Raw genomic sequence first — 144179 nt, forward strand, 5'->3', positions numbered from 1 at the left:
CCAGCTTTTCTGAATTTGCAAACCACTGGGGGCGTTTACTCTGTTTGGATCCTTTTTCCATGATCATTATTTTGGTCTTCGAGGTGTTAAGTTCCAGATCATTTTTCTTTAGGTAGCAGGATAGGCTATCCAGTTGTCTCTGGAGCCCAATGGGCGTTTGGTCGAATAAGAGAATGTCGTCCGCGTAGAGCAGACGTGTCACTTTCTGCTTACCTATTTGAGGAGGAAATGATCGGGTGTCGTTTTCTACGTCCACTACATCCGCCATGTATGCTTTATACAATGCTGGTGCCAGAGGGCACCCTTGTTTGACTCCTCTCGCTGTCTTTATGATTGTAGACAACGAGCCTGCTGCGTTGAGCCGGACTCTGACTGAGGTGTCGCTATGCAAGGCCTTCATTGGTTCCAGGATGAATAGTGGGCAGTTTTGTTTTTCGAGTTTCGTCCATAGTTTACCTCTATCGATCTGGTCCAGACCCAGAAGGCCTGGACCAGATCGATCGTAGCAATGAAGATTTTCGGTTGGCCTTCTAGGACTTTGGACTTCAGGATGCTGATCAGCATAATATTGACGGAGGTACCTAGGTTCTTTTCGAAACCCGATTGAAATGGGTCTGCTATTTTAGCCTCCTTTTGCCATGTCTGAAATTCGTCTAGCACCAAGGAGCCGAAGAGTTTTCCAAGCACATCCAAAAGTGCTATCGGCCTGTAGTTTTTCGGGTCATCTCTCAGGCCCTTCTTGTAGATGGGAATGATGTTTGCTGTTCTCCACGTGTCAGGAATGTGTCTTGTGTTCCTGCATCTTCGGAAGATCTCTGTTATTAGCGGTGCCCAGGCTTTTGCGTCCTGTTTTAGATGAGTGTTGGATATTCCGTCTGGGCCAGGTGCACGAGAGTTGTTTAACTTGTAGATCTTTTCCAGAATAGCCTGCTCGGAGCAAGTTATCCATTGCGATGTATTTTGTTTTTCCACTACGGTTTCTGGTGTTGTAGGTTCTTTAAATAATTCGGTGATGTGTTCTACCCATTTCTCTTCTGGGACACTGTTGGTGATAGTCATATCTGTGGTAGCCTGATTGGTTTTGATTAGTTTCCAGAAGTCTTGTGAGTTCTTTTTACACACTGTTCTCAACATGGACTCAGCGTCTTCTTGGTATAATTTCCAGCGAACTGATTGGAGCCATGCTTTGTAGCCTTTTTTTTGTATCATTGCCGATTTTAGATTTAATTGTGTTGGATATCGTTTTGCTTGTCGTATTATCTTCCGTAAGGAGGATTTCTTTATCCTCAACTCTTCATTATATTTGTGCAGATGAGTTGTTTCCGGTCTTCTCTTTTGCATTGGGCGTAGGTGTGGAATGAGAAGAGGATAGTAGTCCAATTTTTCAGGGGTAGCTTTAGCAGACCTTTGTCTGTAGTAGGATGTTGTAATATCGATTAAGACATCTGATGTCATTTTCAGCCGGCTCCCTTGTGCGTTTGTTTCGAGCTTGTAAGGCATTGCTGTGGTCGCGTATGTTCTTGCTGGCCACGTTGCAGATAGTAAGTTGTGATCACTGCTGATGGTTTTCACTACCTTGAAGCTCGTGATTGTAGAGTATAGCTCTTTGGAGGCGAAAATGTAATCGATGGTACTTTTCTTTCCTTCGCTTTCCCATGTAGGGATGGTGGTGCTGGCAACTTCTAGAGAGTTCAAGTTGTACAAGTCTCTGGATTTCATCAACGCCGACCAAGCGCAACCTCGAGCGATTGAGCATGGATTTGTTGTATTTTGCGGTGGCTTTGATGCTTTGTGACCTGGACAGGTGGCATTCAGGTCACCGCATATCAGAATATGGTCCACATCATAAATTTCAGCGACGTCGGTCAGTATTTTTTCCACGGTGTTTAGAAAATCGTTTGTTTTGGTTTCTGATGGGTTCCAATAGATGTTCAGGAGAAGAAGGAGGTCGTGTCTGAGTTTTCCTTGGGATGTTTCCTCTTTTTCCCATTTCAGTAATGTCACCTGGATTGCCGAGGACGATCTCAGATTGTGGACTATTCGTAAGGTCCCCCCTGATCGGACTGCTGTTAAGAGGCCTGATACAGGTCGGCCTTTGTCTCCTTTTTGAGCAGGAGATAATAGAACTTCGTAGCCGTCCAAGCTGGGTGGGTAGAGCAGCCAGGTCTCTTGTAAACTTATTAGGTCAAATTGGCCAAGGTTTATCTCTCCGGGCTTGGTCAGATGGGAATGGCCTCTTGTATTCCAAGAGCCAATGGTGATCATTTGCTGCTTCTTCTGTGCACCTTGCGTTTGCTCTGATGAGTCTCCTCCAGTCCTCACCGGAGGGTGGTTTGGTTGCTATTTCTTCACGTAGCGTGTCAAGACGGACGGAGTCCATGCCCATTTTTTGGGATCTTTTTCCACCTTGTAAGCGTGCTTTAAAGTCAGGGGTTTTTCTCGATTGTTTCGCGTTTCTGTTTCCCTTCTGCCCGATCTCGAAGGCGGGCCCCTCGGTTGTATGTTTGATTTACTTACTAGGGGCTCCTCCTGTGTTTTCCACCTTCCCATTGGTAGTAGAATTGTCAATACTCTTTACTCTTCCTTTATCTCTTCTGGTGTCTGGGCTGTATTGCCTTGTAGTTTCTCGCGCTGTGTGTCTTTTGTCTTCGTTTTTTCGCTCGTTCTTCTCTGGTGTTCAGTGTGATTTTCTCTTTGTTCTGGAAGTGTCTGTCACTTCCAAGGTACTCTGAGCTGATTTCCATCTTTCTTTTCCATTTGTCTCGTAATTGCACTCCAATTTTGATGCATGTGGGTGAGCACTCCTATGACCTCTTTCTTCAGATGTGGTTTCCCTTAGGAGGTACCCTCTTTTAGACAATTCACCTGCCGCCTGGAGCAGGAGTTTCTTCACTGTTTGAGACATGGTGTGTAGAAAGATGCTATCTGTCCTAGCTTTTTGTGCGAATTCCACTATTTTTATGTCCGCACTTCTGATTTGATCTCCTCTGTGAATTTTTTCGAGGAGCTTCATGGTTGCTCTTCTATTGAGGATGATTTTTTCTCCCGTTTTGTCAAGTCTTTCAAGCTTCAGCGTACGTGACGCATGACTCTTTTGAGTGAAGATTTTGGATGTACGCGTGGAATTTTGTTGTGTGGGCAAGGCAAAAAGTCTTCGATTTGGTCCAGATGAGTCCCCGGATTTATATCTTCGTCTGTTTTCGTCCCTCCTGTGACTCAATGTTCTGTGTGTTGGTGCATTTGCCTTTTTATCTGTGTCACTTTGACTAGTCGGAGACTTTTGTCTGTGCCGCGATTCGTTGTTTGATGTCTCTTCAAATCTTCCAACATTGCGTTTTTCCTTGTATATCCTTAGATAGGAATCCTCGGTACCTCCGTGCTTTGATTCAGTTTTGTTGATCTTTGAGTTGCCTAGGCGAAAAAAGCGTTTAACTCTCTGGGGTAATTTGACAACTTCTGTTACTTGGGTCGTCAGTTTTATCTTTCTTTTTTATTGGTGTTTTTTTTTAGGATCTGGTGGTGTGGGTCTTTTGATTCATGTTGCGAGAGATTATCATCCAGAAAGGATACCTTTCTTTTTTTTGGAGATGGTCTGGGAATGTCTGATTCTGATGTTTCAATGGAGTAGACGCTTAGGTTGGATAGGTCCAGCGAGTTGTCTTCAGTGGCTCCCCTCTGCTCTTCTTCTTCAATGATCTGATAGGACTCGTTCTCCGTAGGTTTTGGTTTTTGATCGTTCACAGTTATCCATTTGGTCATAAGCTTGTTTAAGATGCTTTCTGTTGGTTGTTTCTTCTGTGCAGACGGAGCTTTTGTAGTTTTTTCTTTCGCTGATGATTGATTTTTTTGAACCTTTTGTCGCAGCGATTTTTTACTGCTCTCTTTGATTTGCGTTCTGAGTTGAACTTCATCGGTTTGGTTTTTGCAGGTATTTTCCGTGTCTCCCGACTTAGCATGTGAGTTTATTACTCTTTTTGGCGATCTAACGCCCGTATTGTCAAATATCATCGAATATACGTCTGCCGTTTTGTTTTCTGGTTTATGTTTTCTTTTAATCTCATTCGGATTCGTTTGAGTGCTCACGTTCACTGATTTATGTTTGAAGTGGAATACCTCAGGGTTGTCTGTCATGGTGCTTTGATCATTTGTACTTGCCTTCCAAGCTTCTAAGGCTGTTATGTAGTCTTCGAGATGGGTTAGCTTTGAGTTGCATGCCGCTATTAATGAGGTATGATCCTTTAACGTGTCGTTGATGGTTTCATATAGCTTCCCAAATGGTGCAAGCGCAATGGTCACGGCTGACATAATTGGTAGTATGTCAGTACTTTTGGTAGATAAATTGGTGTCTTTTTTTTTATGCATTTCGCTTTCTGTCTTTGCTTTATATGGAGTAGAGAGTAATGATTGTGAAACTTCTGCTTGATCAACATCCTTTCTTTGTTTCGAGATCGGAATCCCGCCAGGAGATGTATCTCTGATTTTTAACATGTTTTTATAGTTTAATAATGCCTCCGCCAGTTTGATTTCTTCACTTTTTCTCTGGTGATCTAGTTGGACCATCATTGGGTTTGGTTCCGTTTCATTTATTTTCGCCGCAATAGGTTTATTTGATGGTTCGGCTTTACCCGATTTATCTGCCAGACCTAAAGATGAGGACAATAGTGTTTCACTCGTAATGAGTTCTGCCGTTTGTGTTTCATCGTAGTTTCTTCCTTCAGTCGGAGCTGGCTGTAAGTCAAGATCTAATTGTTTTTCTTCCCTGTGCATGGTTATAGCTGGTTGGCCAGAGGCGCTTTTTTCTCTCTTTTCCACGTTATTTTCCAAGTTACGCTCAGAGGGTCTGAGATCTGGATTGACGTTAGGTGGTTCGGTTTTTTGTTGGGACGTAGGTAAGTTGTAATGCCAGCGTGTTTGGGGTGAGTAACCGGTGCTTCCCAGACACTGCGCTGAAGCCGGTTGTTTAGGTACGATTTTTCGAGGGGATGGGGGAATTCCCTCCAAGATTTCCAAATCCGATAGTTCAAACCGGTTTACCGGCGGAATCTTTCCCAATTTTTCAAAAAACCTTTCAATCGGGTTATTTGTGGAAGTTATTGTATTAGTTGATTTTTTCGTCTGGGTCTTGTTTGGTAATCTGTTATTGGGTGTTGATGAGCCAGTTGGCTTTAATTTTTTTTCCCCTAGGCTTTGTGTGTTCTGATTTATGACAATATCGTTTGATTTGAAGATTTCAGATTTTGACTTTGCCTCCTCCTCTTTTCGGGGAGTAGGGGAATGAGTCAGAATAGATTTGGACTTGAATCCGTCGTGTACTTCTGTATTTGAATAAGTGTTTGACTTGGCCCAATGATGTTCTCTCAGGATATTCAGATCATCAGTTACCTCTACTTCGGGATCCTCCAGGTATGATATAGTTGTATTTGGGCAGTTTTGGTCTCCATATCCAATCGAATCTGATTCAGGGCTGGGTAGAGCAGCTCTTATAGTCCTTGGGTGGGCCTCGCTTTCAATTTTTAATTTTCTAAAAAGGTCAATTTTATCCAACCCAGTGTATTTTTTCTCACTTATTGTCTCAAAGAAGGCCTTCAGTCCTTTATCTGTAGTTAGATTTGTCCTTGATGCTACTTCTGTATACGTTTCATTATGTAGTCGCTCCAATCTGCCACAAGAGGGCGTGACGCGGCCACTCTCCGGCACAGGCTCGCCTCTCCCCACTTCCTGGAGCTCCGGAACCAGCCGCGGGCTCGCTGGGATAGAGCCCGCCTCCAGCCCTCCAACCCCCGGCGCCGGGTCCTCCACACAGTGGGGCTCAGCGGCCCCAACGTTCATCCTCACAGCAATCGGCAGAGCCGCCGCGCACTCCATAGCCGTCACCCGCTCCCCCCCACCAGCCGGCCCGGGCGCCGGCGGCATGACAACGACCTCGAGGGGCAGACTCCCCTCTGACGACCGCCGCTCTCCCCCGCCAGCGGATCCTGCAGGCGGCGACACGGCTCCTCTCCAAGGTAGGTCGTGCTGCAGCCGCTGGGGGAATCTGAGGGGGGGGATCGGAGGGGAGAGAGCATGCGTCTCTAATTGCTGCGATTTCTTCGTTTTGTGTTTGGGTTCTAGTTTGTTACGCACAAGTGGTTCCTCTTGTATTTTTAGTGTGAGAAAGCCACTTCTCAACACACGGCCGGCTTCTTCTTGTACTGTATGCCCAAGCTCCGGCTTTTCAATCAGGGAGGGCTCCTCCATGGTTACACTAGTTTCAATGCTGGGAGGATAGTCGTAGGGATGTTCTGATAAGTTCTTAAGTGCTTAGGATCTTGTACTTGGGTGAGCTTTGCACAGGGAGCAGTCGGGGGGAAGACAGACAGCCAGCACGCCAGCAGCCAGACTGCCAGACTGCACCTCCTCGCAGCTCTCCGCGGCCGCTCTGCGGCCAAAATGGGTTTTTAAACCCTATCCCTTGCTGAAAGGCAAAAACAGACTCAGGCAGCAGGAAAAAAGACTCAGGGTTCTCTGCCAGACTGCACCTCCTCGCAGCTCTCCGCGGCCGCTCCGCGGCCAAAATGGGTTTTTAAACCCTATGCCTTGCTGAAAGGCAAAAACAGACTCAGGCAGCAGGAAAAAAGACTCAGGGTTCTCTGCCAGACTGCACCTCCTCGCAGCTCTCCGCGGCCGCTCCGCGGCCAAAATGGGTTTTTAAACCCTATGCCTTGCTGAAAGGCAAAAACAGACTCAGGCAGCAGGAAAAAAGACTCAGGGTTCTCTGCCAGACTGCACCTCCTCGCAGCTCTCCACGGCCGCTCCGCGGCCAAAATGGGTTTTTAAACCCTATGCCTTGCTGAAAGGCAAAAACAGACTCAGGCAGCAGGAAAAAAGACTCAGGGTTCTCTGCCAGACTGCACCTCCTCGCAGCTCTCCGCGGCCGCTCCGCGGCCAAAATGGGTTTTTAAACCCTATGCCTTGCTGAAAGGCAAAAACAGACTCAGGCAGCAGGAAAAAAGACTCAGGGTTCTCTGCCAGACTGCACCTCCTCGCAGCTCTCCGCTTTGGAAAATCATCAGCGGCAGAAATATTTCAAGAAGCAATTAGAAAGGTCATTGCACCCATAAAAAATGCATTTAACTACGGTGACGAAATATTAGTGTACAGTGTTTCTTAAAAACAGCATGATGAAGCTCTAGAAGAAGTATGCATGGCTTTACAAAACAGTGGCCTGACTTTGAATGAGAGCAAGTGTGAAGTGAATAAACAGAGTGTACGTGTTTTTGGACATATATTCCCAGAAAAAGGAATAAGAGTGGATTCAAGCAAAGTGAACACCATTCTTGATCTAGAGCCACCAAAGGATGTAACGGAATTGAGATCGTTTCTAGGAATGACAGGTTATTGTGCTCGCTATATGCCTGAATTTGCAACATTAACAGACCCTTTACGGAAGTTGTTGAAGAAGGAAACAAAGTTCATATGGAATGAAAGGTGTAAAAATAGCTTTGAATTGATAAAAAGGGAACTTGTTAATGGTCAAAAATTAGCTTACAATAACCCAGAATGGGAAACAGAAGTCATTGTAGATTCAAGCCTTGTGGGACTTGGAGCCATCCTGGCTCAATTTGGAAAAAAGGAGGATGGAAGACATTTTGTTATAATGTATGCTAGTCGAGCATTAAATAAAATTGAACAAGCATACTCACAGGCAGAAAGAGAAAGTTTAGCTGCTGTATGGGCAATGAAAAATGTCATCATTTCAGAATTGGAAGACTGTTTACACTGGTTACAGATCACCAGGATCTGATATCGTTATTTGGAAATCCAAGAGTCAAAATGCCTCCAAGGATTGAAAGGTGGGGAATACGCCTACAAGAATATGACTATGTTATTGTACACAAACCTCGAAAAGAGGCAAATCCGGCTGATTACTTATCTCGGCACCCAACAAATGAGATTGATGATAAGATGCAAATGGAGGTAGACGCATATGTGTCATATTTATCTGCTAGTGCTTTACCACCAACGATTTCAAGAGTAATGTTTGCTGAAAGAAGTAAGGCTGATCCAACAATTCAAATGGCTATACGTTTAACCATGTCTGGTCATTGGAAAAGATGGTTGAGAGAACAGGAGGTTGAAGGGGGAGTAGACATCAAGGAGTTACAGACGCTTGCAATAATCAGTCGAGAATTGGCATCAACAGATGATGGTATGCTCCTGAGGGGAAACAGATTAGTGGCACCCAAACATTTAAGGAAAGCTTTGGTAATGCTGGCACATGAAGGTCATAGAGGAATAACAAATACAAAGAAAATACTGAGGAATCAGGTATGGTTCCCGTGGATGGATATGATGGTTGAAGACATAATAAAAAATTGTTTTGCGTTTCAGGTGTCTGCATAGGATAGCATTGCTGGTCCGCTTCAGATCGTTCCATTACCGGATGCACCTTGGACTATCTGTTAGTAATATTGGATGAATATTCACGATTCCCTCTGATAAAGCATGTGATGTCAACGGCTTTCCATCATGTGGTTGGGGTCCTGGATGAAGTATTCAGCGGATGGGGAATTCCCAAAATAGTTAAAACATATAATGGCCCTCCGTTTCAAGGACATCAGTATGAGAGATTTGCAGCATATTCGGGATTTAAACATCAAAAGATTACTCCGTTGTGGCCGCAAGCTAACGGAATGGTTGAGAAATTCATGCTTAATCTGAAAAGAACTAGACAAAGAGCTGTGGTGGACGAGATGTCAATGACTCAAGCAGTGTCACAAATGCTTAGAAGTTATCTAAATACTCTGCATGAGATGACAGGATATTCGCCGTCTGAGTTAATGATCTGACACAAACTTTGGACTCGTATTCTACGTATAAAGGAGTATACACAGGAGGAAGATGAAGAGATAAGGAAACAAGATGAAGTAAGGAGAAAAAAAATCAAAGAATGGACTGATTGCAAGAGTAGAGCTAAAGACAATAAGTTAGAGGTTGGAGAGAGTGTATTGGTACGACAAAGAATACGTTCCAAATTAGACTCAAGGTACAAACCGATTATTTGGAAAGTCAAGAGAGTAAAGAGACCCATGGTCAAAGCAGTTGATGAGGATAATCATGAAATCACAAGGAATACTGTTTTCTTTAAAAGGATGTTTCAAGAGAATCTCTGTGATGACTGTGAGCCTGTTGGCAAAACAATTGACAATTCAGTATGGGATGACATCTCGGTGAATTCAAGAGATCTTCAGGATGATGGAGAAGTGACTAATGTGGGTAGTGATGAATATGGGGGTGGTGGTTTGGTTTCGGTTGCTGATGGTGAATCACATCCTGATGGATTAGGGTGTGGTGAAGGATCTGATTCTGGAAATATACAGGTGAGAGATCGTCCTCATCGAATGGTGCATAAACCAGACCGGTTAATTGAGCAAATATAAGTGTTGACAATAGAGCAACTGAACTACAGTAGATGGGATTCAACCCTGTTAATACTTGTTCATTTTTGGGATTTAACCCAGTTACTTCTTGCATCAGGTATATTTGACTAGGAACTGGAGTGCACGCCTCGCCTTACACTTATTTTTACATAATGCTATGGGAGTCCTGGGCTCCAGAGGCAGCAGCACTGGGGTTACTGTGCCCCACTTGAGAGAGCCATAATTATGGTTTTCTCCCCTCCCCCAATTTTGGGAATGATTTGTGCTCTTGGAGGGGTGTACTGCACTTCTCCTTCCCCCTCACACTTTTCCCCTCCCCCCCTCCCCTGCACTTGCGCAATCTCAATGTCACCTGGCCTAGTAAGATTGTTGTCTCTGTGTTCCCTCTGTTCACTTCCTTTGCCTCATCGCACCTTGAAACACTTGTGTATAGGCACGTTATAAATGTCACATCAAATCATATCATATCATATCATATCATATCATATCATTGTTTTAATACATTTTTGCTTTTTTCTGGAAAAACACAAGCATCTATGCAAGCCATTGTTTTGTGATTGAATGGACATTTTCTTGTTATTTCTTGTTTTCATTACATTGCACTTTTTTTTCATATTGTCCTGTTTCATTTATTCGATATTTTTCTAAACCCCATCTCTTGAAACTTGAAAAAATATATTTCTAAATAACAAAATATTCCTTAAAGGTTGGCGCTGTCAATACAATTGTCAATGAAAAGAGAGGGGGAACTAAACCTAAACCTTCCACACCATGTTACCCTCAACAACTCATGTTCAACAAAACCACCATTAGATAACAAGAAAAGACTTGGAAAACATCATAGAGTGCATCCGATCTCACCCTGCTCAAGGTACTCTGTGCTACGTGCACATGACTGATCATGACTGTCAGGGTCAACTACTACCTTAACACAATAACGCAGGCTAACAGTGATAGGAGAGCTCTCTTCAAAGCCATCATGCATTGCATTAAACCTCTGCTTGCCCCACCTGCACAATCAACTCTTTCTTCATCAACAGGATAATCATGACCTGCCAACACTTAAACACCAATGCCACAACTGACAGCATACTACACATTCCATCTCACAAAGCCACAACTGCCTGGAAAGTGTCAAGATGCTCACTATTGAAGAGCTCACTGGCAACCTAAAATCCTTGATGGTGGCCATCTTTGCCTCCAGGTTATCCTTGATCTTTCAGCAGAATTTTACACAGTAGACCACCAGACCCTCACAGACAAACACATAAGCAGTCATGAAGAAATAGCTGCTTCATTAATATCTATCACACTGGCACCATTTTGGTTCAGGGTCCACAACCGAACCTCCTTCTCTTTGTCTGCATCCTGCCTTCTCTCATTAACTTCCTTCATTCACCTGCATCTCCCCCTTCTACTCTTTCTCTGCCTCCACTGAATGGTATACCACATCCCTGGGCCCCACCTCAGAAAACCTTTAAAAGCGATGACCACTTCCACCTGGTAACTCTTAACACCCACTCAGCTAACAAACACTCCTCTGACATCTGTCTCCTTCTTGAAGACATTGACCTCAACATTTTCGCTTTTACCAAGACTTGGTTCAATGCCGGCTCAGTCACTACCTTTGACTTCATCCTCACTGACGGCTTCAAGGTCATCTCCAAGCCTCAACCTCACCGCACTAGTGGGGGGGTTGCCTTAATCTTCCCAGAGTTGGTTCCTGCTTCCATCTTATCTACCCAGCCCTATTCCTCTTTTGAAAGCCTGGTTTGCAAGTTGGTCACCTCTCCCACCTGCACCTTGACCATTGCTACCATCTACCGGCCTCCAGTCGCGGCCTCCCTTTTTCCTCTCTGAATGTGCTGACTTCTGCTCTTCTTTATTTTCATCCACCTCTAATGTTCTCCTCCTCTGTGATTTCAACATTCAACTGTACTCCCCTGGCTCTGCATCCAATCTATTCACTGACCTCTGCTCCTCGCTTTCCCGTTCCATTCTACCTTCTGGGCCAACCCACACAGCTGGACACACTCTGGATGCCCTCATACACCCTGACCTCTCTCTTTCACCCATTAGTCCCCCTCTCTCCTGGTCAGACCACCCTCTCCTATCCTCCAATCTGGGTCCCATTGGACCCCTGACTGCACCCCCAAAAGTCCCACCAACCTCGTTTGCCTGATGAAACAATGAAACAAGTGACTGCGGCTGCCTTCGCCTCCACCTCCACCTTCACCTCCACCTTCACTCCCCTCACCCTCCCACCTTTGAGTCTACCTCTGACTTTGCCCTCAGCGACATCCATTTTTCCATCACCCACACTCTTGACATTCTTGCCCGAGTAATGAGGATCTGTCTGAATCCTGCCTCAAAGCATAACACATGATACGACAGAGAACTTGCAGCTGTGAAATTAAATTGCAGGGCAGCAAAATAGAAGTGGTTAACCTCAGGCTCATCCCCTGACAAACTGGCCTGCTGCCTGCTCCAAAGGCAATACAGACTTGCCATCCATGCAAAGAAAAGAGCCCACATTCAGCCATGGGTGTCCGTGGATCCAATAAACCAGCTGAACTTTTCAAAATCTGCAGGGACTAGCCAACCCCTCTGCAGACTCCTCCACCTCTTCTGCTTCCCAGGCCCTCTGAAATGCACTGGCCTCACGACAATCTGACAACCCTTTCTACACTCCCTCACAACCCATCCCACACATCCACCACACTCTACCCCCTCCCTCCTCCTTCCTCCTTCTCCTCCTTCTCTCCTGTCACTCCTGAAAAAGTTACCAGAGTTGTGCGCTCCATGAAGGTCTCTTCTAAACAGGTCTCCCTTGCTCATCCAGGACCATCACTGGACCCTTTGTCTCCCCCTTAAGCACTCCCTCGTGCGCCTACTCCTGAAAAAAACAACCTCTGACCCTACCTGCCCTGCCTTGCCCCAACTCAGCTCCCACACTAAACTTTCTGGTGGACTCGACGAACATCAATCTGGATTCCAAGCATCCATAAGCATGGAAACTGCTCTTCTGAACACCTGTGAAGAACTGCTCACATCTTTGGACTCCAACTCCCCAGCTTTCCTTATACTTCTCAAACTCTCTCCTGCATTTGACACAGTTAACCATTCCATCCTCATACAAAGGTTCCACGATACACTTGGTATCTCGGAATGGGCACTGGATTGGCTGTCCTCTTTCCTCACTAACCGCTCTTCCCAAGTGATCCTGGGCCCTTCTCCTCTGCTACTTCCACCTCCATTTATGGTGTCCCCCAGGGCTCTATACTCACCCCTGACTCTTTAACATCTACCTTGCTCTCCTTGCAGGCTTCAGCTCCTCTTTCTCCTGCAACTTCCAGTGTTATGCAGAAGGCACACAGCTCTTCTTCAGACTCCCTGCTGACCATCTTCCACCCTCCATCATCCCTGATTGCCTATCTACCATCCAGTCCTGGTGTGCCTCCAATGATCTCTGCTTCAAAGCCTGTAGAACTGACATCCTTCCCATTGGGAACCCTGTTCCCTCGTTCTTCCCCTCACTCTGGCCTTCCTCCTTGGGCTCCCCCCCTGCATCTTCAACTAAAGCCAGAAACCTTGGAATCATCTTCGACTCCTCCCTCACACTCAGGACATTGCCAAGAAGTCCAACCATCAGCTTTTCCTTCTCATCGGAATTCTACCATTTTTCACTTTCACTCAGAGGTTCAATGTGGCTCAAACCCTGGTTCTCTCCACACTTGACTACTGTAACAGGCCAGGGGATGGCACTATCTTCAACTTTATCTCACTAAATACTCTCCTTTTCTTATTTGGCACCAACTCTTTGTGTGTGAAGCATTTTGCTTAACAGAGGAGAGGGAGTCGCTCACTTTCCTCTGCCGGCTCTCTCCTTTGGAATAGACTCCCCCTCCTCCTGCAACTTGAGCAAGATCTTCTCAAATTCCAGAAGCTCCTTAAGACTTTCCTCTTTTCCTCCTCCTTCCCTCCTTCTCCCCTCTGCTAATCCCAGAGTTGCTGAATCAGAGTCTTTGGCCGTTATGCATCCTTGGGGCCTTGACCTACAACACCAATTCTTCCCAGCTCCTGTCAATCCACAGCACTTTGCATCTACTCACCCTCCGCTCTGGTGGCTTGTACTTACACCTCCCGCGGCCCAGGTCATGTAGCACTCACAGTCCTAGCTCACCCATGAACTTGGATTCCCTAGCACTTCCCCCCTCTTCCCTCTCATTTCTGTGCTTGCACATTCTGAATACTCACAAGGCATAGTAGGTTCATCCCTCTTCCCCCTCTGCTCTTAAATATTGTGTTGTAATGTATTTCCCACCCTCGCTCCCTCCCTGCACTGTGGTCACTTTGAAACAGTATTTTCCTATTGTATAAGCGCCTAGCAAACAAACAATAAATAACAGGCCTCTCGGTGTCATTGTGAACCAAAAGGTATGTAAAAATGAACAGCAAAAGTTCACTCTGTGCGTTAAGCGAGAGGAATATAGTGAATGGTGCGCCTAAACATGGTGGCCAGCATTTACAAGACACTAGGTCGATCATTGATGCTGGTGCATTATTGACGCTACAAAAGCATCACACATGGGAAATCAAGAACCTGCAAAAGGGCTTAAAAGAACGTTTACCGGCATCAGCTGTGGCTAAACATCACAATCCATAGTTGGATGGATGCAAACCAAGGGGGTAAGTGTGCATGGACTTCAAAGAAATGAGCGCACCTTTGACTTGCAATATGAAAGAGATCTTTTGAATTCAATTGATATTTTATTTCTATTGCGCTCGTACACAAGTATTTCAGAGCACAACAGGCAAGGGAGGGGAACAGTGGAGAACAAAATAACAATCTTACTAGGCCCAGTTACATTGAGAACGTGCAAGTGCAAGTGAGAGGGGGAGCGAAAAAGTGCATGGAAGGGGGAGAAGTGGAACGTGCAGAAATAAAGGATAAACAGATAAATAATAAATAAATAAGTAATAAAGGCAACAAACAGTGGTAGTGCAGCCAGCAAGTGGCAAGTGCTGGGGTTAAGGCAGCAGACAGGGTAGGTCTGATAAGTGCAGGAAGAAAAAAAGGGGGACTGTATGGGTACAGATAGAGACCCCAGTGCAAGGGGTGGCCCAGAGGCAGTGCGGAAGGGTGGCAGGGTGAGCAGGTACCTGGGCCCGGAGGACACAGGGTGGCCAGGTGCACAGTGCCAAGAGAGAACAGATCAGCAGGGGAGAGGGGGAGCCAAGGCAAAAGCAAAGAGGAAGGTCTTGAGGTGCTTCCGGAACAAGAGATGGTTCTCCTCAAGTTATAGAGTGGCAGGGACGCTCTTCCAGAGGGAGGCCCCAGCAGAAGACAGAGATCTACCCCCAGCTTGCTTCTTTGAAAATAGAGGAGTGAAAAGCTCAAGAGGGAAGGTATTTGCGGAGGAATAGCTGAAGGTATTTTGGAACCAGGCCGCAGAATGTCTTGTGGACAATGCAGAGGGTTTGACTTTTTAGAGACATCAGAGATGTGGGTGGAGTAGGAAAGTGTGGCGTCAAAGATGACCACGAGGTTCGTAGCATCGTAGGTGGGGGTAGGAGGAGGGCCAAGGAAGGCTAGCCAGAGAGTGAGGGGAAAGGATGGTGAAGGTGTGCTGATGAGGAGGATATCCATCTTGCTGGCATTCAGACAACGATCATTGGCGGCACACCAGTCTTGAATTTCAGTTGGGCAATCAGAGATAAGAGAGGTAGAGGAGGTGGCCGAGGGCAGCCTGAAAATGAGTTGAGTGTCATCAGTTTAGCACTGGAAATTTGAGCAGAAAATGGCAATGCAGTGGGCGAGAGTTGCCAGGTATTGGTTGAAAATCTAGGGCAAGAGGTTAGACCCCTGGGGAACACCACAGGTAGAGAGGAACATAGATGATAGGGAGGACCCAAGTTGGACCTGGGAGGGTCGATCAGAGAGGAAAGAGGTCAGCCAGGCCAGAGCCTGGTCAGTGATACCCAGATTATCACAGAGACAGTTGAGCAGGATGCTATGGTTGACTGTGTTGAAAGCAGAAGAGAGATCGAGTAGGATGAGAACAGAGGGAATGTTAGAGTCAAGGTTGGAGAGCAGATCTTCATGAATGTTCAGGAGAACAGTTTCTATGCTTCTTGTGGTTTCTTAAGAGCAATGACCCACAGGAAGTAATTCTGTTTATAACACAGATCGGTACAAACTGAGGAAGTATTTGAAAAAGGGATTGGAATAACACAGGGGAGCAAGCTGTGGCTGCTTCTGCCACTTTTAAGTATGCTGGGTTTGCGTTAAGAACAATCATATGAAGCAGATTAAGTCTTTATACATACTTCCTTGCAAACTAAAATGGGTGTCTGGTGCTCTTTTATATCTTTTGATTAGGGTCAGAGAGCGAGCCAGATAAAAGCCAGATAAAAGTTCACGTCTGAACCAAACTACGGCTAGTATTAAATTGCATTGTACAAGAGGGTCCTAAGGAAGGTGGCCAGAATCCTTTAAGGCTACTGAAATGGTTTGACCCTTAACAATCAGGAATAGTTCTATGACAAGAGCCTATTATAGTATAGGGAAAATCAAAAGCAGTGCTACGATACAGCACACTTTGGGTCTCATAGATCATTTAAACACTGCTACACAGACCTAATCTACATCTTTGCAGTTCTCTTTTAGCAAATCTCTCTCAGAGTTAGACACCACAGGTCCGGAAAGGGTACAATTGAAATCTTGTAGACCATGATTTTTCATTTTGGTGACTTGTTATGTACGTGATTTGTGTTCTAGAAAATGTAAAAAACATCCTAAAAAGTTCATATGATCGAGTTATGAGGAGATTGATTGTCAGTCACAGTGGATAGAAAACACGAATTAGCAGGTTCTACTCTTGTTCTATTTATTTCATAGATAGGCGGCACACCACCCTGTCCTAGGATCAGAGGGTGGGTCTACCTGGGGCAGCTATACTTGTTTACTGTCATTTGGCACTAACCTGATCTGCCTTCAGAGTGTTCCATTTGATCTTGTGGAAGTGAAGTGTGTGACATTACTTTGTGTATAATTGTTTTTGGCATGTCCTTATCAGAGGGCAGGGAAACATTCTGTGTGAGGCAAATGTTGTGCAGCATGACACAGCAAGAACGATTTGTCTGACTTTCTCAGGCCTGTACATTAGGGCCCCTACAGAACAGTGTAGGCAGCAGAAAAGAGCCTTCGACAGGCCAATGGTCCGGAACCATACCTTGTTGTAGGCCAACGCCTGTGCTGTCTGTGGATTCTGCACTGGTGTCATCAGCCATGGTAGCTGGGGTTATCCAGAGTCACCTGCACGGGCAAAGATCTTAGGTGTCATGTATTGTCACACAACATGATTTCCTATGCTGGTACTTGCATATGCAGACATTCACACAGGGGGTACATTTGCTCTGTTGTGGAACATCATACACACAACTCATAGCCAGCAATCATCAGTTTCAGGGTCTGTGATTGACAGGGCAGCATGCCATGCCTTTGTTGGGCCTGTGTGTTTCTCTGATGGGTGTTTAGTTGTTCTTGTGTTGGTTGTCTGCATCATTCCCATTATGGATTTTCATCCATGGACACCTGAGTACATGGCATTACTGCTGCCAGTGACAAATTCATTTTTTGCAATGTTGAAGTGTGTCGTTCTGAAGAGGATTAAACAATTACTCAGAATAATACTCAAAAATTGAAGACTCAGGCGCACGTCAAGCACAGCTTTATTCAACCAACACATCCAAGCAGGGACAGCATACAGGCATCTCAGTTCTCATAGCTCTCATTTTTGCACTGATTACAACCGAGTTTTGTAGCACAATTGCATCATCATTGACATCACATTTCATTATCAGCTTACCACACCTACAGGGGAATTGGGTCGTTTAAAGTTTCAAGCTACATATAGAATGCATATAGGTTAGTCATTTCATTGGACAGTTTTTTATCTGTAGACTCTGCCTTGGTCCTTCCTAATATTGATTGATAATGTCAGCTGGAGATTTTGAGTCCTTTACAAGCTCTACACTCCAACACTAGTGTACAAGTTCGGCTGAGATCTAGGGGGCTGTTATCTTCTGTGATTCCAACATCCAGAGGAGTTAAACAGGGTTGTCCTCTTGCTCCGGCTCTTTTTCTGGCATACTTTGGTGACTACAAGGAAGCTAATGCTGAGACAAGATCTTTTCCTCCGGTGATTGGCCAAATGAAAGTTCCTAGAATCCTTAAAGCAGATTATCTAATACAACTGGATCAAACACCAATCGGCCTACAATGTCAGCTTGCTTCTTTAACCAAGTACAGCGCAGACAACGATTTAGAAGTCAACAAACACAAAACAAAGATAATGGTTTTTGAAAAAAAGAGACGTAAAAGTTGCAGCCCATCCTGGTTCTTGTCAGGAGAGAAAGTGGAACAGGTTTAAATATCTCGGGTTCCTGATCGACTCCTCGCAAAAAGACTGAGCAATGCAACTTCATCTGCACACAAAAATTAGAAATCTCATTTCACAAGCTAAAATTCTGGACAGGAAATATGGTCGCTTTCACTGATGCCACTACTCAAGTTCTATCGGGGGGAAAGTGATTCCCACAATCACTTATGGAGCTGACGCTATGCCATCTCTTCCAGACCTAATATGGTCTAGATTAGAAAGTCTGTTTTGGCGATCAGTTCTTAACCTTACGCAATCCACGCAGATAGCCTTGATCAGACGAGAACTGGCATTATCGTCCTTGCGGCAATAGTAACTAGAGCAACTATAATGTTGTACCGGAAAATCAAGAACCCATATAGCCCACCGATTATTACCATGGTCCAGGAAGAGCTGAGCTCCGGCAAGTGTAAAATGCTGGCCCCCTGGGAGAATAGATGTAAACTAAATTTAGAAGACTGTGGCAGCTCAATTAAGAACTAGTTTCAAATCCAACTAAAATGAAAAAATGCCTAGACGAAACAGACTGGATTGCCATTCTAGAGAAAGCATCCATCTACAAACTGACCCAGCATCTGCCCTCAACAGTCAGCAAACTAAATGAGGTTCAACCATTTCTTATAAAGCACCCTAATAGGAATATGAGATCAACACTTCTCCGAGCCAGATTGAACGTTTTGCCTTCAAATGAGATCCTTTATATAAGAGGAGCCTCCGCGACTAACTGTTGTCATTTTTGTAACTCAAAGTCAACTATAGAAACGCTGCGGCACCTTTTACTACCGTGCCCGGGCACAAGTCTCTACAGAACCCCAGACTTATCCCACCACTTGGTGATTTAACCTCATAATACATTTTTTTTAAAATATTGATAATATGTTTAATGCATCATTACCGTGATTGTTAATTGGTTGGCCTTGTCCATCAGTGGTGGCATAGCAAAGGGGTGTTTTATTGGTTCATATCTTTCTTACCAACCTTGGGCACTGTGACAAGTCATCAAGATATGTGTGAGACCCAAGTGGGGAGATTGATCTCCGTAGTCTGCTGTAGTTTCAAATAAAGAATACCTTTATAATCATCCCAAGGTGGTGAGACCTTATCTCTCCTCTGAATTCAGCATTGTGTGCTGTCTGGTGTCTGTGAGTACTCTGAGGAGGCCCTGCAGGTGTCTTATGAATATTTGGACTGCAATTAATTACCAGTGTCTTCATATCTGGATCACATGTTAGGATGCCATGTTTGGGAGTGAATTATCTTCTATATATTAAGATTTTAGCAAATTCTAACATGCATGTTGCATTGTATTGTATTGTTTATTTATATAGTGCCTATACACAGGCAAGTGTTTCAAAGTGCTCAAGGAGGGTAGGAACACAAGGGAAAAAACAACAGTCGCTCAGAACCCTTGAAACTCTGAGACAATAATAGTCTGCAAAGGCAGAGTAAGTGCATACAATTAATTTAACAGTGTGGGATATAGCAAATAGGCCTGACAGTGATTCTGCAATTGTAACAGTACAATTAAGGGTAAACACAGGGAAGAAACAGACAAGACAATCTTCAGGCGTGGTGCGGGGACGTCAAGTGCACCCAGTCGGTTGATACTGGGGTAGTGCAGAGAGAGCAACACTCTTGGGTTAATTTCAAAGTGCGTTGAGTGAGGGTGGGGTTTAGGGCCCTGAGGCAAGTGCAAGAGGACTGGCGGAGGTGCTGGGGAACAGTGAGACTCGGACATATGCCGGTGGCCAGTCAGCATGCTGTAAGGAATAGGAGTGAGAGAGGGAAAGGAGAGAAAACTAGATTAGCAGGGTAGAGAGAGTGAGAAGGAAGAGGAGAAGAGGAAGGTCTTGAGGGGTTTCCAGAATTTGAGGCGGTCCAGCTCAAGACGTAGGGCGGCATGGAGGCTTTTCCAGAGGGTGCATCTGCTGAGGATAAGGATCTCCCACCAAATCTTTGATTGGAGAACCGGCTCACTCGCAGAACGGTGGAGGTAGATGAGTGGAGGGCTCGTGTGGGACAGTATTTAGGTAGGCAGTGTTGCAGGTAGGTAGGTCCCAGGCCCCAGAAAGCCTTGTGGACAATGCAAAGTGTCTTGAATTTGATCCTTGCAGCCACGGGGAGCCAATAGAGGGATATCAGCGTTGTGATACAGCGTTGTGATTTTCATGACCATTAGGGACCCCCTTTTCCCTATTATTTTCAGAGGGCCTTGGCATAATATTCTTGTGTACCTGGCCATCAAAGGCTGATAGTTTCTATTAATTCAATTAGCTTTGAAGGTTATTATTTTTTCTGTGCATTAGTCCGGCATGCTTGCTATTCCCTTTTGAATTTAACCTTGGCCCATGTGGTGACTACCGTTCTAAGCAATTTTGACAGCTTCTCAGATAAATGTCTATTTGTACGCTCAGAACTTGTCTGAGGTTCTAATGCTTCTGAGCCTATTCTGTCCTTGGGAAATGGCTGCACCTTTATTCATTCTCTGTCACGTTGTGCTAAGTATTACTGGCCAAGATATATAACTAAAGGAAAAAAGATGGAGCCAGACATGTGATGTGAACAGTGATGTCATCAATGACATTTGTGATGTCATCTTTGATATCCTGGGTGTTAGTCTTAGCAATGCACGGTGGTGGCGCAAGTTATGGTTGCTTAGCTTAAGATAACTGGCAAATTTCATGGGTTTTTCGGTTTTACTTGGAACCACAACGTCCCTTTAACAACGTTTTTACTGAATTTCATAGGTTTTTAGTAGCGCAACTTAACCATAATGTCCCTTTAACAAAGTTTTTTTACTGAATTTCATAGGTTTTTAGTAACGCAACTTAACCATAACGTCCCTTTATCAAAGTTTTTTTTACTGAATATACATATACATAGTGTGGATATGATAGATGTTTAGTAGGAATCCCTTAATTTATATATATATATATAACATCGAACATGCTGAACCCCTTGCTACTGATTTTGATGTCTGCGGACTGTGCGAATGTCCGTGGACGTACGCGGACAACATCGACACTACCCAAAAACTCAGGGGGTATCTTAGATTATTCTACCATGCCATATAAACACTGAACAAGTTCAAAAATCAGCACATAAACACATTATATGTAACAATAAATAAGAAGTGCAACCTATATATGTATCACATCAACCATCCATTTAAATACCATATGTACTAAATATACCAAAACAAAAAAGATATGCTTCCAACAAAATTACCTCACAGAAACTGCACAGCTAGGAGCAATAGCAGACCTACACAACAGTAAGAACACAATACACCAGAAACTAGTATAAACTTCATTTTTCTTATATATTTCTAAACTTTCTGTATTAGGTACACTAAAAGTGATATTTTTTTTTTTTTTACACATAAATGTCCAGTACTTTGGAATGGCTTGAAGAAAATTTCCCACGTGAGGAAATAGTGATACTAATGATAGACACTTCTCTATATAAGCAAATTAATAATCATTACTTTATGTGTACTTAACATATATATTTCTTTTTAACAGACCATATAAACATTGAAAATAATACAGCAAAAGAGACATTCGAAAATACTCTACAGCGCATGGAACAAAAAATGGATATGCTTATGGAAAATGTCAATCTTTTGAAACATTTTGTAGAGAACCACATAAAAGAAAACATTAAATATCATTGTCCCACATGCACCTGTTCCCCCTCTCCATGTCCCAGTCAACTATCCCCATACCCTCACCACCAAGAAAAATGTTATGATGAGACTTCCATCCTTCATCCCCTCGCATCAATCCTCTCCAAACACCTAATTCCCCTGTATTTGTGTCAGTTGCTGCTTCCCCCTCTCTTTCATAAATGTTATATTTGTATATAATAATAAAATATTATATGTGTTGTTACTTCATTCCGTTGTGTCTTATTTTTTTTTAAAAAGGCAGTTAGGGTGTCCGTGGACAGCGCGGGTGTCCGGAATGTCCACAATTAACCAAAATGGAGGTGTTCTAAGGACACTATACCTGTCCGTACTGTCCGCAAGCAACATGGAACTGTTCTTAGAACACACTCAGTGTCCGGAATGTCTGGAATTAACCCAAATGGAGGTGACCTAAGGACACTATACCTGTCTGTACTGTATGTAGAACATCTACGCACATGTGCACCATACCCATAAGTCCTACGAACATTGCGCCTGTCTGTAACTGTTCGTCTCAAGTGTGTTGCACTTTTAATTAGTTTGAGGACCCGAACACTGTCCGTAGAACACCCGCGCGCATTCGCAGGGCCGTTCTTACGCATTTGGTGTCCTGCGGACACGCGTCCCATTCGTGGACATGTTCGCAACGTCATCATGTGGCCGCACCCATGCTGAGCATGTGTCCTGATTTGTGGACACTGTCATTGTGGCTCTTTTTGCAGATGCTTGACAGACACCTCTTATTATTATTTTTTTATTATTTTTTTATACTCCTAAAATCTTCACATAACATTCTCCAAAGCAATCCTTACATTCCAGAACAACATGGCATTTCCCATAAAAGATAAAGAAATGCCATCTTCTTTAAAATAAACAGCATTACTGAAATCAATATTCTCATTATTACAGAAGAACATACCAGCTCTAAGCATGAAAGCACACATGCCTCGGTTGATTGCACACCTAGCAATGTTTTGCTGAGGACAAAAAACAGAACCATTGTCCCATATTGCCCTAGGTACTAATCCAGAAAAAATAAGTTTGGCATTTGGGAGGATTTTCATTACTGCTTGAACCAAGTGTTCCAAATCTGCCAAAAAAGTAGGGGCACTGACATAGCCCAAATGGAAAGCACCACTGTGCAAAACTACCACATGGGGACTGTCCATCCTGCCCATATCTTCAGAAACTTGTACAATTCCCTGTACATTGCAATCAGGCACAGTGCTCCACACCACCTCCGCTCATTTAACATCAAACTTGTTTGCCACATGCCTGCATTGAGCATACTACTGTAAACCATGCACAAACATATCTCCAAGCACCAAAACCCTGACTTTCTCCACCTCTGCCATCTTCACTACACACAGCCTCTTTCAACACAAATCCACAACCTCAACACATGATATGCTAATCTCTGCAGGCCACTTTCCATGCTGGATTTGCTGGAAAACCCTGGATGTGGCACACCCTGTCCTCGTAACTCTTAGACAGCCTTGTACCCTTTCCACTTCACTCTCTGTTGCATTCCCTCATTGGATACAGCTAAGCAGTCACACATCCACCCACCAATCACATCCAAGACCTCTACATCTAACTCCATCATCAGAGTTCAGCACTTCAAATGTACTGTTGATCACTCTAGGTGCAAGTCTCATATCATTGGAAAGCACATACCTCAATAACTACTGTACAAGTCTCCAAGAGTTCTACTTGCAGCTGCATGCATATCCACATGCATGAATACAAACCACAGGTATGCATATTTTATGCAGAGTAAATGTACAACTCTTATAAATGCATATAAACAGAGTAACTGCCACTTAACCTCTATAACCTATAAAATGAACTTACTATTATTTTTCTGCTATATTCAACTGTCACTTCCAAAGCTGTCTGCTACCTAAATTCTTTTTTTACACACACAACTATCTAAACAATTATAATATTAAAAGATGGGAGAAATAACAGTTTAATTATAGAAAAACACTTAGTAGGGTATTATAAAATTAGTCACAGCCAGGATAAGTTCATGCATCTTTATACACTCACACAGATAGACACTGTCATTGAAAAGCTCACAGCTGAAATCAGCTGAAATAACACCACTCCCTGTACATCACATCCTTCTGCTTTATTACCCACACCTTCACAAACGCATACATTCTATACTTTTCTATACAGTTTCTGCCATTTATCTTACAAAAATTGCAAAACAAGTACATCATTATTTCTTCTATCTCCTAACATAAAATAACACAGCCCTAGGAAACCAAGTGAGTTTCATATACTTAGTATTTTACTCATTTGCAAAGCATGTTGAACTAACATATTGTAAGTAAAATATAAAGGCTGCACATAGTCAAAGGAAATTGCATTCACACACTATGTTCAGTTATCAAACAAGAATACTACTACAAAAACATAAAAATCAACGTCTAAATTAAAATCAGTGCGATTAACACACAAAATGACTGACTTCTTTCTTTTACAATTGCAGTGAAGACCACTCTCCTGAAAAGCAACAGCATCTGAAGTACAAACAACAACTCAGAAGAAACCTGCTCATTCCAAACAAAAATAGTAAGTACAATACTACCATAATATTCTTACTGTTACTCAAACACACTGTGGGGTTGATTCGTGGAATTTGTGCGCCAAACAACAGAGATTTGTGCACCATTCTGCCAACACATCCCCATTTGTTAAACAGGGATTTGCAGGCAGTATGGCGCCCACATCCCCGTTTTTTGGTGCACAAATGACATAACTCAGCCCCTAGAATTTAAGTATTGCAGAACAAAGAACTGTTTTAATTCAATACCATTAGATTTACTATTAGTGCTTCTCCTCACCACTAGATTACTTTCTACTGTCACCTGAACCCCAGGATACTAACACACAAATACAAGAATAGCCTTCACAACTAGTTGTAGCTTTCCAATGCACAATGACACACTACCACATACATCCTTAACATCATACTCAGACACTCATGCACAGAGCACACATACATTGCAGAACAGCCCAACCCATACCTTCTTTTTTTTCAACAGACCCCAAAAATACCTACCAAAAAGCAAGTCTGTAGAAAGCAACAAAGTAGTTGAGCAAATGAAAATAAGTGTCCAAAATAAGCATCCATCTCTAGCAGAATGTGTAGAAAAAGTTCAAACAAAAGATCTAATAGCGTCATTAAGCGAAACAAAACAAGCTTCCAGTACAAAAACTGTCCCTCCTCTTTCAAAATGTAAAACGAAAGAGAAAGTGATTAACAAGAATTCAGCTACCACTACTGCTAACACTACTCCTATAAATCTTGATGTAGTGCCAAGTAACCATACCAAAAAAACTATTTTAGAAAAAATGTTCCACCACAGAGTCCTTCAGAATCTTATAAAAACATGAGAGAAATCACGCGCAACCCTTAAAACCTACCTTAGAAAATTAATCTTAGAAGCTCTCATAGACCGTGCAATCCTTCTCAAAAGGAAGTTATTTATTTTAGTGTTAAACAGAATAAAACCACTAACAAAACTAACTACTAAATTACAAAAATTGACTTCTCAATAAACGGAATGTTAACACAAATAACTTCTTAAATATCTGTGGAGGTGAATGGAGTCACACCACGAGCACAGAACCATATTTCAATGAAGAAGCATACAAACAAAAGCAAACACATTTGCCATACATAGCAGTGGACAAGGGTATGAAAAACATAATAATAACATAATGGAACAAGAAATACTGCTTACAAAAATATCCCCAGAAAACTCAGTATCACCTCTCCATTCGACTGAACCAGAACGTCCAGTATACAAATGGCCGTGCACATCAATATGTTACATTGCCAAAAAATCTTTCAAATCTTTACGCCAGTTCCTCAATCAGTATGTGAAAGGCAAAGACAAAATCAAAATGAAACAACTACAAAATATAGATACCTGTCCAGTGCGCAATTACACAGGACTACAAGGACATTCATTAGCCTGCATTTCAGGACCTATTTACAAAAGCACCTTCCATCATATCAAAATGAAATCAACACATCATTCAACTATACAAAATCTAGTCTATAAACTGTACTATGCAAAAGTTCCTGCTTTAGCACTAGCCAATTTAAATAACAATCTTCTATATGGTACAACCACAGACCTACTCGAAGAAATAGAGCATATCTTTTTTTTGGAAAAATATTTTGGAAGTGAAAGCCACTTACAAAATGCAATAGCTTTACAACAGACTAGCAACAATTGTACAGATGGCAACCTTCTACTACACACATACAAAAAAGAAATACTAAAATTTAACAGTACATCCGCTGAAGTACCAAACCATGTGCGTGTGTTGCCGCAGAACTTTTTATAAAAATAACACGAAAACTGTATACGTAACATACAAAGTAGAAGACAATGAAGATTCCAAATGGTTTGAATTAGCTCTCTACCTTATAGCAGAAAACAAATAGGAAATAAATGACCCCTTAATACTTTGCACTGCCGGGAAAAGGGCTGCTGTCTGTTTAGCTTCTATCTATTGAAATCTGTCATCTGTTGTGCCCAGAAATGGAAAGCTTTGGCTAGAAGTAAAAAACACGGAAAGAAAGGGACTCGTCTCTGCTCATAACGTGCCTGTACCTTTAACATCCTCCGGTCCCACCCCCTGGAAGAAGGAGGAAGGAGGAAGTGCCTTGAAATTGAGGCTCAGCAGCTCTTGCAGCCATAAACCCTGCCGTCTGTTTAGCTGGACGTTGGGCCGGGGTCGCTGAGATATATCCAGGTATAAAGGTTGCGATCGTGGAGAGCACAGGTAAGTCCCAATTTATACACTTCCACACGGCTACATGGTTTGCTGAACGTATTATGAAGGATTAAAAAAAACAAAGGGGAGTGGCCAACAATTTTGAAGTATACACAATAATCTCTCCTGCCCACGCCAGACTTTTCTGTTGGGTAATCCACCAGGCTGGTCCCCTAATTGCTTGGGAGAAGAACACAGCATGACTCTGTCCTCTATTGACTTTGGCAACAGACATTCAAACGTCCCTCAATAGGGATAAAGAGAAAGAAAAAAAAACGTGTGTGCCCGTGGCCAAAACAGACTACATCTCAGATAGGACGGGAGACTCTTGGGGATCTGTCCCCTTTGATCCCGCCAGACAACACTCATTTGACATTGAATCTCTTCTGGCGTAGTCCAAGGATTTATTCAGAGACATTGAGAAATTAGTGTGTCAATGAGATACAACTTGAGAAGCCGTCCATTGGTAGAAGAACAAATGGACTGGGAAGGGAAGAGCTCCCCAACTCACAATATTATAATACAACAAGACAATACCATGCAAGAATTGCAAATGAGTGTTCCCGCAGTTCAGACAGGAACCACAAATGTACAAATACATGACTCGGTACCCTTGTATCAGAACGGAAGGGAGGACTTGGTAAACATAGTTTCCTCTTTGGTCTCAACGCTTAAACGAGGCAAGGACTATACCCTCACAACCTCGAATATCAAGGGGACCATAGACCAATACTTCAAGAGGAGAGGCCATAGAAGCCAGGCCGAGTGTGGAGAGGACATACAAACACCTAGGCTCTGCAAAGCAAAACTTGTGGAAGAGATGGGAAGAGATGGGAAATGCCACTCTCCAAATTGCAAGTCTAGACCTCTCAGAAGGTAGTAACTTTTCTGCAATTTCATTACACAACGCTCCATATTTTGGTCCCCCCTCTGAATGAACAGAAAATACCAGAAGAGATCCAGGGGATCAATTGGCTTCAAGCTCCCAATTAAATATACATGAACAGCTCCCTTTGGTAAGACCCCCAACAGGTGAACTTATGGCCAGTGAGATTACCCTAACTGCTTTGAACTTTGTACTAAATTCCTTGGTGGGGGTTTTTGAGGCAACAAAGGGAGACATCCAAGTACACACTGGAATTTTGTTAGAAATATCCAAAGATATTGACCTGTTTGAGTCCTCAATAGTGGGCCTTACCAATGCCATAAACAGTGCAATTTTACCATCAATAAGAACATTGACAGATGCTTTAGCGTCACAGAAAACGTAGATAGCTGATATCAATACTATGCTCCGTAGTATAAGCTTAGAGGGAAAAGAAACCAAATCGATGCTACTAAATTTCATCCAGACTCATGGAAACGTTAAGGGATAAGAGCAGATTCCATCGGTTGAGCCCTTCAAAGAGCATTCTCCTTCCACTTTGGATGACACCCCGTTATCCTTATCAGTGATGGAAGAGTTCTGCCGCTTAGCACAATTGGCGGATACAGTCCCACAAGATGAGGTGATCTTTATAGAGGAAGAGCTGTCCCTAAAGCCAAGTGATATTGAGGAGGGAGGGAGCCCAGGGGAGGAAGGCGCAGGACGAACATTTCAAAGAAGGAGGAGGTTGAGGAAAAAAAATGCAAGACATAAATCTCAACAACCCTCCAGACAAGAAAAGAAATCCAAAAACATGAACATTAAAAAAACAAACAATACTGACACAAACAAGTTTATCAATAACCTAGCTAACCCATCAAAAAAATGCAAAGAGAAGACAGACAAAGGAGATAAACCGACTTCAGATATTGAGATAGAGTCCCCCAATGCTCAGGTGATGGGAAAGAACAAAAGAAAGATAAGTGACATACCGAGGTCTGTCGTTAAAGACGTGCCTAACAAAACGGTAGGAACACAAACAGAGCAAGTAGGCAGTAAAAATGTGGAAAATTCGGCAGGACCAGCGGTGGGCACATTACCACCATTGATTGCAGGGAAATCGATAAAGTGGGCCCCAATTTTTCTCCCTAGAGTCAAATTGGTTACAACAACACTGCCCCAGTCAGGAGCCTCTGTAAATAAAATAGCTCCAATATTTCTCCAAGGTCATAAAAAGACCATGAAAGCATGAGAAGTACTGGAAAATAGAGCTGAGAAAATAAATGGAAGCCTACTACCAATCTTGGCCCAAAGGGATCTGCAAAAACTGTCACCATCTGAAGAAGATGCACCGAACAACACTCCTGTAGAGCAACCAAACTATAAAGAAACCGGAAATCGAAAAGAAGGGGAGCAAAATGAAAGGGATGAAAGGCATTCACCATTTGGAAAAATCAATCCTTTCGCAGCCCTGTGACTTTGGTTCCAGGGCCACAAAGTCAAAATGAACTGTAAATACTTGAATAGAGGGTCACTCCTGATGCTCTTCAAAAAGATACCAGATTTATACATTTTTGCATCAAAAGATATTGAGTATGTTAAAGTCCCCGAGCGGCAGTTGACCCAATTAGTGGAAGTTGGGTTTACATCTAGATAGGGGCAAGGGCAGAGCTGGAAGTGGCAGGCCTTTTACAGAAACAAGGTCTAATCACATATGAATTCATGCCATTAGACACCAGTGTTGGGGAAAGAAGGGTGGAGGCAGCGAATGAAGGGGTGAAACAAAAAATGACCAAGCAAAAGGGAACGCCAGCTGCTGTGCAAGACCAAGTCGACGGGGATAAGCAAGCAATATGGTCTGGGTGTGGGCGAGACACGCCTTTAGTTGGGAGATCATGAGGGTGGTAAATTGGAACACGCGGGGATCCAGTTCCTTCAAGAACCTCCATATGCGATCAGAGGTATTTGGCAAAAATGACCTGATTCTCCTACAGGAGACATGGTTAGTCAATGCACCAGAGCTAGAGGGCTTCATAATGACCACACAACCAGCAATGTCAACTGGGAAAGGAAGGCCAAATGGAGGTTTACTACTTGCCTGTAATGCCACTCTCTTTAAAGAGGTGACAGTAATTTCAGGTAAACAAGAGGGGATTTTGGCAATAAATTGTGTGGTATCAACATCTAAATGGATGAAGCAAAGAGCAGTAGCAAAACTTTACTGGAACCCTGTGAGTTCAAAGCTTGCCGTTTTTTTGGATGCCTTGTCTAGCATGCTGACTGAAATAAAACTGACCTATCCCAAAGCTTATGTTTTGGTGGCAGGGGATTTAAATTCACAATGTGTGAAAAGTGGTAAAGGGAGAGGAGCACCCAAACATAAGGTTATTTCCCCAAATGGGAATGTTTGGATATTTTTTTTCAAAGAATGGGACTTGAAAATGGGTAATGGAACCTTGGATGGGGACATTCCCCCTGCTAGTACTGGTCCCGGGGATTATCAGAATCCATTTTCGATTTTATGTTCATTTCAGCAAGCATGTTTGATCAATGTGAAAACATTTGGGTGAGAGAAGGAGGTACAAGTGATCACAAACGACTAGAAATGTCAGTTAGATGGCATTATGCTATGAACATAAAGAGGCAGGTGGAGTGCATGCTGTAAGTAATGAAAAAAATCGGCTAGTCAAATACAAAAGGGACGGAGAGAAATTGAACAACGCCCTGCACAAATATAATTATGAGTCAAGTGACAGTGAATTGAAAGATATTTGCAATCCTTATACTTTCCATGATTTTCTGTGGTCAGTCGAAGCTCCCTGTGTTGTGGTAGGCCAAACGAGAAAGGCCCATAAACACACATTTGATGAACACACTTGGGAGAAAAAACGTGAGATGCAGTGGTCGATAAGAGCTATCAATAGGGAGGAAATGGTTACGTCTATCAAGGAGGTGAAAATAAAGTCCATCAAAAGTAAATATAAACAATGGTCAAAACAACAACAAATGACTCGTGCCCAGGAATATGGGGAATTATGCTTCAGGCTGTTCTAAATCAGAACTCACAACATTTTTGGTCCTTGATTAATCAGCAATCTATTGACCAAGTCGGTGCTTTGTCAAACATGGACACTGAACTAGAGTGGGTACATTTCATTTCAAATAAATATGCTAAGTCGAAAGGGGAGCCAATTTCCGCCACCTCTGGTGGCCAGTGGACTTAAGACACTACGGAAGAAGACATTTATGCCATAATAATGACATCTTCGGCTTCAAGGGCTGCAGGCCCTAGTGGCCTAACTTACCAAGTCCTAAAGGGAAACCCTAAAAGGGGGGCCAGTCTCTTGAATATACTGTTTCATGGAATATTAAGGTATAAAAAGATCCCGTCATCTTGGAAATTGGGAATTATCGTTCCAATATTCAAAAAGGGGGACTGAAGGAACCTCTAAACTATAGACCAATTACTCTCCTCGACGTGGAAAGCAAGCTGTTTGCTAGCCTATTGTTGAGAGATTGCGAACGTTGGGCTGAGTCAAATAATATCCTCTGAAACAGCAGACAGGTTTTCGGAAGGGACATTCTAAATCCCTCAATGGCATAGTACTTTCTACCCTCTGTAATACCAAGGAAGGGGGGAAAACTTCACGACTATATGGCACATTCATTGATCTATCAAGCGCCTTGAATTTGGTGAATCGGTATAGACTATGGGCCAAACTAAAAGGTAGGGGCGCTCCGGCCTCACTCATTGACATATCAGTTTCTCTGCATGAAGGAAATACTGTGCAAGTAAAACTAAACTTAGATGGGTTCTTATCAACACACATCTCAGGGAGTAGGGGGGTGAGACAGGGGTGTATGGTGGCTCCCTTCTTGTTTAATTTCTATCTAGCTGATTTTGAACAGGAGGTCAAGATCGCGGCATTGGGCAGTGCCAAGATTGGTACAAGTACAATAAAGTGGCTCATGTACGCGGATCATATCGTCCTCCTGGACAAAACACCAGTGGGCCTACAGAGCCTGTTAAATGCTTTGGACCAATATATGAAAAATAACGATCTTAAGGTAAATCCAGAAAAATCGAAAGTCGTGATTTTTGGAAAGAAAGGTGGTAGAAGAGGCAAGCATTGCTGGACAGTGGGAGGCAAACATATTCCAGTGATGGCAGAGGTCATTTATTTGGGCTATACTTTGTATGCTATACCAAGAGCCTGTCTTTTTTGGGCAGAGATATTACAAAAATGTACCCAATTGACGGCAGAACTGCAGAAAATGATTAAGCAATACAGCAAGTTTTCCCTCCTACCTGCAATCCGTTTCTATCGAGCAACGATTATTCCAGTACTTTTATATGGCTTAGAGGCAAAACCATTGGCCTGGAATATCGATTGGCAGATAATAGAGGGCAGGATTTGGAAAAAAGCCCTATGCCTGCCTAATAGTCTACCAATGGCCAGCCTAAGATTTGAGTTGGGCCTCTTCTCACTCGGGTCGCAGGGTGATTGGAAACTTTTGTCACTCTTTAGCCTGATAACAAACCCAAGGCGTAACACTCTATATGAAGACTTACAAGTCCACCTGAGCTGTGCTTCCCTGGGGGTACTGTATGATTTAAAAAGAGTGTCTCAAGAAATTCTCTGCAGATGTAACAGCGATATGGGCATACTAACCACAAACTCCATGAAGATAAAGAGGGTGCTACTATTATCAGATTGGATAAAGACAATTGACCACACACGATCTTCTATTGTGGCACCCTCGCTTTCTCCAATGGACAAGAGACTTGGATATCTAGCAAACTATCTGACAAAATTCCCGGATGCAAATGGGAGGCAAAATTTCCTCAGAGCCCATTTGAGGCTGGCTCGTGCATGATCGGTCCTTGCTCGTTGGGTTGGGGAGAAATGAGTAGACCCTTATATCCACAATGTCAAGACCCAAAAGACTAGTCATTGGAGCATCTCCTAAAATTCTGTGAAGGTACATGCGATGTGCAAAAGAAACATCTGGGACACTTTGTTAGTTCAAGTGATTGGTTGTCATCTGAGGACTTTGGGTGAGAATGACTTCAGGCCATGAAACGGCTTTGACAATAAATGTGGTTAGAGTCCTACAACAGACAGGTTTCATTTGAAATTGTAAATGTCCACTCACTCTTCTGCATAGAGATAGCTGGAGATAAGAAATTGGGAAATATGTTTTTATCTTTGTTTCAAATATGAAATGTAAATTTTCTTCTTTTTTTTCTCTTGTTTCTTTCTTATGTTTTTTTTTTATTCTTCTTGAAAGTTCCTTTTGTACTTGTGAAAAAACCATGTCTGGTTTATACCACAATAAAAAAAAAAAATATGTTGCACTTACTGCACTACAAAACTTGAAAACAACCAAACTCCTTCACGTGCTATCAAAAATAACTTGGAATTATTCCCACTACCAACACCCCTGCAACAACTCAATTTATATGAGAGCATCATAATTCAAACAGTGCACCCATTTCAAGCAATAATACGCCTTCAATAAAAAACACAAAATTACCTCCCTCTGAATTAGTGAAAGGCATTTGTGGCATAGAAGTTTATTTACCATTAGATCTGAAAGAAAATGTGCACACTCGGGGAGTGCAACGTCCAATAGAGCAATCTTTAATTGTCTTACTAAATGGTGTACCTACAAAAGACAAAAATATTTGGCAACAACTCGTAGAATTACATAAAGTTAGACAAGCCCTGCAATATCTAAAAACAATAATGTATACTACAAAGAAATTAATATTGAAGAAAACGTGAGGGAAACCACTGAAATAATTCAAGAGTCACCAGAAACTGGTCAATTTGAACTTCTAGATCCTGCTACAGTATCCAATATTTTAGACCATTATACAATTCATCCATTACACTCTGAAGACACCATTGATGATGCACTAGAAACGTACCAAATACGACAAACCAAAGGATCACCAATCAGCATATGGGAAAAAAGTATTGAAGCATGTGCTTTTCCTCTACTCTTGACTACTGGGAAAGGAGGAAGGTACAATGATAGACGCATTCAGATAACAGCATCAGAATACTGCTCGTTATGAATGTATTCTGAAGATCCCAGATTTAGACAAAATGTGGAATACATATTCCACCTACTCTTTGAAAGTGAAATATCAACTCTATGCTACAGAGTTGCACACACATTGAAATCAGGTACCCACTTTCAAAATATGTCAGCTACGCAATTACTACAAAAAGTGAAAGAAAAAGATGAGGTTTTACAATCAAGCATTAAAATCTGTTAGCAAACATGCATGGTACTAAAGAGTACTGATTCCAACGTCAGAGATATGTACGTTGTATGATAAGAAACCTTGGCCCACCCACTTGGTTTGTTACATTAAGTGGTGCAGAATATGCATGGGAAGATTTACATGATTTCCTACGCATATCAAACAAAAACAAAACAAACATAGATATACTATCATCCTTGAGAACTTTGTTCTCTAGATCCTGTTAATGTCTCACGATATTTCCATCATTGCTTCATTGCTATGCTACACTTTATTTGTAATAAAACTGTTCCTCCCCTTGGAAAAGTGCAACACTTCTTTTGGAGAAATGAATACCAAGCCAGAGGAGCACCACATATCCACATGCTTTTATGTATTAAAGATGCTCCTAAATTTGGTCAAGACAGTGATACCACTATTTTACAGTTTATCAAAAAATATGTCACTTGTGAAATTCCATCAGAAGCAACAAATAGTGATCTTCATGCACAAATTGTACAATTTCAAAGACACAAATGTGGGAAATATGGTCGTCGGAAATACAAAAACAAAGGGAAATACTACACCAAATGCTGCTTTGGTTTCCCTAGACCAGTTACAGAAACAGGTAAAGTGAACAACTTCATGTCTTCAGTTAGACATAGGGCCTCATTACACGGAAGGCGGTAAGGGTTAACGGTTACCGGCAATGGTACTGGTGACCGTTAACCCATACCGCCTTACTACAAGGTCCCTTTGCGGGTTGGTACTTTAACGCCTGCTTTTTAGCAGGCGTTAAAAACCAACCCGCAACGGGACCAGGGTGCTAATTAACGTACCGCAATTTGCGGTACCGTAATTAGCACCTTCCCCATTCCCATTATGCCCTATGGGGCAAATATGGGAATGGGGAAGGGCAATGGGGGAAGGGGGAATTACCGCCCCGCCAACCTTGGAATAGAGCAGTAATTCCCCTTTCCTCCAATGTGGTGCCGGTATTTTACCGGCATGGACCAAGGTTCTAATAGGACTAAGGTGCTAATAGCACCTTGGTCCACCGCCTACCGTGTAATGAGGCCCATAATGTTAAAGATAAATCACCTAAGAACACATATTACATAAAAAGAACAGAAGAAGCAAAATATATCAATGATTACAATGCAATAATTGCCCTCTTATGGAATGCAAACATAGATGTGCAGTATATTGCAGACCATTCCACTGCAGTTGCACGATATGTTACAGCCTACTTAACCAAGGCAGAAAAAACAGAGCTTCAAGACCTCTGAGATGGCCTATCATCGGACAAAAGACCGTCTCAGAAATTGTACAGCTTAGGCATAAAAATGCTCTCTCATAGAGAATGTGGCTGCGATGAAGCTGCAGATCGTTTAACTGGTACTGCTTTATATGGAAAATCTGAAAATATAGTATGGCTAAGTCTTGGTCCTGCTAAATCTAGAAAAAGAGTTCTCAAATCATACGACGACAAAGAAACAATAGCCAAAAATGATCCTAACAGCCAAGACATTTTGAAAAACAATTTACTAGACACATACTACCCAAACAGGAGTACCACTTTGGAAGCCATGTGTCTATACCTCATAGCCCCAAACTTCACATAACAAAAATAAGATTAAACCTGATGAAAATAAAGGTAGATACAGAGTGACAAATTGTGAAGGCAGCTTAGTGAAACTTACCAAACCAAACAAAGCTTAATTAATCATATCAAGTTATCATTAAAAACTCCTCAACATAAAGAACTGTATTACATGTCCCTGCGACCACTTTTTAAGCCATGGGGAAAAGAAGAAGAGTTACTAGTTATCTATGACTCCTTTGAAGACGCTTTCAAAGGAAATGAAAGCACTATAACCGATGTAAACTTTACACAGTACAAAACCATGTTGCACAATGAACAGCAACACGAAGAAGAACTCCAGGCCCAACTAGATAAGGACACTCCCGTCAGTAGTCAACCTTCTGTAACAGGAATCCAAGAACCACTGGGACAGCCACTAATAGCAAATGAGGCAGTATTAGCTATGACAGAACTAGAAAACACCATGTCTCACTATGAAGAAAATACAGGAGTCTTAACTGTACTGCAATCAAAACTGAACAATGAGCAGTGTAGCATTTTTCAAGAAATTACAAAAGGAAATTGCACATGGTGTACAACATGAAAATAAAGAATGTACCTGCCAAAATTACAAACGTATACTACTATACCTCAGTGGTCAAGCTGGTTCAGGCAAACCATTCTTAAACAAAATCATCAGCAAGTTCCTTCAAAAATTGACAAAGAACAAACTGTCAGCTGTTGTAATTGCCCCCACAGGTTTAGCTCTTTGGAGGAAAACACATTGGGCCTCATTACGACCTAGGCGCTAATGGTTTAACGGCGCCGTAAATGGCTGCGGCGCCGTTAAACTATTAGCGCCTAATTACGAGGTCCCTTTGCAGGACCCGACCTTAACGGCTGGTTTTACCAGCCGTTAAAGTAGGGACCCGCAAAGGGACCTTGGTGCTAAGTACGGTGCCACAATTTGCGGCACCGTACTTAGCGCCTTCCCCATTCCCATTGAGCCCTATGGGGCAAAAATGGGAATGGGGAAGGGCCATGGCGGCATGGGGAATTACCGCCCCGCCAACCCCAGAATGGGGTAGTAATTCCCCATTCCGCCATGGCGGACACCGGCATAGACCATGGTGCTAATAGCACCATGGTCCTCCGCCTGGGTCGTAATGAGGCCCATTATTGTTTTTCGGAGATCTTCTTCAATTGACACCAGTGAAAGGTGAACCTATTTTTAAAACCCTAGGACACAAACTCTGCCATAAAACTGTTGGCAGCATAGGAAATATTAACCTTTGGCAACATTTCCAATACAGAGAATTAACAGAAAACATGTGCCAGCCTGCAGACCTCACCTACGCCATCATTTTCAAAAGTTTGAGAATTGGTGTACTATCTCAAGAAGCACATGCAATATTAAAAACCTGGCACATCCATGCACTCTATGGCCATAACTCATGTACTACTGAGTTCATGGAACAATTAGCACACAAAAATTTCAATTGTATGTCCTTGATGCCAACTCTTGCAAGCTGTTCCAAATTCAGTGAAACAATGTTGAAAAAAGAAATGCAACCAATAATTGAAATTTGCTCCACAGATAAACTGGGCATAGATGGTATGACAACACCCATGTGTCAACAAGCCACAACAAGACTAAATACCTTCGAAAACTCTATCTCCAACACAGCTGGTTTGGAGAAAATATTAAAATTATCTTTAAACTGTAGAGTAATGCTTAAACGTAGCCTTGACTTGGAGCAAGGACTAGTTAATGGAGCACTTGGAACAGTTGTTGGCTTTCAAACATACCCACGAGACAACAACATTCAGTTTGTCAATATTCTCTTTGACAAACTATCAGAAGTAAAAAGGATAGGACGCTCAGCTTCTTTTCGAAGACATGTATGTACGCAGAGAACAATTTTTTCTAACTCTAGCATCCGCAGTCACCATTCACAAATCACAAGGTCTTACCCTAGATAAAGCATTGATAGATATTGGGAACACAGTCTTTAAATAAGGCATGAGCTATGTAGCGCTATCACGCTTACGTACACTTGACAATCTATTTCAAATCAACTTCGATGCAAGTAAAGTAAACGCTGATATTCCTTGCATTTTAGAATACAATAGACTACGTTCACTATACACCCCCATCTAAAAACCTATCCTGTTCCACAAAAAGCAAAACGTTTTAAAAGAAAACTACTTCAAACAGAAATGCAACAGGATCTCACTGCTAATCCTCCAAAGAGAGTAAAAGAAGCTAATACTTCATCAATTACTACAACCAAAGAAGAATCTACTACTCAAAGTAACTAAGGTACTTCTTCAGAGAAGCAACACACACACCGAAGAAATGACTTGGACACAGAACGATCTGGTCCATTCAAATTTTCAAATATAACTGGTGTAAATTGCTATGCAAATGTAGCAATAAATATTCTATTTCAATTGCCACCAAATTGCTGACAACATTTACTTACACAATACAGACCAATTGTGTTTGCAAATGTTAGTCCTTCATAGAAATGCAAGCAACAATCCTGACAACACATACAGTGTTATGGAATAAGACAAGAATTGGACTACTGTGCTGGAATCGTGAAATTCACTATAAACTCACAAGAAGATCTACAGGAATTCCTAATGTACTTAGTGCACGTACTGGAAAACAAAAACATACCTATAAATGAAATCTTCCAGATTTAATACATGTCATGTGGAAACATACAAGCACTCACTGCAACAATATGGCACAGGAACAAATCCCTAATAAACGCTTTGTGTATATATCCATACCTAACTGTGAATCCGTTCCATTTTGCAACTTGTGCAAAATGCAAACCATGGCAGATTATGTACTACCTGCAATTCGTATAATCGCTCTACCTTACAAATACAAACACATAGTAAATATATAATATTTATGCTTCTACATTACAATGCAGATGGTACCAAAAACAACTGCAAGCTGACTGGATTCACACATGGTCAAGTAACACTTGCTAAGAAAACCTTCACAAGAATAGGTATAATCTACCACGCAGGAACCACAACCAATGCAGGTGACTACACTGCGTATATAGAAAAGATTTGTGGATGGTTCGAATGTAATGATAGTACCATTAGTCTAAAGCAGAGATTACCAGCAAATCTTATAAACGCTTATTTAATCTTCTTAAAACCAAAATTTAATAACCACTATTCTGTACATAAGCATTAACAAGACTTCATTAGAAAACTATAAACAGTTAGAATATGCCAACAGGTATCTGACTGCCCCAAGATTCTGCAACAACCAAACAAATAAATCAATACCACTAAATTATAAGAAGAAATACACAGTGAGAATATGCCAACAGGTATCTAACTAGCCCAAGATATTGTAACAACCAAACAAATAAATCAATACCACTAATAACTAATCTGTGCAGAAACATTAATAAAACTTCAATTAGAAAACAATAAAAAGTTAGAATACGCCAACAGGTATCTAACTGCCCCAAGATTCTGCAACAACCAACAAATATATCAATACCACTAAAATATAACAAGAAATAAACAGTTAGAATACACCAGCATGTATCTAACTGCCCCAAGAATCTGCAACAACCCAACAGATAGACTAGAAACTTGGGAATATAAATAAATAACTATAACCAGTTACAATTCGACAACAGGTATCTAACAATCTGCAACAAGCCAAAAGATAGAACATTAGCCAGAAACAACAAGTAAACACTGAAAACAAAGAAAGAAATGTAACATACCATAACATAACAAAACAGTTTTTTTTAATCCAATATGTTTTTTTCCCACAGACCCAATGATTTAAGAAACACACACAGAGATTGAGCAAATTGCAAAGTACACTCATGTGTAAACTACTAAATAAGAGGGTCGAAATAAAGCAGAAATGTCTATTATGCAATGCAATAAGTCTTTATAAACTACCTACACTAACATGATCTTTTCTTTTATCACAGAAATTGAAAAAGAATTACTGCGCCAGTTACCCAACTCATGAAAAAAATATATCCAATCACAAAAAATCAAACAGTAAGTATATTATAATACAACTAATAAATACTGCTCCATAACACAACCATTGAAGCAAACGTCTAACCATACAGCACAATACAAAATGTTTACTTCCATGGATATATTATACTGCAGTGCTTGTTATCAAACTCTACAATCTTAATGACATGACGCAGCCAAAACTTCACATACAAACTATACAAACCAAATAGTACACAAACTGTAAATTTGCAAATATTTGATAATGTTTGATTCTATGGGTGTGATCTATGGGTGTGATATGCTGTGGTGGTTGTGGCCAGGGCCTAGAGTCTTGGGTGCATGGCCTACAGCGTACGGCATCCATGACTCTAGACCCTGGCCACAACCACAGCAGCATATCACACCCATAGATCACACCTATAGAATCAAACATTTTAACTGCCTATATGGGCTACTGCATTGCATTTTTTATGTCGGCAGACAGCCGCGGTGACCTCGGACATGACAAACACATTTGACCCATCTCTTACTCCCCCACACTCCCCAAGTACTCTTACACACCAACACACTTGCCAGAGTTGTATTTCTTCTCCATTCGTCGCCGCACTGTCCGAAATGGCAGGCGCATCACAACGCACCTCACTCTTTATTCCAGCCAATCAGCGAACACGCTGTGTGTCCGCGGACATGACACAAGCCGATTAGCCATTAGGTGTCCTGTCCATGGAGCAAACAGGGAAGTGTGTCCGGGGACCGGACATAGATATCACACATTTTTTGTGACCTACTTTTTGGTTGTTTTAAAAAAATATACTGGACGGATTTTCAACAAATTTACAAAAGCACGCTTTTGGGACCAAGCCACTACTCCTGCGGCAAATTTGGTGAAAATCCGTCCACCAGTTTGGGCTGTAGGTGTGAGCAAAGTCTTTTCCCCATTCAGTCTATGGGGAAAAAAGACATTTTGGGACACCCCCTATAACTTTGCCCCCCCTGGACCAAACCTCACCAAACTTTGCAAGATTCAGAGTGGGCCATATACTTTTTTTTGCAAAGTTTGGTGAGGATTCGTCCAGGGAGAGCGAAGTTATAAGGCGCCCAAAAAATGCTCTTCCTATGGGATTAGCAACATACCCATAACTACACAGCCACTAGCGTGGCTGTGTTTTATGATATATATATATATATATATATATATATATATATATATATATATATATATATATATATATATATATATATATATATATATATATATATATATATATATATATTCAGCAGATGGCCCAATTTCTGCACAAAAACTTCCCTCCATTGCTGTTATCAGATCAAGGACATCCCTATTTTGAAGGGTCTTTTGTCACACTGCCCTCAATTCTTCTTTGGTGGCATTCAACCCTTTCATAGGTGAATTCATTGTCTGCAGCAACTCCCATCTGATTATCTGTAACCGTTTGGCATTTTGCCTGTTTGTAAACCAGAGGTGAAGTACGAAGTAAAGACTATTTAAGCATTGTCAAACAGTTTATGTTTGTCTAGTATGTCATTGAAGGCCTCTATTGATCTTGACGAAAAATCATTGTTCCTCTTTTAGTATGTGAGACCTTTTATTCTGGAAATTATTTGTCATCAGGGGGACATTTTCAATCTGTACCTCACTTCTAGGCACCACAAAGAGTGTGTTCTTATTATTTCTATTATTTCTATAGCAGAGGCCACCCCAATTGGGGGGAAGCTGCATGTAGGACTTTGAACCACAAGCGCATTAGTGGTCCATTATCACTGCTGTACCTACTTTCATGCCTGGTACATCAAAAATGTGCCCACACCCTGTGGTCATTCCAACCTTTGCTGTGACATTATTTCTGAAGCACAGGGTAGCGTTTTGACAGTGTTATTATTGGTATCATCCCCCCTCATCTTCTACCCAGGAGATCAGTTTTGTATATTCAGACCACGCTTTAAGACAATGGGCCTCATTACGAGTCTGGTGGTAACCGAGGTGGTAAAACCGCCTGGTTACCACCGGGCTCATATTACCATTACGCCTCCATGACTCCCAGAAATACCAGGGCATTATGACCCTGGTGTCCTGGGAATTCCGGAGGCGGAATTGAGTAAATCCCCATTCCCATTGAGTCCCATAGGACTCAATGGCAATGGGGAAGTGGAAACACCGGCACCGTCTCGTGATGGTGCTGGTGTTTCCACGTCTGCCTGCAGGCGGGCGGTGTTAATCTCGCCAGGTCAGACCTGGCGGGAACATCACCTCCCGCCTGCAGGAGTCGGGATTGGGCGGTCCGGAATTAACAGTGGCGGCGGGTTTACTGCCACTGTTATTTCCGGACCGCCCGACCTGTAATGAGGCCCAATGTTTATTTGCATGCTGTACCACCTCTTTATGCTGTCCTAGGAGTGCTAATGCCTTGCATCCTATAAATCCTTCAACCCATCCTTTGGCAGTAGGCACACTTCCTTTTATCTGTAACTGTCCTCTATTCCAGCAACAAGGTATTTTCCCTTGTGCATCGTTGCACTTCTGCATTTTATGGACTTATATTCTAATCCCTCTCCTGCTCCAGTCTACTGGTGGGTATTTTATTACATTGTGTTGTGTTTTAGCACTGCTCATCAGATACTTTTACTTCATCAAATGATCCTCCTTTGGAGAATCTGCTTTTGCCACCCACTCTGTGGAAGCCATCTGACTCTGGAATTGTCCTTGTGTCATACACAGTGTGTCAGGCAATGTGCTGTGTTTCCAGGTACTTCTGTTGCTATGAACACTTTAGAGGCACTCATAGCATGTGGGATGAGGGAACACATACAAAAGCTCTCATCAGATTTCTCTCTCAGCAGTTGGCTTATGTTTTCACAGCACATATTGTATGTGACATGGACAGAATAACCAATATACTTGCTCAATTGTTGTGAGTCATCTCGCACATTTCTTTTCAAACATTGAATTAGTGTGTTTACTTCAGGGAAATGTTCAGATATCATTGCATTTATCATGGTTACATTGGTTATGCTCATGTTTCATGGTCTAGCTATAATATTAGGGACCAGCTGCAATATAAATAATAAATGAAATACAACAAAATGTAAAACATCATGTTGTAATCATAATAACTAGTGTGTATACTATTTGCAGATGTCTAGGTGTGTAATTCATCCTATGTGCTAAGAGAGAATATTGAATCTCATTCAAAAAACACATTGGGGGTCATTATGAGTGAGGCGGTAAGGGGTTAACAACGCCGGTAAAGGTGCCAGAGCCGTCAACCGCGTACTGCCTCATTACGAGTCTGATCGTGGGAACCCACTAAGGACGCCTGGTTTGACCAGGTGCCTTTAACGCGTCCCGCAAGCAGACCAGGGTGCTAACAATGTGTTAGCACCCTCTCCATTCCCATTGAGCACTATGGGGGCTCGAATGGGAATGGGGATGGGTTCCTTGAATGAGGAATTACGGGGTCCTCCAAGGTTGGAATGGGCCGGTAATTCCCCATTCAAGGAACCCGGTACCCGGTACCCGGTAAGGAGGTAGCCATGCTGCTAATAGTGGCTTGGTTACCTCCTAACTTGTAATGACCCCCATTGTCCATTCCGAGTAAGTGTCTCTTTCTTGTTCTTACAGCAACAAGTGTTTGCAAGAAAACCTTAGTTAAGCATACAAGAACATTGTTTTCTAAAACGATACATGCTTTCAGATTTAAACAATAGAACTTTTAAACAATGTTCTAAGGTCATAAAAAAAAGAACACATTGGCCCTCATTATGATCCTGGCGGAACGGGTTAACGGGCTCCGCAAAAGGAGGTGGACCCGTTAAACCCGTTCCACCACATTACGAGGTCCCCTCGCGGGACCGGTAAGGACACCTAGTAAAACCAGGGCTAGTTACTGGGTCTCGCAAGGGGAAGAGGGAGCAACCAACGAGCCACTTGTAATCAGCCCATTGTTTGCTCCCCTATGGGGGGGGGGGGCTGAAATTGGAATGGGGAAGGTCCGGGCCCAGGTTCCTGGAGGGAGGAATTACCGGGCCCTCCAAACTCGGAATGGCCTGGTAATTACCCATTCTGGGAACCCGGACACGATTATAATGAGGCCCATTGTCAAGTAAAAAGTGAGCAGACCTGAAATAAAAACAGTAACAATAGGCAATATTTGATGCTCCTTTTGGAATGGAAACAAATATACTCTCTATTGCAAGAGTATCTTTGAAGAATGTTGGAGGAAAATGTTCTTGTGTTTTGAACATAGTTATGTGCCTTTTCTTCTTGCTGTTGCTCCTCCTGCTGATTGGATCTGGTCATTGCCTGCATCTGTTGTTTTTGAACTTCTTCTTTGCTTTCAATCTCTGTATCGTTAGAGAACAGTGCATTGAGGTGATACTTGTTGACATCATTCAGGTGGATCCATGCTTTTCATCCCTCTACTTTTACTGCAGAGGAGGTTGCGGCTTGTACAACATAAGGTCCTTCAAACCATCTGCTGGATAGAGCTGAAGAGGCTATAATAGTTTTCCTATATTAATATATCCCTGTTTACATTGATTGCTCTCAAACCCCCCCTGCCTGGCCTGCACCTGTTTGGAGATACATTTCAGGGATTTCTCAGCATCAATTCATGCTTGTGTGGGAGAAATAATTGGGGCACTCATTCTATGCCCAGTCACCAGCTCATGATGTGTGATGTGTGAGGTGGTGGTCAGAGCCTGGCTGATTACGTAAGGCAAATAGGGCTAGGGCAAGGCACTGTAGCCAATTTGTATTCAAGGTATCTGTTCTTTTAAGAGACTGTTGAGACACTTGCAAATCCTATTTGCTTACGGGTGATATGCAGATGAAAATGTGTGTCTTATTCCCAAGTGGGATATTGGGTGCTCAAATACTTTGTTTACAAAATGCGGTCTGTTGTTGGAGCGCATCACTTTGCAAATACCCCATCTGGGAAGCCCCACTCTAACAAGGAACTTTTCAGCATATATATCATCTTTATGTGTGCATGGACTAGCTTCAATCCAGTGGGTAAACAAGCATACCACTATAATTATGTGTTTTTTGCCATTACAAATTTGAAGCATATCTACGTCGTTGATATGCAAATGCCAAAATGGTCCTGTAGGATTGAGTATTGCTCTTCTCACTGTCCTCAGGGTATGTCCAGCAGTAAATCTCTAACACATCATACAATTTAACCAAATAATGAGATGCATACTTGTCCAGATTTTGGACAAACTAGTCCTAAGAAATCAGTGCTGCAAGGCACTCTTTGGTGATGTGTGCTGAGTAATGAAGTTGCTACAGAGCTACTGTGAGCGGTTCAGTGGGCATAACACTTGAAACTGTCCACTGTATATTGCTTTAACTGCTACTGACCTACTATGTTGTAATCCACCCATTTGATCTATCATCAATGAACAATCAATGAGGAGTATTATGCCTCCGACTAGGGCATCTTCTTTGACGTGTTGCATGTCAACATGAACATCTGTCTTGGTAGCACAGTCATGTACAATATCTCCCTCTTCCACTGGTTCTGTTATGAACCTTGTTGGGTTCACTATGTGACATCTAACACATTTTAATGATGGATTAGATATTATTACTTCATATCCTGATGCCCTCTGGGTAGTTAGTGAACCTTTGGGTTTCTCAAGGATGGCAAAAAGAGCATGTTCCACATATACCATAACCAAACAGCCCGTGGTGATATTTGCCGACTTCTCAATTGCAAAGTCTGCTGCACCCAATGCCTGCTTGCAGGGATAATGGCCTCTCATTAATGGTTCCGAAATCCCACTGTAACATGCCAGTGGCTTGTGTCCCATTGAGGTTTTTTGTGTGATGATGGCCGTCATCAAAGCTACATTTGAATGGGAGAACAAGAAAAACTCCTCATTGTTATCTGAGATTCCTAGCACGGGAGCCGTGTTGATTCTCTTTTCAATTCATCAAATGCATCTATCATGTCACCTGTCCATACCAGATGTCTCCTCTCTTTCTGTACTCCTTTAAGCCCATCCAAAAGGGGTCCTATATATGTGCTGTAGCCAAGACTCAAGTTCTGCAATAATTGCACAGTCCTAGGAATGGTTGCATCTACTTCATTTGGCCTGGTGGTATTGCTGTCCACCTCTGCCCTTTCAGGTGTCACTGTTCTCCCCTCATTTGATATTATCTGGCCTATGTGGCCTATGTACAATACCTCTTCTTGACAATTTTGCAATTTTTCCTTGTCTACCTTGTATCCTCTCTCATCCAAGATTGTCAATAATTTCACTGAGTCTTTCCTGCACTGTTCAACAAACTATAAGACATCCACATATTGTATAACTCTGCTGTCAGACTGGACATTTCCCAAATCCATTTGCAGCACCCTGTTCAAAGCACTGGGAGACTCAAAATACCCCTGGGGAGGGGACGACTTTGCTGTAATCAGATCCTGCCATATGTGAGCATGATCAAATATTGTGACTCTCTGTGTAGGGGAATAGAGAAAAAAAGTTTTTTTCAAATTGATCACTGTAAAATATTGGGCAGTGGCTGGAATATTATATAATACTGTTGCTGGATTTGGCACTAAGGTAAATTCTGTTTCAAAAATGTTGTTAAAAGGGCATATATCCTGTATAAATCTTCAAGACCCTCCTTGTGCCTTTTTTTTAGGGGGTACACCGCTGTGTTACATGGTAACATTGAAGGTATTAATATACCCTGCCATACCAAGGCAGCAATGTTTTCGTAAATACCGTCATCAGCTTCCTTGGACATTGGGTATTGTTTTACTCATGGCAAAATGGCATCCTTTTTTAATCTTATGATCACTGCTCCAACTCCTTTTAATAAACAAACATCGTATGGACCACAGGTCCATAATACGCTAGGCACTTTTGCCAGATCTTCCTGCATAAATGATGCTACTTTCGTAAGCAATGATTTTAGTTAGGGAACCTGTCTGTATTCTATTTGCAAATGATAAGTAAAACACATATCAAAAAGCACTTCATCTTCTGAGTCATCATCTTCAAATAAATGTTCATCATCAGTCAAATCAATCCGTCCATTTGTTGAGTCGATTGCTACTACAGTGCACCAAGTCACTCCTGCACCATCTACTCTTTGTAATATCACTCTGTCTGCCCTTACTATTGTTGCTTCTAGTTCAATTGTAATTATATGCCTTCCTCCACATCCATCAGTATCTCTGGCCTCAACATAATTTCTGTAAGTAATCTCAACAATTTGTCTTGTATTCATGGAAGCCATGCCAATAGAATCTGATTTCCACACAGGAATACCTCTGAATTCAGCGGCACCCAACTCTGTACTTAGAATGATCTAATACACTTACATCATATGATGAATGCCTGGTGTAGAGCACATTATCCCTTCTTCAGTGAAGGAAATCATCATGTTTAGTTTACTCATCAAGTCTCTGCTCAATATATTGACTGGTGTCTTTTGAGATAATAACAGCAGCATAGCCAGTTTGTGTTCCCCTATAGTTATGGGTATGTTTTCTGTGAAAGGAACCGTTGTCATAGCACCAGAGAATCCTTGTGCATCCATCAATATTCCTGACATTAATATTGTTCTCTCTAGTGTCTTGTCACCCCAGTGTCAACTAAGAAAGAAAACATCTTGTCACCTATGATCACCCCAACCCTTGGTTCCTCTTTTGGGTCTGGGGTAATCGATAGCATTGGGCACATCAAGTCTCCCTGTGGGCTGTCCTATTGTGGATACATGTTCAGCCCTGTTCCAGTAAAAGGGTTTCCTCCCACTACTATCACACGCCTTCTCCTGGGTGCCAGCTGGGCCTGCAGAAATATGTTTGCGTGCCATTGTACTACTGTATTCTGCCATGTTTGCAGTTATATGTGTGCTTGCTGTATCTGAGGTTGCACTGCCTGCTGTGGTTGTTGCATTTGTGGTTGTACTGCCTGCTGCTTTGGTAGAATTTGCTGAGCCTGTGCTTGGGCTGGTAAATCCTGTGAAATGTCTTGGACATTAAAATCTTGTGGTGCAGCTCTATACTGTGGTGGATATGCTGACCCCCACCCCTCTTGGGCCAAATTGTTGTCAATTTTGTTGCATACCTCCCATGCTTCTGCAAGCCCGTGAAATGTACCCCAATTTCCCACATGCCCAACATTGCATTGGAAGCCCTCCGTATCATGGATCTCCCCCATTAAACCCTCCTGCCTGTGGTGCTTGAAATACAAACCCACTAACTCTTGCAGAAAACCCTATCCCCTGGGGTAATAATTATATTCCCCTTTTCTGGCAAAATTTTCATTTGGACCTGCCTGAGCCTGTTGTGGTTCTTGTATAGCATGGTTTTCTCCCACACTTTTTAACATACCTCCTTCCAGTGTCAATTTCTTTGCTCAACTTTCTTTCTGTCCTCTTGTTTCAAACTACAATGATGAACAATAGTCAAAAGTATCTCGTGCCATGGTTTTGCCGCATTCCTTCAATTTTCTTTAATTGCCTCTGTACCTCTTCGCAGAGTCTCTGACTCAAAATATGATAACACATGATGGTGATATTTTTGTCCCACAATTCTCTTGTTTCTAGATGCCACTTCACTTGTATATCATCTTGTACATAAGCAGCAGGGCCTTCATCTGGCCCCCTTTTCCTTGTTATGATTGCAGCCATATCTAATGTGTCTGGCTATTGCATTCTAAGTGCCCTCCACACATCTGCCCTACAATTGTTAAAATGTTGTTCCCCATCATGTCTTGTGTTTTGGGGTTTCACCCAGGAGACCCTGCCCATTTGCAAAGGTCCTCAGATTGATTGCCCAATATGGCAGCAAATAGGCTTTTCTCCCACAGCCAACGTCATATCGCCCATTCTAACTCACAGACCCACTTCCCTGCCCCTGTTGTGACGAATGGTAATTTATAAATCAAGTTATTAGTATCTGTCTGTGGCCCTGTTATGTATTGTGCTAGTCCTTTAACTTTCTGTAGTCGCAGAAATTGTGCCAGCTTTTTTCTGCGCAAGGGATACACTTCACCCTTTGTCCTACTCAGCATATCTGTCATGCTGACCTTCTTTTGTCCTTCTAAATATCTCAGCCTGTTAACATATGGACTCTCTCTCTCTTACACCCTCTGCATTATCTCTGCGAGCCATGGATATTTAATGGGCTCTGCTCTTACTGTCATTTCCTCTAAGTCTGACCAATATACCTCTCTCCCCACATACCTGCCCGTAGATGTTTCTTTTGTAGCTTCCTCTTCCCCACTCTTCGTCATCTTCCTAATCCTCTCTGTCCTCAAAATCTTGTCTACTAAGAGGATCTGTTCTGTGTGTTCCACTCATAACTTCTTCCATTATGTCTCTGCCTTCCACTTGCTGGTATTTTCTCTGACTTCCTCTTGCACCTATGCCATCCTTTTTGTTCCTGTCTAGACTGTAGCTGCTCCTTCACATAACAACTTCTTCCCCTTTATCTGATATTGGTTGTCAGCTCTTAATGTCATTGACATCCTTGCAGCGCCTCTCTAAACTCCTCTCTCTTTCCCTGTCTTCACCTCACTGTTTCTTTTTTTTCTCTTCCACTCTTTTTCTTGTTCTTTCTTTCTACTCCCATTTTATTTCTCTTTCTCTGTCTTCCTCTCATCTGTCCTCCCTTTCCTTCTCGTTGCTTTGTCTCTCCCTTTCTCTGTTTTCCAATAGCCTTCTCCACCTCCTGTCCATCTCAACCTTCCCTCATCTTCTCATTACATTCATAAATGCACTTTCCATCAGGTTTCAATTGTATCTGTCCTCCTATCCATTTATCTGTTACTATCTCTGTCTCATTGTTTCCGCCCTACTTGCCCTTAGCTCTCTGACACAGTCTGAATCAATATATGCTGGCGGTGCATATATGGGGTGGGAGTACCCTGCAGTGACCTTTAAAGTTCTTGTATAGTCAAGGGAGGGTAACTAGTTCGGGGAGGAGCACAAGCTGTGGGTTCTGTACCTGCACCATAGTGCTGGTTCAGCATCCATTCGTTTTTATTTTGCGCCTCCCCTTTCTCATCAAACATCGTCCATAGTTCAAGTATCCCCAATCTGTTCTGTAATTTTATTCCCTTATGGCTGGCATGTAGATATGTGCACATGTGTTGCAGCACCGTTTTTGAGTGAGTGCTGTTTTGAAGCTGTGGCTTAAACATCTTGCCAGCCATATTGTTAACCTACTCCACATGTTATTTCATTATTTTGGTATTATATCAGGTAACTGACTTACGCAAATGAACTATAGGAGTATCTGCCATGTTAACAACTTAAAATACAAAGTACCAACATTCAATTAACTCAGCTTCACCCCTTGAACACCTTTTTTTACCCCTTTTTTAAAATCCGTCCCCACAATAATTGCCCTAATAATACAACACCTGCATCTATCTCTGAAACCACAACTTTTGGTAACACACAATCCTCCAAAGCAGCTCCAACACCCACTGCTCACAATACAGACCTCCACTTCTAGGTCCAAAATAGCAATTCAAGTCTACCAACACAAAATACACCTCTATTATTTTATGCCACCCCAAAACACAAGGCTGGTGCCAGCAAACAACAATGCACTCAAAATACAGCTGTCTTCCTGTATACTCAGGCAATCCGTCTCTCTATATCTGCCCATTAAAGAGGCATTCCACATGGTCATCCCCAACCCTTGTCGAAAGGTATCCAATCCTTTATCATCTATTATTTCTCATAAATCGATACCACACAAACACTCCAACTACACAGTTTTGGTGTGCACCATTCTTACTCACATACATGGAACCTCTGGGAGATTAGACGTGCAGATTGGAATATGTATGCCATGTGTGCAATTATACTTACTGTTTACTTTGCTGAGAATCCATATATTTCTTACGTGACTTTGGTACTTGGCGGAAATATCCTTTTTTAATTTCTGTGATAAAAGAAAAGATCATGTTAGTGTTTGTATTTCATGAAGACGTATAACATTGTACAATAGACATTTTACCTTTTTTTTGGACCCTCATATTTAGTTTACAAACCAGTGTACTGTGCATTTTGCTCAGTTTCTGTGTTTGTTTTTCTAATCCTTGGATCTGGGGGGAAAATTCCTTGTTGGATTAAAAAAAAAACTTTCTTTGCTATGCTACAAACTATTTCTTTGTTTTCTTTGAGTGTTTCCTTGTTGTTTCTGATTGATGTTATGCCTGTTGGCTTGTTGCAGATTGTTAAAAACAGTTACATACCTGTTGGTGTATTCTAACTGTGCATTTTTACTTACTGATTCGTGGTATTCATTTATCTGTGTGGTTGTTATAAACTCTTGGGCAGTTGGATACCTGTTGGCATATTCTAACTGTTTATAGTCGTTTACTTGAATTTTTGTTACTGTTGTAGTACACATTAGTTATTACATTTTGGCTTTAAGAAGATGAAATATGCATTTGTAAGATTAGCCTGCAATCTCTGCTTTAGAGTAATGGTGCTATCATTACATTCAAACCATCCACTTTTCTTTCTAATGTATGCAGTGTAATGACCTGCATTGGTTGTAGCTCCTATACCTATTGTTGTAAAGGTTTTCTTCCCAAGTGACACTTGACCGTGTGTGAATCCAGTCAGCTTGCAGTTGTTTCTGGTACCATCTGAATTGTAACGTAGAAGCATAAGTATTATGTAGTTACTATGTGTTTGTATCAGTAAGGTGGAGCGATTATCTGAATTGCACATAGCACATAATCTGCCATGGTTTGAATTTTGTACAAGTTGCTGAAATGGAATGGATTCACAATTAGGTATGGATACATACACATATCGCTCATTTGGGAGTTTTTCCTGTATCACATTGTTACAGAGAGTGCATGTATGTTTTCATATGTATGAAATCTGGAAGATTTCATTTATAGGTATGTTTTTGTTTTCCAGTACTTTTAGTAAGTACATTAGAAATTCTTGTGGATCTTCTTGTGAGTTTATAGTGAATCTCACCATTCCAGCACAATAGTCCAATTCTTGTCTTATTCCGTGAACACTGTACGTGTTGTCAGGATTGTTTGTTGCGTTTCTATGAAGGACTAACATTTGCAAACACAATTGGTCTGTACTGTGTAAGTAAATATTGTTAACAATTGGTGGCAATTGAAATAGAATATTCATTGCTACATTTGCATAGCAACGTACACCAGTTTCATTTGAAAATTTGAATGGACCACCTAGCTCTGTCTCTGAGTGCTTTTTTCAGAGTTGTTGTTCCTTCTTTGAAGAAGTACCTGATTTACTTTCCCTAATAGGTTCTTCTTTGCTTGTGGTAATTGATGATGTTTTAGCTTCTTTTGTTTTCTATGAAGGATTTGCCATCAGATTTTGTGGCATTTCTGTTTGAATTAGTTTTCTTTTACCACGTTTTACTTTTTCTGGAACAGGATATTGTTTCAGATGGGGGGTGTGCAGTGAACACAGTCTATTGTATTATAAAATGCAAGCAATATCAGCGTTCAGTTTACTTGCATCAAAGTTTATTAGAAATAGACCATCAAGTGTACGTAAGCGTGATAGTGCTACATAGCTCATGCCTTCTTTAAAGACTGTCTTTCCTATATCTATCAATGCTGTGTCTAGGGTAAGACCTTGTGATTTATGAATGTTGACTGCATATGCAAGCGTTAGAGAAAATTGTTGTCTACGTACATACATGTCTTTGAAGAGAAGGAATCGAGCAGTTGAGCGCCCTATCCTTTTCACTTCTGAAAGTTTGTCAAAGCGAACATTGAAAAACTGAATGTTGTTGTCACGTGGGTATGTTTGAAAGCCAACAACTGTACCCAGTGCCCCATTAACTAGCCCTTGCTCGTGACCAAATTTAGGTGCACCTTTGATCCATAAAAGCATGTGAATATGTGGTGCTCATCTCACTTGGTATTCTTTTCTCCAAAAGAAGTGTTGCACTTCTCCGAGGGGAGGAACAGTTTTATGACAAATGAAGTGTAGCATAGCAATGAAACGATGATAGAAATATCTTGACACATTAACTGGATCTAGAGAGCAAAGTTCTCCAGGTGTTAATATATCTATGTTGGTTTAGTTGTTGTTTGATAGGCGTAGGAAGTCATGTAAATCCTCCCATGCATATTCTGCACAACTTAGTGTAACAAACCAAGTCGGTGGTCCAAGGTTTCTGATCATACACCGTACGTCTCCGTGCCGTCGGAACCAGTATTCTTTTGTACCACGCATGTGTGCAAACAGATTTGTTATACTTGATTGTAAAACCTCATCTTTTTCTTTTACTTTTTGATTTAATAGTGTAGCTGACATATTTTGAAAGTGGGTTCCAGATTTCCAAATGTGTGCAACTCCGTAACATAGGGTTGCTGGTTCACTTTCAAAGAGTAGGTGGAATATGTATTCCACATTTTGTCTAAATCTGGGATCTTGCGAATACATTCGTAATAAGCGTTAGTCTGATGCCGTAATCTGAGTGGGTCTATCATCATAACTTCCGCGTTTGCCAATAGGAAATAGCAGTGGAAAAGCATGTGCTTCTATATTTTTTTCCCATATGCTCATTGGTGACCCTTTGGTTTTTTGCATTTGGTAAGTTTGTAGTGCATCATCTATGCTTTCATTGGAATGCAATGGATGAATTATGTAATGGTCCAAAAGTGTGGATAGTGCAGCAGGATCCAGAAGATCAAATTGACCAGTTTCTGATGACTCTTGAATTATTTCAGTTGTTTCCCTTAAGCTTTCTTCAATATTTATTTCTTTGTAGTGTTCGTTATTGTCTTTCAGATATTGCAAGGCTTGTCTAACTTTATGTAAGTCCACCAGTTGTTGGCAATTTTTTTGTCTTTCTTTTGTTGGTACACCATTTACCAATACAATTAAAGAGTGCTGTATTGGGCGTTGCACTCCTAGAGTGTGTACATTTTCTGTTATATCTAATGGCAAGTAAAATACTTTGCCATGAATGCCTTTAACCAATTCAGAGGGAGGTAATTTTGCTGTTTTTGGTTGAAGGCGTATAATTGCTTGAAATAGGTGAACTGTTTGAATTATGATGCTCTCATATAGATTGAGTTGTTGCAGGGGTTTTGGTAGTGGGAACAATTCCAAATTATGTGTGATAGCACGTGAAGGAGTTTGGTTGTTGTCCAGTTTTGTAGTGCAGTAACTGCAACATATTAGGGATTCACTTATTTGGTATTTGTTTTCTGCTGCAAGGTAGAGATCTAATTCAAACCATTTGAAATCTTCATTGTCTTATATTTTGTATGATATGTCTATATTTTTTGTGTTTCTTTTGTAAAACGTTCTGCGGCAACACACACACACATGGTTTGGTAGTTCAGCTGATGCACTTTTAAATTTTAGTATTTCTTTTTTGTATGTGTGTAATAGAAGGTTGCTATGTGCAGAATTGTTGCTAGTCTGTTCTAAAACTATTGTATTTTGTAAGTGGCTTTCACTTCCAAAATATTTTCTTTGGATACGGTCGATTTCTTGCTGCTGGTATTTGGGTGTACCATGCAGAAGAGTGTTATTTAAATTGGCTAATTCTAAAGCTGGACTTTTAGCATAGTACATTTATACACTAGATTTCTTACATTTGTATGATGTATTGATATCCTGTTGATATCATGGAAGGTGCTTTTGCAAATAGGTCCTGAAATGCAGGCTAATGAATGTCCTTGTAGTCCTGTGTATTTGTGCACTGGACAGATATCCATATTTTGCAGTACTTTCACTTTAATTTTGTCTTTACCTTTCACATACTGATTGAGGAACTGACTTAAAGATTTGAAAGATTTGTTAGGAATGTCACACATTGACGTGCATGGTCATTTGTTTACTGGATGGTCTGGTTCAGTCGAATCAAGAGGTAATTCGGAGTTTTCAAGGGATACTTTTGTAAGCAGTGTTTCTTGTTCCATGATGGTATTATTGATTTTTTTCATACCCTCGTCCACTGCTATGGATGGCAGTTGTGGTTGTTTGATTATGTTTGTATGCTTCTTCATTAAAATATGGTTCTGCGGTTGTTGTGTGTCTCCATTCACCTCCACAAATATTTAAGACGTTATTTTTGTTCACATTCCGTTTATTGACAAGTTTCTTTTGTAGTTTCGTACATAGTTTTGTTAGTGGTTTCATCCTATTTAACACTAATATTAACAAATTCCTTTTGAGAAGGATTGCACTGTCTACGAGAGCTTGTAGGATTCATTTTCTACAGTAGGTTTAAAGGGTTGAGGCTGATTTCGGTCCTCTTCTTATAAGATTCTGAAGGACTCTGTGGTGAAACATTTTTGCTAAAATACTTTTTTTATTATGGGTTCTTGTTACTATATCAGGATTAATAGGAGCATTGTTAGCAGTACTGGTAGCCGATATTTTGTGAAGCGTTTTGTGTTTCGTGCCATATTTTGATAGAGGAGGTACAGTTTCAGTAGTTGAAGCTTCCTTTGTTTCGCTAAACAACTGTATTAGGTGTTTTGATCCAACGTTCTCTACAAACTCTGCAACAGATGGATGCTTACTTTGGTCACTATTATTTTCATTTGCTCTATATCTGCGTTCCTTTCTATGGACTTGCTTTTTGGTCGGCATTCTTTGGGGTCTGTTGAAAAAAAGAAGGCATGGTTCGGTCTGTTGTACAATGTATGTGTGCTGTGTGGATGTGTGCATGAGTTTGATGGGAAGCTCTTTGTGGTGGTGTGTGAATGTGCATTGGCCTGTTAAAATGAGTTGGGGAGCCTAATTTTCTGTTTGTATACTACTACACTGTGCTTCAGATGAGAGTACAAAGTGAGCTAGTGGTGAGGAGAAGCATTAATAGTAAACGTAACGGTATAAAATTGAAACTGCTATTTCTTTTCTAGTACTAACATTCTAAGGCTTCTGTATGTTATTTGAGTTCCAAACAAAAACAAAGGGATTTGTGAGCCACTCTGCCTGTTATTCTTTGTTCAATAAATGGGGATTTGTGGGTAGAATGGTTCAGAAATCAATGTTTGTTTTGGTGCGCAAATTAAATAAATAACCCACACAGTCTCTTTGAGGAGCAGTAAGAATATAGAGGTAGTACTGTACTTACTTTTTTTTGCGGATTGACCAGGTTTCTTCGGATATGTTGTTTGCAGTGTAGATGGTGTTGATTTTCAGGAGAGTAGTCTTCACTGCGACTGTAAAAAGAAGAAGTTAGTAACTTTGTGTGTTTAAAGCAGTGATTTTACTGTGCACGTTAATTTTGCATCTCTCGTCGTAGTATTCTCCTTTGACATCTCAACAGAGTGTATGTATGCATTTCACTACACTATGTACTGCCTTTGTATGTTATTTGCAGTATGTTAGTTGAACGTGATTCGCAAATGAGTACAATTTTTAGTTTATGAAAATGCCTTGTTTTTGTTAAGCTGCGTTGTCCATAGCAGAGAGGATTGTAAGTGATAGGTCATTGTAGTAGATGGGGAAAAATTCACTACTTTCATATTATAAGTATGAATCCGAAAAATTGGGAGACCCCCAGAAGGAGATGTCACCACAGCAATCGAGAGCGTTTATTTGTCTCATACGATCGGATTGGAAGTAGCATTAATGTAGGCGGTACACGTTAAAAAATGTGACATTTTCTAATGGAAAATCGAGTTTCGCGCTAAATAGGGCGTGTTGTTATGTATGTATAGTTTATGCGGGAGACAGTAAGAAGTAGTACGGTTTGTAAATGGAAAATCGGAATTCTTGCACTTAAAGGGGGAGCTTTGGTATGTATTGGCTATGCAGATTTAGTGGCATTAATTTGTTTACATTAAATCATAAGGGTTGCACATGTTCTCTGATTAAAATATATATACCTGTACTTTATGCTCATGCATGTGCGCATGCATGGAGCTGTACTTAGAAATCCGCGACACTTGCAGAGTAGTTTTTGAAGTAGGTGTTTTGTAATGTTATGCGACTTGCATTCAGAGCGATCAATAGTACATTTGAAGTGCAAGATTTTGATGACGGAGTTAGATGTAGAGATGTTGCATGTGATTGGTGGATGGTTGTGTGACTGCTTAGCTGTGTCCAATGAGGGAATGGATTTGCGAGTGATGTCGAAACGGTAGAAAGACTGGCTAAGAGTTATGTGTCGCACGTAGACTGCGCTTGTCTGCGGGTAGGGCGTGTGACATACAGGGTTCTACAGCAAATCCAGCATGGAAAGGGGACTGTAGGCATCAGCCAATCAGATGTTCACATTGTTCTTTTGTGTCGAAAGACGATGCGTATACTGAAGATGGCAGAGGTGGAGAGAGTCAGGGTTTTGGTCCTTGGAGATATTTTTGTGCATGGTTTACAGCACTATTCCGAAAGTAGGCAAGTGGCACACAATTTCGATGTGAGAGGAGTGGAGGTGGTGTGGCAAGCTGAGAGTGATCGCTATGTTGCGGCAATTCTCCAAGTTTGCAGGGACATGCGTAGGATGACCACCCCCAAGTGGTACTTTTGCACTACGGTGCTTGCCATTTGGGCTACGTTAGTTCACTTACTTTGTTGGAAGATTTGGAACAGTTGGTGCAAGCAGTCATTAACATCTTTCCAACTGCAAAAGTAATTGTTTCTGGGTTACTCCCTAGAGGAAAATGGGACAACAGTTCTGTTTTCTGTCCTGATCAAATTATTGGGAGGTGTAACATCAATCGCGGCATGCGTGCTTTCATGTTACGAGCTGGTATGTTTTTCTGCAGCCACAAGAACATTGTTCTCAGTAATGCGGCTTATTTTGAAGCAGATTGTGTTATCTTCTTTGGGAAATGCCATGTTCTTTTGGAATGTAAGGCTTGCTTTGGAGAAGGTTCGGTAATGATTGTAGGAGTAAAGTAAGAAGAAAAAATATTTGAAAAAATACAAAATAACAGGTGTCTGTAAGACATCTGCCCAAAAAAAAAAAAAAACAAAACCTCTTTTCAGAGCCCACCTTAAAGGGGAAAAGGGGAATAATATTTAAATGTACAGTCGTCATGCTCTGATCCTCTACCTGTCCGCGGACATGGTGGGAGTCTGCAGACAAGCCGTATTACCAACGGGGGTTCTGGGGTGGAGTCGCATGCAAATGAGAATGTGCAAAAAGGTAGGGAATGGTCTGTAAAGTTCAGTGGGTGTGTTCTGAACAGAGAAATTTACTGCGAACGTCTTCTCCCTGACAGGACACCAGACAGACATGGCTCTGTGTGCTCGAAAACAGATTATCTGGATTTTTGGAGACTCATGGATACATTGGTTGATGGTGCATGCAGAAAGTCACAGTCTATCTGCAGATCTTGGATTTCCTCATGTGGAAGTGCACTGGCATGGCGTGCGTGGAATGAGATGGCTGTACTTGGTACCTCTCTGTGCTTCTTTGAAGACAGAGCTTCATCCTGATATAATTATCATTCATTGCGGAGGAAACAGTTTAGGCCATGTCTCTGGAATTTCTTTGCAATTTGCAATGAAGGAAGGACTTGCAAAGGTCATGGACATGTTTCCAAATTGCCAAATACTCTTTTCCCGTATTGGACAACGACAAAGATGGCTGCGTTCTTCTGCATTTGGTCCACAAATGGTGAAAGCGAGGCACAATGTTAATAAGGCTGTGTGTGCCTTTCTAAGAGATGTTGGCATGTCCTCATTACACAATGAAAACATTTTGTTTTGCAGCACTTTCATTTTTCGCAGAAATGGAGTTCATCTCACATATGCTGGCAATCAGATTTTTCTTCGAAATGTACAAAATGCATTGCAACCTTTTTTGGATTCATAGTCACCTATTTGGCAATCCGTTTTTTCCAATCCATAGTTTTCGAAACACACAAAACACCACTGAAAGGCTCTTTTCAGAGCCACCACTTACTCCTTACTCCTTACTTGCTTAGGTTTTGCTCTGGAAAAAACCCTCCATTTTTGTGCGTCCTACGACTGTCCGCTGACTTTTTGAGAAATACGCGGCGGCCTACAACCGTCACTTGATAGTTCTACTCTTAAACTGAGAAAGGCAACTCTAAAAAGAGACTTTTTTGTAATTTTTGTTGTTTTCCAGTTCATTGCTTTTCAGCACACAACACACTAGGAGAGGAGGGCAAAGGAGGGTAAGGAAGGGACACCAACCACGGGAATAAGAAAGGGCAGGTGGAGAGAGAAAGATGTAGGGTGGCCTTTACTTAGGTCGGGCGCTGTTCTGGTGCTCTGTGACCGTAGCCTCAAAATCACTTTGAAAACTCTCCCCCATGCAGCGTACTGCTTCGCAGTACATACACAATATTGTGACCCTCGAAAGGTAAGGGTCAACGGCATCAAAAATGGCTTGTGAGGCTGTTGGAGGGATGCGCTCCCCCACAGGAGTGTCTCTTGTGGAGAGAGGATCGGACACGGAGGATGCTGTGGAGGAACTGAATCTACTATGTTCTTCACATGGTCCCACCTTGCAAATGACTGCACTGTGGAACGAAGTTAGGTGTCGCTTCATGGTTGTCGTACCAAAGCTGTATGCACCAGGTCTCCCGTGAATCAGCACCAACTGGCACTGGTTACACCTGACCAGGTTCGCACATGCTTTTGGTACGTTCCCAAAAATGGAAAACAACCGTCACACCCACGATTCCCGGCGAGTGCTTGTAGTATGGAGTTCCTCCACCTCATTCTCTTTTTCCTCTTCTTCCTCGCTCTCTACATCCTCACCCGTATTTCCCTCTGCAGGCCTTTGGGGAGGTGGTGGCGGTGGAGGTTTTGGGGGTGGTGCTGAGGCTAATGAAGCAACTGTAGCCATGCATGCCATAAGGATTAGTCGGCTAAAGTTTGCTACAGCTGTAAAGGCAGCACAGATGAATCTGCTATAGCCAGAAGCACAATGAAGATGAGCTCGGGGGTGTGGCCATTTATAGGTGTGGAGGAGTGTGGCTCGTGACCTTATTGATCACTCCTCAAAAGCGTTGCAAAAATTCCAAACACTACATTCAAAGGTAGGGCCATTGCATGGGACATGTGAAATGGTGATTTTATACTGTAAAGTAATTTACCATGTTTACATAAGTTCTTTTGAAATGTTGCGGAAGCAAACAAACTGCGCAAATTAGTCCACACGCTCAGCGTGGGTGTGTTCACATGATGTCATCCTAAAGACATCCGCGAAGGAAATACGTGCCCGCTGGGCAGCAAATGCAGAGTAACGGACGTGCGCATGCGCGCAGGTGTTCTACAGACAGTGTTTGGGTCCTGAAAGTAATTAAAAGTATGACACAAGTGACATGGACAGTTACGGACAGGCGCACTGTTCGCAGTACTTATGGGTGTAGTGCGCATGTGCGTACATGATCTGCTGACTGTACGGCCAGATACAGTGTCCTTAGGACACCTCCATTTTGTTTGCCTACAGACATGCCGGCCACCGCGGCTGTTCTACAGACAGTTCAATCTTGGCTGCGGATGGTACGGACAGGTATAGTGTCCTTAGGACACTCCCATTTTGTTCATTTACAGACATCTCGGACACATGGTGTGCTCTAAGAACATTTATTATCTTGTTTGTGAGCAGTACGGAGAGGTATAATCTCCTTAGGACACCCCATTCTGTTCATTTACGCACAACTTGACCAGATGGTGCGTTCTAAGATCCTTTCCATCTTGGATGCCATTGGTAGGGGTAGGTGTATTGCCGTTAGAACATCCATATTCTTTTGTTTACCGCCAGCTCGAACAGGCGTGCTGTCCGCGAACATTTTACCTCTTTTTAAAAAAAATGTTTTTGCCTGACACGCTTCCACCACAACTAATATAAGAAAATGTACAATACACACACACATCAATCAAAATAAATATTGGGGGAAGCAGATACTGAAACAAATATAGGGGAATTAGGGTTTAATATGGGCTGGTTCTGAGGGGATGATTTGTGACAGGATGAAGGGATGGATTTTTCATCAAAATGTTTCTTTTCTTCTTCAAGGTTTGGGGATGGTTCACTAGGAAATGGAGAAGGGGGGCAGGTACAGGTGGGACAGTGATATCGTATTTTTCCTCTAACAAATTCCTCCACAAATTGCCTTACATTTTTAAAATTGTCATTTAGTATGTCCATTTTCAATTCCATCCTTTTCAGCCTATCTTCCTCTGTGTCGTTTGTTGGCCTTTCATCTTTTTTTACCTGGTCTGTTAAAAATAAATATATATATATATGTTAAAAGACCATTAAATACTGATCATTAATTTGCTTATGCAGAGTAGTGTGTACCATTATTATATACCCCATGTGGAAAATTCTCCTCAGCCACTCCAAAGTACTGCACATTTCTGTGTCAAAACAACAGAAATACATTACTTTTTCTGCGTCTCAGACAAAAAAATACACACACATATAAGAAAAATGAAGTTCACTTACTATTTTGTTGCAATTTCTCTTTGTTGTACTGTGTGCGTCTACTGCCGCTCCTGATTGACGGTTTTGTGAGGCAATTACGTTGGAGGCATAACTTTTTTTGTTATGGTATAATCCATTTCATTCTACATGCTCATTAAGTGCATGGTTATTGTTTCAGACGTTTAGGTTCACTTATTTTTGTATTAGTACTTATAATGTCTTTCTGTGTCCTTTTTGAAAGTTCTGCAGTTTCCATATAACACAATAGTACAATTCCAGATATCTCCTGACTGTTTGGGTACTGTTGACCTCGTCCGTGCCCGTCCGCAGACAGGCGCGCAGTCCGTGCCTTTCAAATATCATTAGCGAGGGGGTTCAGTATGTTCTATGTTACATCTATAGAAATTAAGGAAATTATAGTACATAGCTCCCAAAATCACCTGATGAAAGTGTATATTCAGTAAAAAACTTTGTTAAAGGGATGTTATGATTAAGTTCCCCTTGTAAAAACCTGTGAAATTCACTAAAAAAAACTGTGTTAAGGGGACGTTATGGTTAAGTTGCGCTACTAAAAACCTGTGAAATTCACTAAAAAAACTTTATAACATTATGGTTCAAAGTAAAACCGAAAAACCCCTGAAATTCGCCAGTTATGGTAGGCTAAGCAACCATAACTGCCCGCACCACTGTGCACTGCTAACACTACCACCCAGGATATGAAAGATGGCATCACAAATGGCATTGATGACATCACGTGTAGCCCCTTCGTTTTTGTTCACTGCCATATCTAGGCCACGTGGGTTTATTTACTGACAGTCAGAAACTTAACTTTCAAAAGGTATTACATTTATAAATATTGCTATTCTCACATGTTCTTACACTACTTTCCTTCGAATTTAATCACATTTTATGATGTACATATATAGGGGAAGAAGCAGTCCTGAAACAAAGCAACCATTTTTGTGCGTGAATATAATCATGTAGATTATACAAAGTTGGTAATGGTACTCCGTCTACTTTAATCTCCACATATAAGCCCCATCTTTGTATGCATTATAGTCTATTTCTGTTTTGTGTGTATTACTAAACATATGTAGTAAGTGATGCATTATTAGCAACTTAGTACATGTTTCACAGACTAGAAAAGTGTGATACAGAAACATTCACCTTTTTATTATAGAACTTTGGAAAGTACAAATTTAGCACCTCTGTGGTGTCTGCTGCAGCCAATACCTACATTTCTGTATGAGTAGGTTCCTCTACTGGAAAGAACACTGCAATGGAATTTTCTTTAAAACACTACATTGCTGAAGCATGTACTTTATTACACATGTCCCGATAATCCCTGATATTTTTTTGCTAAAATTACATTCACAACCCCTCGTCTGAAAAGTAAATGGACATGTGATGTCATCAGTGATGCCATCCATGATATTTGTGATGCCATCTTTCATGTCCTGGGTAGTAGTGTTAGCAGTGCACAGTGGTGCCGGCAGTTATGTTTGCTTAGCCTACCATGGCGAACTGGCAAATTTCAGGGGGTTTTCGGTTTTCCTTTGAACCATAATGTCACGTTTATAAAGTTGTTTTAGTGAATTTCACAGGTTTTTAGTAGCACAACTTAACCATAACGTCCCCGTTACAAATTTTTTTTAGTGAATATATACATATTCAATGAAAAAACTTTGTTAAAGGGACGTTATGGTTAAGTTGCGCTACTAAAAACCTATCAAATTCAGTGAAAAAACTTTGTTAAAGGGACGTTATGGTTACAAGTAAAACCGAAAACCCCCTGAAATTCGCTAGTTATGGTAATCTAAGCAACCATAACTTGCGCCACCACCGTGCACTGCTAAGAATAACACCCATGACATCAAAGATTACTTCACAAATATGATTGATGACATCACTGATGCCACAGATTTGGAGAAAATCCGCCCAGCGGTTTGGGCTGTAGGCGTGAGCAAATTTATTTCCCATTATGTCTATTGGAAAAAAAAATACACTTTCGGACCTCCCTATAACTTTGCTCCCCCCGGACCAAATCTCGCCAAACTTTGCAAGAAAATTCATAGTGGCCCATATACTTTTTTTTGCAAAGTTTGGTGAGGTTTCGTCCAGGGGGAGCGAAGTTATAAGCCACCCAAAAAGTGCTCGTCCTATGGGATTAGCAACTTAACCATAACTACATATATATATATATTCAATGTGTCTATGTTCAAATATATTTTTCATGTCTGTCATCATGTGTGTGTTTTTCTCTGGGCGAAAATTCATTATGACTGTGGATTCTTTAGTTCTACATGTACACATGTCCTCTGTAGGTATGTGTAGCCTCCTGGTTACTCTCTATCTATGCATATACTACTAATTACCTTTCACTCTACTCTTCACAACATCTGTTCTATTCTGTATTATAACCCTATTGTCTTAGTTTGTCTAGTTTCTTACTCTCAATCCGGTAACGTTGTCTCAGCTTGTAAAGTGTTTCATCTGGACGATATTGTTGAGAGACGGGGACGGGAAATAGTACTTGCATACTCATCTGAATATGGGCAGTTGGTGTTACCTGAGTATTTGACTGTCCAATTACAATTCCATATATAGGCATGTGTGACATTGCATTGTGGTTCCTGTGGTCCTATGTTTGTGTTGCCACCCTGTTGGGCAAATATAACTTAGCGATTTACTCTGCCATTGTCACTTATGTCCTAGTCCTGTGGGTTATAGGCAGTCATCGGCATGGTGAGAGAGCAGGTCGTGCATGTACAGGGCCTTGAAAGGGCATTTATTCTTCCGTTGTGGCATTCCCCCACTCACATTGCATTGCAGTTGTGCTGAGAGAATAGTCTGTGTGATGGCACTTGTACTCACTCAAAATCCACATCCATTTCCCTCTGTGCCTCTTCATGTATCCAGGCAGTGTGCTGTTCTGCAACAGGGAAGCAGGCATGGCACTGTGTAATGAGAGGTCAGGATCGAAGGTGAACTAGACATTCAGGGAGTGGTGCATCTTCCGGTTGCTTTTTATCTCTTCAGATTCCTGTGGTGCCACCAACTCCACATGGGTGCAGTGCAGAGCAGCAATCACATTGAGCATGTATTCTGCTTCATAGAAACATGCCTTAGTGGCATTCTCCAGTGCTGGGGTGGGGGCAGTGAGATGTGCTGGGATACATGCTGCAGGAGTTCTTCTAGCACCTGCACAACCATATTTGAAAATGTGGGCCGGGACATGCCATGCAGCATGTCCACAGTGTGCTGGAAAGTGCCCGTTGCAAGAAATGCAGAACCAATACAAGCTTCAGCAGTGGGGGTAAGGCTGTACTGATGTTGATCCTTCTCTCTATGCCATACTGGATCAGGGTGAACAGTTCAGCGATGGTCTCCCTGATCAGCCTCTACATGGGTATTAGCTGGTTGTCAGTCAAGGTACAGGGTGAGGGCCTGACCTGGGGTATGAAACTATAAAGTTCTACACACATCCATTACTGCGCCACCAAAAAAATATTGTTCAAAAGCAGTTATGTTTGTTCATTTTCAGCCTTGTTTATTTTTAGTTGCAGCCCATATTGATGACACGTGTTTCGGCACTCTAACTTTGCCTTTCTCAAATCTGGGCAATTATTCTTATACAAATTACTATCCAAACGATCTTTTGTTGTTCATGGTTTCTCTAAATACTAGTAAATACACGACGCTTGATGCCAGAATTGTGACTTTTCAGGACGTACCTCGTCCACGAGTCTGACGGGACTCTCTCCATTTGTATCACCCACGTCATTTAGAGAAACCATGTTGCATCATTCAATCATGCACAAATAAATGACCTAATGAACTGAAAAAGGTGTACTATGCGAATGAAGATGAGCCGGAATGTGAATATCCCATTGTGCATACAATGTTGTAGGACGTTTTGTTGAGCATCGTCTATGTATATAATTACCAGAAGGCCGCTGGCAATCCGAAAATGAAATTACAATCTCTCTGGTATTTTCCATAGAGTGAAGGTCGACGATTAATTACCTTGACTTTTGAATATTATTATCTGATTGTGACATGTGTTACTGAAATCACTAAAACGTATCATTCTAAACATGGGGGCAAAATGTTCAGTCCATGAAAAGGGTATGGAAAAAAAAATGTTTCTGCAGATAATACAGAGGGACGACTCTGTCAATCTATGTTCATTAATCCCCAAGCTTTTTGGGATTAATCACTTCCTGTAAAGAGGTTTCAAATATTTGAGCCTGGGACATCTACAATTAAATGTTGGGGAAATCCATCAGACAGGATCAACATGTGGCACCTGTGCCTGACGCTGGTAACCAGAACAAAGGGACGGTTTTGGGAGAAAATGCAGGAGAATATGATAATCTCACATTTAGTTATTGCTCAACAACAACATTGTTTTACCAACATTGGGGTATTACATATAATTGCCAGTCCACCTTCCTGGCTGATCATACACAGACTGGGTCTCATTACAACTCCGGTGGTAGCCGTGCTGGCAAAACCAGCACGGCTGCTGCCGGAGTTGCATTTTTACCAGCACCCGCAAGTGGTCAAGAACCGGGTCATGCCGAGTTCGGTGGACCTGGTAATTGCCCATTTGCGGGTGCCGGCAGTAAGGGACTCCCCATCCCCTTTCGGCCCCATAGGGCTGAACGGGATTGGGAAGTTGGATGCACCGGCACCGTTCAGAATGGTATCTGTGCATCCGACGTGCTGTGCTCGCGTGTGCCACTCTGCCCGCCAGGTCAGACCTGGCAGGCTGACAGGCGCCCGCTAGTACAGTTCGTATTATGGCGGTCCAGGAACTACGGTACCGGCATGCTTACCGGTACCGTAGTTCCCGGACCGCCATGCGTATAATGAGTCCCACTGTGCTTTTAGCTTCATGAATCTAACTACCATCTGGTGGATTAGAAGAGTAGAATCATCTATACAGTAAGATACGGTCACAAATGCAAGGTCTGATGGACTACAATGTATGTTTAAACACGCAGCTTGCATTTTTACAGTACATTTTGCAGGTGTGCCTATTGAGCAGAACAGAGAATGGCTCATTCTAAAGCTACAGGACACCAATTTAGCTATGACATGCCTGATCTTCAATGTTGAAGGATACCTCGTGGTCAAATGGATTTTACATTTCCAAAATGTGCACAATAAAGAATGAAGAATGAGTCAATACCGTGGATTCCTGTACACTATAAGCAGAATTGTGGGTACCTGCGTTACCTGCGTAATGCGTTTGCACAAGGGCACAGGGCAGCATGCCTGAGGTTCAACCTGGGTGACCCTATTGCATGTTTCTTCTGCTAAGGTGTCACTTGGAATCCTTAAATAGCTCCCTGCTTACTGTAATTGGCAGTACAAAATTACAGAAATGTTAATAATAAAGGAAGGACTGACTATATTCCTACCAGAAATGACTTATTATTATTACCAGTCCACAAAGGCCGCAAAACAAAACATAGAGGAAGGATTACATAATTATCCAAAAAGTGATCATCAGTCTTGTACATTCTGCAAGACACTGAATGAAAGTGAAATTTGGCAATCACTTAAGCAAGTGCAATCACATGATAACTCTGTAACCCCGAACTTCCTGGATCTGCAGAAACTGCTCTGACCGTACTTAACACAAACAAGAGACAGACCTCTGCATGCCTTGAAATTGGCTAAATGTGTACACGTTGGAAACACAAACAGTTATGTCCACGGCACCTCGAGGCCTGGTTTCCACTGGGATAGGGTAAAAGTCTCAGGTCATCACTGTCAAATTTCGATAACTGTTTTAAATATAGCTGTCAAACAATTAGGAGCCTGATTCACAGAACCTTTTCCAATGGGATTGCGCCATTATAAAATGCTTCTGTGAATCAGGCCCTAGGTCTCTTAAGGTCATGGACTGCCACAGAGTTTGTTTTCTTTTTTCCTAGAGGTCCTCTTGCAATGATCTCAGTTGCAGCCTGGGTCATTTCACGTCTACACAGCCGAAAGGACAGCAAACGATGTTATAAGTGTGTTTTGTGCATTGCAGAACATCAATTTCAGAGTACCCTCGCCTTCAATGACAATGTATGCTGAAGTGGGGAATACATGGAAGGAACAACAGGGGAGCCATGGGAGGAGAGTGTTACAAAGTAATATGCGTGTACGCATGCACAAGCCTCGTTTGGGCTCACGCATACGCTTAGAGAATAAATGTGTCCCGAACTGCAGTTCCCGCCGGGACCTTGCAGCCATCAGATGCGTCTCTGAGTCTCCCTCATTGTGTGCATGTGTGTGTGGCATGCGAGGCAGCCCGAGGCACTCACAACGACTAACATTGGCGACGAGGAATCAGCACGTAGTGAGAGTGTGTGAGTGGCAAGTTACCGACCTGCAAGTCGTGGCAGTCCATCTCATTACGCAGCTCGAATCCAACGCTGCTACGGTCGGCCATTTTGTAATCCAATGTGTGGCAGTAGCGGCCCGCGAGGGTGCTCGTGCGCTGCCCACGTGATCACAAAGAGACAATTTTTGGAATCTTCATGGTTTCCCTGGACGGGGAGCCATGATTTCTGGCCCTGGGGGTCTAAAAGAACAAAGAAAATCAGTTACCCAGTCTGGAGGACCAGTCAAGAAGGAATTGCTGGGATAAGGTGGCTGCATGCTGTGAAGGAGGTCAGTGGTCACTAGTCACAAGCCATAAAGCCCACTTCTGCCCAAAAATTTCTCCAGTGGTGGAGTGCTGTCTGTGCGGGAAAGGTTTGCGGCCTCACACATGCGGATGAGGTGCCTGTGGGACCTGTGAGAATGAATGACCAAGAACGAGAGACTGCGGCACCAGCACAAATGTCACGTAGACAGCAAGGCACTCTGGCACCGATGCCAGAATTCGACACATCAGGCCATCCTTCCAATCTGGGGCCCAAGTGGCTTATATGGATCAAGAAGCTGGACATGTTCTTCAGAGTGGGGAAGACTACGACGATGCAAAGGTTGTGACGCTACTGTACTCAGCGGGGACCGAGGTACTATGAGTCTTTGAACATTCAGGTGGTAACGTATGCCGCCGTCAAGACCGCCCTTCAGAATCATTTCATACCGCTGTTGAATGTGGACTTTGACAGGTTTGTGATGTGTAGTGAAAAACAACATGATGACCAGTCCCAAGACCAATTCTGTGCGTGACTGCGCCAACTTTCAAGCACGTGCGATGGGACAATGAAGAAGGGATGGTGAGAAACCAGCTGATACAGGGGTGCAACTCGAGGAAGTTGCAGAGGCAGATCCTGAGGGATGCCGGAATGACTTTGACTCAAATCCTGGACACTGGCAGGATATATGAACTAGCAGAAAGCAGAGGGGCAAAGATGGATGCGGCCGTACGGCCGAACAAAGGTGAAGAAGCTTTTGCCCTAGGGAGGTCCACCCCATTGAAGTCTCGGTGGAGCCAAACGCGTCAAGATGCATCCCCCACCCAGGGCACCCCAGCAGCATGTCAATACTGTGGTTACGATCTGCCGCACGCAGAGGACTGCCCTGCGAAGTCAACAGTATGTGGCAGGTGCAACACACCAGGCCACTACACCAGGATGTGCAGAGCTGCAGCGCCAGTGATGACCCACATGGGCCCTGCAAGGGTGAGTAGTGGCAATTTCAGGAGACCACAGAATGTGGCCATGGTAGAACAAGACATACAGAAACTCAACCTGGCTGAAGAGGAAGAAGAGGACGAAGAGATATTCTTCATATCCAATATTGCTACAGGAGCCAGGAAAAGTAGACATTAAAGGTATCCCCCCACCAGTCCTAATAGACATGGGTACATCAGTGTGCGTTCTGGCTACAGAGCATTACAAGGCCCTCCTTGGCCCACCGGAACTTGAGAATTCAAAGGCCAGGATTTACACGTTCGGTGGCGACACTCCATTACCAATCCAAGGGGTCTTTGTTGCACCAGTTACCCATGGCCCCAATGTGATCAAAACTCGATTTTATGTGACGGATGTCAGCCCCCATTCTCTCCTGAGCTGCACTGTGTCAGAAGCCCTGAATATCGTTCACTTCTCGATAGCGGTGTACCAGTCAGACATTGAACAACTCCTGAGCAGGTTTGAAAGCCTCTTTCAGGGAGTAGGAAAGCTAAAAGCTGAACCGATAAGACTGCACACTGAAGAGACTGTAAGGCCCACCGCTCTCAAGCATAGGAGAATACCATTCCATTTAAGAACGCAAGTGGAGAAAGAGCTACAAACACTGATAGATATGGACAGAAAAAGTAGACGGACCCACGCTGTGGGTATCGCCAATCGTAGTAGCATCTAAACCCAAACAACCAGGTGCAGTCCGCATCTGTGTGGACATGCGGTTACCCAATGCAGCTATAAAGAGGGAACGTCACATTACCCCGACGCTGGATGATGTTATCAGTGAACTACAAGGTGCCAAGGTATTTTCAAAATTGGACCTACGTTCTGGGTACCACCAACTTGAACTTCACCCGGAATCATGGTACATCACACCCTTCACAACCCACGAGGGGTTATATCAATTTAAGAGACTGAGTTTTGGCATTTTGTCCGCCACCAAAGTGTTTCAAAACACTATCAGGGGATCACTGGCTGGTTTAAAAGGGATCCTCAACATGAGCGACGATATTCTAGTCTTTGCATCATCAGAAATGGAGAACATGAAGAGGCTGGAACTGACTCTACAAAGGCTGCGCAAACTGGGTTTGACGCTACACAGAAGTAAATTCAAATTTTTCAAGGATCGCATAGAATTTTTTGGGTTTGTCTTTTACACCAGAGGAATCTTGTCTGACCCAGAAAAGGTCCCCGACATTCGCAAAGCAACAGCACCAGAGTCACCAGCAGAAGTCTGCAGCTTCCTCGGCATGGTGAATTACTGCAGCCGATTTATCAAGGGACTTGCATCGCTCTTGGAACCTCTCCGAGCCCTGACGAAAAATGACGTGCCCTGGACATGGTACAAGAAAGAACAACAGGCATTCCAGGACATCAAATCGGCACTGTCAGATCAGGACACCATGGCCTACTTCGATCCGGCAATCAAGTCAGAAATTATGGTACATGCCAGCCTCGTAGTCCTGGGAGCCGTACTACTGCAGGCAGGCACACAAGGCAACATGCAACCCATTGTCTATGCAAGCAAGGCGCTGTCCAAGACGGAGTAAAGGTACTCTCAAATAGAAAGAGAAGTGCTCGCAATACTATGGGATTGTCGGCACTTCCGCCTTTACATCCTTGGGAAACCGGTGGTGGTGCTCACCGATCACAAGCCCCTGATCCCCATTATGGCCAAGGCATCCTCGAAACCTCCCCCACGCATTGAACGCTGGATGCTGTCACTCATAGAGTACGGCGTGAAACTCCAGTACATGCCGGTGAAAAACAATCCCGCCGATTACCTGTCCCGCCATCCGAACCAAAGACGGGATCAAGGCCAAGGGGAGATTGTTGTGTGTCAAGAAGTAGTCCACAACATCATGGAAGTGGCCACGCCAGTGGCACTGGCACGACAAGACATTGTCAGAGCGTCCGATTAAGATGAAGTGTTCGGGGTCATTCGGACGGCCATAGGAAATGGGGAATGGAAGGAGATACTGGGAAACAAAGCAAGGCAAGAAATAAGAGTGCAACAGGACTTGAAAGCATTATGGAAGGTGAGACACGAATTGTCGATTTCAGAGCAAGGTCTACTTCTACGGGGCCAGCAGATAGTGATCCCAAAATCACTGGTGCCAAAGGTGCTCGAACTGGCACACACAGGTCACCAGGGGTCCGCCAAAACAAAAGCGAGGCTGAGGCCGAAAGTGTGGTTTCCCAACCTGGAAAAGAGAGTGGATGAACATGTGCGGAGATGCCTGCCGTGTCAGGCCGCAAGTCCAGCCGAGAGAGCACCCCCATCAAATCCATGGAGAGGAGCGAGCAACAGTGGGGAACAGTCCATGCAGATTTTGGTTCGACAGGCAGAGGAATGTACTTCTTGGCTGTCATAGACCAGTCAAGATACCCGGAAGTAGAACTGGTAGAATCCACCGCGTGTGACCACACAATCCTCGCGCTAGAGAAAATGTTCGCGACCCATAGGTTTCCAACAGCCCTATGCTCAGATAATGGGCCACCGTTCCAAGGCAGTCAGTTTGCAAAGTATATGGAGGAAAGGGGAATACAGCACAAAAAGGTAACACCCCTCTGGCTCCGGGCGAATGGAGAAGCGGAGAGATTTATGAGGAATTTAAAAAAGATGTTTCGGATATCTGCAAATGGAGAAGGGGAACTAAGGAGAAACTTGTTCGAGTTCCAACGAGAGTACAGAACATCCCCCCATAAGTCCACTGGGGTTTCCCCAGCGGAGGGCCTATTCAGACGATGCCCAATAGGCCTCATACCTGAGCTTGAAGGGAAAGCACCAGGAGTGATCGATGATGCCCGGGTTAAACAGGAAAGGATGGCCAGGAATGAAAAGGAGAGCGAGAGAAGACATCTGCTAGAAAAGGAGGTGGCAGTGGCCGATACAGTGCTGGTCAAGAACCGCCATCCGGAGGGGAAAATGTCACTCAACTATGAGCCGCAACCCTGGAGAGTAACACATGTAAGAGGATCAATGGTCACAGCAGCCAACGGGCGAGGAACTATAACCCGGAACAAGTTGTTCTTCAAGAAAGTTGACTCAAGTCTGGCGGATGAGCCGCCGGAAGGGATATCTGAGCCAGGGGCAAGAGAAGTTTCACAAGAGGCGGAAGGACCAGAGGAACATGGACCTAATGAGGAGGCACCACTGCCGACCTTCGGGAGTAGCAGCCGGTACCCGAACAGACAGGGCCGACAACCCCCTTCTCAATTCAAAGACTACATTATGGACTCAGAGAACTGAGCCATCAGCAGCCAAGGTTAGGTGACTCATGTTGAGTCACAGCTATGTTACATATTGTTGTTGTATTTCTGTTTTAAAGAAAAGGAGGGATGGTACAAAGTAATATGTGTGTACGCATGCGTGAGCCTCGTTTGGGCTCACGCATGCGCTTAGAGAATAAATAGGTCCCGAACGGCAGTTGCCGCCGGGACCTTGCAGCCATCAGATGCGTCTCCGAGTCTCCCTCATTGTGTGCGTGTGTGTGTGGCATGCGAAGTGGCCGAGGCACTCACAACGGCTAACAGAGAGGGTGTTTAATGGGGGGAAAACTGCTAACAGAGGGTAAAAAAACCAGCAAAATGTGTCCCCACAGGTAATGGTTTAGAGGTAATGTGGTATACAGATTACCTACACCCCCATTTAGTCCAAACAAAAGAATCGAAAAATGGGCAACAGAGGGTCAAAAGGCTACCACATATTCCTTGAAGAGGCGAGTTTCAATTCCTTCTTGTGCCGGAGTGATGGAGCCAATCTGATGTGCACTAGTATGTTATTACAAAGACTAAGAGGTGGCCAGTTTTGTGGATCTTTCCTTCATGCATCTCCTGAGTACGGTGTTGGTGTGGCTTCTGATGATGGGGCGCGGGGCGGTGGGGGTGTTTGTCAACCAAGTAGGGGGGACGTTTGTAAGCCATGCCAGCCATTTTGAAGGAAATGCAGATTTGGATGAGTGCAGGTAGGGCTCTGGTGATGGCTTAAAGGTAGGTAGATGATCCTAGTAGAATGCAGGAATCGGAGGTAAATGTAACTAGTTTTACAGACGTGCATGGCTTTGCAGATCACAATTTGTATATTTTTCAATCATGGGTTTGTTGTGTGGGCCCTCTCTCCCAGCTGTGGGGTCCAAACTAGTACTATGTTATACATATCTTTATCAACACAAGACAAACAGCTCTGAACTGTGAAGAATATCATATACACTGCACAAGTGAATTGCACAACATTGTCCCTAATGAGGATAAAACACATAAAAGATGTTTGTATACTTGAGAGCTGGATCGATCAAGCTGTGCATAAAATAGCACTGCACTATAAAACAAATACACGTTTTTCACTTGTATCAGAAATGAATGCTTTTCAATTAATTTCCATACCCACGGTACATTGCTCAGTGGTTCTGTATTGGAGGAGGTCACCTTCCAGTTATGTTTACTGTTAGCAATGTGTTTGCTAGTTGAAATGGCATATTTTACGCTCACATGTTAGATAGAAGACTTTTTTTTATACATGTTTAAACCCCACATGAATTTTGATGGTGTTTAGTAATCAGTAAAATGCAGTCTTTCCCAGAGGTGCATGATGTATTGTGGTTCATCATAATCCATGCTCTGTTTGATGTATGAATACATTAACATATTGTTATTAGGCTTCCAAAGGAACATGGCAGCTTGCGTCCTTGATGATGAATGGCATCTCTGCATTATAAAGCAGATTTACTATGTTTAAAGAACACTGAAAGTTTGTGACTTTATCCACCACCACAATTTATAATATATATATATTATAAGCCCGAAAGCGTATTTAGGTTTCTCGAAGTGCACAACCTAACGATCTAAACACGTTTTTCCACGTGTCCGTGTTCTTACCTCTACTCAGGCATCCACAAAATCCATGGATGGCAAGACATCTTGCAATCCTTAAAGTGAATGGCTTCAAATGTGTGCTCACAGATATGAATGTTATAAGCATATAACTATTGAAGAGAGAACATGTTGCCAGCAGAGGGGTAATTGGCAGAATCCACTCCCGATTCCACTGGGCCCTGGGAGGAGAATTCACCTGGATTTGATCCATGCTTTCTGTTGTGTCCTGAAGCTGCAGGGCACATGTACATTCTGACTAATTAGGGGATTGGAATTTTCAGTGAGCTTTCAGCTGCAATGCAGGCATTTTAGGCCAATTTTTGACAAAATGTCAGGCTTGATTTTACAAAATGTTGACATCTCACCGTCGCTGTAATTTGCAGCCTCTAGGGTCGGGTCAATTACCCCAACTTCTAGAGGTCGACTCCGACAGCAAGGTACATTCTGAATTAAGGACATCATTTCAGAATGATTTTTTCCGGCATACAGTCATTTTATCACAAACATGACAGAGTGGTACATAACAGAGTGGCCAGTAAAACTGAAAAACACTGAAAATATTAAATAAGTATATAAAGGGAAGAGGGGTAATGGGTTAAAATGGGTCAGGATGGGGTTGAGGTGGCGTTCTAAGGCACAATCAGCGGGTTTGGTACCCCCCAAATTAAAAAGAAAAACAAACCTCTGTTTTTTTCAGTGTTTTGCCCACTGTGAAATGTACCACTCTGTAATTGTGTTCAGTACAATCACATATAACCATTTCATCCTCCCAAGCCACCATCCCATTCCCTGGGAAAGGAAAGTGTAAGTTTGTCTACACGTACTTAGCACACGTCTTTGTTCATAAAGGTTTCTGCTTGTTTATCTATTAATAAGAGTTCTGGAAAATTGTGCCCGAGAAAATACCCTCTGATTTTTAAACGTGCAGAGGTAACGGTATGCTTGATGGATTCAAACAAGGAATGGCAAAGATAATTGCATGCATTGGGTGACCTGAAACACGTTAAGAAATACATTTGTAATGTACATCCTAGTCAGTTTTTGTGTACTTTTCAATAAAATGCAAATCAAACTGTCTAGTTTACAGAACAAACATATGCAGAAAAAGCATTCTAAGACCGTTGAAAAAGTGTTCAGTTATTTTCTGAAAGTCAGCAAAAAGGGAGCTCAACTTAATTCAATGATCAGATTCGTCCACGTTCTTTCTTGTCTTTTCCGTCTGACATGTAGGAATCTGTAAACAAACTTCTTTTGTACTCCTCCCAGAGTTGGACTGGGGCAGAAAATTATCTCGGGCACCAATGAAACAGTGGTCCACAGTTGCAAATGTCAATTTATTCCTTTGGTGACAGACCTTTTGAGTAGTACATAAGGGGAAGTTTTGTTTGATGAAATGTGATGCAAATTGTGCATTGTAAAGAATATTTATTCGGTAACACTGGTCAAAACTACGAGCTGCGTGCATTGGCGTAACACAAGATCAGGGGGCCCCCATGCGAGCCATGCTGATGCAGGCCCCCCCAACTCGGCAACAAATCAGGGGTCGCGCCACACTCTGGGCCGGCTTAGATTACCACGCTTGTGCAATACGCACTAACGTGATGCTGAAGGGGTATGCCACACACTGCACTAGGAGAAAGATATAAATAGTGTTGAAATGTAATATACAGCCCACTTTCTGAGAAAAAGTGGTTAAGAAGCCACAGTGTTTGCTATTGTTTTGTAGGGTAACACCAATCCAATACATGCAACTCATCAAAAGTGCATATGAACATTAATGCTTTGCTATTAAAAATGCCATGCCACAAAGAAAACATGTCCAACTGGCTGCACAATGTAGACCAGTGTAGACACATAATAACATTACAGTAAAGCATGTCAGGCCACATTAAGATATACCTAGACTGGTTGCACCAAAATGCCAGTCGAAGCAATAAGACTCATCAAGAAGAGAGCACACCTTCAAGCCTGCGTCTCTGCGGCCTCTAACAAAACAGCCAAACTCTTTAAAATCCGCAAGGAACTGGCCAATCCTGTTGCGGTCTTTACCTCTCCTGTTCCCTCAACAGGCCCTCTGTACGGCTTTGGCCTCTCACTTCTCTGCTAAAACTCACAACATCCTGTCCACTATCTCCTCTTCCTCTCCCTCTTCCTCTATCGGCCCTCTTTGGCCATTTCTCCCTCTCCTCCTCATTTCTCCTCTTTCTCTATAACACCTGACGAGGTTTCTAGACAAATCCCATCTATGGAAGTGCTCGCCTGCTCCTCCAGAACCATCAAGGACCACATTGACACTCTTGATCCAGCCTTGGCCGATTTCTGTAATAATTCTTTTGCCACTGGAACTTTCCCCTCTCCCAAACTCTTGGAAAAGCTGGCCAACTGCCAGCTTACTCTCCACACTGAATCTGTTGGTTGTCACCATGACCATCAGTCTGGCTTAAGAGCTTCCAGAGGCACAGAAACTGCTCTCCTGAACACCTGTGAAGATCTGATCTCTAACCTTGATTCCAGCATTCCTTCTGTCCTCATCCTCCTTGAACTTTCCTCTTTTTTTGACACGGTTAACTACACCATCCTGATTAATCTACTCTGTGAGAACCTGGGCATCATGGATCAGGCCCTGGAGTGGCTGACCTCCTTCCTCTTGGACCGCCCCTCCCAAGTCCAACTTGATCCCTTTCACTCTGCCACCTCTCTCTATCTGTAGTGTTCCCCAGGGCCCTATCCTCTCACCCTGGGTTTTCAACCTCTACTTGGCCCCTTTGGTCCACCTGATCTGTGCCTTCTCCTCTAACTTTCAGTGTTATGCGGATGGCACTCTGCTTTCATTCAGGCTCCCCTCAGCCTACTCTCCTCTCTCGCTCATTCTTCGTGTCGTCTTCAACCCCACTCTCTCTTTCTCTCTTCACATCTCAGACATCGCCAAGAAGTCCCACTACCAGCTGCACCTCTTCAAAGGGACTCTTCCCTTTCTCACTTTCCCCCAGAAGCTCACTGTCCCCAGAGCTCTGGTTCTCTCTAGTTTTGACTACTGCAACAGCCACTTTCTCAATCTGCCTTCCTCTACTCTCCACCCTCTGCAACTAATGCAGAACAGGACTGCAAGACTTATCCTGGGTCTCAAGCCCAAGGACCGTATCTCTCCAGCCATGAAATCTCTCCACTGGCTCCCAGTGGCTGCAAGGATCAAGTTCAAGACTCTTTGCATTGTCCACAAGGATTTCTGGGGTTGGGATCTGCACTACATCCAACACTCTCTTCAAAAATACCTTCCTTCTCAAGCCTAAAGGTTAGATGCTTCTCCAGGCAGAAAGTGGGGGGTTAGATCCCTCTCCCCTGCAGGTGCCTCCCTCTGGAATGGCTCCACTGCCCCTCCCAAACTTGAGCCGGACCACCGGGAGTTCTGGAAGCAGCTCAACACGTTCCTCTTCTCCTCTGCTTTGTCTCTCTCCCTCCCCTGCTGACCTACCTGTCTGCTGTACCAGCTGGTTGCTTGGTTACCCTCAGTCTCACTGAGTCCAGGCTCTTTCTTTCTCAGTCACCCTTGCACTGCCTCCGGGCCTACCACTCAGTTAGGGGCTGCAACTGCAACCGAACAGTCCCTTGTTCTCCTTGAACTACCCAGAGCTGTGCTGCCCTGGATGCACTTACTCAGAGTATTGCTGCCCTGTTTTCCCCTCCCCTCTCCCTTGCACTTCCCCCCTCCCTTTCCCCTTGCACTTCGTGTTCTCGCACTTGCACAATCTGAATGACAAAAGGCTTAGTAAGATCATTTGTCTTGTCCTCCTTCTATTTTCCTTCCCTTGTCTTGTCTTGTGCCTAAACACACGTGTGTAGTAAGAAACAGCTAGACTGGCAGAACCCAAATGTCAGTCTAGCCAGATAATTACACTTAGCAGGACTGTTTTATCAGAAATGCCCAGTAAAAAAAAAATCATACCAAACTGAGGAATGACTAGACTGACTGCACCAACATGCCACTAATACCACATGTCATGCCTGCTTAGCATGGACATGGACGAATATTATGATTTATTGCACACTCCCACCCCCCACACATCCCCTCTCCCTCCCATCCCCTATCCCAACCTCCAAAATCAGCTAATTTGCCCAGCATTAACTCCACGTCCCTCTTCCTTGTCCCAGTGCTTAAAATATGAGGCTCCATGTCTCATAGGTAAGTACTGGGATGAGGACGAGTGGGACTAGGAGTGATGAAGATTCCAGGTAGCTAAGTCAGGCATTACCTTCATGTACCTCTACCTCATCCCAGTACTTGAGTATGAGGCATACTTCCTCATTGACAAGTACTGCCTCATACACAAGTACTGGGATGAGGAAGAATAGGGCTAGGAGTAATGAAGATTACCAATAAATAATCAAGGCATTGAAGACAAGTAGTGGTGCAACACCATTGTGCTGACTGGGCTTCAGCACTCCTCACGCTCCACCCCCTGAAATTGTGGGCTATGTTGACTTGACCTGGCTGACCTACAGAGCAGTCGCCGGACAGAAAAGGACACAGATGTTAAATGGCACCTGGGCTTCGCTGTTAACAAGGGCCCTACCCAGCAATTAATAATGTACAGCATTTCACTGTTAGTACCTGCATTAAATTTTTTAATCAATTGAAATTGTGATGTGGGTTTAGTACTTGCATGCCAGGAGAGTGATTGGAAGGGTAGAGAGGGAACAGGAGACCAGTCATTGTTACAGAAGTCCATAAGTGGGTGCTTTCAGACTTAATGGAGAGCGTTAACTGTGTGTAACATTGAAGCTGCACTAGAATAGTCTCATTAAAATACGTAAAGAAGTTAGATGCCCCCACACAAATAATTTTGCTCCTCCCCACCCCACATGAAGTTAGCGCCTCTCCCAACATTAGAAGGGTTAGCCCCCCTGAAATGTAGGTTTTATTGCACCCCTGAACACAAGCACATGCACCATTCACCATATATACACACGCACACCCAGCCATCCATACATTTAAGTGTTCACTCTTTCACCATACAGGCACACCCAGGCAGCCACCTGTACATTTAAATGTGCACCTTTTACCATACAGGCACACCAAGGAGCCACCCATACATTTAAGTGTGCGTCCTTTCACCGTACACGCACACCCAGTCACCCATACATTTGTGTGCACCCTTTCACCATACACTCACACAGGCAGCCACCTATACATTTAAGTGTGTACCCTTCCACCATACACTCACACAGATAGTTACCTATACATTGAAGTGTGCAACCTTTCACCATACAGGCACACCCAGGCAGCCACCCATACATTTAAGTGTGCACCCTTTCACTGTACATGCACACATTCATGCCCAGCCACCCGTACATTTGTGTGCACTCTATCACCATACACTCACACACGCACACGTCATGGGGTTGAGTAATAATACTTCGAAAATAAATGGTTTCATTTTGAAGTCACTCTGACTTCCTAAAGAAATGATTTCCGTTAAGGACTGAGCCATACGGAAATAATTTCTTTATGAAGGCAGAGTGACTTAAAAAATAAACTATTTTTGAAGTCATAGGGCTTCCCCCACCCCATGACATGGAGGCCTCCAGCCTACGGTCTTCATGTCATGGGGTGGGGGTAGCCCCCGGACTTCAAATAGAAAGTTTCTTTTTGTATTCAATCTGCCTTCATAAAGAAAGTATTTCTTTTTTTTTTTAACTCCAAGTGGGGCCTCCCCCCCGCACCACGGGGGCTGCGGGGCCCCTGTTACGCCAGTGGCTGTATGGTGAAGTAACTTATCAAACTGGCCCACATTGGCCAAACAAATGGCCTACTTTAACCATAAAAACGGACCAACAGTAGCATTTCCATTTTGGGTTCCGGCATAGCCCTATTGCCTTCTATGTAAGTCCAAGCCTGACTCCTGCCACCTGCAGAAAAGCAATGTTTACCTTAGGACAACATTTGCAAACGTTTTGTCTCATCAGGTAATTTCAAAGACACAGCAACGGGACCCAGCAAACTCGAGTGACACTGGAGCTACACCCTCAACCGAGCTATGCCCAAAAGACATACTACACAACACCACCAACACAATTGGTACCAGCCCAAGTTTGTGGGACCCTATGAAATCATCCAGGCTACTCTCAACACAGTGAAACTGAAGAATCATAAGGCATGGATCCACATTTTGGGCATCAGAAAAGATACCAGCCAAGCAACAGAGCTCCAATGAGAAGCAGACACTGGGACCAGCACCCTCAAATAAAAGAATAAAAACAAAAGATGGTGAGATCATATTTCTAGAGAGCACAACCATCTGGGAAGATAAGGTTTGAAAGGTTGACTGAGATGTTAGAGACTCGATTAACAGCAACAAGTAAAAGGAAGCAGCTGTTCAAAGGGATTTGTGGTTTATTTTTCTCTCTTCTTCTCTCCTATTCTCTGATGAAACTAATGACTGTAGACGCTAGGAATAGGATTAGGAATTAAACCAATATACACAATATGACAGAAATTAGAGGTACCTTGTGACCAGACATAATTGAAGTATACACAAAGAAGAACATATACATGCTAAAATAATAGATGAGCATCATTCATATGGGAACAACGTGTGGTACAGTACCATAAAAGCAATCGGCAGAGCTCAGTATAATGATTCATGTTTTGTGTGCAGGTTTATCCTGCATGCAGGTGCACCCCCAGACTGTTCATTCCCGAGAGATACCAGTGTTAGAATCACAGTGCTTGGCACATTTAGTACTCTGCAAGTTGTAAGTTCAATTCCAGGTACACACAGTTCGAATAAGGCTTGAAGAAGTAGATAGAAGCAAGTGTGAAGTACAAAATGGACAAGACTACAGCAAATGTTTACTCAAACCTCAGATATACATTGAAAGAGCGAATTACTGGAATAAGTTATAGGTAAAGGGGCAAGTAATATTTAAAGCAGAGGTTCTAGTGGGGTATGAAGAAGACATCATACAAAGTATAGCTGGAAAGTGTTGAGAAATGTGGGCACCGTATGTGAATATACGGACCAATTTGCAACAACATTAGCAACCAGTAAAAGCAGAGATACTCACTCAATCGTATATCCATTGTCTATTTCAGAGGCAAAGGAAATGTGCCCGTGGGTCAGAACAATGGATGCAATTAAACCATAACAATGTCAATGCTACCCAATGGCACAGTTGTGATTATAGACCTTTTTTGGCAATGTGAACCCAATGCCTACTTCCATCTACCATCATCCTGGAATGGGGTGTGCTCCCTTGTGAAAAAGCATGCCCCAGTACTTTTAATTCCAGAAGAACATTTGTGGATTCCCAAGAAGAAACCCCAGTCCACTATTGTGCTCCCAGCAGTGCAAAGACAGAATGACTCACAGACATTGAATCACAGGAAGAGATCCAATTACCTCAGGACGGAAGCAGAGAAAGCTCTAGAAGAGGTTCTGGCCCATTACCACCTATTCACCAAGACTGAGACATTATTTGCCTCGTTTCTAGCCCCTGGAATACAATTAGCCACTAATGCAAAGTAGTTTCTATTAGTATGCTGGAACCTGGGGCAGCTGGCAAATGCAAATGAACACAGACTCAATGCCATAAGGGAAGAAATGAGGGCAATCTGCATTATGGCACTTCAAAGCCATGGAGGGAGGTGTGTGTCAGGCAAATTGACAGTTCTTGCTGCACCTAAATTCCCACAAACATCCAAGACAAGGGCTCCTCAATGTCACAATGAAAGCCATTATTTAAAGCTTGAAATTGAAGATGAATATGAAGGAGGGATTAAAAGAGACAGGGCCTCATTCCGAGTTTGGAGCTAACCATGGAGTAATTAGCTCCATGGTTGCCTCCGAAACGGTCCCAAATCCGGCATGGTGAATGGAGTAATTACCGGTCCAGTCCAGGGTCGGAGGGACCGGTAATTCCCCATTCACCTTTTGCCCTTCCCTTTCCCATTTCTGCCCCATAGGGCTCAATGGGAATGGGGAAGGAGGTAATTACGGCACCGTAAATTACAGTACCGTAATTACCTCCGAGGTACCTTTGCGGGTCCCGTACTTAACTCCTGCTAAAAGCAGGAGATAAGGAAGGACCCGCAAAGGGAACTCAGAATATGGAGGTAAGGGATTACCGGCATCGGCACCCTTACCGGTGCCAGTAATCCCTTACCTCCAACCTCATAATGACCCCCACAGTGATTGGATGTCAGAAATTTTCTTGTGGATGCCAAACTGGTTGACAAACACTTGCCGAACAATTTTGCCTATCTTGATCTTCCTAATCCTAATTTGGGCATTTTTCAAGTTATAAGAGCTTGTTGTGAGCCCTGTGGAGATGGTATAAAATTACTTGCAGTAAAGGTAAACTTGGAAACATGAGAACACACAAACAGACGATGTAGAGATAAAACCCATACCCAAGATGGTACCCATAGATCATCAAATAGGGCCAACAGGAACCCTCTGGGCACCAGCCCCAGACCATGAGAATTACCTTGAGTGGTACATAGATCCACAGGAGATAGGGATTGCAGTTTTCAAGGGCTCACCCCCCGGCATTATGCGAAGGGTGGAGGGAATTTGCCGAACATCAGCAAGATTTGGATCCCAAAATATAAGTATGTATGTGCACATGAACAAGAGTTAAGAGACAAAGAGTTCATGAGGAAATGTATTCCAGAAGGAACAAAAGGGGGGAATGTTGGGATTAACATTTTACATCACACACGTGAGAGGAAATATAAACTAAGAGAACCAATATCCAAGGCCAAAAGTCCAGGTTGCAAGCAGATCACCCTGTCATTTCCACCATATACCTTCACTGAGAGATAAAGGAAGACCAGCATTTTGAGTTTCAATATGAAGAAAGATGATATACTCTACTAAACAGCAATTATACGCCAAGAGTCAATTTGACACATACACAGATATGGATGCAAGTGACTAGGCCCAAGAGACAGGGAGCACGGGAGGCAATAGAGTAAGCAATCATTAGATAAAGCAAGCATTAACAACAAACATGGCATACCAGAAGTAGTGATAATTCCCTTTGTGACACAAGATAGATAACAGTCAGCTAAATGTATGCACACTGATAGGTGCATTCACAGATAGGCTTCAAGCCATGTAAGCAATGGCAATGATAGAATAACAAAGGGACAGAGGTTAGCCCTAACCAAACACATGCACACACATCAGCAAAGACTAGAAGAAGCAATAGACATTGGGTTACCAGACATTTGGTCGAAAAAAATTGGTCGACCAGACAAATGGTCGAACCAATTTGGTCGAAAACCAAATGGTCGAATTTTTTATTTTTTTTATTTTCACCCCTTTTTTGTTTTTTTTGGGGGGGTCCCCCCCAACCTCCTTTTTTTTCTAAAAACACCTTTTTTTTAAAAACGAAAACCCGAAAAATATATATATAAATAAAAAAAAAGATTCGACCATTTGGTTTTCGACCAAATTGTGTCGACCAAATGTCTTTCGACCAGTTTTCAGTCGACCAAATGTCTGGACACCATCAGGTAGTTATGAGTGTCAAGTAGGAACACTAAGAGGTAGCGAATTTAACACATGAATTGTGTATACATGCATACATTAACACTTCATAGGTACCTACAACTTAGTAGGCCTCAAGATGGAAGGCAATGCATGGACCTTTGGAATAGCAGGCCTCAAAACATCCAGAAAAATAAATGTATACAGCAAAATGCAGTCAGTTCAAGACAGCATGTGAGGAATGTTCTGGCAAGGTCAGCAGCATTGAGCACAGTGGAAAGTCGGGCATCAACTGGTTAAAAGTAGGAGGTGAAACCGTTTCCCTGCACAACACCAGGGAACATGACCTAATTAGATGTTGCTACCAGAAGCAGGTTCTATGAGGGGAAGGTGTAAAATGCTGCATAGCGATTGGCTGCAAAAGGAGATTGCTCAGTCCGGTCTCTGAGGAAGTCATGGTGGCAACAGTAAAGAGAGACACATGTGATCACGATAAATGGGTGTTTATTGAACAATGTTTGCAGGGTGGAGAAATGCCTAAACTAAACCTAAATCTAAGATGGGAGCAAGCGTGAACTATCAAATGAAAATAGGGCAGTTCTGGTGGTTTGTGTCACATAAAAAGGCCTATACTAAGAACAATATTGCCAAACCTTACAACTAATACAAAAAAGGGTGTGGGATAGTTTTCAAGAAAAGAAAGAAGTGTTCTCAAATAATATGTCAGGATGCGGTAGCCTGGGCCTCCCTTCCCCACGTTTTAAGCACGGGGTAAGATGGGTGCTTGGAGCACAGTACACTCTCGGGCTTCTCCAGCACAAGATCCAAAGTCCCAAAGGCAGCTCTCAGTACCATCGATGTCCAAGTCTCATTTCCTTTGAAAGTCTCTTGCCTTCAAGGTCCTGACGTGTTCAATATGCAAAAACAAAAAGTTCCTTTATCCAAAATGAAAGTCATAGCTCTCAACTCACACGCTTTTGGCGGGTGTCACCCGCCAAGCCTCCTGCACGCCCATTCATTTCAATGGGCACTCACCCGCCAAAAACAAAATCGGGTGTTTTCATCCGCCTTTGCGACACAAATGGTTGAGAGCTATGGAAAGTTCTTTAGGGTGATAATGGTTCACCCTTAGGTCCCCCTCTTCTGGTTGCTGACCCTTCTCAAATATCAGCTGGATCTCCTTTGTTTCGGCTCAGACTCTTCTCACTAACAGGATTTCCCTTCCCTTAGTTTCTCAATCTCTTTTCAAATAATTCTTAGTGGACATCCCTCGGCCGGGTTCACGTCCATCAACACACTGTTTCTTGGGACTTTTAGATTTTGCCCCTCTCGTCCGCATCCCTCGGTCAAGTTCACTCTTGCTAACTTCACATAGTTCAATGTTGCTGAGATCCAGATCCCTTGCATTCACACAGTTTATAGATCAAAGTCTTTCAATTGTACAGGGATTTTACTAGACCTTGTGTATGACCACTTTGACCTCTTTTGGTGGCCCTCCTATGGCCTTCTGGTATTTGTAGTTTCGCTCAGATGGAGATTGACCAGAGTCTCTCGAGTTAGCACCCACGTGGTGCTAGTTTCCCTCTGCATCTAGTCTCCCCTGAACACTTTTCACAGTTCATTGAACTTGGATTAAACTTGCCACTTTGTGATTCTCATTGAACAGAGCCCAGTTCTTATCGGCTCTCCCTCGACGCACCGGCTGTGATGAATCTGCTTGGCTTTCGTCTTTACTGGAGTCAAGGCAGATACCACGGTGGCAAGAGCTTCCCTCGCTCCTGCTTATCGGCATAGGCTTTCCCTATGTACCATTGACATCTGCTGCAAGACGCCTGTGCTATTGTTTGCGGTCTCATGTCCTCTTCCACAAAGGTTCCATGGGCATGGGACGAAAAGGGCAAAGTCGCTTATCTCATCGCCACCCTCTCGATTCCCATCACCTTTCTCCTTCTTCCGAACTGCCGTGCCTGCTTAGCCGTGCCGAAGTGCTGTCTGCCATGCTCGTACTGTTTCTTGATTCACCTTTTATCCACATGGAGAAGGGAAAGGGAAAGGGCTGTCAGGTGTGTGTGCTTTATTCTGATCAATTGCCTGCCTTTGCCTTTGCCTGAGCCTTGTATTGGGAAATGTGAGGTAAAAGGCTCTGGTGTTAGTCCATTTTCTGGCATGTCGTGCGAAAGTGTTTATGTCAGAAAAGGGGGAGGGTAGTCGTATTGAACGTCCTACGTAGTAGGATGGAGAAAAGGTAGTTAAAGGAAGGCAGATACCGCGTCTCACCCGTTGGTGTCCCACTTCCACTCCATGAGTGTTAGGGAAAATTCTCCAGAATGGCTAATTTCCCTTGCCTACTGAGCCCCTCAGGAGCTTTGCTGGATTTCTGGGATTTATTGTTTTTCACCTGGTAAGAGTGTGAGCCTTTTTTCCCACTCTTGTTGTACATTTAAATGTGTTCATGGACTGTGGAGCCTCACCTACTCCATAGGAAACATCTTTTTACTGTGTGTCAAACAGCACCTTTAGTGCAATGACACAGGGTTGTCTTTTTCAGACTTCCTACTCTGAACTCCATTTTCTGGGACTGACTACTGTCTCCCAGAACATGTAAAGTTGTCATTGACTTTATTAGTCTTTTTACAAATCACAGACCCAGTACAAACTATCTTCCATAGAGTACTGGAAAGGGTTAATAGTTATCCCTTTTTGTCTGTCTCTCATGGAACATTATCTTGTTCCCCTTTCTTTAAGATTTGGCTGGTGGCAGTGGTACCTATAATTTGTTCCCTACCGCGGACTATGAAAATAGCCCTGGTACTGTTTTAGGCTAAGTTAGTACTTTAAACCAGCTGGACCCCTTTTATTTTATTTCGGTTCCAGCGGGGTTTATTCACCATTTCTTTTGGTAAAGGTCTTTCTCGTGTTTTAATCTGTGTGCCAAACCAGGTTTGGTTCCTTTGTTCGCCGTCTTTTGGTGGGCTTCTGCACAGAAGCCCTCCATAGGTGCCTGAATGTCTGAGGGGGACAGGATGTGAGGGAGGTGTTTGAGACTCCCTGCATAGGGTCTCCTTGGAGACCCATGTAACACTCTGTATGATTGGCTGAGGTGACTGTCCCGTCAGGACAGCCACCCTGCTGTGTGATTTACAGCCAGGCTGGGTGAATGGCGGAAAACTGCATAAAAAGCAGGTCTCTGGGACTTGGAAGGCAGAGTCACCACTGGATGGAGAGAACTGAAGCGAAGCTGGAAGAATAGGACCTCTACCACGACTGAACCGCCCGGTGACACCCTGCTGCCGTCCGAATCTCCAAACTTTGATGACAGGGAAGATCTGTAAGGAATCCTCTCCCCTTGAGCTGGTGGGACCAATCAGTTTGCCAAAGTGCAAGCCAGGCCTCCCTCCTCTGGGTGAATTTGGTGTGCACAGCTGCAGTGAACTGGATAGCCAGGGGGATCGGACCCTGCTTGGGTTTTAAGGAGCACACCTTTTATTTGTCGCTTTGCTCCGCGGCTGGTTTCTTCCCTGAGCAGTGGAGGGCCCTCCAGTCTTCCTCCTTCTTCCGTCGTCAGTTCGACAGTTGCCTCAGGAACTGTGAGCCTGCAGGATCTGCGAGGAACGCCTGCCTCAGCTACAGCATTCTTCATCTCTAAAGGTACTGTGCTAACCCGGTTGTTCGTCCCGTCTGACAGCGGTGAAAGTGTTTGAAATCTTTCGCCAATCCAAGGGCTTTTCCTTCTCTACTCTTTTAAGTAACTTTTCTCCCGACCAACTTTGTTTCGAACACTTGGCAAAGACTTAACCGCAAACTACTCGGAACTGTGTGATCCTCTCCAAAGACTCTGGTCCATTGACTTTGGCTCAGTCCCCTTGATTTGATTTCCTCACCGTAGTTGCCTTTTCTAGATTGCCCTGATTACTTACTTTTTGGTGCTGCTTAGTTGTGAATAACCTTGTCTTGCCCTCCCTTTTAAATTGCTGGAGTGCCATTTTGCTCTCACTTCATTTTGAGCTTAACTTGTCCAGAATCTATTGGGTGTGGTGTAGTGTATTAGTGTGATTATCCTACTGCTTTACTTTAGTGAATCATTTTATAAATGATGTGTAAATAAATGTATATTTTTTACTCAGAAACCTTGAGTCAGTGAAACCTTGAGTCAGTGTTTGCTAAAACCATAGTAAATTGCTGTCCTTTGTATAACTTCTGATACTGCTCACTTTACTCTTGAGATAAGTTTGGCTGCTCAGCCATCGCTACCACTTTACTGTGTAGTACAGGCTTGTACCAAAGGTGAATTTGTACTGTCACGTGTAATCTTAATTGTGTGTGGTGTTCCCAAAGGGTACTGCATATGATTCTGCCTAACACTAATGCACAAAATACAATTGTGTCCACACTGTTCACACCTCACAATTTCATTGGTCAACAGTGACCGAAGTGGCCCACCCCAGAAAGGTCAAAGGAGCTCCACCAATTCAACACTGATGTTTAAATTAAACATAATTAAAGTTTGAATAGCCAATCATAAATTTGCTAAACTAAATGGTACCACCATGAAGTCATTGTTATGATGAGGCTAACTGAACGGTCACATGCGACAGGATAGGCCACTAATGCTATGCATTGTATAGATTCCTGTGTTGGTGGTTACACTTAAGTATGTTCATGCGCCCAGAGACCGAAAAAGAAGACACAATAACTCCATTTTCGGTAATCAATGGTTTCATGTTATTGTTAACGATTGCCCTATGTGATGACACGTTTTTCGACGGTACTTCCGTCTTTTTCAAATCAGGGCTGTATACATAAATCAAATAGTAGTAACAAAGGACATCGATGAGACATACATGGGTTAGATAACGTGAAAGTGCATCATGACAAGTTGTCATTTTAGTTAAATAAGAAAAAATAATAAATAAAATCATATTGCAATTTAACCAATCATTGCATAGATCAATATGTAAGAGAAATGATTGCGCACAACCCAAAGAGAAATGAAGTAAAGTAGAGTGGCCATTGAGGGAGGTGTAAAGGGTGGGAGGTTTATAGGTATTCAAAAAATGGAGAAATACATAAAAAACATTTTCATTACTATTTGTATCAATGGATCTCTATGTATCATCTTCAGTTATAGAATACGATATGTTTAAATGAGTTTGATTTGTGCTTACCCAATTTTTGTTGTATATTTATTTTCTTAGCAGCTTGTGTACCCAGTAATGCGTTAAATCCCGACCTGTTTTAAGGAAAATGTTTTTTTATTGTTAAACAGACCTGTGGATGTCTGACCGTTGTCGGTTCCAAGTATCATAATATATGGTGGTGCCTAACCCCTAGGTACTGATTACTATTTTACAGTCGATGCATATGCTACAGTTCTAAGCTCAGCGAGAGGTGATTCCAGGTGAGAGAATATAATCCGAGTAGAGGCAAGTGGCGGCATTTTTGGTGACTTATATTTTATGTGTCTCGTGCGCTAAGAGCTGTCCGAATTGAAGAAAACCTTAATTGGCAAGTCGCAAATATGGTGTAGTTCCACCTTGTTTGAGCGTGCATACGTTGAGTGAAAGTTTACAATTAAAGTCAAATATGCCTGCATTGTACCGCAGAGGTTCTCAAAGGATTGTGGTTTTGCACGTGGTTAATTGTGCGTCTGCATTTCTTAATATGCTAGTTGTGCATGACTATGGTTCGCCTGAAAAGTTCTTACCTCCAGTTTCCTGATGCCTGTGTTTCTTTCCTCGTTCGACTCGATCATCGAAACAGAGACCATTTTGCTGTTGGTGTGGTTGCCTGGCAACGTGGTCCTACTGCTCTATTTATTACGGCGGCCATCTTTTGGGCTAAAATGCATGTTGGATTATATAGATTCCCCTATAGAGTCATCCTGATTGAGCAATCAGCGAACAGTATTCTAAAACTATTCTGAAACAATGCTTGTGATGTCACTGTACTTTCTACTATAAAATGCTACCATTTTGTATTTATCGTTGAAGGATTTTTTCAATTATTCCCAGCCGTGGTTGCATGCAATAAACATTTGTTTTTCTTGCTCCTGTGCACTTAATGGATTAATTTGAATTATTTTTATTATTGATTTTTGGATCTTACCCTACACATACATAATTATTCGAAGAGACTTCAAATAGATGCTAGAAAAGAAACACATCCAAATGTGATAGAAATGTATATAAAGACAGGATATTATCCAACAACTGTTTCACTGGCAGTAGACAGCTTGGCCAGCCGCTGATTTCAGGTGCGTCATGTCTTTAAATGCATTGACAATTTTATCTTAACATCACCAACAACCTATGAGTCGGAAAAATCTACTACAAACCTAAGTGGCTCCATTAGGGCGATGCTACTAACAAACAGCAAACAAATATAAAAGTATAATGGAACATGACATATAGTGCGTTTATTTCAAATAAAACAACAAAGACGGTCATTCACGTTATTTATTTTTTATGTTCTGTTTGAAAGCTTGAGAAAATTGAGTCAAAATCATTTAATGCAATGTATTGCTCTCTTCAGAAGTTGTAATAAAAAAACAAACAAAAAACACACTTTATTAGCTAACATTTCAGCATTTATAATTGCATGTATGAAAGAAATGTGATTGATTACATTTTATTTAATTTCAATGTAAATATGGGCTTTTTCATCACATTGTCGACACAGAGCCAGAAAGATGCACTACTTAGTTATGGGGGTGAATTATCACAGACAAGCCCTAGGAGCTCTAGAAGTAGGAGAGACACAAGAATCCCTTTAAAGCAATGTAGCAGATCGTCTGACTGGATCATGGGAAAGGAGAACCGGGCCCCATCTTGTCCGGACAGAGATCGGACTTCAGCTCTGTGCATTCCAAAGTCTAAAAGATAATGAGAAGACATTCCATTGTCATTCATAGGTCTCTCCCCTCTCTTTGATGCTTCATGATTGAATTGAAGAGGTGGACACAATTCCTGGTGAAGGGAGGCAGTTTTATGCCAAACTGAATGGCACTGGTGAAACCTAACCATCATTCATATACATATCTTTCAAATATGTGTCAGCCAGCCAATCAGTGCTCACCACCAAACACCAACTTTTGTGCGCAACTTTACAGGCAAACCTGTGGATGTGCACTTATGCAAAATCTCAAACAGCCACACCCACATGTACCCACAGGTACACCCACAATTCCATTTCAGAGCTCCAAGCCTGAGCTTGTGCGTGAAAATGATGATGCCCAGAAATAGCCAGCCTCCACCTAAGCACACTCAAAGGCAATGAAGCACAGGTGCCTGGATACTTGATTTGACAACAATTTTGGGAGCCTTCCAGAAGACAAGGATCCCAGTGAGATGAAATGGCTACTTCTCATGCACCCACTTTCTTAAAGTATACTGAAAGCACCCAGAAACAATACAACTGGTTGGGTCAGTTGTACTGTGATCCAGGGAGATTAAGGGAAACACAACTCAGAGTCAAGCCCCCAATTAGATATGGATGGAACTTATTGCAAAAAATGGCAAGGGCAATACAAAAAAAATATGCAGGAAGGAGAGGGAAATCACACAAGTGAGCAAGAGAGGACTTCATTAATTGGGGGGTAGATTATCGAGTGAGTCTCGAAGGATTCGGGGAGTTCGGTGTGCAGGATGAGAAGACGAGAGAGAGGGAGTGGAATCAGGGTGAGGGTAAGGGGGAGTGAAATGGGGAAGGGAGGGAGAGATTGGGAGTCTGGGTAGAGGTAGACGTGGTGAGGAGTGGACAGTCACATTTCTTACAGCTAATTGGTTAATTATGGGTGAAGGTTTTTCCCTTTTTACAATATTTTACAAAAGGGTGAATCAGATGGTGGGCATGTAGGAGGCCAGGGCCACACAAATGTACATATAGTCTTTGCAATTAATGCTTTGTTTATAGGTGCAGAGTTGCCACAAAGTATTCATGAATCAAACATGAGCCATACTTGGAATTGGTTCGGTGACAGGCCTTTATTAAGGTTATAAGGCAAACTAAGGCAATTGTCTTAGAGGCAAAACATGCCTGTAAAGATATTTAATTGTGGTCAGAATAGCCATTCCCAGTATCTGGTCATTGCATCGAATACAATACCATTGAATGCCTTACCATAGAAAAAAATGCATCGAAAAAAAAAAAAGACATTGAATGCGTTATTTTTAAAGGTAAAGGGTTTAGTTTAATTATAATGGGTTTTAAAGATTAAAAAAGGGGGGTTAAGGGGTACCCCCCATTAAATTATTATTTTTTAAAATGCATTCAATGCCATTTTTTTCAATGTATTTTAGATGGAATGGTATGTCGGTGGTAGACAAATGTCCCTATCTCTCTGGATAGTACAAGAAAATTCCAAAGCAAAGGTTATTTCGAATCTTGCAAGGGAATGGCCTTGGTCTTTCTTGGTGGCTTTAAAAGAAAACCAAATAAGTGTAGGTGCTCAGTGTCTCAGATAAAGCATAAATATTTCCAAGAAAATTGCTGCTAATCATTTTACAATTTCAATCCTTAAGCAAAGTCTCTGGTAATCTTGTTGGTGATGTTTTGGAGCAGCTAGTGTATGGCAGGGAGTCCTCCTTGTGGTTCACCGTTTGAATTGAAACCGGATAGCTGTTTCTGTTGACAGTTGCATGTGGGAGTTGGCCTTAAACAAAGGCCTGGAGCAATAAATGGCCAGGGGGATACCTTAGGAACATCAACGTTTCGGCTGTAGACCTCTCAACACATTTCTCACCTGAGGGCCGACACCTGGGTTTACAGACTCCCAACCCAAACTCTCTCTCTTCCTCATCATCCTCTAACAAAGGGGGACCATCACTTATTGCTTCTCACTATTTCTTTCCTCGCGCTTATCCTGCACCTTGTTGCTAAACCTCACGATCATTCCTACAACCACTCCAGCTTCCCTTTGCTTTCTCTGGATCTCTTTATCTTCCTCCTGCTTGTCCATTCTCCCCTGATCTTCTTTTGCTCTTACTACTCCTCTTCCTCGCTCCAACTCCTGGTGATTCTCACTTCAACTTTCCACTCTGGTCTCCTTCCTCTCTCATCATCTGATCACTGTTCAAAATCTCTTTGGCCACCTCCTCCTTATGCCGAGCTGCATTAAGGACTGGGTTCTTCACCCATCATCTATGGTTCATCTCAACACTTTCTCGTTAGCTTCTTTCACAACTTCTTTCTTAGCTTTCTCATTACATCCTAGGTAAACACCTCTGTAACTGAGCTAACTTTGAAATATCTTTATGGGTCCTCTCTAGCTCCCCTGTACGTGGAGGCTCTGTCTACCAGCGCCCTTGTTTTCCTTTCCACAGCTTGCAGGGATTCCCTCTCTATAACCTCCAGGATCTACCTTTCTACCTCTACCCAGCCTCCTATGTCTCTCCTCCACAGCTTGTGTCTCTCCTCACAGCTGCTTGGGGTTGTCTCTCCTATACAGTTGTTTATTATAGTGAATTACTTTGAGGCAATTCACTTCAACAAAATGACTTTGTGGGGAAGTGAAAATACGTATATGTATTTAGGGGTAGGAGATGGGAATGGTGGGTGGTGGGGGTGGGATAGTGAAATGAGGATTTGGGGGAATCCCCCAATAAAAAAAGAAAAGAAACAATGTAGTAGTAATAGTAGTAGTCATTTGTAGCATCCTTTTATCCCATTAGTATGGCCTCAACGCGTGGTGGAATCACTCTCGGGGGACCGAAAGTCCAAGGTGTGGGAAGTTGTGTTAAGGTGAGAATGTGTGTGCGCATTTTGCCAATATAAGGAGTTATGAGAGCTAGCCAGACTCCAAGAAAGCTAACGATGAAATCAGGCACATGGATGGGTGCTGAGTGGGGGAATATGTGTGCCCAGCACAACCAAATTTCATATGTTGTCAAAACATTCTGATGGAAAATAGGTGTTGTGAGCAGTGTTTAAGCCTCTGGGATCAATATATGACCAGCAAGAACACATTTTTGTTGTAGTCGTTGCTGCAATTCTACTGCTTGTGGTGGGGCAGCTGTGCCTGTCGCTGAAGTCAATGCAGAGGTGCGTGCACACATACCTTGTGGCTCGGACGGGGCCTTGTTTTTGCAGTAGTTGGGTTCTGAGGTCATCTGTAAAGGCAGTGTTATCTCTAGTTGGAACTGGACATGCTGGCCTAATGCATAGTCTAATCGTAATAGGTTGTAGTCCTGGAATTTATGATTTCCAGCATCTTCTGAATGCATTTATCAGCAATCCCCATAAATCTTTTGACAACAGATAGGCTATCTTCTAAAACAATTGGGTAAAGGCGCGTTAAAAAAGCCACATCATACCATTCTAGGTGTGTAGCCAAGGCTACAATGGGTGGGATGGGTGGGAGCTCACTACCTATTTTGAGCCCTGGGCGATTGTCTTACAATATAATAAAAGACCAGATGTTATGTTTGTCCCTGTGTGTTTGTCCGATGCACTAGCTTTGCCTTTTGTCACGGCTAGAGGGATCTGTTGAGTTAGGATATATAGTGGTCTTACTTTGTCAATGAAAACATGCACTTTGGTTCGTGTACACAGGCCTGTACACTAGTCTGAATATATTTCTTTAGTAATGTACTACCTACGCTCAAACTGTCAGGAGCTACATACAGAAAGCATGTGTGCACCAGGCTGAGAGAAGGAGGCCAGGTTGGCTGTTGTGTGTTAGTTTACAATGAGTGGTGTGTGGATCGAGTGTGTAGGGTGGGCAGCTGTGACAACAGCTAACATTGGCCTGTTGGTGAATGTACATGTGACCTGTTGGTTTTTTGATGTGAGTGAGACTGATGCATGCAAATGATGCTGTGATTAATGCAATAGGGGTGGGGAAGAGGATTTCATGTTACCGTGGGGAATAGCCATGTTTTGAGGGCCTTTCTAAAGGAGAGATAGTTCTCAATGCGGCAGATGTGGAGTGCAAGGGAGTTCCAGATGGCGGGGGCTTGGATGGAGAACGAGGATTCTCCCAATCTGGTGGAGTTATAATGGGGGATGCCGAGGAGAAGAACAGAACCAAATCTGGAGTTTCTGGTGGGCTGACAGTGGGTGAGCTTACACTGGAGGAATCTGGTTCTGGTGTTATGGAGGGCATATGGCTTCAAAGGTAGTCCTTCAGCTGATAGGGAGCCAGTGTAGCACTGAGTGCATGGCTAATATATTTTCTTTGTGCTAGGACAAGGAAGAGACGGGCAGCAGAATTCTGGATTCTATGGAGCTTCCTGAGCTGGTATGCCGAAGCACCTAAGTAAAGGGAGTTTGCATAGTCTATGCGGGAGAGGATGATGGCAAGGATACCAGAGATACGGTGGGAGTAGGAGAGGTACAGGAAGATTCATCTTGGGATGGGTAGGTGGAAGATGCAGGTTCTGTACATGGAGTTGATGTGGTGGGAGAGTGATAGATTCGAGTTCAGCGTGCATCTGAGATTTTTTACATCAGTGGATTTTGCAGGGGCAGTTCCAAGGGAGTGTGGCCAGGGGGAAGGAGAGAGGATTTGCCACATATTTGGATTTCTGTTTTTCCTTAGTTGAGGTGGAGGTGGTTGACTGTCATCCAGTGGTCGATTTCAGAAAGGCAGGATGAGGGTTCAGGGTGAGGGGAGGATGGCATCCGAGGGATCTTGAGAATGATATGGGTGTCACCTGCATAATTGTAGCAGATAAGGTTAAGAGAGTGGATGAGTTTGAGGAGTGGACTAAGGTAGATATTAAAGAGGAGGGGAGACAGGGAGGCTCACTGCAGGTCTCCTTTCAGAACGGGCAGCAGAGGGAGGAGAAAGGCCAGAGGAGCAGAATTCGTGGCCGGTTCGAGAGGAAGGTGGAGATCCATTGTAGAGCAGAGTCTTTGATTCCTAAAGAGTGGAGCCTGTCTGCAAGTATGGTGTGCTTAATGGTGTCGGAGGCTGAAGATAAAGCAAGGGGGATGAGCGCTGCACATCCTACTGAGTCTGATGTTCTTTTTAAGTCATCACAAACCAACATAAGAGATGGCTCAGTTTCTCTGTGGGGTTTGAAGCCTTTCTGGCCTGGGTCAAGCAGGTTGATGGTTTTTGTGAAGAAACAGAGCTGTTTGTCCACAGTGTCGTCCAAGAGTTTGGCAATAAAGTGGCTGTTTTAAATGGAGTGCTAGTTGGAGGGAAGAAGGGAGTAGACAGATGATTTTTGAGGAGAGGTTTCACGTAAGACAGTTTGAGGGCCTTCAGGGATATAAATGAGGAGAGGGACTGGTTAATGATGGACTGTGCAATGCTGCCTTCACATGTTGTCGTTAGGATGTTCTTAAGAAGTGTGGGGCTATAGGGGTCTCTTGGTGAGCCTGAAGGTCGGCTTTGAGCTAGAAGTTTGTGGAACTCAGGGTGTGCGATGGGGTTTAAAGAGGAGAAGACATGCATAGATGGGGTGAGTAGGGCTGGGATTTGGTGGGGTTGGAAAGAGGCAGGGGTATCTAAGCTAGTTTGGAGAGGATGGAACTGTATCTATCAATAGCGATATTGTGAAAGCGGTTGGACAAATCATCGCAGAGTGATTGGGAGTTGGGTGGGAGCGGTTGAGCATTGTGGCATCTTGAACTCTGTTATGATTCTGTGCAGTTCCTGGCTAAGGTTACAGGAGTTGGAGATTCGGTTCACATATATGTTTGTTTTGGCTTTTCTAATCGATAGGCACTGATCAGTCATGCAAGGGATTTGTTTTGTTAGGTGTGGGGTTGGTTCTCCAAGTCCGCTGCAGGCGGTGCTTGAGGGTTTTGATAGATTTGAGGTTGACTGTGTACCACTTTGGGTTGGGGCCCAGTCTCTGAGAGGTACATCTTGTTGGATTAAGGGGGATGAGGGCACTGGACAGCAAATTATCAAAAAGGTCAATGAGGGAGGACCTTCCTGGAGTGACAATGCTGGTAGTGCTTTTAGAAGGGAGTTGGCTAGGTCTGGGTTAATAGTGACTATTTCAGAGAGGGACAGGTGTGACAGGAAAGGAAGGGTGAGGAGGTCAGGAAGGAGAAGAAGATTGCGGAGTGATCTGTCCAAATTAGAGGGAGGGGCAGGGTGGATATCAGGTTCGTGGAGCTGAATACAGAATCAAGGGTGTGTCATGCGGTGTGGTTGGGGAGAGCTATCAGTTGGGTCAAGTTGAGGGCTTCTAGGATATCAGTAAGAGAGCGGGTCAAGGGATTAGAGGGGGTATCAAACCAGATGTTGAAATCTCCTAACATGGTGAGAGAAGAATGCTGAATTAAGGTGGCTGACAGCGCTTCACTGAGGGATGTCTGCAGAGTTCTAGTTGTAGCCAGGGGGTCTGTGTAGGAATAGAAAGATGTGGGTGATAGAGTGGGAGAGTTGAAACTTTACTAGCAGTGGATCACAGTCCGTGCTGCAGGTTAAGTTATCCTTAAGTAGGACTGGGAGTAGGTGTTTGTGGAGGAAGGCCAACACTCCTTCTCTGCTGTATCTATTCTGTACAATCAGGTTGTAGCCTGGGGGGAAGGCCTTGTGTGCAATAGGTTTGTAGTTGTCAGAGAACTAGTTCTCTGTAATGAAGAGGATGTCTGTTTTTTCATCAGAAATAAATTCAAAGATGTTATTTTTGTTTTTGGAGACTGGCCTAGTGATGATGTGTATGAAAGAGAGAAGTTTTAGTTTGTGGAGGAGGAGTGTGTTATAGGTAAAAGTAGGAGTTGCCATGTGCGTTGGTTGAGAAGAGTGCTGACTGGGAGGGTCGGACAGGCATGGGTCATGAGATGTGATGTTGTAGGACCCAATAGGGTTCAGGGGTGAGCACATGGGAGGTGGCAGAGGAAAGGATGGGGGGTTCAAAGGAAGGCATGGGGGTGTTTGGAGGTGGGTAGGTGGGCAACTGGTGGGGATAGGTGGGTTTGGGGAAGAGGAGAAGAGAGGTAGGACAGGGTTGGAGGTGGGAGGAGAGTGTTCTGTGGAATAGGATGGGGCAAAGAGTGTGATCTTGGATGGAGCAGAGGAGAAGAATGGGGGTGGGAGATCTTGAGGTGAATGAGACCAGTGTCCTTTTGGGGGATTAGCAGGGGCCAAAGGAGTGTGGGAGACTGTGGGTGTGGCTGTTGAGATTGGTGTGTTGCCCATGGCAGCCCTTGCTGTGCTTAGGGATGGGAAGTGTGAGTTAATGAGGGGAAGGGGATGTTCTAAGGATGGTATGGGTAGAGGGAGAAGTGCAGAAATGGTTGAGGAATGTGTGTGGGAGGGGAGTTAGCTGGGGTGGATGGGGCTGGAGAGAAGAGATGCTAGGGTGTCTGAAGGGGCAGATGTTTTCGATTCTAGAGCACCAGCGTGCAGTTTTGTTTTGGGAGGTGCAAGATCTGCGTAGAGGGTTGATGGGTGGGTAGCAGGGGAGGTGGGATGTTGGGGCAGATGAGCATTGAGCTGAGTGTGGTGAAGAGGGGAGAGGGGACTGCGTGTATGAAAGGGCAGGGTAAGGGAAAGGGGTGGTGGAAAAGAGAGAGGTTTGCTGGGTAGATCATTAGTTAAGTTTCTGGAACACCAGATTGCATCTATGAGCCACAGATGTAGTGCTTGGGTTGGTGAGTGCTACATGGCCAAGGGCCACATTAGGAGTAACTGCAATCCACCAGGGAGAAGGGTGTGCCAAGTCAACCACTTTGGAATGACAGGAGCTGTCCCGAGTGGGTGTGGGAGGTCAGGGGCCCCTGAGGATGCATAAGGGCCCCGGACAGCAATCACAGCAACTGTGGGATTAGCAGAGAAGAGAAGAAGGGAAGGAGGAGGTGAAGAGGAAGGTCTTGTAGAGCTTCCCGAATTTAAGAAAGTCCTGCTCAAGGCACAGAGTCAGAGGGAGGCTGTTCCATAGGAGGGAGGCAGCTGAGGAAAGCGATCAACCACCTACCCTCTGTTTCAGCAAGACTCTATACACACAAGGAGTTGATGCCAGGGGAATGAAGTGGCCTTGAGTATTTACTAAGATAAAGTTGATGATAGTGTGGACCCCGGGGTCCAGACAGCCTTGTGGATGATGCAAAGGGATTTGAATTTAATCCATGCAGCAACCGGGAGCCAATGAAGACTTTTTAGGGCAGGATGGATGCGGTCCCTGGGTTTAAGGCCAAGGATAAGTCTTGCTGCCATATTCTGGATTAGCTTGAGGGGTCGCAGAGTGCAAGAAGGTAGATTCAGGAGGAGGCTATTACAATAGTCAAACCTAGAGAGAACCAGGTTCTGGGTAATATTGAGCCTCTAAGAGAAAGTGAGAAAAGGGAGAATTCCTTTGAGAAGGAAGAGCTGAAAGTGGGACTTCTTGCCAATGTCCTGAGTGTGAGGGAGGAAGGACAGAGAGGAGTCGAAGATGACTCCAAGATTTCTAGAAGGAGCAAGGGGAGAACAAAAGGAGGATGGCCAGAGTTAAGGGAAGATAAAGGGAGCAGGGGTCCTGATGCAAAGGTTCTCAGTTTTACAAGCATCGAGGCAGAGATCGTTGATGTGCACCAGGACTGGATGGCAGATAGGCAGTCAAGGATGATGGAGGGTGCAAGAGGGTCAGCAGGAAGTTTGCAAAAGAACTGTGTGTCATCTTAATAACACTGGAAGTTGGAGGGGAAAGGGAAGATGAGGCATGCAAGCAGAGCAAGGTAGATGTTAAAGAGCCATGGGAAGAGGATAGAACTTTGGGAGACACCACAGGTGGAGAAGGAAGTAGGAGAGGAGAAGGTTCCCAAGATGACTTGGGAAAAGCTGTCAGTAAGGAAGAATGTCAGCTAGTCCAGTGCCCGTTCCGAGATACCAAGGGTTTCGTGGAGCCTTTGTATGAGGATGGAGTGGTTGATGGAGTGGTTAACTGTGTGAAAGGCAGAGGAGAGATCGGGAAGGATGAGGACAGAAGGGGAGTTGGAGTACAGAGATGCAAGCAGTTCTTCACAGGTGTTCAGAAGAGCAGTTTCTGTTCCTCTGGATGTTCAGAATCCAGATTGATGGTCGTGGAGACCATCAACAAGTTTGTTGTGTGATTTGATTTGGGGCAATGCCAACTTCTCCATCAGATTTCCCAGGAAGTGAGTGATGGAAATAGGGCAGTAGTTGGCAGGGCAGGTAAGGTCTGCTGAGGGTTTTTTCGGGGGTGGGTGCGCAAGGGAGTGCTTAAGGGAGGAGCGGAAATATCCAGTGTCAAAAGAGTGATTGCAGAAATCAGAGAGTGCAGGTGCAAGGGAGTCAATGTTATCCTTGATGGTTCTGGATGAGCAAGGGGAAACCTGCTTTGAAGAGACCTTCATGGAGAGGGCAACTCTGTTAACTTCTTCATGTGTGATGGGGAGAAGGGGGAGAAGGAGGAAGGGGGAGGGTGAGGGTCCAAGAGAGGCAAGGGGGTGAGGGATGTATTGGGAGAATGGCTAGCAGAGTGCTCAGGATTTCCTGAATTTTTGTGGCTAAGTGTGTGGCCAATGCATTGCAGAGGGCCTGGGAAGGAGAAGGGGAAGAGGAGTCTGCAGAAGGGTTGGCTATTTCCCTGCATAACTTGAAAAGTTCAGCCATGTTTTTGGATGCACCGGAAGCCCGTGCCTGTAAGTGGGCTCTTTTCTTGGCATGGATGGAGAGTCTGCATTGGCTTTGGAGCAGGAAACAGGCAGTTTGTCAGAGGGTGAGGCTGAAGTTTGCCACTTCTATTCTGTCGCCCTGCACTTTCATTTAAGGCCGCAAGTTCGGAGTTGTACCAGGTGTTACGCTTAGAAGCAGGTTTTAGGTGGATCCTCATGACTGGGGCAAATGTCAAGAGTATTGGTGATGGGAAGGTGGACGTTGCTGAGAGCAGAGTCAGAGGTTTCATCAGAGGTAGGGGGTTGAGGGGGAATGAAGGTGGAAGTGAAGGCAGCATCTGACAGGAGGAGAGGAGAGAATGGTGTGACCAGGAGAGGGGGGTGACTAGTGGAGGGTAGAGAGAGGGGTCATAGTGAATGACGGGCTCCAGAGTGTGTCCAGCTGAGTGGGTTGGCCCAGAAGGGAGAATGGAGAGGGAAAGAGAGGTGCAGAGATCACTGAAGAGAGTGAATGCAGAGCTAGGGGAGTCCAGTTGGATGTTGACATCACCTAGGAGGAGGAGGTTGGAGGTGGATGAAAGTAAGGAGTATCCAAAATCATCCCATTCAGAGAGGAGCAGGGTGATGGTGCCTGGAGGTTAGTAAATGTAGTAAAGGTCAGTGTGGAGATGGGAGAGATGGCCAACTTGCAAACCAGGCTTTCAAAGGAAGGGTAGTGCGGTGTGGGTAAGATAGAAGCAGGAACCCACTCAGGGAAGATTAAGTCAACCCCGCCGCCAGTGCAGTGAGATCGAGGCCTGGAGATGATGTTGAAGACGGCATGGAAGAGAGTCGAAACAGTGACTGAGCTGGCACTGAACAATGTCTCGGTAAGAGCAAGAATGTCGAGGTCAATGTCTTCAAGAAGCAGGCTAATGTCAGCAGAGTGTTTGTTTAAGAGTCACCGGATGGAAGTGGTCTCTGCCTTTGAAAGTTTTCTGTGGTGGTATACAGGGACGTGGTACACCAGTCAGAGGAGGGAGATGTAGAGTAGTAGGGGGAGATGCAGGAGAAGGAAGGACGTTAATTTGTGAAGGCAGAATCCGGTCAAAGAAGAGGAGGTTGGGTTGTGGACTCCGAACCAGGATAGTGCCTGTGTGATAGACATTAACGAAGCAACGCGAGGATGAGAAGCAAGCCAAGAGAACTTCCCACTTTGTGCACCATTAATGGTAGAGAATATGGAAGGAGAGAGAGTGGAGATGAGATGGGGGGTCCACAGTTCTGGTGAGGGGACAGAGAAGAGGATATCAGTGAAAACCTCTCTGGGGGAAGTGATGACGTAGGTGTCTGATACGGGAAGTCCAGGTTTTGCACTCAAGATGCCTTTTTTGTGCTTTTTTCTACCAGACTTCGTGAGAGAGGGGGGATAGGTGATAGTGTAGATGTTAGAGAAAATAGGAGAGATGGAGAGAGCCTAGTTGAGGAATGGAAGAAGAGTGGCTGCACCACATATTTCTAGATAAACTCACCAGGTGGCCTAGTGGAAGTAGTCACAGAGGCAAATACACATTCCAAAAAGGAATAGAGTATCAAGAGATAAGAGATGCACAGATGTTAAAGGTACACACAGCCTAAAATGTAATTGTTTTTAAAAAGGCACAAATGCAATGCAACAGAGGTGCAGAGATGTTAAAGCTACACACAGCCGAAAATACAATTGTATTTTAAAAAGGACAGATGCAATGCAAGAGAGGTGCCCTGATGGTAAAGCTACAAACAGCCTTAAATATAATTGTTTTAAAACAAAAAGGCACAGATGCAAAGCAGATGGTGGCCTTCTCAGGCCAGGGCCATCTTGTTTACTTTGTCTGCATCTTCTTCCCTGTGCCGCTTCTCTCTCGCGCACTAATGCACTGCCCAAGTGCTTTTTGGGTGACCATTTAACATACCTGGGAGACATCGGCGCAGGGTCCCAGTCTTCAGCACTATCTCTGTCATGGAATCTTGTGCCACATCAGAACAGTCACCCCTCAGATCTCAGGTACTGTGGCGTCAGTGTACTTTCACGTTCGTGTCAGGGTTAATCTTCACTACACAGATGTTACTGCAGCTGCCTCTACTGCGTGGGATCAGCGCCACACCGCAGGTCTCTGGCCAGTGTCTCTTCTAGAGCCCGGCACCTCATAGCAGTAGTTGCTGCATCGCGGTCGCCATTTTATGAACCTAGTCTCGGCAGCCTGTCTCAGCAGCCCATTTCGGTTGCGGTCGTCCTCTATGATTCAGGGACTCCCAGTGAGTTCCCGTTTCAGAAATCTATTGCTGGTGTGTTCTTATGCCCAAATCAGCTTGTAGAAGTAATAACATTTGGTTAATGGGCAGAATTATGACAGTTGAAGGCTCAGAGTCTCCAGGAGCTCAAGAGCAGAGCAGCCATCATGGATCACCCCGGAAGCCTGGGTGGTGCCTGAAGCTGTTTAAAGACTTGTGTGCCTGACTCATAGTCAAAATCTGAACACGAACCATGACTGGGAATAGTTTGATTCAGAGACAAGAACAATGCTTGCAAGATTATCTAAGTTCAAAATGTTAGGCTAAGCATGGACATTTTCCTAAATTCAAAACATGAACCATGCCTGCAAAATGTCTAAATTCAGAACCTATGAAATGCACCTAGATTTAAGACATAGGGCCTCATTACACGTTAGGCGGTAAGGGTTTACCGGTACTGGTAAGGGCACCGGTACTGGTAAACCCTTACTGCCTTACTACGAGTTCCCTTTGCGGGACCCGACCTTAACGGCTGGTTTTACCAGCCGTTAAAGTAGGGTGCCGCAAAGGGACCTGGGTGCTAATTACGGTACCGCAATTTGCAATACAGTAATTAGCTCCTTCTCCATTCCCATTATGCCCCATGGGGGCAAAAATGGGAATGGGAAAGTGCCTTGGTGAATGGAGAATTACCGCCCCCGCTCACCTTGGAGTAGGGCGGTAATTCTGCCATCCACCAAGACGGACACAGTAAAATACCGGCGGCAACCATGGCGCTAATAGCGCCCTGGTTACCGCCTACCGTGTAATGAGGCCCATACACTTTAGTGGGAAATGCACCTGCATTCAAAACATACACTGCAGTGGGAAATGCACCCAGATTCAAAACAAACACTGAAGTTGGAAAATGCACCTAGATTCAAGACATGCACCATGGTGGGAAATGCACCTACATTCAAAACATACACTGTAGTGGAAAATGCAACTAGATTCAAACCATACACTGTAGAGTGAAAACACACCTAGATTCAAAACATACACTAGTGGGAAATTCAACCAGATTCAAACCATACACTGTATTGGGAAAATGCACCTTGATTCATACCATACACTGTAGTGGGAAAATGCCCATGATTAAAAATAATACACTGTAGTGGGAAATGCATCTAGATTCTCAACATACTGTGTCGTAGGTAATACACCCCGACTCAAAACATACACTGTAGTGGGAAATTAACCAAAAATCAAAACATACACTGTAGTGGGAAATGCACCTACATTCAAAACATACACTGTAGTGGGAAATGCACCCAGACTCAAAACATACTGTAGTGAGAAACACATCTATATTGAAAACATGCAGTGTAGTGTGAAATGCAACCAGATTCAAAATGTACACTGAATGGGGAAAATGCACCTTGATTCCAAACATACACGCTAAAGGAAAATGCACCTAGATTTACAACATACACTGTAGTGGGAAATGCACCTAGATTCAAAACATACACTGAAGTTGGAAGAGCACCTAGATTCAAGACATGCACCATGGTGGGAAATGCACCTACATTCAAAACATACACTGTAGTGGAACATGCAACTAGATTCAAACCATACACTGTACAGGGAAAGCACACATAGATTCAAAACATGCACTAGTGGGAAATTCACCCAGATTCAAACCATACACTGTAGTGGGAAAATGCACATAGATAAAAAAAATACACTGTAGTGGGAAATGCATCTAGATTCACAACATATTATGTTGTAGGTAATGCACCCAGATTCAAAACATACACTGGGCCTCATTACGACCCAGGCAGTAAGGGGTTTACGGCAGCGTTAACAGCGCCAACCCTTACCGCCTGAGTACGAGGTCCCTTAGCGCCATGGCGCTTTTAACACCTGCTTTTAGCAGGTGTTAAAATCCATGGCGCTAAGGGACCATGTAGTTAATTACGCCACCGTAATTTACGGTGGCGTAATTAACGCCTTCCCCACTCCCATTATGCCCTATGGGGCAAAAATGGGAATGGGGAAGGGTAAATGGGGATTGGGGACTTACCGCCCCGCCAAGGTCGGAATGGGGCGGTAAGTCCGCCAACCACCATGGCGTAAACGTAGTTTATGCCATGGTGGTAAAGTCACGGCCCAGGCGGTAACTTACCGCCTGGGTCGTAATGAGGCCCACTGTAGTGGGAAATTAACCAAATACACTGCAGTGGGAAATGCACCTAGATTCAAAACATACACTGTAATGGGAAATGCACCCAGACTCAAAACACACTGTAGTGAGAAACACATCTATATTGAAAACATACAGTGTAGTGGGAAATGCACCTATATTCAAAACATACATCGTTGCACAGCAAAAGCACACTTTGCACTGTTCCGTGAATCAGGGTGGAAGAGTGCAAAGTGTATTTCCGCAGTGCAAAGTGACTTTGCACGGCAAAAAGACACTCTGCACTGTTCCATGAATCAGGGTGTTTGTTGGCAGTGCAAAGGCACTTTGCACCAGTGAAAAGTACTTTGCACTGTGCAAAATATTCCATGAATCAGGCCCTTAGAGTGCATGGGCTCCAATATGCAACCCACGAGGTCAGACATGTGGATGGGTGCTGAGGGAGGTCATGACAGAGCGATAGTGCAAGAGACTTGTTATGCATCCAACTAGACTGAATTTTCCGTAGTCTGCCACTGCGTTATAATGGCAGAGGTAAAGTAATTTAATGTAATGGGTGTTGAGGCAAGTCTGGTGTAAGAAGGTGAAGACATAGGTTTCCAGCTAGACCAAATGTGTTGTTGTCGCAGCTGCATTCTAATGTGTTTGGATGGATAGCCATGCATGTGGCAGATGTCCACTGAAGTAATGCGTTATATGTGCATTAGGTTCCGAATTGTCTCAGGACCTAGTAGGAACATTATTGTTTGTCGTCTTCCCTGTTCATCCCCACTTACATTTCCCCTCCTCCCCCTCTCCTCTTTTCTGTTGCTGTATTTGCACGATCCAAATTGTCTCATGACCTAGTAGGAACGTTATTGTTTGTTTTCTCCCCCCCACCTTCAATTCCCCTCCCTTCCACTGCATTCTTGTTATGGAAGTTGCATGTTCTGAATGTTTCAAAACCTAGTAGGAAGGTATTCGTTGTTTTCTCCCTGTAACTGCCACTCCCTTGACGTGATGCGCATTGAAACACCATTGGCTGTATAAGTGCATTATAAATACCCAATACAAAAATAAATAAATAAATGGAGCTTAACTTTTATCTCGCTGTTTGTTCAGATTGTCCGTATGAAAAGAGAAGGTACCCTCCTATCTCTTCTAGGCACTATGGACAGGCTACCTTCAAAGTCTTCTAAGCAAATTAGACTGATTACCTTAGTACATCTCCTAGGCGTGACAGACGGGCTACCATAAGATCTTGGGATCATAGGATTCTCTAATTTGCAATAGGCAGGCTATCCTTACAGTCTTTCTCTATATCTTCTAGGGTCTATAATGGGCTACCTTCAGGCATTTTCTAAGTTCAATATCAAGGATACTTGCATATATCTATGTGTGTTACAAAGGCTAATTTATAGATCTTCTAAGTGCAATGGATAAGTCATCATCATATATCGTTGAGTGCAATGGACAGGCTAACATTATAAAGTGCCACACAAGTGCCCACTCCCAAGTCCATCTAAGTGCAGTGCACTGCCCGCCCTCAAATCTGTCTAACCTTCACAGATCTTCTGAGTGAGATATATGTGCTACCTTCCCAATTTGTTCTAAAGGTGTACACGTACTACCCTTCACAGTTTCTTCTAAACTAACCTACCCAATTTCATTCTACCAGCAATACATGTGCTAGCCTTCAAAGTTCTTCATGTGCAGTACATCTTCTAATCTACACAAGTTCTTCTAAGCGCACCACATGTGCTATCCTAAGCAAAATCTTCTACCCCTGAATCCATCTAAGTGCAGAACATTTCCTACTCCCCAAATACATCTGCATGTGACACATTTTCTATCCCTCAAATTACAACTAGGTTCAATGTATTTCCAACCCCCCAAAAAAACATCTAAGCGAGAGATCTTTCCTACTAACAAAACTCCATCTAAGTGCAACACATTTCCTACCCCGAAATACATCTAAGTGCAATACATTGGGAAAGGGTTCAGACAATACTGAAGAAGTTGGTTGGAAACACGATAACACAACGTCCCAAACTAACCCTTCTCCATTTTTATAGGGGATGCAGTAGGTGTGGGAGGAGAAAACACAGTGTTGTTGGAAGTCAAAAGAGTTTTGGCAATTAAATGGGGAGTCACTGAAGTCCCAACAGTGGCGAAATGGAAGGAGGGAATGAACCACTGTCAAACATTAGCGTCTTTTCCACATAAACTAGCCATTGCAATTCATGTGCTATTTCACTTTTCCATAGATCATCCGAAATGGTTACGTTAAAAGAGCCTTGGAGATTGTCCAGATGGACTCCCATAACAAAAGTGGTTTTAGTCTCAGATAATCCACTAAGTACTTGGCTCCCAATTCTAAGTCAGTGAAAAAAGTCAAGGTCCCTTGCGGAATTCATTTTTGCAATGTTCCAACAGAGTCTCCTTGGTATAGCCCCAAGTGCCTGCACCATATGCCATGGTTTTGGTTCCATATAGACAGACCATGTGATGTATTGAAAAATGCCCAATGTTTTTGGCAAAATTAAGCATTTGCTTCCACCATGCACTTTCAAAATGGGTTTTCCATGACAGAGTGCATGAGAAGGGAATCCCCAATTAATCATACTTATGTACCCACTCATCTTTTGGTGTTTCCACCATATGACTGTAGTCAATGGTCCCCCTCCCCCTTAGGATGCAAGCTACGGAGACTGTCACTTGCATAGAGTAGTAGTGGATCTGGGCAACTCGCTACCCATGGGACATCACCATTGATGTATGAGTTAAAGCTGAGTGTGGCACCACAGAGCCCTGCCACATTGCTCTTCCTGATGGAAAGGGTGCAGATGGATTTCCATTTGGGCAAGATCTTTCCTTAATTGTAAGGCCTGAATGCAATCTTTCAAGAATGTTTAAAAATCTAGTGGGGCCATAATTGGGCCCTATAAACAGTCAAACACTGGCAATGATCCCATGAACAAGGTAATCTGTTGTGCTCTGAGAACTTACTATTTAACAGGATTCAGAGATTGTTCATTTGTGCTCATCCCATCTCTAAAACCATATTGGATTTCAACCAAATGATGGAAATCCTAAGGCCAGTCAAGTGCCTTCCAAATAACTTAACTGCTACATCTAACAGGTGGACTGATAGCATGAATGACCACCCTTCTTAAAAACCGAGGACCATTATTGCCTGTTTCAAAGAAGTAGGAACACTGGACTTAAAAACTGCATTAAACACAGCTGTTAAATTTGGAACCCACAACCAAAAGTCCAACTTAAATACCTCAGCTACGCACACATCAGCACATGGACTCTTTGATTTGTTGCTTTCAAAAGCACTGCCTCCACATGGGGAAGTCATAGATACTTCACTGAGAGCAGTTGGGTTCCAAATTTGCTAATTAGGGCTTGTCGTTTGCTTTTCACAGCAGTGTCGATTCAAATAATTTAGCAAAGTGTTTAACCCAAGCGTTCTCAATGATGTTGTTATCACAGACCTATTTATGAAGTCCACCTCTGGTTTCACCTGATATTACCACCTTCTGCCTACAATGGTTAGTTTCCCCCTCTGACCCTGGTGTTCTGCCACATCTATCCATCAGGAGTTCATTTTTCAATTCTACATGCCATATTATACCAAGGAGGAACCTTCTTGTTTCCTACAATTGGATCTAATTTTGCTTGACAGTAGGGAATCATACAAGAAATTAGTTTGATGAAATTTCACTAGGAGGGCTAAATACATTGATTATTAGCAAGTGTTACTTCTGATTTACCTGAATTATAGGGGCTATTAGATAGGGATAGATTTTATAACATTCTAAATCATCATATTTTAATGCATTACTGATTCAATAATTATACTGAATTTTGGGCGGCTTATATTTCCAATAGTGGCATATTTTATTAGTATGCTATGGCCATCTAAATGAAACCTGCTTCTCTGCCATGTTTCCTGAAGCAGGAAGATGTCTGTTTCTAGTAATGTTTGGTTAGAGATAACTGTCCCAAGTAAATGTCTAAATCCTCCTGTATTTCAAAAGAGGATTCTAAGGTTATTTTGCACTTTGTTAGGATCTATAGTTAGGCCTGGGCTGCACGATAACAGGTAGCCATGCCCAGCCTACATTAGTTAGCGTGTTGACTTTTGCATTTGTCGGTTCAATCTGCTTCAATCTTTCTGCTTTCTTTGGAGAAAGTAACTCTTAATAAGCTGTAATTGGCAATTTTATGGTAATTTAAAGTGTCTTCCACCGTAACATCATAACCTATTTTTAGGAATGTTTTCAAGTGGAATTGTATAAAGACCACTAAGTGTTGGGATTTACAGTGCACACGTGTTATCCTTGGGTAACGCATCTCGCATTGTCCCACCTGATCAATGTCACTTGATTTAAGGACTGTCAGCTCTGGTATAGCAGCGAATCATAACAGTAGCTTTGTTCTATTAAGATGCATGTCAGCCTTTATCTCAATATCCAAATTACCTTTGGGGGTCGGTGTAATCCGTGCAAGAAGAGACTTTTGTCTTATTGGCCCAATTTTTTATTGTATTAAGAACACTCTGTTCTATTGCTACCTTTTCCAATGATTCCAGTTCACTCTGGTAATTGAGAACCAGGTCTGAGACTCCGGACATATTGCTTTTCGATGATTTTCTATTCCTTGCCTCTAGTGATATATAATTAGTCTCACAGCTGCAGGTTCACTCGATTTGATCACCCAAAAATCCAGATTATTTTCCCTCTGCTTACTTGTTTTCTTGTTCCTTTTTCAGGCTTTCTGGTTATTAACAGGTGGCGTAATTGTAGCACCGTCATCAGACACTTTGTGGTTTGAATAGGCTTGTTGATGCTGTTGGTTTTTTTGCCCCTTGATGAACATGTTTCTGCTTTTGTGGTTTCTTTCTGTTTCTTTTGCAGGGTTTATCCTGCTTAATCTGCTCCCTTTCATCACAAGGCTCTTCTCTATGCAGTGAAAGGATGATTGTGTTTATTTCACACAAGGTGGTGGTGTTAGGGAGAATTTTCTGTGTCAATTCCCTTTAACCTTAGAGACCCCCAGCTCTTTTGCTGGACTTTTTCTCACTCTTTTTCCTGTGTTTATTACAGTTTTATGCAGTCTGGTAAACTCCATAGGCATCTGCTTTTTGCATTGTGACACACAGTTTCTTTTGTGCAGTACCACTGAGAGGGCCCTTGGACTTCTCGTAATGTTTAACTACATTTTCTTGGGTGAACTACTGTTCCCAAGAATAGTTAGATGACCCCTGTCTTACATTCTTACATACCTTTTCCTTTGTGGGTCCAGCTGTAAGTGGTTTCAACCCAGCACTCCACCTAAGTCAATACCTAGTATGGGATGCCCAATGGAAACCCTTATTTATATATTTTTATGTCAAAAGTTCTTTTACTTCTGGATGATGTACCCTTATATAACGCCCCTCTCTTTGAATCCCCCCGGTCTTACTGAACCAAGAAATAGGATTGTTTTGCAAATTAAAAGATTTATTTGTTGAATTGAACAATATATATATCACACTTTTATGAATATGACCAATATCTAAATATCACACTATTATGAATATGAACAATGATCAGCAGTGGGTGATATCACAACAATCAACAATCTCTTTAATCAATTAGGAGTATGGATGGAAGAACAATGTAGCAGAGAATAACTTTGTATGGGTTCAAGGAAATGCAATGATAGGAAAGAATGCAACACAGAAATAAACCTTGATATGAATTCAATCAAAGACAAGGTGATCACTCTTTCCCCCTGTTACCACTCACTCCCCCCAATATGCAATATGAATAGATGGAATGAGGGCACACAGGCTTCAGGAATATACAATCAACAATGGAAGTTCAATCCCACTTCCCCCAGCAAGCTTAGAGAAAAACAGGAATGTTTTTAAACAGGTCAAAATGCTTTTAATTGGGATTTGAAATGAATGGGAAAAATGCAAAAGTGACTTTAATTTGCTAAATTGATTCAAAACTAGTGAGAGTAGCTTTAGATAGGTTCAGGTAGACACTAGCAATAATGTTTGAATGATTGGCAGATAGGAAATTGAATTCAGAAGTTAAATGCAAGAAATAGCTATTTTTACATGGAGTGAAATTGAGCCAAATGCAAAATCGCGGCAACTTTTCTGCGCACGAGAAATACGATTACGGAAAACTTTACGGAATAGGAAAGCTTATTTCGTTTTGAAACTGAGGATGTTAGCTTGAAAATAACACTTACATTTCGTTCCTAGCATGTACGGTTCAAAAGTTACAGAGGTTTTAGGAAAGGTAGATTTTTCTCAAAAGAGTCATGATTTCAAAATTAAAGATGCGCTTTGGAAGATTAGGAACAAATATTTCTTAACACTAGAGAGTCTATGGAGCCACGAGCTACATGACAGCACAGCCACCGATCCAGAGGCGCCTCCTGATGGTTTCTATCTGCAGGAGACGCTTGCCTTTCTCCAGCAAATATATTAGCCCAAGATGATTATCACTACGATTAACACAGAATTATATGGATTAGAGAAGGATTCAGGATAGACAAAAGAAATTCTATAATGCAGTTCTGGATATGTTGGAATGGGTTGGATAGGATTACTTTAAACTAAGATATTTGCTATGGACAGTTCTGTGCTAAATACTCACAACTAGGGTTTGGAATGGAATAGGCCCGTCAAGATCTGGTCAAAGGTTTGGACTGGACTTCGCTCGCCACTGGACAGGTCTCAAGTGCTTGGTTCTGCTCTCAGCAAGGCACTCTGGTCTGCACGGCCTCTTGGACTGGATCTGGTGGGTGGTTCTGGGCTACAGCTCTGCTGGACTGATCTGGATCTTGGGTTCTAGCAAGGGTTCTTGGCCAGAAGCAGCAAAACAGCTCAGCCAGGCTGTTGGATTAGTTGGGTTAGGCCCCGTGGAAGTTTAGGGGTTAAATCAGGTTGCAAGATTTTAAAGGCCTGCTCTTGAAGGGTTCTGCTTTTTGGGTTGGGCCTCTGCTTCAGGGTTCTAGAGTCTGGATATGGGTTCTGGAGTCGCCAGTCGATCAGTGATGGGTGAATGTGTGTGTCTTGCCTGTCCTCAGCAGTCCCTATTTAACCATTTTCCAAAGGGGTGGGGAGGCTGATTATACTATGCCCAACCCTCTAAGAATCTGATAGGTCAGAGAATTCCCTGCCCTGATTTGAGAAGGAACAGATTGTCATGATGTGTCAGAGTCACACTGTGTTTATGGTCCAAAGAAAAATCCTCCCCTTTCCTAACCAGAAAATCTATTTTCATGAAAAACATATTTCCAATATCCCCAACTTGTTAATATTACATATACACATCACAGATTAATCAAGGCACATCTCTGTTCAAGTCCCATCTTCATAAGAGTTTTGGTTCCCAAATGACACTTTTTCGCGCTTTTGGTTGGTTTCTCAATGTTAAATCTATACACATTTTTCCCCATACATGCACATACCCTCTGGACATATTCCTGCAAATTTTCATATTTTTAACATAATCACAACTGTTACAAAGTCCACATTTTGATAGTTCAGTCTCTGAACATCGCAAACATTCCAGAGTAGTTTCAACTTGTGGGCAATCTTTTCATTTTAATAATCTCTAAATTCCATATTTTTGCCAGTTTGGTACAATTTTTTAGAAGTCTTTTCCAAACAAATATTGTAAGTGAATTATTGTGTGTAATATGTAAAGCCAGTAATGGCATATTTAAATAAATAATACAAAAATATATATATATATTTTCTGTGCTCTCTGAATACACACAATGATTTGTCTCCACCACCAAATTCTTGCCTGGGCTAGAGAGTCACATGGGCTTGTCTTCCTTCCAGGGCTGGTTTCTGTTCACACCCGAATTAGCATTTCCATTCAGTTCAAGGGAGTCCTTTGTCTGCTAGCAGAACCAAGGTCCCCCTCCCAGTTCCTTTCACACCAGCCTGCCAGTTTCTTAGCAGAGAGCAGGGCCAAGGTTTCCTTTGTTGGGTAAAAGGGTGTGGAATGTCTTTGAAGCCCAGTGTCGTTGGCTTTACTCACTTTGAAACCCAAGTTTAACAGTTTTGTCCTAAAATACAAATTACATTTTTAACAAATATCCTCAAATCTCTTAATTTCAGCCTTCTTAAAATATAGGGATTGAATTATAGCAACCCATCTTGCTTTTGATAGGAAGTCTATTCTTTGGCATATTTTGATTCAATGTACACATTTAAAATGACAGGTCTAGAGATCGCCAGCTTCTTGCAGAGTCGAGTAACGGTATTGCGCCCATTTTTTACACATTTCTTTCAAGCAAGCATCTTTAAATGTGGATTTTGTTCTGATAAAATATGTTTCTGCTGACATTGTGCTCATGTGAATTCTTTATATACAGTGATGTTTTACACCCAACAAGAAAGTTGGATCTCTTGTGATGTTTCAGAACCATGATTTTTGCACTTTTCACAGCCAAGGAAAAACTGATTTTTAAAGCAGCTCTGTGTTTCCTTTGCAATGATTTTGCTCTGTGGGCATCCAAATGATGAGTTTTGGCAGTGGTCTTCTGCGTTACCACCAACATGGGCAAAAGTGGATTGGCGGACAATTTTTCAGGTTCTCCCATGCACTTCTGGGTGAATTTTAGTGAACACCATGCTTTCCGGCAGCCATTTCTGATGTTTCTGATGCAAGCAATGCACAGTGATGTTGCAGGGCATGGACTAGTGGTGTTAAAACATCCCACAAGCCCCCCTCTTGCGATTTGGCGTTGATCGACCATCAATGGAATTCGCAAGACTGGGATGTCAGTTTCATCTTTCTGATTCCACAAATGGCAAAGTTCATCATCTTTTCCTCCATCAGGGGTGGATCGATCGGTTCAACTCGCCAGTCCTGATGTGAGTATTGAGCGATACTCCGGGCCCCTCAGGTCTTTGCTCCCGGTCCCCGGGTAGTCCTCCTTGGTTTCCGACTCCATGGTTTCCAACCCTAGGATGACAAAGCAAAAACATATTTTTAGACATTTCCCCACCACTATTAATGTATGGGGCGGACACATACTTTTTGATAAATCAGGACACATTTTTATATTGTATTTTATAGACTATATATGGAATATTTTAAAGTTGGAATTTTATGGAGCTGGAATGACCCCCTATGGGGTTCCAGAAGACTCCTCCAGTTGCTGCAGAGTGTGCCTAGTTGGTTAATATGGACCCACTTATCTTCCCCCTCTGCCAAACTGCCTTTGGGGATGCAGATTTTGTAGGAGACTGGTGAGATGTTGTCTACAATTTCAAAAGGACCCCTCCAGGTAGGCAAACATTTGTGCTGTTTGGCCTGGTTCCTTTGGAAATTGTATAAGTAGACCCAGTGTCCTACATTGTATTCTTTTCTGGTAGTCTTTAAGTCATAATGGGTCTTCATGCTGTCAGATGATCTTTCTAGATTTCACTGAGCATAGGCAAAAGCATGTTGAAGGTGTTTTCTTAGATTTTCAACATACTCATGAGTTGTAAAGGCATTGATCAATGTTTGCTCTTGGGTTCTGTAGAGCAGATGCTGTGGAAGCACCATCCTGCATCCAGTCATCAGCTGAAACGGTACATTTTAGTTGCAGATTAAGAGGTAGATCTGATGGCCATTAGGACAAGAGGTAATCGAATATCCCAACTTGGCCCAGAATCTGCCACAAACTTTTTTAATATGCTCACAATTGTTTTGTTGTATCTCTCGACTGCACAACTAGAGGCTCGCCGGTAAGCAAAGTGTAGCTTCCTTTTAACCCCAAGTATCTCCCACATCTTTGTCATTACTTCGCTGGTGAAATGGCTACCTCGGTCTGACTCGATCCTTTGGGGTAGTCCAAAACGCAAAAAGATGTGGTTGGTCATCAGGGCAGCTGCTGTTTCTGCCTTGCAGTTTGGGGCCGGGAGACATTCCACCCATTTAGTAAACAAGCATGTCACGGAAAACATGTACTTGTTTCCCCTAGAGGAGCGAATCAAGGGCCGATGAAATAGACTTGCAAATCTGACCATGGCAGTGTCATCCCCCTCTTTTGGAGAGGCGCATGGTGTGTGAGGGATGTTGGCTGAAATTGAGCACACACAAGACACCCCTTCAAGTATTGGTCGAGGTCCTGCCCCATGTGTGGCCAGTATGCATCCTCTCTTAAGATTTCAAGTGTTGTATGAAACCCCATAGGACCGGCTGTGGCCGCATCATGGGTGTGACTTAACATCAGGCTTCGAAATGAGGTAGGGACCACCCACTGATCATGGCCAGCTGGGGATCTCCTCACCAACACACCGTCTTGGATTTGGAACATTTTTGGATATTTCATCAACACTCTGAGGTCCTCTTTCCCTATGTAATCGGTATCCGTCAGGGGAAAGTTCTCAGGGTCCTCAATGTGTTGATAAAACTTACCAATTATTGGATCCCCTTTTTGAGCCGTAATCAAATCAGCATCTGGGGTCTCCTTACACCATTGTGCAGCTGAGAGATCATTTTGAGCATTTGTCTGGGACCTAGTGATAGCAGTGACCTGGATCTCCCCCAACAGGGACTCGATCTCAATTAGATCCCCATGGATGGCTCTGGTTTTGGCCAGTTGATCAGCTAAGTCATTTCCAGTTTTGTCTGGTCCCTTTACTTTGGAATGACCCTTGATCTTTTTCCAGTAGATGGGCATCCCATTCGAGGTGACCAGATCATCAATATTTTGAATTAACTTCCCATGTTTCAAGGGTTTGTTATTAGCACATAACATGCCTCTGGTTTTCCAGTTAACCAGGAGCTCCACGAACCCGTTCCGTACATAATCCGAATCAGTGATTATGACCAGTTCGTGGAGTTGATGTTGGACAGCAGTGAGGATGGCATGATGCACAGCCATCAACTCTGCCACTTGACTACCTCGGGGCCCAATCTTGCACCCAGCGGAGGGTTCTGGGGTCTCATTCAACCATGCATTCCCTACGCCGGCCACAAGTTCTTTTTCCCCGTTGTTGTCAACATGGTAGGAGCATCCATCCACATAGAGAGTGGGTACTCCCTCACACTTGTCTTCTTCAAAGACTTTGTGTGGGGAATTGAGGTATGCCTCCATGTTGTCCTTGATTTTTAGACTCTCCTCCTCGAGACAGTTTTCTCTGGCACATTCATGCAAGTCAGCCAGGCCTTGCGCGAAGGGACTCTTCTTGTTTTGGCCATATCTGACCTCCACAGGAAAGCCTTGCATTGACAGAATCCAGGAAGAAATTTGGGAATTACTCACATTTCCGTCCCGGATTCTGTCACTTTGGCGATATTGCAGAGGCTGGTGTGGAGTCTCCACTATGATGTGTTCCCCCAGAATAAACGGGCGGTAATTCTTCAATGCCCATACCGTTGCCAGGAGTGCCTTCTCAGAATCGCTGAATTTTTCCTCCACAGAGGATAACGTTTTACTCGCATAGGAAATTACTTTATTGACCTTGTCATGCTTTTGGTATAATACTGCAGTCAAGCATGTATTAGAGAACCCTGTCTCCAAGAAAAACTCCTTGTTTCTGACAGGGTAAGCTAGGCTAGGTGCGTGTGAGAGGCTTCTTTTGAGTTGTCTTACTGCCTTGGCTTGTTCTGAACCCCACTCCCACTTGACCTCCCCTTCAAAAGATGAATCAGGGGTCTTGTGATCTCTGCGTAGCCCTCAATGAACTTTCTGCTGTAATTAGTCAGTCCAAGGAGGCTCCTTAGTTCCCGCAGAGTTGTGGGGTCTTTCAATTTCTAGAGTGCTTCCACTTTCTTTTCCTGGGGACAGAGACCCTGAGTAGTATCTCATGCCCCAAGAAATTGACACGGGTTCTACACAACTGTGCCTTTTGAAAGGAAGGTTTTGCTCCGGCAGCCCTCAACTGTGTCAGAACATAACGGATCTCCGCTATGTGTTCCTCCACATTGAGCTTTTGATGAGAACATCATCTACATAAACCAGGTTACCCCTTTCTCCCAGGTCGGGCATGGCCTTATGTAGAAAAATGTTGAACTTATTGCTGGAGTTGATGTATCCGAAGGGAGTCCGGGTCCATGTGTACTGCTGCCCCCCAAAGGTAAAGGACAGCTTGTATTGGTCCTCCCTACTGACAGGAACAGTTCAGTATCCATTGGTCAGGTCTATTGCAGTGAATACCTGTGACCCATGGATCTGGGCCAGCCCTTGGTCAATGTAGGGAAGAGGCCATCGGGAAGTATGGACCCGTTTGTTGAGTTCCCTAAGGTCGGCACAGAGTCTCCACTGGCCGTTTGGCTTCAATATCCCCAGCACCGGATTATTGAAGGTGCTGTGGACTGGACGGATTATCCCACGGGACTCGAGGTTCTTAATTATTTCAGTAAGGGACTCCATTGATTCAAGAGGCAAGCAATATTGCTTCACAAACACTGGAGTCATGCCAGGGTTCGTGGGAATTGTTGTTGTATGGATGTCGGTGCGACCAGAGTCATATGAGTCCACCGCAAAGAGATCTTGAAAATCCAAGAAGACTTGTTTCAACTTTTGCTTCTGCTCCAGAGTCTCACAGGCATCAGCTAGGTTGACTCTCTCTTCAACCATCTGCCTGAAGCCTGCAAAGACTTCTGCTTTTGCTATCTCAGCGGCCTCCTCCAACTGGGTAGAGAAGTCCCTGGTCACAGTGCTGATTTGGACTGGTGGCTTCAGGTGGGGAAGGCAGTCCTCACGGACCTGGAAAATCACCTCATCCCTCCTGTAGTTACAAGTCACATCTTCCTCACCATAAGAGCAGGAAGTGTACACCAGGAAGTACACCCCATGCCGGGTAAAGATCCTGTCTGGTGTTGTGTTGTCATCACTGTCACTGTCAAAACAGTTCTTGGGGATGGGTTCTAACAGTTCATTGCCTAAATCAATGGAAAAATGTCGGTCATCAACCACCATTCCAATAATGGTGCCTGCGGCTAGAGTGATACTCTTTAAGTTGCTGTTATCCACCTCTATTGGAATGGTGTCATGTTCTATATTGACTAGTGGAGATGGGTTTACCACCAACCCTTGCTGTTGGAGAGAAGCATTTAGATGAATATAGGCATCGAGGTTTTTCAATTTCTGTCCTCTTTTAACTTTCACTTCCAGGGAGAATTGTCGGGTCCTTTCTGGGATGGTGACTTCCTCTCCAATCTGAATTTCAACTGCATAAGGCAGAAGTTTAGCTAACCTAAAGGATTTCTCTGGGTCATCAAAGCCCATGGGATTATCCGCTAATCGGGACCAAGCTTTTAAGTTTATTAGGTCCAAACTAATGGCAAAGCGATTGAGAATGTCACTGCCTAAGTAAAATGCAGCAGTGACGTCTCGCACGACCCAACAATTATGGACTATGCTCTTGTTGCCTATGGAGATTTTGAGCATACACCTGCTTGGCAGGAGATGTTTGAAATTAGGTGTTTCCAGATCCATTTCCTGTTTGTCTATCAGTCTAAATGTGGCAATGGCTGGATCTTTTGGGAGTTGGCGGAACATGGCTTCGCTGATGAAACTCTTAGCGTTGTTCACATGCACTCGGGCGAGAACAGAGTCCTTCCCTTCATTTAACTGAACAGGGATGAACAACTGCTCTCCAATTTGCTGGATATCAGCCAGGATTTGAGCTGATTTCTCATCTTTCTGGACTATAGAAGTGGAAATGTCTGATTGTGGATTGGTAAAGAATTTCAGAGTGTTTCCTTCCAGTGTGGAATGCCACCTTAAACTGGAAGGAAGGTTGATTTTCAGGAATAGAGAGGATCCCCCATCACCAGTTTGTTATCCTACTGCTATTGCTGAAACGTCTGGAATTTTATTGTTCTGGAAGTGAAATACTACATGGTCAGATTTTTGTTCAACCATGTGGCATGTGCCGTTTAAACTAACATGGTTGACACTCTGTTTTAACTTTATTGGTCGGCTAGTCTGGGTCCAGAAGTTGTTTAATAAGTCTATTAGGGGTGACAACCTTCGCAGGAGGTCTTTCCCTAGTAAACAAGGGGTGCCCTCTGGAGTCACCACTATGACCGGGTGCTTCACCTTGTGTCGCCCAATTTTAATGTCCAAATCCCCAGTCCCCTTGATGGGAATTTCCTTCCCGTCAAAGTTCTGAAGTTGTCCAGGAAGAGAGGTGGGTGAGAGGAATTTGGTATTTCTCCCCCCTTACTGAATTCAGTTTATCAAAGGCCTTTTTGGACAGAAGGGTAGCTTGGGATCCAGTGTCCACCAGTGCCAAAATTGTACCCTGCCCCTGTACTTGATCCAGCGCATAGTATCTTCCCTCCTTCTCCGCAAGGGGGCGCCGATAATGTACATTTTTGGACAACTGGTGGGTTAGTTTTTTGGTTTTGGACATTGAGAGAGAAGAGATTTGGGCAGGATTATATGGAGAGTCTAGGGAATCTGCAAAGAAAAGGTGGCAACTAGAGATGGTAGAAGTTTTGAGTTCCCCTGGTTCTGGTTCTGGCCGCCCCCCCCTTTGGAGGCAGTCACCAGGATGGGTTCGAACCAGGGGATTTTTATGCTGTTGGTTCTGGGATTGGATGATGGGCGGCGCTAGCTCATTCCCACCTCTACCCAGTCTGGATTTGAATCCTTTGGGAACCATTTTTCCTTGGGAGGAGTTCCCCCATCTTTGAAGGAGAAGATCCTTTTCCCAGGATCCTCTGAGGATCCCTCTCCTTCAAATTGGAAGACTCGTACCTCCTCCTCAAAATGGGTATTTTTGGGTTCTTTGTTTCTGCTACCCCCTCTCTGCTCCTTGGATGGTAGACTTTCAGGGGCAGGATATTTTGGTTCTGGTTCCTGGGTTTCCAGGGGCTTTCTATAAATGGGGAAGGAAGCTTCCTCCAAGGCTTTACACCCCCCTTCCCCTTGTGCCTCCTCCCTGAGAACCGGTGGGTTGTCGGGGTGCTGCCCCATCATTGCTCTGGAGCACCAGGTCCAGAGTTTGGGGCATTCTGCTCCGGCATGCTCATCTGAGGGTTCTGTTGAGCCCTCAGCATGCGACCCAGATCCTGTGCCATGTTTTAGACCTGGCGCTCTAGCTGTGAAACCCGCTCAGGCTAATACAGGGTTCTCATTTCTCCCCTGGGCTGATCCCGGAAGGGTAGTTATCCCTTCTCTGGTAATACCCCGGGTTGGGAAGATTTGGGTACCCCTCCACCCTTGGCCTCCCCTCTCCCGGATTAGGTTGTCTGTGCTCAGGAAAGTGGGGAAAGTAGGATGGATTGTTCTGTGGTTGACCATTTTGTGGATACCTGGGGAAAAAGTTCTGCCCAGGATTAGGGGAATTTCTGCCCTCCTGGGGGAAGTGAGGAGGGAAGTTCCCTGGGTTAGGTGCTTGGTTGGATACCCCCCCTTGGGATGGAGGAGTCCACACATAACCCCGGATGGGTCTGTTCCCCTTGTAGCAGGGACCTATGTAGTCAGGGGAGTGAGGGATCCCATTTGTGGGACTACCTCATTGGCTCCCTGTCTGTGACTGGCCCAAGGGCCTTCTGGGTTTGGGATTATTCTGCTGTGCAGGCTGGTTTTTAGCCCCCCCATCTCCAAATCCAAAATGGGGGCAACCTTCACCTCTGCCACCTTAGCAGCAGCAGGGGTGTTGGTTGGTTTGGGGCTTTTAGGATTGTTCTTGTTTTCTATGGGCTTTTGCACCTCATAGATTAGTGTGGCCTGTTCAATGACCCAGTCTAGTGATCTTTTCTCATGAAAATCTCTCACTAGCTGGGTCATGATGTACTTTGGTAGAGCATGGAAAAAGTATGAACAAATTATTTGCTGTCCATGTGCACCCTTCTGGTAGTCTGTGCAAAGGCACACTTTAATTCCTGCACAAACTCTTGTGGGGCCTGATCCTACCCACATTGGAAGATGTAGGCTGTTTTGTCAGTCTCTTGGGGATTTCTGTGTACATAAAAATGCTTCACGATGGCAGCCCTATGGGTGGACCATCTAGAAGGAGTTTGGCCCTCCAGCCCCGCAAAGAAGCTGGAGTATTTTGGTGAGAAGGTCCATTTCACATACTGAATGCAGCTACTGCTGTCTTTCAAATGGAAAGTTTCCATCAAATGCGAAAATGACTTTAATTCGCTAAATGGATTCAAAACTAGTGAGAGTAGCTTTAGATAGGTTCAGGTAGACACTAGCAATAATGTTTGAATGATTGAATATAGGAAATTGAATTCAGAAGTTAAATGCAAGAAATAGCTATTTTTACATGGAGTGAAATTGAGCCAAATGCAAAATCGTGGACACTTTTCCGCACGCGAGAAATGCTATTACGGAAAAACTATAAGGAATAGGAATGAGGTTCTTATTTTGTTTGAAAGTGAGGATGCATGTACGGTTCAAAAGTTACAGGGGTTTTAGGAAAGGTAGATTTTTCTCAAAAGAGTCAAGATTTCAAAATGAAAGATGCACTTTGGAAGATTAGGAACAAAGATTTCTTAACACTAGAGAGTCTATGGAGCCACAAGCTACACGACGGCACAGCCACTGATCCAGAGGCGCCTCCGGGTGGTTTCTAGCTGCGCGAGCCGCTTGCCTTTCTCCAGCAAATATATTAGCGCCAAGATGATTATCACTACGATTAACACAGAATTATAAGGATTAGAGAAGGATTCAGGATGGACAAAAGAAATTCTATAATGCAGTTCTGGATATGTCGGAATGGGTTGGATAGGATTACTTTAAACTGAGAGATTTGCTATGGACAGTTCTATGCTAAATACTCACAACTACGATTCGGAATGGAATAGGCCTGTCAAGATCTGGTCAAAGGTTTGGACTGGACTTCGCTCACCAACGGACAGGTCTCAGGCGCTTGGTTCTGCTCTCAGCAAGGCACTCTGGTCGGCACGGCCCCTTGGACTGGATCTGGTGGGTGGTTCTGGGCTACAGCTCTGCTGGACTGATCTGGATCTTGGGTTCTAGCAAGGGTTCTTGGCCAGAAGCAGCAAAACAGCTCAGCCAGGCTGTTGGATTAGTTGGGTTAGGCCCAGTGGAAGTTTAGGGGTTAAATCAGGTTGCAAGATTTTAAAGGCCCGCTCAGAAGGGTTCTGCTTTTTGGGTTGGGCCTCTGCTTCAGGGTTCTAGAGTCTGGATATGGGTTCTGGAGTCTGGATCTTCCTTCAGAGTGCTTCGCCAGTCGATCAGTGATGGGTGAATGTGTGTGTCTTGCCTGTCCTCAGCAGTCCCTATTTAACCATTTTCCAAAGGGGTGGGGAGGCTGATTATACTATTCCCAACCCTCTAAGAATCTGATAGGTCAGAGAATTCCCTGTCCCCTGATTTGAGAAGGGACAGAGTGTCATGATGTGTCAGAGTGACACTGTGTTTATGGTCCAAAGAAAAATCCTCCCCTTCCCTAACCAGAAAATCTATTTTCATGAAAAACATATTTCCAATATCCCCAACTTGTTAATATTAGATATACACATCACAGATTAATCAAGGCACATCTCTGTTCAAGTCCCATCTTCATAAGAGTTTTGGTTCCCAAATGACAATTTTTCGAGCTTTTGGTTGGTTTCTCAATGTTAAATCTATACACATTTTTCCCCATACATGCACATACCCTCTGGACATATTCCTGCAAATTTTCATATTTTTAACATAATCACAACTGCTACAAAGTCCACATATTGATAGTTCAGTCTCTGAAAATCGCAAAAATTCCAGAGTAGTTTCAATTTGTGGGCAATCTTTTCATTTTAATAATCTCTAAATTCCATATTTTTGCCAATTTGGTACAATTTTGTAGAAGTCTTTTCCAAAGCAATATTGTAAGTGAATTATTGTGTGTAATATGTAAAGCCAGCTCCGCTGGACTGATCTGGATCTTGGGTTCTAGCAAGGGTTCTTGGCCAGAAGCAGCAAAACAGCTCAGCCAGGCTGTTGGATTAATTGGGTTAGGCCCAGGGGAAGTTTAGGGGTTAAATTAGGTTGCAAGATTTTAAAGGCCCGCTGAGAAGGGTTCAGCTTTTTGGGTTGGGCCTCTGCTTCAGGGTTCTGGAGTCTGGATATAGGTTCTGGAGTCTGGATCTTCCTTCAGAGTACTTCGCCAGTCGATCAGTGATGGGTGAATGTGTGTGTCTTGCCTGTCCTCAGCAGTCCCTATTTATCCATTTTCCAAAGGGGTGGGGAAGCTGATTATACTATGGCCAACCCTCTAAGAATCTGATAAGTCACAGAATTCCCTGTCCCCTGATTTGAGAAGGAAAAAAGTGTCATGATGTGTCAGAGTGACACTGTGTTTATGGTACAAAGAAAAATCCTCCCCTTTGTTCCTAAGCAGAAAATCTATTTTCCATGAAAAACATATTTCCAATATCCCCAACTTGTTAATATTACATATACACATCACAGATTAATTAAGGCACATCTCTGTTCAAGTCCCATCTTCATAAGAGTTTTGGTTCCCAAATGACAATTTTTTGCGCTTTTGGTTGGTTTCGCAATGTTAAATCTATACACATTTTTCCCCATACATGCACATACCCTCTGGACATATTCCTGTACATTTTCATATTTTTAACATAATCACAACTGCTACAAAGTCCACATTTTGATAGTTCAGTCACCGAACATCGCAAAAATTCCAGAGTAGTTTCTACTTGTGAGCAATCTTTTCATTTTAATAATCTCTAAATTCCATATTTTTGCCAGTTCAGTACAATTTTGTATAAGTCTTTTCCAAAACAATATTTTCTGTGTCTCTGAATACACCCAATGGTTTGTCTCTGCCTCCAAGGTCTTGGCTGGGCTAAAGAGTCACATGGGCTTGTCTTCCTGCCAGGGCTGGTTTCTGTTCACACCCGAATTAGCATTTCCATTCAGTTCAAGGGAGTCCTTTGTCTGCTAGCAGAACAACAGGCCAAGGTCCCCCTCCCAGTTCATTTCACACCAGCCTGCCAGTTTCTTAGCAGTGAGCAGGGGGAAGGATTCCTTTGTTGGGTAAAAGGGTGTGGAATGTATTTGAAGCCCAGAGTTGGCTTTACTCACTTTGAAACCCAAGTTTAACAGTTTTGTCCTAAAATATAGTTTTCGTTTTTTACAAATACCCACAAATCTCTTAATTGCAGCCTTCTTAATATATAGGGATTGAATTATAGCAATCTATCTTGCTTTTGATAGGAAGTCTCTTCTTTGGCATATTTTGAGTCAATGTACAAATTTAAAATGACAGGTTTAGAGATCACCAGCTTCTGACAGAGGCGAGTAATGGTATTGCGCCCATTTTTGACATATTTCTTTCAAGCAAGCATCTTTAAATGTGGATTTATTTCTGATAAATATGTTTCTGATAACCTTGTGCTCAGGTGAATTCTTTACATACAGTGATGTTTCACACCCAACAAGAAAGTTGTATCTCTTTGATGTTTCAGAAGCATGATTTTTGCACTTTTCACAGCCAAGGAAAAACAGATTTTTCAAGCAGCTCTGTGTTTTCCTTGAAATGATTTTGCTATGTGGGCAGCCAAATGTTGAGTTTTGGCAGTGGTTTTTCAGGTTCTCCTGTGCACTTTTGGGTGATTTTTAGCGAACACCATGCTTTCCGGCGGCCATTTCTGATGGTTCTGATGCAAGCAATGCACAGTGATGTTGCAGGGAATGGACTAGTGGTGTTAAAACATCCCACACAGCACACACCACCCTATGTAGAGTGCTGGGTGGTTATATAGTAACTCCTTTAACCCATTCCTTATGTAAAGTGTAATGGTTTATTTATAACACGCTCAATACCCAGAGGTTTCTAAGTGCAGATCTCCAGATCCAACCTGTGTTGCTCAGCGTTGTCTTGCTTTCAAGACAAGCGCGTTGCTCCTGAGCTATCCTCCCACAACCATTTCTGTTACACTAAATCACTTGAATGGCTGGTGGCAGTGGTGTCTTTTTTACTACCTTGGGCCACGTATCTGCAGGCTGATACCTCAGCTGCGGTACAGCACACAAGGGTGACCATTTTCCCAAAATAGCCACCATCTTCTTTTTTCGCCATTTCTTGTCAGTTCGTTTCTTCTGGGCTTTTACTCTGTTGTTTGAATCAGATGTGAGTCCTTTGTGTATTTTGCCTTTGCAGGGTTTCATCCTGGAAGCCTGCTCAGGCTCCAGTGTGTCTGGAAAAGCAGGAAGTGTGGTAGGGTCCCAAAAACTCCCTGTCCTTTGTCTCTAGGTGTTCTTGAGTGAAACCAGTTCCAATTGGTGGGTTGGCTGTCCTGCTGGATGACTGACACCTAGTGCTGTGAATGAATGGGAACTTGCTTAAAAGGGGAGGTTTTTGGCACTAGAGGCAGAGCCGACCACCGGAGGACAACATTGGAAGAAGAAGATATGAAGAAATGCCAGCAGCACCCTCCTGGACCGTGAAGTGCATGGTGAAGCCCTGCAGCTGTGCTGACCCCATTTTCAAATTGACTGGGAAGTCCTGTACTGGACGACTTCCTCCCTTAGGCTGGTGGACACAAATAAACTCAGGACAAAATTGTATTTTAGCGAAACCCCCAACCAAGGATGCAAAATCCCAATACCCAGGTCCCTTTGATCATCTATCAGTGCATTGTCTTCTGAAGTGCCAATACAGCCAAAATTTCATGGGCATCCAGAAGACCCTACAGAAGAAGAAACCCCACATCAGGGTCTTGTTACCAGAGTCCCGGACAGAGCGATCAAGGAACTTCCAACCGGAGCTGTTCATTCTACTTTGGTGCTGAGAACAAGGTGCCAAAACCACAAAGAGCCACTGAATCCCAATGAATCCATTGATGCTGAGCCCCCTTTGTGAATGCTGCTGCAGGAGCCCACTAGACATCACCCCCTTTGTCAGCACGACCAAGGTCCAGGAACAAGGGTTTGCTGCACTGCAACCACAAGGCATCGATCTAGAAGACATCCTTCAGTTCCGAGGTACTGTGGGGCTTGGTGTACATTATCCTTTTGCCATTTAGGGTGCTTCCTACCTTGGGGAGTGTTACTTTCCCCTACTCTGAGTTGACCACAACTCACTTGCTCTGGCCTTTCAGCTTGTGCTTCTTCAAGGTGACTCCTCTTGAGTTGCTGTGATTTTCTATTTCACCTACTGACTATTTAAGAAAATTTTCTAAGAAGAGAGCATCAGAACTTTGACTTTGCCTATCGCCTTTTGCTGTTCTGGCTCCCTAAAAGGCCACTTCTGAACTTATTGTCTTTGGCAATGCTTGTTCCCGTTCAGGTTTTAATTGTTGAACACTGTTATTGCTGTGAAAAAAGACTGTCTGCATCCCTTTGGGAGAATATAAGTGTTTTTGTAGAATACCAGTATGTTTTGTTCTAACCTTAAACTGTCCCTCCTCAATACTGCAAAGGTGATACAAAATAAGTGTTGTACTGACCTCAAATGACGTCACCCTTGGTGCTGGAAAATGTGTAACATGTGAAAGAATTACTCACCTGCCTTATTGTTCACTGTTAGGCAGAAACCTGTGCAGTTCCCTCTGGGACCACTGCAAAAAGTTTAAGTCTACAGGAGTTAGCAGTAAACCCAATTGGTAGCAGGCTGTACCACCCAGATTTACCTGGTAGCTGTTGCAGAGCAGCCAGGCTTCTCTCAAGATGAGTTAGGCAGTATTTAGAGTATACAAAATAGGGCAATTTACACAGTAGAACAAGTAGACACTGATCAGAGCTTGGGTGTAAAGATATATAATTATTTATTTAAAAACACATCTACGAAAAACACACTGGCACTAATATGGCAAACAACTTCAATCACAATTACTATAAGTAGATATCAATCCCTTAACAATATTTCGACAAGTCTAGGTTCAACGGCACCACTTATTTGCAGACAGAGGTGAATGCTTTAACCTAGATGGCACTCTAATATTCGTTAGAAAGGGAAAGAACTTGCTTAAAAGGGGAGGTTTTTGGGACTAGAGTCAGAGTCGACCACCGGAGGACAACATTGGAAGAAGAAGATGTGAAGAAATGCCAGCAGCACCCTCCTGGACCGTGAAGTGCATGTTGAAGCCCTGCAGCTGTGCTGACCCCATTTTCAAATTGACTGGGAAGTCCTGTATGGGATGACTTCCTCCCTTAGGCTGGTGGACACAAATAAACTCAAGACAAAATTGTATTTTAGCGAAACCCCCAACCAAGGCTGCAAAATCCCAATACCCAGGTCCCTTTGACCATCTATCAGTGCATTGTCTTCCGAACTGCCGATACAGCCAAAACTTCATGGGCATCCAGAAGACCCTACAGAAGAAGAAAACCCACATCAGGGTCTTGTTACCAGAGTCCCGAACAGAGAGATCAAGGAACTTCCAACCGGGGCTGTTCATTCTACTTTGGTGCTGAGAACAAGGTGCCAAAACCACAAAGAGCCACTGAATCCCAATGAATCCATTGATGCTGAGTCCCCTTCTTGAATGCTGCTGCAGGAGCCCACCAGACATCACCCCCTTTGTCAGCACGACCAAGGACCAGGAACAAGGGTTTGCTGCACTGCAACCACAAGGCATCGATCTAGAAGACATCCTTCAGTTCCGAGGTACTGTGGGGCTTGGTGTACATTATCCTTTTGCCATTTAGGGTGCTTCCTACCTTGGGGAGTGTTACTTTCCCCTACTCTGAGTTGACCACAACTCACTTGCTCTGGCCCTTCAGCTTGTGCTTCTTCAAGGTGACTCCTCTTGAGTTGCTGTGATTTTCTATTTCACCTACTGACTATTTAAGAAAATTTTCTAAGAAGAGAGCATCAGAACTTTGACTTTGCCTGTTGCCTTTAGCTGTTCTGGCTCCCTAAAAGGCCACTTCTGAACTTATTGTCTTTGGCAATGCTTGTTCCCTTTCAGGTTTTAATTGTTGAACACTATTATTGCTTTGAAAAAAGACTGTCTGCATCCCTTTGGGAGAATATAAGTGTTTTTGTAGAATACCAGTATGTTCTGTTCTAACCTTAAACTGTCCCTCCTCAATACTGCAAAGGTGATACAAAATAAGTGTTGTACTGACCTCAAATGACGTCACCCTTGGTGCTGGAAAATGTGTAACATGTGAAAGAATTACTCACCTGCCTTTATTGTTCTGGGACCACTGCAAAAAGTTTAAGTCTACAGGAGTTAGCAATAAACCCAATTGGTAGCAGGCTGTACCACCCAGATTTACCTGGTAGCTGTGGCTGAGCAGCCAGACTTCTCTCAAGATGAGTTAGGCAGTATTTAGAGTATACAAAATAGGGCAATTTACACAGTAGAACAAGCAGACACTGATCAGAGCTTGGGTGTAAAGATATATGATTATTTATTTAAAAACACATCTACGAAAAACACACTGGCACTAACATGGCAAACAACTTCAATCACAATGACTATAAGTAGATATCAATCCCATAACAATATTTGGACAAGTCTAGGTTCAACGGCACCACTTATTTGCAGACAGAGGTAAATGCTCTAACCTAGAAGGCACTCTAATATTGGTTAGAAAGGTAGAGAAAAGGCAGGGTATGAAACCAACTCGGTACCAACACTTTTTCGAAGCAAATGCAAGGCAAGCAAGGCAGGGTCTACTGTAGATCAAAAAGCTCAGAGGCCAGGCCCACTCGGAGAGAGGCAAGGCGATATGTCCCAAAAAGTATCACAGTGGAAATGCACTTCGAGTCTTTGTAGCAAAATGTCACAGCAAGGTTGGACCAGTTTTAGAACAAAAGTTAAGAAGGTCTGGAGGCGACCCAGTGGAAAGGTAAGGATTTAAGACACCTCACGCTAACCATCACAAGGGAAGCCAGGTAGACACAGTACCTTGTAAGTGAAGAGACAGCTCCGGCGGGGGCAGTTGTTCCTGGTGGTGGATGCAAGTCGGGACTTTGCCAGAAGGAGAGATGATCTCGTTGTAGAGGAAAGCAAAGATCGTTGCACCACCAGGGAAGAGACCGGCCGCAGAGCGCTCTGTCCCAAGGCACCACCTGTTCATCGCAGTACATTTGTTAGTGGCTATCCAGTTGCCGGGGTGCTCAGCACGGGCAATTCGACCACTAGACGTCCTGGAAGTGAAGAAAAAGCAAGGGACCGGTTGTTCCCACCAGTCAAGGGAAGAAGCCCCTCGGCAGGGAGATCTCCTCTGTCGTTGGGAAGTGGTGAGTCGGTTCAGCAGGGCTCCACCGGAGGTGTCGTCGTTGCAGGTCGGCTCAGCTTTACCCTCGTTGGATTCTTAGGTCCTGTGGCGACTTCTGAAATTCCAGTCCCAAAAGCCCTGCTTTTATGCAGAAAACCTCCATTCATTCAGCCTAGCTGTCACTCAAACATGCTAAGTGGTGAGCGGGACGGCACACCACTTGGGCCAATCAGACCAGAGTGCGACTTGAGTTGGCAAGGCAACTCAGTCCAGGGTGCTAAACCCCCTCCTACACCCCCTGTGGTACCCAGACAGAATGGCACCACTCTGGAGGGTTTCTGTGTAAAAACCTGCCAAAAGTCGAACAAAGGGCTCAACCTTTGGTTCGGAGTTACAGAGGTGAACACATACGCCATTTTAAAAACCGAGTTCTGGCAGAAAATACCAACCGGTGAATTTATTTAAGATAAATAAACCGGCGGTATGTTAGAGACTAATGTGAAAAAGTATTAGCCTCGAACAATGGAAAGAATCCCATAGGAATATATTCTCGTCGAATATAAAAAGTAGTATCCACTGCCACCAGCCAAAACTCGACGAGGGGGGACGAGACAGTGCCCCCTCGAACAACAGACCCCGGGGTAATCGGATTACCCCTACCAGCACGTCCACAATAGGATGGTTTGTACTGGTTCTGTTAGTAAATTTAGGTCTAGTAAAGCCAATGGGGCCTTTACATGCCCTGGGAGACAGTAGTCAGTCCCAGGGTATGGAGTCCATGGTGGGGATCACCTAGGACACCCCAGTGTTACGGCACGGAGGGTGTGGTGTAACACACATAGTAAAACACATGAGGCCCTATGGAGTAAAAGACCCCATAGCCCATAGAACACATTGATATTCAAAGAAATTAACCACAAATCATGTCCAAGAGTGGGAGAAAAGAGTCTCACTCTTGGCAGGATGAAAAAAACAAACTCCAGAAATCCAGCAAAGCTGCTGGGGGACTCACTAGGTTAGGAAATTCAGCCTAAACAGAGAATTCTCCCTAACATTCACTTTTTTAATTGAATCCTAACTTGGGATTAATGTTACTGCTTGTTACTGATTTTTAAAGAATGCTTTAAATATCTTTGTGTATAAATAAATATTTTTTATAAAACAAGTGTGTACGTGTTTACTTGGATACATGTATTTACTGATTTCATTGTACAGCTCACAATACCCCTCTTAAGATAAGCCTGGCTGCTCTGTCACACTACATTAATAGGTGGGTTACCTAATATCAAGAGATAAGTCTTGTGTAGTCCCACACCAGTTGGACTGCACTAATTCTTACCTAAAGGGGGCTCCATCAATTACTTGGTTATCAGTTGGTGTCTTGTTTCTAGGGGTACTGGAATTATCTAGCTGTGCAAACTCGTGTCCCTTAAACCAACCTCCTTCCATGCTTTCTCTATGTGTTTCTTTGGCCTGTGCAGGGGGCATTTCCCCCCTTTGCATTCAAGAGTCAATGTTATGCAACTGCCCCACAATGCATCCCAACAGGGCAAGTGGTCTCACTGTATACTTTGCATTCCTTTACAAGTTGATACCACGATGTACACAAGTGATGTCAGTGATTCGTGGACATTTCACATTTGTGTGATTTCTGTGCTGAGAGTAGATGTGTGAATACTCGATATCTCAATGTTATCACTGCTGTCATAGTCTACATTGGATGTGGCTCTCATTTTACTGATGTTTATATCAACAGGATGGAAGCCAGGCTCAGGCAGTTTGTATGTTGCGTAAGGGAAGCACTTTGCTGCTTTCCTTATATTGTTAGCACCCCTTTGCGGGCTATAGCAGGGATCCAATAGCGAATTGTTTGTTTTCTATCAATGTAGGGTGGGAAGGCTTGAGGAATTCGCAGTTGTTTGAGCATTATTATAATGAATGGCGCTGCCTACTTCCATTGTCCTGTTAGCTGTCGGACCAAAGAATGGTGTAATTTTAACTACATTGATTGCTGCCAACTGTTTACTGCAACCGTTCCACTGCACTTTGCACGCTTTGCATTCCGGAAGCGTTTAGTACCGCCCGGCCCAATTGACGAGGCGTGAGACCGTATCAGCTGCTTGAAGGCGGTATGTCTCCAGTCAATAAACAATGTACTTGCGGATTGCTTTCTCGAAGTAACTGCAGACTGCAACACTTCGACTGCACTTCTTGTTAGTATATTTGTCTTTTGCCAGGTCTCCAGGATTTTTCTCTCCTTAGCCTGTAGGTTATTTCTCCCTCCAGCTCCATGTGCCTTTCTCTCTGTACCCTCTGTATCCATCGTATTATCGATCATGATTATATTTTTTTCTGATCAATATTATTTTGTCTGTAGTATTCTTCATGAATTACTACTTTGGTGTTCACCTTGATTGTTATTATATCTGATCAATATTATGATATTGTCACTCTCATGTTTTAGATGGATTGCTAAATGTTCTAAAGCTAATGTTTACAGATTTTTTTTTTATCAAAGTGTGTGCAGAACAGAATCAGAATATAGTGTGGACCTGTTACTGAAAAATGCTGCAAGATTATCAATGATAGCTGCATCAAAAGAGAGAAAGGAGGGAACAATTAAGAGACTAAGCCAATGTATGTTCAATTTAAAGTAGTAGTGTGCAGTGTGCACATTTTCAAGATATTGGCACAATCGATCTTTTGTTCATTTCTAATTTCACTCAAACGTTGAGCCCAGCACCACAGTCACAATCACAATAATATATGATATATGTATAAACACATTTAATTCGAATATAAAAAAATGTATGTGCACTAACATTTGTATTTTCCAAACAAACCCTGAATGCTGCAAATGCAAAGAAGTCCGTGCATTGCATGCACATAGTCCATGCATAATTATATATGTTTTCTCTTCCATGTAGTAAGTCCAGTCAATCTAGAGATTCCAGTTCCATAGTGGCCCACCATCCAGCAAATGCCTTCAAATTAGTAGGCCTGAGTAGGTGAAAACATACCTACCTTCAAGAACACAAGCAGTGTTGGGATATGGGATCAAACCTCCAAATTCTTCAGACAAATTCACCATTCACCATCTGGAGTACCTGCTGCATTGGAGCCAGTAGTGAATAATGTAGTGTTGCTTACTCTATGCCAAGCAATCATATGATTTCAAACATGGGGTAAAAAAGTGGCATGCATGGCAGTGCTGGAGACAATCTTTGGTGGTGAGGCTCAATCACAGGAGGAGGGGAAGGCACTGAAAAAAACCCAGAAGATCCAACTGAAATTGCAGATAAGTCAATTCCTTTTGAAGAATGTGGAATGGTGGCAAAAGTGAGGAAAAGCCCAAGGGCGGCCATTCTTCACCATCACAACTTTCAGATAATGATGATGATGATGCTGATGATGATGATGATGATACTCGTCACTGACTCAGGACCAATGGTTAAAAAGGATGGAAGAATGGCCACTGCAGTTTAGTGATGACGATGCTGTTGTTATGCCTGTACATGTACGTGCAAGCGTGCTTGAGGTGCAAAAAAAGCACAACACAAAGCAAATAGTAACTGGGATACCCATCAGCAGCATTTTCCCCAAGAATAGGAAATTAAGACAGCTTAGGTAAAGTAGTCAAAGCACATCTGTAAGTGCAGCAGCAGTAACAGACAGCAGCCTGAGAAAGCCAGGGCTTTGGGTTTCTTCTTTGTTGCCCACCACTGAATCTACCAGCACTGCCACCAAAACAAGAAAATCTATCAGTGACATTGCCAGTGCGAAAAACTCAGACCATTGGCCTGGGAATTCTTAATTTGTGTTCATAACAATTATCATATTCCAATCTGCACACTCTGCAACAAAAGCATCGTGGGAAGCTGATAACTCATTATGACGCTGCAGGATTGTGGAGACAATTGGAAAACAACCATCAGGGTAATTGCATACTCATCAGGAAAAGTACAAAAGTGGTTTGGCTGCCGTAAATTCTTTTGCAGGGGCATTGCCTATGAATGAGGAAGAAGATGGGTTTAGTGAACAAGCTTTCGGAACATATACAGATGTCAACAGGGCTTCCAACCTGATGACCACTGTACACTCTTCTAGAAGGAACGTACATGTACCCCGTCCTTTTTTCATGACCATCATTTAGTCACTTTCAAAGTCTAATACTCTTAAATAATCCATCATCAAGACTGCTTTCAACAAGACTAAAAAGGACCAGAGAAACCATTAGTATGGATGTTTTTTTTCTTTTCAATTGGAAACTGGCCAAAGTGTTGGCATTTCAACTTCTGTCCTGTTCTTTGTTAGCTATTTGAACAATTCTGGGAATTTCTCAAAGTTGTTTGTCCAACGGATCTGTTACCCAGCCATGCATATTTCTGCACACCTACAGTGCCTAATCTTGATAGGAAACTGCCAGCAACAATCGGAAAAGCACTGATGGTGTACGCCATGAATACCACTCATGTGACAATGGACATGTAGACAGGTGGAAAGGCAGCTGACTACATATTGGGAACTTTGAACGATTATGCTGACAGAAAATGCTATGCACATCCCTAGCGAGGGGAGATCTACAATGGAATCTATGTGCTAATTAGTTATACAATAATGTATTAAACCTATGTCACAGAAACTAAGTGTGTACAAGTCTTCTACTTCCATCATACTATTTTTCTACAAGTAGGTTGGTCACCTTGAAAACACAGTTGATTCTGAGTCATGTAGGTCAAACATTTCTTAGTTCCAAAGATAATTCTGAAATTGTATCAGATTCACATGTAATTCCAAACCCTAACATGAAAATGTATGCTAATATGATGAAATGTCAAATCATGCAGGGTACGTGAAATACATTAGAATGTTAGCAATAAAAAAGTAAATAAATATCTGAGCATTGATACTTTTTTTGGTACTACAGCTTCTCCATAGCTGATAACATTAAAAGCCATGTCATTCTGCTCTACAATTATTAAGGGAGTGGACTGAGGCAACAGCGTGTGCCCTGAAATGCAGCCAATACTTTTCCCAATATGCATTCAAGCAAGTATTCAAAAAGACACCAACATTCTCTATGATGAGGCATTTTGATTTCTGCTTCAAAGGACAATACTCTCACTACTGATTATAAACATGTACAAACATGTATTTGGACACAATTGAACCAACAACATACATAATTCCAGATGAAGTACATGCAGATGACATCCGAAGTCAACCGTGAAAAAGAAAGAACACTAACCCTTACACATCCAACACTACTTGATCCCTAACCTAATATTCTTTCACTTTCCCTCCCTATTTTCATAGTCTTACTCGTGTTCACCTTCTCAGGAGATTAAGGCCTTACATCCCCTGGTGGGGCCACAGTATGGCATGGAATAGAGTTGGTGCTTTAAAACTACTATTGTACAGTTCAAAAGCATAGTAACATAACACCCAGGTACATCCCTGCCTGGCAACAAGATACAAATTAGAGACTGCCTGGACCATGTGCACTACTTGATAAATGAAGATGGAGTATGATTTATCGGAGTTTAAAGAAACATTCCAGTTCTGGCATGGGCACAAGAACAGGTATGTTACATTACCATGGCGCCTATCCTCCTAGCTTTGTTAAAAAAAAGGATATATTTTTTTAAAATGTAGTAGTCAAAAGTGAGACGATCCATCTAATAATTTCCTGAAAGCTCTTACTGTTCAGTTTACATCCCTTCACCAAAACTAATTGGCAGACATAGAGAAGTGCAATGAGGAATACCCCAACAAATTACGAGCGTATGAAACCAAATGAAAAGCACTCCATTGGCTCTCAAATTCATTTGCCCCACATACCTGTACACATGGTCAGAGTAGACTTGGTGAACAGGTGCTCTAGTGAATGCTACAAATCTCCAGGTAAGCTTTGTCAGTCAACCCAATTCTGCCAGAATCTCCTATAAGAGTGACACATCAGCTGTGAACTTTGGTGATGGTATGCAATGCCTTGGGTTGCTTCATAAGGGAATCAACTACAATGACAATATGACTTCAAATGCTAGTGGGACAGAGGTTGGGGAAAAACAATGAGTGGTGAAGATTCATGACAACGACTAGCAGGGGGAAAATTAGTCATGCGAAGCGATGAATTTTATGCAGATATGCCAGTATATTAAACTGCACAGTACAAAAGCTGAATAGGTTAATGAGGTAAATGCACTCTTGCGATGACGCATAAAGGATTCTGCATGTCCCAGGTTTGAAGGGAATAGGAACGAACAGCATTTCCTCTCTCTGAAATTGACAACATATGTATAGCTGAAGTGCTTAATTATGAAATGCATCAAAACACATGCAGACGTAGTCACATTTAAGGCATGGCTGGGTCTCCGATTCAACTTTTCGAGGCTGGTAAAATGAGTATCATTGCATATTATGGTATGAGAGTATTGCTTCGTTATGGCAGACATCTGCCTCTGAAAAGGTATTAGAAAAGGGTATGGTTTGATCAGATGTTAAGTATGTGTGTATGGTGGCATGGCCTTGTGTTCACTGAACCCTTGCACCAGGGTAATACATCTTTGCTATATATGTTTGTTTTTAGGGGTAATTTGTTTTGTCAGCTATAAAAAAAGAGATTATTATGCTTTTTATTTGGATCAATCTGCTATATGTAATGTTTAAGTGTGAAAAGCGACATAGTGGCCTGAATTAAACATAGTCAAACTATATCCACCGATTTACTGGACTCCATGTGCACTTGTTCCTGGCACAATGATCAATGTTCGCACATATTGTACAAGGCGTTAGGGGATGACCAGTGCAAAGAAGAAGGGGATGGAATATGCAAATGTCATCATTAAAATAGGGAAATGAGGGATAACGTGGGTGTTGGGAGGGAGACAGCATGTACATGTAGAAACACGCCCAATGAAGTGCAAACATACTTGTTTTTACAGATTCAATTGTGCATCCGTGCAAACTGTAAAGGACTCTGATTTCACTGCCACCAGTGAAGTGCCTCAAAGTAGGACTGTGCCATGTAATCCTAAGTAAAACAAAAACTCCATGCAATCCTAGTGACACATTGCAACCATGCCCGTTCCTGCATTGCTTGCATACATACTACTTTATAGAAAGAGGAGAAGGAGAAGGATGAGGAGGGCCAGAACCTACCATAAAGGCACAACAATATTTGGTATGAGGAAGTGTATGACACATACCGCTTCCCCCACATGTTATCCATGATTTTGTCAGGGAGTGGGAGAATAACATGGCTTCCCCACCCAGATGCTTACAGCCAGTAACCACACCTTTTGAAAGTGGTATCTGCCCTTCATCTACTGGGCACTGGCACATTCCAGTATACTACAGCCATTGTTGGGGGTATTTCACAGCCCACACACTCATACCACCAGGTCCTGTGCTGCATCATAGCACGTGTGAACAGTCACATAGACATACCACACATTGGTCAGAGTGGCTCAAGGATTTTATGCAGTTGCCCAATTCCCACAGGTACTTGGGGCAATTCATTGCACACATTTTGCACTTCAGCCCCCACAAACCACATAATATATGTATATATATATATATTACATGGCCACGGTAGTGCCCATGTAGTTATGGTTAAGATGGTGTTTCCATAGAAAGAGCACTTTTTGGGCGGCTTATAACTTCGCTCTCTCTGGACGAATCCTCACCAAACTTTGCAAAATAAGTATTTGGGTCACTCTGAATCATTCTGCAAAGTTTGGTGAGGATTTGCCCAGAGGGGGCAACGTTATAGGGGTGGTCCCAAAACTTTTTTTTTTCCCATAGACTGAATGGGAAAAATGTTTTGCTCGCGTCTACAGCCCAAACCGCTGGACGGATTTACACCAAATTTAGACCAGGAGCAGCGGCTTGGTCCTGAAAGCGTGCTTTCGCCAATTTCGTGAAAATCCGTCCAGTAGGTAAAATAAAATGAGTGATATCTGTGTTCGGTCCGCGGACACACTTCCCTGTTCGCTCCGCGGACAGTGTCCTGATTGGCCAATCGGCGTGCGTGATGTCCGTGGACATGCAACGTGTTCGCTGATTGGACGGCGTGGAGCGTGAAGTGCGTCAGATTTTCGGTAGCGCCCGCCATTTTGGATTCGCGGACGTCCGCGGACAGCGCGGTGAAACTTTGTTCAGAATTTGTGTTTAGTAGAGTGTGCTGGTGTGTAGGAGTGTTTGGGGAGGGTGGGAGTGTATGAGATAGGATGAAAGCTGTGTTTTTTATGTGTTAGACATTCTTTTTGTGTTCGATTTGTCTGCGGACATCAGAGGTGTTCTGAAATGTTCTAAATAAACTGAATGGGGGGTGTTCTGAGGACTCAATATGTGTCCGTTTTGTTCGCAAGCAAGCTGAAACTGTTCTAAGAACACTCACAGTGTCCTGAAATGTTCGCAAATAAACAAAATGGGGGTGTCCTGAGGACGCTGTCCGTATTGTTCGTTGTCAAGTTGAATGTGTTCTAAGAACACTCGCGGTGTCCTGAAATGTTCGCAAATACACAAAATGGGGGTGTTCTGAAGACGTTGTCGAACACTCGCTGTGTCCTGAAATGTTCATAAATATGAATGGGGGGTTGTGACTGGCAAGTTCAATGTGTTCTAAGAACACTCGCGGTGTCCTGAAATGTTTGAAAATAAACAAAATGGGGGTGTCATGAGAACGCTGTCCGTATTGTTCTCTGTCAAGTTGAATGTGTTCTAAGAACACTCGCGGTGTCCTGAAATGTTTGCAAATAAACAAGATGGTGGTGTTAAGAAGACACTTCTAAGAACACTCGTGGTGTCCTGAAATGTTCGCAAATAAACAAAATGGGGGTGTCCTGAGGACGCTGTCCGAATTGTTCTCTGTCAAGTTGAATGTGTTCTAAGAACACTCGCGGTGTCCTGAAATGTTCGCAAATAAACAAAATGGGGGTGTTCTGAAGATGTTGTCGGACACTCGCTGTGTCCTGAAATGTTCGCAAATATGAATGGGGGTTGCGGCTGTCAAGTTGAATGTGTTCTAAGAACACTCACAGTGTCCTGTAATGTTTGCAAATAAACAAAATGGGGGTGTTCTGAAGACATTTCTAAGAACACTTGCGGTGTCAGTGCAATGTTCGTAGGGGGTGTCCTGAGGACGCTGTCCGTATTGTTCGCTGGCAAGTTGAAAGTGTTCTAAGAACACTCATAATATCCGCAGACATTAAAAGTTTCCATAGACCATAGTTGAAATGTTTTACTCTATGGATGTGATATGCTATGGTGGTTGTGGCCAGGGCCATTTGGCCATGCACCCAAGACTCTATGCCCTGGCCACAACCACCGCAGCATATCACATTCATATTTGCTTATAACTTTAGGTGAAAAACAAATGTATAAGGAACAAAGGTATTAGATACTGTGGATGTGATATGCTGCAATGGTTCTCCTTATTATTGTATACTTACTTATTGGTCTAGTAACCGGAGTACATGTATTTCTTGTAAATTTCTGTGATAAAAGAAAATAGCATGTTAGTATTAGTATTTTGTAATGACTTATTACATTGTATAATCAACATATTTTTTTTTGGACCCTCATATTTAGTAGATTACAAATCAGAGTACTGTGCAATTCGCTCAGTTTCTGTATTTGTTGCTAAAATCATTGGGTCTGTGGGAGAAAAAAAAATCCATGTTGGATTAAAAAAAAACCCTTTTTCTGTTATGCTACAGTTTATTTGTTTGTTTGTTTTCAGTGTTCACTTGTTGTTTCTGGCTAATGCTTTATACTTTGGCTTGTTGCATTTTTTTGGAGCAGTAACATATCATTTATTTGTTTGGATATTATAACATTTTGGAGCAGTTAGATATCAATTGGCGTATTTTAACTGTCTATTTTTTTGATATATTTTAGTGGTATTGATTTATCTATTTGGATATTGTTAAATTTTGGGACAGTTAGATACCAATTGGCGTATTCCTACTGTGTATTTTTTGGTCTAATTTAGTGGTATTCATTTAGCTGATTAGTTGTTGTACAATCTTTGAGCAGTTAGATAGCTTTTGGAGTATTCTAACAGTTTATATTTTTTTAACACAAGTTTACTTAGGGTTTAAATACAGTTTAGTTATCAAATTTTGGTTTTAAGAACATCAAATAAGCGCTTGTAAGATTTGCTGGTAATCTCTGCTTTAGAGTAATGGTACTATCATTGCATTCAAACCATCCACATTTCTTTTTTATATGTGCAGTGTAGTGCCCTGAATTGGTTGTGGCTCCTGCGTGGTATATTATACCTATTGTTGTGAAGGTTTTCTTACCAAGTGATATTTGACCATGTGTGAATCCAGTCAGCTTGCAGTTGTTTTTGGTACCATCTGCATTGTAACGTAGAAGCATTAGTTTATGTATTTACTATGTGTTTGTATTACTAACGTGGAGCGATTATCTGAATTGCAGGTAGAGCATAATCTACCATGGTTTGCATTTTGTACAAGTCGCTGAAATGGAATGGATTCACAATTTGGTATTGATATATATATGAAGTGTTCATTGGGGATTTCTTCTTGTGTCACATTGTTGCAGAGAGTGCATGTATGTTTCCACATGTATGAAATCTGAAAGATTTCATTTATAGGTATGTTTTTGTTTTCCAGTACGTTTTAGTAAGTACATTAGAAATTCTTGTGGATCTTCATGTGAGTTTATAGTGAATTTCACCATTCCAGCACAGTAGTCCAATTGTTGTCTTATTCCATAAACACTATACGTGTTGTCAGGATTGTTTGCTGCATTTTTGTGAAGTACTAACATTTGCAAACACAATGGGTCTGTACTGTGTAAGTAAATGTTGTCAACAATTGGTGGTAATTGAAATAGAATATTCATTGCTACATTTGCGTAACAATTTACATCAACTATATTTGAGAATTTAAATGGTCCAGGTAGTTCTGTATCTAACTGCTTTTTTTGGAGTTTGTCTTCCTTCTTTAAAGAAGTACCTGGTTTACTTTCGCTAATTGATTCTTTTTTGCTTGTGGTACTTGATGAAGTATTAGATTCTTTTACTCTCTTTGGAGGATTTGCAGTGACATCCTGTTGCATTTCTGTTTGATTTATTTTTCTCTTATAACGTTTTACTTTTTGTGGAACAGAATATGTGTTTAGGTGGGGGGTGTATAGTGAGCAAAGTCTATTGTATTCTAAAATGCAAGGAATATCAGCATTTATTTTACTTGCATCAAAGTTGATTAGAAATAGACCGTCAAGTGTACGTAAGCGTGATAGTGCTACGTAGCTCATGCCTTCTTTAAAGACTGTGTTACCAATATCTATCATTGCTTAGTCTAGGGTAAGACCTTGTGATTTATGAATCATGACTGCGTATGCAAGAGTTAGAGAAAATTGTTCTCTGCGTACATACATATCTTTGAAGAGAAGGAATGTAGCTGTTGAGCGTCCTATCCTTTTTACTTCTGAAAGTTTGTCAAAGAGTATATTGACAAACTGAATTTTGTTGTCGCGTGGTTATGTTTGAAAGCCAACAACTGTACCCAGTGCTCCATTAACTAGTCCTTGGTCCACGTCAAGGTTACGTTTAAGTATTACTCTGCAATTTAAGGATAATTTTAATATCTTTTCTAAGCCTGCTGTGTTTGAGATTGATTTTTCTAAACTATTTAGTCTTGTTGTGGCTTGGTCACACATGGGTAGTGTCATACCATGTACATCTCGTTTGTCTGTGGTGCTAATTTCCATGATTGGTTGCATTTCTTTACTTAGCATGATTTCATTGAATTTGAAACAGCTTGCAAGAGTTGGCATTAAGGCCATACAATTGACATTTTTGTGGGCTAATTGTTCCATAACATCTGTAGCACATGCATTATCGCCATAAAGTGCATTAATGTGACGTGTTTTCAATATTTCTTCTGTTTCTTTAGAAAGTATACCAACTCTGATACTTTTTAAAATGTTGGCATAAGTGAGATCTGCAGATTGCCGCATGTTTTCTGTTAATTCTCTGTATTGGAAATGTTGCCAAAGGTTGACATTTCCAATGCTGCCAACAGTTTTACGGCAGAGTTTGTGTCATAATGTTTTAAAAATAGGCTCACCTTTTACTGGTGTTAATTGAAGCAGATCTCCAAAAACAATAATGTGTTTTCCTGCAAAGAGCTCTTCATAGTCTGTTTTGAGTACTTCTTGTAATCTGAGGTGAATCAAAGCTAACATCAGGTTGGAGACCATGCACACTTCATCTGTTAGTAGCATTTTCATTTGTTTCAATACTCTGCGTAGTTCCATTGCAGCTTCTGCAGATAGTTTGTAACAGTGTAATTTGTTCTGGTGTTCCACTGGTAATAGTAGTAATCGGTGTAATGTAACACCACATATGTTGTAGGCAGCTAAACCTGTGGGGGCAGTGACAACAGCTGACAGTTTGTTGTTTGTCAATTGTTGAAGGAACTTACTAATGATTTTGATTAGGAATGTTTTGCCAGAACCAGCTTCACCACTGACGTACAGTAGTAGAGGTTTATAATTATGGCAGGAACATTCTTTATTTTCATGTTTTACACCATGTGCAATTTGTTTTGTTACTTCTTGAAAAATGCTATGTTGCTCATTGTTTAGCTTTGATTGTGGTATAGTTAAGTCTTCTTTATTTTCATATTGACACATGGTGTTTTCTACTTCTATCATAGCTAATTCTGCCTCATTTATTATTAGTGGTTCTCCCAGTGGTTCTTGGCTTCCTGTTACAGAAGGTTGACTACTGTCAGGAGTGTCCTTATCTAGTTGGGCTTGGAGTTCTTCTTCATGTTGCTGTTCGTTGTGCAACATTGTTTTGTACTGTGTAAAGTTTACATCAGTTATAGTGCTTTCATTTGCTTTGAAAGCATCCTCATATGAGTCATAGTTATCTAGTATTTGTTCTTCTTTTCTCCATGGTTTGAAGAGTTGTAGCAGGGACATGTAATATACTTCTTTATGTTGAGGATCTTTAATGAAAATTTGATATGATTAATTAAATTTGGTTTAGTGAGTTTAACTAAGCTGCCTTGACAGTTTGTCACTCTATGTTTACCTTTTTTTCATTAGGTTTCATATTATTTTTGTATGTGTAGTTTTGGGCTATGTGGTATAGACACATGTTTTCCAAAGTATTACTTCTGTTTGGGTAGTATGTGTCCAATACATAGTTTTTTAACATGTCTTGACTGTTGGGATCACATTTGGCTATTGTTTCTATATCTTCATATGATTTTAAAACTCTTTTTCTAGATTTAGCTGGACCAAGACTTAGCCATACTATATTTTCAGATTTACCATGCAATGCAGTACCAGTTAACCGATCACCTGCTTCATATGATCCACATTCTCTATGGGTGAGCATTTTTATGCCCAAGCTGTATAATTTCTGAGACACTGTTTTATCTGATGACAGGTCATTCCAGAGGTCTTGGAGCTCTGTCTTTTCTGCTTTAGTTAAGTATGCTGTGACATATCGTGCAACTGCAGTAGAATTGTCTGCAATGTACTGCACATCTATGTTTGCATTCCATAAGTGGGCAATGATTGCATTATAATCATTGATATATTTTTCTTCTTCTTTTCTTTTTATGTAATATGTATTTTTAGGTGACTTACCTTTAACACTATGTCTAACTGAAGACATGAGGTTGTTCTCTTAACCTGTATTTGTAACTGGTCTAGGGAAACCAAATCGGCATTTGGTGTAGTATTTCCCTTTGTTTTTGTATTTGCGACGACAATATTTTCCACATTTGTGTCTTTGAAATTGTAAAATGTGTGCATGAAGTTCACTATTTGTGTCTTCTGATGGAATTTCACAAGTGACATATTTTTCAATAAACTGTAAAACAGTGGCATCACTGTCTTGACCAAATTTAGGAGCATCTTTAATTCATAAAAGCATGTGGATATGTGGTGCTCCTCTGGCTTGGTATTCTTTTCTCCAAAAGAAGTGTTGCACTTCTCCAAGGGGAGGAACAGTTTTATTACAAATAAAATGTAGCATAGCAATGAAGCGATGGTGAAAATATCTTGAAACATTAACAGGATCCAAAGAACAAAGTTCTCCAGGTGTTAGTATATCTATGTTTTTTTTGTTTTTATTTGATATGCATAGGAAATCATGTAAATCTTCCCATGCATATTCTGCACAACTTAATGTAACAAACCAAGTGGGTGGGCCAAGGTTTCTGATCAGACAACGTACATCTCCATGACATTGAAACCAGTATTCTTTAGTACCACGGATATCTGCTATTAGATTTGTAATATTTGATTGTAAAACCTCATCCTTTTGTTGCACGTTTTCTAATAATTGTGTAGCATTCATATTTTCAAAGTGTGATCCTGATTTTAATATGTTTGCAACTCCGTAACACAAAGTTGCTAGTTCACTTTGAAAGAGTAGGTGGAATATGTATTCCACATTTCGTCTAAATCTGGGATCTTCAGAATACCTCCGTAATGAGCGGTATTCTGAAGCTGATATTTGAATAGGTCTATCATCATACCTTCCTCCTTTGCCAGTAGGAAAGAGTAGAGGAAAAGCAGCTTCGATACTTTTTTCCCATATGCTGATTGGTGATCCTTTTGTTTGACGCATTTGGTTAGTTTCCAGTACATGGTGTCATTAGAGTGCAAAGGATGAATTGTATAATGGTCTAAAGTATTTGATATTGTAGCAGGATCTAGTAGCTCAAATTGACCAGCTTCTTGTGTTTCTTGAATTATTTCAGTTGTATCTTTCAAGTTTTCTTCAATATTAATTTCTTTGTAATATTCATTATTCTCTTTAAGATATTGGAAGGCTTGTCTAACTTTATGTAAATCTACCAGCTGTTGCCATATTTTTTTGTCTTTTGTAGGTACTCCATTTACTGAGATAATTAAAGATTGCTGCATTGGACGTTGCACTCCTAGAGTATGCACATTTTCTTTTAGATCTAATGGTAAATAATCTACTTTTCCACAAATGCCTTTTACCAATTCAGAGGGAGGAAATGTTGCTGTTTTTGGTTGAAGGCGTATTATTGCTTGAAATGGGTGTACTGTTTGAATTATGATGCTCTCATATAAATTAAGTTGTTGTAGGGGTTTTGGTACTGGGTATAATTCCAAATTATTTGTGATAGCACGTGAAGGAGTTTGGTTGTTGTCAAGTTTTGTAGTGCAGTAACTGCAAAGTATTAAGGGCCCAGTTATTTCGTATTTGTTTTCTGCTACAAGGTAGAGAGCTATTTAAAGCCATTTAGAATCTTCATTGTCTTCTATTTGTATGATAGATGCACAGTTTTTGTGTTCCTTTTATAAAAAGTTTTACGGCAACATACACATACATGGTTTGGTACTTCAGCCGATGTACTTTTAAATGTTAGTGTTTCTTTTTTGTATGTGTTTAGCAAAAGGTTGCCATGTGTAGAATTGTTGCTTAATTGGTTTAAAGCTATTTTATTCTGTAAATGGCTTTCACTTTTTTCTGGATATAGTGAATTTCTTTAAGTAGGTCTTTTGCTGTACCATGTAGAAGGATGTTATTTGACTTTGCTAGTGCTAAAGCAGGACTTTTAGCAAAGTACAGTTTATAGACTAGATTTCTTATAGTTGAATGATGTGTTGATATTCTTTTGATATCATGGAAAGCGGTTTTACAAGTAGGTCTTATAATGCAGGCCAATGAATGTCCTTGTAGTCCTGTGTACTTGTGCACTGGACAGGTATCCATATTTTGCAGTAATTTAATTTTGATTTTGTCTTTGCTTTTTACATATTTATTGAGGAATTGGCGTAAAGATGTGAAACATTGTTTGGGAATGTTACACATTGACGTGCATGGCCATTTGTACACTAGACATTCTGATTCAGTTGAATGGAGGGGTAATTCTAAGTTTTCAGGGCATATTTTTGTAAGGAGTACTTCTTGTTCAATTATGGTATTATTCACTTTTTCATAACCTCGACCACTGCTATGTATGGCAATTGTATTTGTTTGCTTTTGTTTGTACGCTTCTTCATTAAAATATGGTTCTGTGCTCGTAGTGTGATTCCATTCACCTCCGCAGATACTTAAGAAGTTCTTTCTGTTGACATTTCGGTTATTGAGAAGTCTTTTTTGTAATTTAGTTATTAGTTTTGTTAGTGGTTTCATTTTGTTTAACAGTAAAATAAATAACTTTCTTTTGAGAAGAATTGCACTGTCCATCAACGCTTCTAAGATTAATTTCCTACGATAGGTTTTAAGCATTGAACCTGATTTCTCTCCTGTTTTTATAAGATTTTGAAGGACTTTGTGACGGTACATTTTGGCTAAAATACTTTTCTTGGTATGCTTACTTTGCACTATATTAAAATTTAAAGAAGTAGTTATATCTGTAGTGATAGCTGATTTTCTGTTAATTGTTTTTTGGTTTGTTTTACATTTTGATAGAGGAGGCAAAGTTTTGTACTTCAAACTTCTTGTGTTTCACTAAATGACTGTATTAGCAGTTTTTTTTCAACTTTTTTTACAAATTCTGCTAGAGATGGATGCTTATGTTGGACACTTTTATTTTCATTTGCTCTAATTCTGCGTTGCTTTCTACGGACTTGACTTTTGGTAGGCATTCTTTAGGGTC

Source organism: Ambystoma mexicanum, chromosome 4p (genome assembly GCF_040938575.1).
Source record: "Ambystoma mexicanum isolate Mex_15411 chromosome 4p, UKY_AmexF1_1, whole genome shotgun sequence".
Taxonomy (NCBI): Eukaryota; Metazoa; Chordata; class Amphibia; order Caudata; family Ambystomatidae; genus Ambystoma; species Ambystoma mexicanum.